The following is a 144,179-nucleotide window of genomic DNA, read 5'->3' as shown; positions in this document are numbered from 1 at the left end:
TTTGGTTTGAAATTTTTTGTTTGAATTTTTTTTTCGTTTCAAAATTTTGTTTCAAAGATTTTTTGTTTGAAATTTTTGTTTCAAAGTTTGAGTTGACATTTTTAAAAGTTTGTGCACTTATTAGTAAAGAACTGGAACTGTTTAGAACAAAAACCTTTGACAACATTGTGGTGCAATAGTACACGTCAGAACCTGGGGTTGTACTTGAAATGAAAAAACACAATTCATTGAAATGGATCATTTTATTACACTCCACATACATCCATACCAGATAGTGGTTCTGGATATTGTCGATACAATGTATTTTGAACTTCTTGCACTAGTTTGTCTTTAGCGTATAATTTTAATTCCAGTTGAAGGCTTTTAAGATCTAATGCAATATCAATTGGTGGAAACTCAATGTCCATTTGATCACAAATAAACTGTTTATCAATACAGGTATGCACTAGCCGGAACTGTTTAGAACAAAAACATCTGGCAACGTTGTGGTGCAATAGTACACGTCAGAACATGATAATGCAACGTCATCAGTTTTGCATCATATATAAGTATCGTTCGAGTTAGTATTCATAATAACGTCATCATGGCTACTTGTCTGCAGTTTCTAAACACACGTGATGTGATGAAATCATTTACCAAGATTACTGATTTACAACAGAATGTACCTTATAGAATCTTAGCTAGCCAAATGATCCCTAAAAAGTTTGGATTAAGAATCGTAGTGAAGCTTGAAAATGATAAGAATATAATTTTACCAGCAAGATATTTACCCATGGAGGCATCAAAACAAGAAGAACTGCTGCGTTTCTTAAATACTGGATCTGTATCTTTATGTTACAAAGGATTCTTGGGTCGAAGTCATCAACTTGAATTTAGTACACAGCCAGATTCATCAGCCATTGTGATGAAATCATGAATCAGCACATTTCTTTCCAATGACGTCAGCTGTAGTTGTATGAATTTGGTTGGTCGGCATGACGTCAGCAACTGTGATGAAATCATGAATTCAAACGTCAGCACATTCCTTACCAATGACGTCAGCAATAACTATAAACCAGCAAATACAGTGTCATCCCACGAAATCATTTGAGCAAGTGCTTTTCAGGAGGAAAGATGTGTACTTCTAACGATAAAGAGTTCATCTTCGCAAGCTATTATCCAATAAATATATTTCAAACAAAACATGTGATGATTGGTATCAGTGCTAGAACATTTGAACCTGTGATTCGATTGGGTAAAGCAGAACAATTTGGTGTACAACTGACCTGTGAAGAATGGCAAATATTATGTTCACGAATCGACCAAATGAATGATTATTTTCATGATGAGCTAAATGTGACCATAGTCAAATCATTAGGCTCAAATCATGAAGTGGTGCTGCGTACAGTCCTCGAAGAGAAGATGGTGTTGTTACGTAAAAAGAGTACATTCCATGTCCCTCGCAACATGGTGTATTTAACACAAACGGAATGGAACAAATTCATCAGCGTATTTCAATGTGTGAAACATGCAGTGGAAGTGTGCAACAAAACTAGTATATTCCTGAAAAAGTACTATTTTGAAAAATGTGTTATGCATATTGTACAACATGTATCTAGATATTGTGATGGTTGTCAACATCGTTCGTGGGTGCATAACTGTATTGATAAACAGTTTATTTGTGATCAAATGGACATTGAGTTTCCACCAATTGATATCGCAATAGACCTTAAAAGACTTCAATTGGAATTAAAATTATATGCTAAAGACAAACTAGTGCAAGAAGTTCAAAATACATTGTATCGACAATATCCAGAACCACTATCTGGTATGGATGTATGTGGAGTGTAATAAAATGATACATTTCAATGAATTGTGTTTTTTCATTTCAAGTACAACCCCATGTTCTGACGTGTACTATTGCACCACAATGTTGTCAAAGGTTTTTGTTCTAAACAGTTCCAGTTCTTTACTAATGGGTGCACAAACTTTTAAAAATGTCAACTCAAACTTTGAAACAAAAATTTCAAACAAAAAATCTTTGAAACAAAATTTTGAAACGAAAAAAAAATTCAAACAAAAAATTTCAAACCAAAAAAATTCAAACAAAATTTTGAAGCGAAAAAAATTTCAAACAAAATTTTGAAACAAAAAATTTCAAACAAAAAATTTGGAAACGAAAAATTTTAAACAAAAAATTTTAAACAAAATTTTCGAACAAAAATTTGCAAACAAAAAATTTCAAACGAAAAAAATTTCAAACAAAAATTTCAAACGAAAAAATCTCAAACAAAATTTTGAAACGAAAAAAATTTCAAACAAAAAAATTTTAAACAAAAAATTTTGAAACAAAAGTTGTCAAAAAATTTCAAACAAAAAATTCAAACAAAAAATTTGAAAGCAAGAATTTTCAAACAAAATGTTTCAAGCAAAAAAAAATTTCAAACTAAAAAATTTTAGTTTCACGGTTAACCGTCAAACTTTATCCGGTTTTTAACTATTCGATTAACAAATAAACGGTTTTGATCATATTTATCATTGAGTGCAAAATGTTGAACGAAAACAAGATTTTTAAATGTAAAACAAAACTTAAAAACTGAATACAGCAAAGATTTAAAACTCATCAACCAATCAGATTGCACGAAAGATAGTGATCAACCAATCAGATTGCACGAAAGATAGTGATCAGCCAATCAAATTGCATCAACAATAACTTTGCCAGTGTTGTAGCATGTATTCCCTTAAGACTATGAGTCATAAGTTTCAATAAGGTTAGCTATGTATCCCTGTACACTACCTCATCAAGGTCAATCACGTGGTACAACGTCTTGCTTACGTTTATATTTGGCGGGAATAATCAAAACCAATGACGCATTCTCAAATTATCCTACAAAGTTTCAATGTTCCAATGTCCTGGACTCCTAATTCCATCATAGGTCAATAACTGATTACGTGATCATACTCATATTTCACAATGATTTACCCAATGAATGAGATACTATCCAATTACCAATTATTGATATGACAATAAGAAATGTACCCCTCCCAAAATTTAAGTAGTAATCGCGTCACTTTGCCGAACTTTTTGGCCCCTGGGTCCCTGCCTCAGGACCCATGATCCATGGCCCGGGGTCAATGACCTAGGGGTACATAGGACCACCCCCTCTAAATTTTGGCATGGGTACCTTGGCCCACCCCCTAAATTTTGGCAGGGGTACATAGGACCACCCCCCTTAAATTTTGGAAATTGCCAAATCTAAAAATTTGGTATGGTAGCCTAGGACCATGGTATGTACCTCTATCAGTATTGGGGGTCTATGTCGTTCCCTTTCATGGGTAAAAAATTTACAAAAATTCAAATATCGGGGTTTTTTGACCTAATTTATCCCCTTGGATGAGGTGTTATTACCCTATATGGTTATATGGGCGTATACAGGGGTCCATTCCCTTTCATAAGACATGGGTATATTAATGCACCCCTTGAAAAATTTGGGAGGGGTACCTTGGCCCACCCCTTAAATTTTGGAAATTGCTAAATCTAAAAATTTGGTATGGTAGCCTAGGGCCACAGTATGTACCTCTATCAGTATTGGGGGTCAATGTCGTTCCCTTTCATGGGTAAAAAATTGCCAAAAACTCACATTTCGGAGGTTTTTGACCTAATTTATCCCCTTGGATGAGGTGTTATTACCCTATATAGTTATATGGGCGTATACAGGGGTCCATTACCTTTCATAAGACATGGGTATATTAATGCACCCATTGAAAAATTTGGGAGGGGTACCTTGGCTCACCCCTTAAATTTTGGAAATTGCCCAATTTAAACATTTGGTATTATAGTATAGGACCCTAATATGTATTATGATAAATTTGGATGGTCCACCTCGTTCCGTTGGACCACCCTTTAATTTTGGAAATTGCCCAATTTAAACATTCGGTATAATAGTATAGGACCCTAATATATATTAATGTAATTTCGTTCCCTTTTAGGGGTACAAAATTGCCAAAATATAAATGTAAGCAATACGTTGTACCACGTGTTTGGTTTTTTTACCTAATCTATTCCATTGGACGAGGTCCTATTACCTTATACGTTATATGGTCACGTATGGGGATACATTTCCTATCATAAGACATAGGTACATTTGTGCACCCGGGAGGGGTACTTTGACCAACCCCTTTAATTTTGGAAATTGTCCCTTTTATATGTTTGGTATTATAGTATAGGACCCTAATATACATTACTATAAATTTTGGTGGTCCACCTCGTTCCCTTTCATGGGTACACAATTGCCAAATTTTAGTACAACCACGTGTTTGGTTTTGGCTCAATTTATCCCCTTGGATGAGGTCCTATTACCTTATATGGTTATATGGTCATGTATATATTGGTCCATTTCCTATTATAAGACATGGGTACATTGATGCACCCTTTAAATTTTTGGAAGGGGTACCATGGCCAACCCCTTAAATTTTGGAAATTTTCCAATTTGAGCATTCGGTATCATAGTACATGCCTCAACATGTATCATGATAAATTTGGGTGGTCCACCTCGTTCCCTTTTAGGGGTACAAATTTGCCAAAAATATAAACGTAAGCAATACGTTGTACCACGTGTTTGGTTTTTGGCCCAATTTCTCCCCTTTGATGAGGTTCTATTACCTTATATGGTTATATGGTCATGTATATGGGTTCATTTCCTATCATAAGACATGGGTACATTGACGCACCCTTTAAAAATTTGGGAGGGGTATCTTGACTCATCCACTCGGTTTTAGAAATTTTTTAATATAAGCATTTGGTATCATAGTACAGGACTTCAATATGTACCACTATAAATTTGGATGGTCCACATCGTTCGCTTTCATGGGTAAAGAACTACCAAAAATCAAATTTCGGAGGTTATTGACACCTATTTAGCACGTTATATGGTTTATTACCTTTATATGTTTATGTTCCCTTTTAAATTTGGGAATTATCAAATAACAAAATTCGGTAAACGTTTTCTAGGACTCATTGGTGTTCCTCTTATGACCAAATATTCAAAATTTAAAGGTTATTGACCGGCTTTATTATTGAATAAGTACAGGATTTATTACTTTTTCATAAGACACAGGTGTATTTGTGTACCAATCTTAAATTTTGGAAGGGGTACATTTCTTATTGTCGTATCAATAATTGGTAATTGGATAGTATCTCATTCATTGGGTAAATCATTATGATCACGTGATCAGTTATTGACCTATGATGGGATTAGGAGTCCAGGACATTGGTACATTGAAACTTTGTAGGATAATTTGAGAATGCGTCATTGGTTTTGATTATTCCCGCCAAATATAAACGTAAGCAAGACGTTGTACCACGTGATTGTCCTTGATGAGGTAGTGTACAGGGATTCATTTCCTTTGTTGTGGTACTTCTTAAGTTCGAGTACACACACACTTCTAGAAAACAGTTGGTTCTACTCAGGTAAACAATTGACGGACATTATTGACCTTATTGAACATATAATGATATGATTAACTCTAAGACTTAGGTATATCAAGAGAAGTATTCTTTAAATTTGGGAATGGTGATAAACAGAATTTTAACATAAGGTGCGAAATTTGAAACAATACATTGAACTTTAGTCACAGCTCATAGTCTAAGATCATTGGTGGTGATTGATTTGAAATCTGATAGCTAACCTTATTGAATCTTATGACTCATAGACGAAAGGCAATACATGCTACAACAGTTTGAAATTTAATCATAAGGTGATGTAATCTGACACTAGCAAAGTTATTGTTAATGCAATTTGATTGGATGATCACTATCTTTCCTGCAATCTGATTGGTTGATCACTATCTTTCGTGCAATCTGATAGGTTGATGAGTTTTAAATTTTTTTCTGCATTCAGTTTTGTTTTAACATTTAAAAAGTTTTTGAATTTTTTTTTGTTTGAAACTTTGGTTTGGAATTTTTCGTTTTAAAAATTTTTTGTTTGAAAATTTTCAAAATATTGTTTTACGATTTTTTCGTTTGAAATTTTTGTTTGAAAATTTTTTTCGTTTGAAATTTTTTGTTTGAAAATTTTTGTTCGAAAATTTTGTTTATTTTTTTGTTTGAAATTTTTCGTTTCCAAATTTTTTGTTTGAAATTTTGTTTCAAAATTTTGTTTGAAAATTTTTTCGCTTCAAAATTTTGTTTGAATTTTTTTCGTTTGAAATTTTTTGTTTGAATTTTTTTTTCGTTTCAAAATTTTGTTTCAAAGATTTTTTGTTCTAAATTTTTGTTTCAAAGTTTGGTTTGACATTTTTAAAAGTTTGTGCACCCATTAGTAAAGAGCCGGAACTGTTTAGAGCAAAAACCTCTGGCAACATTGTGGTGCAATAGTACACATCAGAATATGGGGTTGTACTTGAAATGAAAAAACACAATTCATTGAAATGGATCATTTTATTACATTCCACATACATCCATACCAGATAGTGGTTCTGGATATTGTCGATACAATGTATTTTGAACTTCTTGCACTAGTTTGTCTTTAGCGTATAATTTTAATTCCAATTGAAGTCTTTTAAGGTCTATTGCAATATCAATTGGTGGAAACTCAATGTCCATTTGATCACAAATAAACTGTTTATCAATACAGTTATGCACCCACGAACGATGTTGACAACCATCACAATATCTAGATACATGTTGTACAATATGCATAACACATTTTTCAAAATAGTACTTTTTCAGGAATATACTAGTTTTGTTGCACACTTACACTGCATGTTTCACACACTGAAATACGCTGATGAATTTGTTCCATTCTGTTTCCGTTAGATACACCATGTTGCGAGGGACATGAAATGTACTCTTTTTACGTAACAGCACCATCTTCTCTTCGAGGACTGTACGCAGCACCACTTCATGATTTGAGCCTAATGATTTGACTATGGTCACATTTAGCTCATCATGAAAATAATCATTCATTTGGTCGATTCGTGAACATAATATTTGCCATTCTTCACAGGTCAGTTGTACACCAAATTGTTCTGCTTTGCCCAATCGAATCACAGGTTCAAATGTTCTAGCACTGATACCAATCATCACATGTTTTGTTTGAAATATATTTATTGGATAATAGCTTGCGAAGATGAACTCTTTATCGTTAGAAGTACACATCTTTCCTCCTGAAAAGCACTTGCTCAAATGATTTCGTGGGATGACACTGTATTTGCTGGTTTATAGTTATTGCTGACGTCATTGGTAAGGAATGTGCTGACGTTTGAATTCATGATTTCATCACAGTTGCTGACGTCATGCCGACCAACCAAATTCATACAACTACAGCTGACGTCATTGGAAAGAAATGTGCTGATTCATGATTTCATCACAATTGCTGACGAATCTGGCTGTGTACTAAATTCAAGTTGATGACTTCGACCCAAGAATCCTTTGTAACATAAAGATACAGATCCAGAATTTAAGAAACGCAGCAGTTCTTCTTGTTTTGATGCTTCCATGGGTAAATATCTTGCTGGTAAAATTATATTCTTATCATTTTCAAGCTTCACTACGATTCTTAATCCAAACTTTGTAGGGATCATTTGGCTAGCTAAGATTCTATAAGGTACATTCTGTTGTAAATCAGTAATCTTGGTAAATGATTTCATCACATCACGCGTGTTTAGAAACTGCAGACAAGTAGCCATGATGATGTTATCATGAATACTAACTCGAACGATACTTATATATGATGAAAAACTGATGACGTTGCATTATCATGTTCTGACGTGTACTATTGCACCACAATGTTGCCAGAGGTTTTTGCTCTAAACAGTTCCGGTTCTTTACTAATGAGTGCACAAACTTTTAAAAATGTCAAACCAAACTTTGAAACAAAAATTTAGAACAAAAAATCTTTGAAACAAAATTTTGAAACGAAAAAAAATTCAAACAAAAAATTTCAAACGAAAAAAATTCAAACAAAATTTTGAGGCGAAAAAATTTTCAAACAAAATTTTGAAACAAAAAATTTCAAACAAAAAATTTGGAAACGAAAAATTTCAAACAAAAAAATGTTAAACAAAATTTTCGAACAAAAATTTTCAAACAAAAAATTTCAAACGAAAAAAATTTTCAAACAAAAATTTCAAACGAAAAAATCGTAAAACAATATTTTGAAAATTTTCAAACAAAAAATTTTTAAAACGAAAAATTTCAAACCAAAGTTTCAAACAAAAAAAAATTCAAAAACTTTTTAAATGTTAAAACAAAACTGAATGCAGAAAAAGATTTAAAACTCATCAACCTATCAGATTGCACGAAAGATAGTGATCAACCAATCAGATTGCAGGAAAGATAGTGATCATCCAATCAAATTGCATTAACAATAACTTTGCTAGTGTCAGATTACATCACCTTATGATTAAATTTCAAACTGTTGTAGCATGTATTGCCTTTCGTCTATGAGTCATAAGATTCAATAAGGTTAGCTATCAGATTTCAAATCAATCACCACCAATGATCTTAGACTATGAGCTGTGACTAAAGTTCAATGTATTGTTTCAAATTTCGCACCTTATGTTAAAATTCTGTTTATCACCATTCCCAAATTTAAAGAATACTTCTCTTGATATACCTAAGTCTTAGAGTTAATCATATCATTATATGTTCAATAAGGTCAATAATGTCCGTCAATTGTTTACCTGAGTAGAACCAACTGTTTTCTAGAAGTGTGTGTGTACTCGAACTTAAGAAGTACCACAACAAAGGAAATGAATCCCTGTACACTACCTCATCAAGGACAATCACGTGGTACAACGTCTTGCTTACGTTTATATTTGGCGGGAATAATCAAAACCAATGACGCATTCTCAAATTATCCTACAAAGTTTCAATGTACCAATGTCCTGGACTCCTAATCCCATCATAGGTCAATAACTGATCACGTGATCATAATGATTTACCCAATGAATGAGATACTATCCAATTACCAATTATTGATACGACAATAAGAAATGTACCCCTTCCAAAATTTAAGATTGGTACACAAATACACCTGTGTCTTATGAAAAAGTAATAAATCCTGTACTTATTCAATAATAAAGCCGGCCAATAACCTTTAAATTTTGAATATTTGGTCATAAGAGGAACACCAATGAGTCCTAGAAAACGTTTACCGAATTTTGTTATTTGATAATTCCCAAATTTAAAAGGGAACATAAACATATAAAGGTAATAAACCATATAACGTGCTAAATAGGTGTCAATAACCTCCGAAATTTGATTTTTGGTAGTTCTTTACCCATGAAAGCGAACGATGTGGACCATCCAAATTTATAGTGGTACATATTGAAGTCCTGTACTATGATACCAAATGCTTATATTAAAAAATTTCTAAAACCGAGTGGATGAGTCAAGATACCCCTCCCAAATTTTTAAAGGGTGCGTCAATGTACCCATGTCTTATGATAGGAAATGAACCCATATACATGACCATATAACCATATAAGGTAATAGAACCTCATCAAAGGGGAGAAATTGGGCCAAAAACCAAACACGTGGTACAACGTATTGCTTACGTTTATATTTTTGGCAAATTTGTACCCCTAAAAGGGAACGAGGTGGACCACCCAAATTTATCATGATACATGTTGAGGCATGTACTATGATACCGAATGCTCAAATTGGAAAATTTCCAAAATTTAAGGGGTTGGCCATGGTACCCCTTCCAAAAATTTAAAGGGTGCATCAATGTACCCATGTCTTATAATAGGAAATGGACCAATATATACATGACCATATAACCATATAAGGTAATAGGACCTCATCCAAGGGGATAAATTGAGCCAAAACCAAACACGTGGTTGTACTAAAATTTGGCAATTGTGTACCCATGAAAGGGAACGAGGTGGACCACCAAAATTTATAGTAATGTATATTAGGGTCCTATACTATAATACCAAACATATAAAAGGGACAATTTCCAAAATTAAAGGGGTTGGTCAAAGTACCCCTCCCGGGTGCACAAATGTACCTATGTCTTATGATAGGAAATGTATCCCCATACGTGACCATATAACGTATAAGGTAATAGGACCTCGTCCAATGGAATAGATTAGGTAAAAAAACCAAACACGTGGTACAACGTATTGCTTACATTTATATTTTGGCAATTTTGTACCCCTAAAAGGGAACGAAATTACATTAATATATATTAGGGTCCTATACTATTATACCGAATGTTTAAATTGGGCAATTTCCAAAATTAAAGGGTGGTCCAACGGAACGAAGTGGACCATCCAAATTTATCATAATACATATTAGGGTCCTATACTATAATACCAAATGTTTAAATTGGGCAATTTCCAAAATTTAAGGGGTGAGCCAAGGTACCCCTCCCAAATTTTTCAATGGGTGCATTAATATACCCATGTCTTATGAAAGGTAATGGACCCCTGTATACGCCCATATAACTATATAGGGTAATAACACCTCATCCAAGGGGATAAATTAGGTCAAAAACCTCCGAAATGTGAGTTTTTGGCAATTTTTTACCCATGAAAGGGAACGACATTGACCCCCAATACTGATAGAGGTACATACTGTGGCCCTAGGCTACCATACCAAATTTTTAGATTTGGCAATTTCCAAAATTTAAGGGGTGGGCCAAGGTACCCCTCCCAAATTTTTCAAGGGGTGCATTAATATACCCATGTCTTATGAAAGGGAATGGACCCCTTGTATACGCCCATATAACCATATAGGGTAATAACACCTCATCCAAGGGGATAAATTAGGTCAAAAAACCCCGATATTTGAATTTTTGGCAATTTTTTACCCATGAAAGGGAACGACATAGACCCCCAATACTGATAGAGGTACATACTATGGTCCTAGGCTACCATACCAAATTTTTAGATTTGGCAATTTCCAAAATTTAAGGGGGGTGGTCCTATGTACCCCTGCCAAAATTTAGGGGGTGGGCCAAGGTACCCATGCCAAAATTTAGAGGGGGTGGTCCTATGTACCCCTAGGTCATTGACCCGGGCCAGGGCCATGGGTCCTGAGGCAGGGACCCAGGGGCCAAAAAGTTCGGCAAAGTGACGCGATTACTACTGCAGGTTTAGCTAGTTTTTATTTAAAATGGCTAAATACGTACTCAAGAGGTTTTTTTTTCTTCTTTCAAACTTGACCTAGAAGGAAAAAAAAATGAAAGTTTGTTCAATGAGATCACTCCAAGATATGTTCCAATTTCGTGTGAGATTTCAACTTGAGATGATTTCTATCTGAAAGACTTAGAAGGACCAATACAAAATATGCTAACACATAGCAACACGAGGGTCATGCTAGTCATTACTATATAAAGTAACAGGAACTAAGAAAATCACGGTTACTTCCGGTTTACGTACAAGGTTGAACTTGCCATGCTTTGGCCTTAGAAGGGAAACCCGCAAGAAAATTGTCAGCAGTACACTTTTACATTTTCAGAAGGTAAGAAGAATTTTAGGAATGATCAAAAGATCTTGGCCAAGAGTATTAGGAATGATTGCAAAAAAAATGCATCAAAAGATTGCGATCTTTCCCGATAATCGGTTTTTGGATCAGGGGCCACAAAAATTTTTAAGCTCCCCTAAATCGAGTTTCCGTACTTTTACGGAATAAGCATGTTATACTGGGCTAAGCGATAGTTCGAATTTCGCTACATTATATGCAGTTCTTCAGATATATGGCATACAAGAAATTTTTGATTGAAATATATGGAATCTTTTGATATATTGAAGATATTGAATCTATTTCTGTTTTCTCTTTATTTTTTTCTTTTGACGTTTTAGATAATTGAAATATAATATATACAAATGAAAGCGATTATGTGACTTCATATCTCTTGAACCAGAAGACCGATCTCAATCAAATTTCCAACATAAACTAGGTTTAAGCCTGGCATGGTTTCTACCATTTCACTTTGAAGGTACAGCGTAAGGGAGAAGGAGGGATATATATATATAACTACATGACTGACAAATTAAAGGGCTACTTTCGGAAAACCTGGAAAGCTGAAATTTGGCATGATTGTAGCTTTCCGGGACTAACCGACAGGAAAATTGCCAGAAGTGAAAATTTGTATTTTTAGGGAGTCTAAAGGGGGGGGGATAAGAATTTTCCGATGTTATTTAAATGGGTCTTTTTTGTACCTATAATGGGTCTTTTTTGTACCTATTTAGGTACTTGGAATTGGAATAAAAGCTTGAAATTCGGTATGCTTATACGTTTTCGTTAGCTTTACCTAAGTAAATCATTAAAAATAAAAATTTCCAAATTTTGAATGGTTTTATGGAGAACAGAAAAATCTTTCCCATGTCATCAATGTAGAACACCTTTTACACCCCAAAATTATTGGGCACTTCCTGTAGGGCTACAATGATTAAATTTGATATGATTTTAGCTTTTAGGGACTAACCGAAAAAAAACATTACCAAAAGTGAATATTTTTAATTATTAGGGGGGCCTAAATAGAGATGAATAAATTCCCATGTTATTCAAATGGGCCTTTTTTGGACCTATAATATTATACCTGTATTTTAGGAACTTGGAATTGGAATACAAACTTGAAATTCGGTATGCTTGTGCGCTTTCGTTAGCTTTACCTAAGTAAATCAGTAAAAATAAAAATTTCCAACTTTAGAGTGGTTTTGTGGAGAACTGAAAAATAGTTCTTATTTATATGAGATGTCTTCTACATCCCAAAATGTTTAGGCACTTCTTGCAGGATTAGAATGATGAAATTTTGCATGATTGTAACCTTTCAGGGCTAACCGACAGAAAAAAAAAATGCTAAAAGTGAATATTTTTAATTTTTAAGGGGCCTTAGGGGGGATGGTGAAATTCCCATGTTATTTAATTAAATGGTGTTTTCTTGGGATACAAAATATAATTTTCTAGTATATATATATATATATATATATATATATATATATATATAGGGCCGGTTTTAGGGGGGTGCAAAGGTGCACGTGCACTAGGGTGGAGTGAAAAGTGCTAAAAAATTTTCGAAATTTGATTTGGATAGGGGGCAAAAGTTGCATCATATTATAATACTTTACCATGGAAAATTTCAATTCTCTAAAATAATTTTTAGCCGGGGCGCAATGGGCCTTAAGCTTGATAGATTATGCAAATAAGTGAAAAGAGGCCAATCTAAAAAAATCTAAATTCGAATTTGGATATGGGGCAAAAGTTGCATCATATCGTAGTACTTTACCATGGAAAATTTTATTCCTCTAAAATATTCTTAGCCGGGGGTCAATGGGCCTTAAGTTTCGTAGATTTTGTAAACAAATACATGTTTGTTGTGTATTTGTGTAATTATTAGACAGCTTTTTGCTTGAAGTAGAGTTAATTTGAGGGTGTTAAGATTCGTTGTCGTGACGAGTTGAATTTCTAAAGCTCCCGAAGTTCATATTCTGTGTTACAGGCTACATCAAGCCAAAATTCACCACTAAGAGGTGGCTGCCGTCGAGTTCAATCCAACCCACCCACCAACATTATATTAAATGTTTCATAAGTTTCGTTCACGTCTTCCTGCAAATACAGCGACTTTGTCCAAAAGTAGGCATGTATTTTCTCGAGTCAATTTTGGAACGAATAAAGAAATCGCTCTCTCGTGCCCCACATACTGAAAGAAGTTTCACTAATTATTTCCACTAATCTTTCCACTACTTGCGTATGATATTTCAACTCAGGGATATCAATACATGTATTTTCTGAAGCGCGAATTTCTTGCAATTTTTCATCTGTCTCATGAGTCAGTATTAGCGTTCTGTTATGTTACACTCATTCCAGTTTATCATTTCTGTGTAATTATTAGTCTCAAAGTTTAATACTGGCACTTCGAAGGAACGAATTTCAGAAGGTTTACACTGCTTTCTGGATTGAAATATTTTATCAGCAGCAAGGATTCGTGTAGTTGATCTGCCGACATCAATCATGGCAATGAGAATGTTTTGAGGATTCGCATAGAATGCATTTCTGGAAATTACTTTATTGACTGGAGTCTTGTATAGTTCTTGCAAACATCGCGGAAGTTTTATGGTCAGGAACAAATGTTTAGCTCCGTATTTGACGAGAGGTTTCAGTTTGATGTTGAACCACACTGGTGCATACACTTTTACCACGAACTTTGATAGAGTTTTGAACTCCTCTGAAGGATTTGGCATTGATGTATACATCTATAGACGCAAAAGTCTGTAAGCCACTGTTAACCAGCGACCATGCCCAAGTTTCCCAGGTTTCTTAATCTGTTAGGCTTTTATCTCAGTCATCTTATTACAGATTGGAATATTTCACACAAGTACCTCTGATCATAACTGAGATCAGGCACGTTTAGAAGTGTAGGAGATTCTGAAGAAATCTTTTCGAAACCGTACACTGAATTTGTTTAACAATTCACAAATGATCTACCAATAGAGCCAAAGAAAGTGTAAGGGCCAGTACTTACGCCATCGATTTCTTTTAGTAAATGACGAAGTGGAAGTTCAATGAACTGCAATAAGCATGTGCACCACTGCAAAGACCTCCCTAAATGGTTTTCGAGCACTGTAATCACTCCTCCTTTTGACCCAACATTAATATTAGTGCCATCGCAGCCGATAGCTACCACATCTGATAGGTCCACATTATTTTCTTGTAATTCGCGGCAGATGAAACTAGCAATATTCTTTGCTGATGCTGATCCGGTCAAAGCATTTCCGGCATAGCCGACAATTTGTTTCCCGGTTCTACACGGATAGAACAATGTTCTTCTATCTTCATATTTCTGACTTCCGAACATCGTGAGCGTTTGGTCTTTCTTCCAATCAAAATAGATGGCACGAGGTTTCGCTTTGTTAACAGTCTCTTTAGTTCTTACGCTTATACCATTTTTCACAACCTCTCTTTGAATTTTACTTCTGTCAAGTATGTTTTGGGACTGCTCTAGACTCACATATTAAAAATCTTTCAAAACCGCAGTAGCAATTGCTGCAATTTTTCTTCTAGTCATGCCGGTTTTCTCCTTCCCTTTTGCTAATGTTGGGACGAATTTTCTCATTTGCGTGCATCCAATCTGTGCTTGCTCTCTTGCCTTCTTCAAAGGATATTTCCAGCTAAAATTGATCTTTATTGCCTTCCTATCTTGTTTCCGAAGATGACAAGTAGTCTGAAGATTCGATAATGTAACTATAGTAGAGTATAATACTCTTTGATTGAAAGCTTCACCATAAGATCGCTTTTTGGCTTTCCTTCCTTCTCTTTTCTTGTCTTTATTTATCCAAGTAATATCAATAATACCGAATATAATTTTTTATTCACCATTCAGCAACACAACTAGGCAAGTTATCGCCCGGGGCAAGAACTCGCCTTAGCACCTCCTGACCAACCAAACCAAAAGGCTCCCCAACTATACCTGATATTGGCATCAGACAGTAGTTCTCCTATTCCATTCTTTCTTCAAGTGGTAATGCTTGATTTCAAAATTGCAGTACATATTTTAATTTTTAGTACAAGATAGAATACTAAACTACTTTGTAACTGACTGACAAATAATCTGAGAGCAGCATGCTTGGCATATTCTTACAGTCAGTGTTTAAAGTGACATCAGATGAGGTGGCGGTATGGAACAAATATGACCACTTAGAGCAGTAATTTAGACAGAACCTAAATACCATCCCTACTCCTGACATTTTTTCACAATTTTTTATGTAAAGAATACATAGAAAAAAAGGGAGATACATTGAAATAGAGAAAGAGAGGACTAATATAGTAAATGTTTTACTCCCCACTATCATTAGCCTAACAGAAATAAAATTTATAAAATAATTTTGTTTTTCTAAGATTTTGTTTGAGCATATCGGTGATCTAAATTTGGAAGAACGAGGATGGTACGTTTACTAAAACATTGCATTTATAAAAGTAACCAAGTAAGCTCTGTCGCTTGTTGTGGAGGTCTATGTTCAATTCGCCGTCACACCGTGAGTTGAATGCGAATGGAGATAAGGCGAAGGTCAGCTGTTGGTGCGGGTATATCCAACATACTACCTGGTTGTGGCAGTTCAGTTACACCGTGAACTTGCGTAACGACACAGTGAACATAGGTCTTCCCAGCGCTGTAGCTTAGATAGCAATAACACGAGTATATGGGCTCCCCTAGAAAAAGTTGTTTTTCTAATTCTTGGGCCCCCTCTTTTGATCTTTCTCTTATCCTGTATGGGCCCCCGGACCTGCGGGCCCTCCAGCACAGCAAGGTCTTCGGGGTCGTTAGTTACGCCCCTGGGCCCGTTTCATACATGACAAATTAATGAATGGGACAATATTGATAAACCTCAAAGCCATAAGAATGAATATTATTTCTAGGGTCCCTCGTAGCAATTGAGGCGAACAGTGGCCAGACATGTGAGGAACTGGGATTATAATTCAGTGTGAGTGACGAAACCATTCGGCAGAACCTCCATCAACTTGGGAAGCACTACTGGTTGGGTCGATGGGTCCCACATGATTTTAATCCAGGCCAGAAGGCAACGCGAGCAAACACTTGTGTTTCTTTGATGTCTCGACTGAGGAAGGAGCCATTTCTGGACAAAGTATTGACATGTGATGAGAAGTGGTCCTGTACGAAGCTCCATGGCACCGTCATCGATGCTTAGCATCCCATGAACCGGTTCCAAAGCAGCCAAAACCATCACTACACCAGAAGTTCCTTCTGTGTGTTTGGTGGACTGCTTGCAGATTCGTGCATCGGGAACTGCTACCAGCCGGTCAGAACATCAATGCAACTTTGTACTGTCAGCAGTTGAGCCGTGTTCAAGAGAAACTCAACACTCTGGAGCCAGAACTTAAGAATTGCAAAGGGATTATCCTGTTACAGGACAACGCTAAGCCCCACGTGGCTAAGATGACCCGGGACACCATTCTACGCCTTAGATGGGAAACACTATTGCATCCGCTATAGTTTCATGATATTGCACCGGTGTCCCTACCGATTATCTCCTGCTCCGTTCTTTGGATAATCACCTTAGAGGACGCCAGTTTAAATCCCTAGTAGAAACTTGAATCCCTAGTAGTAAAATGAACTTGATATCTTCGTCGCTTCACGGACCACCAAGTTCTACCGCGATGGAATCCATGGCCTTCCAGAACGTTGTACAAGGTCGTCGGTGCTGACAGGGACTATTTTTGATCTTCTAGCTACGTCTTAGATGACATATCGATGTTCGAAGGTGGTGGGTGAAAAAGCGACAGTACTTTCTTGGTTACCTTCATACAATAACATAGTGATCCAACGTGGCTTTTAAGTCGATTCAAACAGACAAACAAAGAAAGAAACATATATGCCATAACTTTTTCGTCTCATTTTCAAGGCTTTGTAGGCACTTTCGTCTCGTCTCTAGTATCTAGCATTTAATGATTCTTTCCAGTCTCATTTATATTTTCAAAAGCTTCATCTGGTCTCGTCTCGTCTCGTGGTCAACACTAATTTTCTTATAGTTGTAAACACAGAAGTTCAGACAACGTGAAAAGAATAATTTTGAATTTAAAAAAAGTCAATGCCAGGGGTGGATCCATGCTAAACATTTTTGGCGGGCGATACGGTAGTTGGAATTTTTGAAGGGGGATGTTTGGAATTGCTCGCACAAATGTTGAAAAATTCAAGAGCACAAATTCTGCCATTGAATAGGGTGATATGGAACTGTTATTTCTTAGGAAGCAGCAGAAACTAAATCTTTGACAGTACAAACATATTTGTTGACTCAATGTCAACATCATACTTATTTCTATGTGTAAAATCTGTTCTTTCCTAAACGCAAATTGCAATTTAAATGTTATTTTTACCGGTATGCCATACCGGCCGATTTTCTAACTTTCGGATGCATAACCGGCTCATACCGGCTCACTTTAAGCACTGCTTACAGTCTTAACGAAATAACTGCAAATCGCAATGTTTTTGGAATTATATCAGGATGTGGATATGTGTAGAGTGAATCAACAGTCTGTTGCTTTAGAATAGAATATTTAATTATGAAAAACAGTCAAGCTGTTGTTCTGAGTGTACTCGAACATTTTACAAGTCTCTTAAATCAATGTAAGTTAAATGAAAACACAAAAAGCTGGAACTAAAATTTAACCTTACGGGCTCTTTTGGATGCAGAGGTTTTTATAACGTCCTCAAAACATAGCTTTGAAGCTAACTTATGATCTATGGATATGATCCTAAGGATTGTGAGTCGTTGTTGCCCTCTTAAGTTTCTGAGGTATTTTTTTTTTTTTTATGATCTTTAGTTTGCTAAAACTCCTTTCCTTGCTTTATAGTGAAAATAATTATTTGCCCAATATTGCCCTCCCCAATTCGGCGCCCGGAGCACAAGCCCCGTTTCCCCCTTAGTTACGTCACTGTCACCACCAACAAACTATTATACTATTAACAATACTGCCAAAAGTTCATTGTAGGATATCAGAAGACTTATTAAATAGCAAAAAGCTTTTTTATGACAAACTCGCAAAATGCTTATAGTTGATCAATTTTCGTCTTATTATTCCCAAGTTTCAGGACCATTGCACCCCGGCTAAAAATAATTTTAGAGAATTAAAAACTCATGTTGTTATCTATTGACAAAGGATGCATCTTTTGCTCTCTATCCACAATACAAATTAAAATCTACATTCAGCGAAGATTTGCTAAATAGTTACATAGAAACGGAAATTGATTTGCAAAATCTCAAACTTAAAGCCCCTTGCGCCCCGGCTAAAAATTATTTTAGAGAATTGAAATTTTATATGGTAAAGTACTACGATATGGTGCAACTTTTGCCCCCTATCCAAATTCGCACTTCGAAAAAAAAATTTTCGCTCCACCCTAACGTGCACCTCCATTCGTTGTAAATATCTACTACCTAAAGTGAGAAGCTAGCAGTGAGTTTTGCAAAATCAATAGTTTGAGTCAATTTTCTGAAGCTTGAACGCAAAGGATTCATCGAGAGCAGACATTTAGCACTTCCACGGCAATTTCTTATTCACACCACAGATGCCTTAAGGCATTTAAAAACCTCAAATTTAATTCAAATGTACTGGCAGTTATTTGGTGCACCCCCTCAGAAAATCCTGGATCCGGCCCTATGTATATATATATATATATATATATATATATATATATATATATATATATATATATATATATATAAGTGACTATTTTTGTGATTTAACAACTCTTGAACCACCCAACCGATCTCGATCAAATTTTCAATACAGATGGGGTTCGGGTATGGATTTTTTAAATTTCACTTTAACAGTGCAACTTTGGGGAGAGGAAGATGGGGGGGATAAATTTAAAAATGATAAAAGATGACCAATATTAGTGTCAAATCCATAGTTTTCGAGGTCGATGAGACGAATAGTGACGCTTCCGATGCCGTTTAAATTCAAATTCAGCCCCACAACGTGGGGAGGAGGAGACAGAAATGATCGAAACTGAGAGTCGAATCCATAGTTTTCTGGTCCCTGAGAGGAACAGTAACACTTCCGATGCCATTTAAATCCAAATTCTGCCCTGCCGTCATTGTCCTTCATGTTCAAAATGAAACATATTCTTCCCGTGCGAAGAAGGGCAATCTACAGTAGTATATGTAGAAAGGGACATGAACTGACAAAATCAGGGTACTTTCGGTTGACGTAGAAAGTTGAAATTAGGATAATTATGGCCTTAGAAGAGAAGCCAACAAGAAAATTTACAAAAGTATATTTTTTACACTTTCTGGAGGTAAAAAGGGAGGATGGAATTTTAGGGAATATGCTCATAGGTTTTTAATAGCGTTACATAAATATATGATCAAAAATAAAAATTTCGAACTACAGTATGGTTTCATAGGGAACTGAATAATCTTTCCTATGTTACTTAAATGGCGCAACTTCTTCACTCGATAATTATTAGGCACTTCCGGTAGAACTACAATAATGAAAAGTGGCAAGTTTGTAGCCTCTGGGGACTAATCCACAGAAAAAATATTAAAAGTGAATATTTTAGTTTCTAAGGTGTGTAAGAGGAAGGAAAATGTGCATGTTATTCAAATGGAGTTATTTTTCAAGTCTAAGTTATGAAAATCTTGAATGTTTAGCTACATCCGACTGGAACAGAAATTCAAGAAAATTGTCAAGAATAAAAATGTTATGTTTTTTTCTTTTTAATTTGCCCTTGTGTATTTTAAATGGAACTATATTCACATCCCAAAATTTTTTAGGTCTTTCCAACAGCTGCATGGTCTTGAAATTTTGTGAGCTTTTAGGGTTTGATGTAACCAAAAAATATTCCGAAACGTTAGGTTTTGGCATATAAGTGGGTGGATGCGTATATATACAGGGTGCGGCATGTAAAACCGGCCCGTAAAGTGAACACATAAAATGAAATGTAATGTATTGAATATGATTAACTACAACACATAAATGAAATGTAATGTATTGAATATGACTACTCACCTTCACAGCAGCCTTCACAGCAGGTGCTGAAAGTGTCCTCCGCCCACTTCAACACACATATGAGCACGATTGAGGAGATTCATATATACCCTTGTCAGTTCTTGTGTTGTAATGCTATTGGTGACATCCTGGATCCTGGTCTTGAGTTCTTCAATTGTGTGTGGATTTGTTTCGTATACTCTTCTCTTTAACAGTCCCCATAAGTAAAAGTCACACGTGGACAAGTCTGGTGACCGAGGAGGCCACAAGCCTTTGCTGATTGTCCTCTCTGGTGTAAACATCTCATGCACAAGGGACAATGATACAGCTGATATGTGGCATGTTGCACCGTCCTGCTGAAAGTAACATAACTGACGCTCCTCTTCGGTCAAGTGTGTATAAAACTCCTCCAGGATTCCCATATACACGTCACTGTTCACTGTCGTCTTAAAGAATATGGGCCCAATAATGCGTGTGGCGGAAATGGAACACCAAACACCAATATTCTCATCATGCAAGGGTACCTGGTGGATTGCGTGTGGATTTTCTGTCGACCAATACCGGTTGTTTTGGGAATTTACGTAGCCAGACAGGTGGAACCACGCCTCGTCACTCATGATGAGCATTAGTGTATCCAAGAAACCACTGGCAACATTGCTCAACAGTCATGAACAGAAATGCACCCTCTTCTGCAGGTCAGGCTCCTTCAGTTCTTGCACAACACTTATCCGGTACGGTTTTAACTTCAGTCCCCTTAAAACACGTCTGCAACTTCTCTCACTCGCATGAACCTGTTGACTCAATCTCCTGGTTGACTTTCGAGGACTTCTTGTCATTATGTCCTCCACCTGCATCTTTAATTCAGGTGTGCAGACAGATGGTCGTCTGTTCCTGGGAGCATTTTGAACCGATCCTGTACGCCGCCATTTTTCAATCAATTCCTGAATAGTGCTTTTTGCTGGCACAGAACGTCCTGGAAATTTCTCCCGAAACAAATTCTTTGTTTTCACAAAAGATCCAGTGAGAATGAACCCTTCAACAATGGCAACACGCTCGGGTATCGAATACGGCATTATCACACACTGACACTCACCCGGCTTAACACAACGAGGCCTTTTTCTCAACTGGTTTCGATAAGTTTCACTGGCTGCGGCTGCACGTGACTGCTGCAGGTCACGTAAGTCGACCCGACCTCGACACGCCATCTCTTGGTAGGAAGGTAGATTATTTAAGTGTTGCCAAAATCACAATATACCAGAATATTACGACGGGCCGCTTTTACGTGCCGCACCCTGTATATATACGTATATAGGGTGAACTCTGGTTAGTTCATGATAGCTTTACAATTTGTGTGGAAAGTGGAAACTTTCATCACTTATAAAGATGAATCAAGGAATGATTAAATATTGATCCAAAACAAATAATAAGTTATGATAATTGTACTAACGATATTTAAATTTAAAAATTTAAAAATTTATGTTGTATGAAATACTCTGGTTGCTCCGTGATAGCTCTAGTTACCTCGTGATAGCACTCTGCTTACACTATGACACTTTCTATTTATTGCCCATGATATCTTCAACATTTATTTATTTGATGTTTTATTCTCTCCCAGAATCAAATGCACAATCATGACACATGATCATGTCATTGTACATATTTTGTCCACAATGGAACTAAAACTCACAAAATCCGAAGTAACAATATTAGTGCTACCTGCACACTGCTTTTTCACTCATGTTCTTCGTATATTTGATTCTTTTTTGTGAGGCAATATTGACTCAAAATAGAACATCGAATCAAATGTTGTACAGGGTGTGAAATCATAACATCGAGGTTAGTTCGGGGGAAGCAGTGTGTAAAAAAAAAAAAAAAAATCGTCCTGGAATGCTTCCACATAGAGAATTCAAATATTTGAGCATTCATAATTCTTGTAAAATTAGGGATAGCGCTAAACACTGGTTCATCCTAACATACGGTATGAAATATATATTATTTTTGTTAATTAGATACGCATGAACTACTGCAATTAACTTGCTAACTTCTGAACATCGTATCATTTTGTTCACTCCCAGTAACTTATTAGTTGTAAAAATTAATTCTATAAGTATTAAATGGGAATTCCCCATACTTTCGCATCCTCATGCATACCCAAAATTGTTTACAAGTTAGTATCGTACACGTTCAGTCTTCAGTTTGATAATGAATTACACAAAATACGATCATATGCACTTAAATCTAAGTTGTCCACATTTTATTTCGCAGAAACTATCAATTCTACGCAAGAAATCAATTTATTTAGTATAGTTTATTGCTACATGATTCCACTTTGGTGGCTGACAAAGAGGTTTAACTGTATTTACTTTCAAGATTACTCACATTCGGCATCTCCTATTCTTGTCCTCAACTAAGCACGATGCAACAGAGAAAAATACTAAATTTCAATTCGATGACTGCATTCGGCTAATAGATTAGTTCTGTATTCTTGAAGTTCATTTTGTTACATATTTATAAAATTAACATATAATATTTTCGCATTAGAAAGGTACAACAAATGCTCTTCTTCAGAATTAGATTGTATTGTTCGCGACAAATAGACAACGCAAAACATCGTTCTCAAACTTCCCGGATGGTTATTGTACTTAACCCTAAACTTTGTGGAATCACGCGTTAATATTTCAATTTAAAGTGAAATATATTCTACAATTGCCTCGAGAAGCCAGACACGAAAATACTGTTCATATGTTAATGATGGTTTTATTATTTAACCTGCTTTCACACACTGCTCAAGGTACCGAACTAAAGCATGCTGTGTGTTGACTACTCAACTGCGTTGGAATACATTTTAAAAATACAAACAAAGGTGATATAAAATAGTAAACAATTTGTCATTTTCTGAAACAACAGAATGACAATATATTTGCATTCAACTTGGGATCAGAGTATCTCGAAGAAAAAGTACTGTCTTTTTAGAAGGAACTAAATTTAGCTGCCGCAGCCAGCTGCATTCCCTGCAACTGTTGATCTTAACACATCCATGGACTCATAGGATATAATGAAAGTGTGGCCTTAGCGCCTCTACCGGTAGAAAGGAGAAGCACGAAACTCAATTCATCTACATTTTCTTGACAGCATTTAGTCAGTGTTTAGGCGTCTGTTGGGAAGCGTGTTGCTTGAGTTTACCTTCCTTTACGTTTCTTAACCATTAACAATCGATTTAGTGATTTTCAATTGCCATTATATTTATTTTTATATTTGCTTTGATTACTTACGCGACCAGATATAATACCACTTAAAAACAATTTATAACAACGTTTCTATGTAAGACAATATTCCTTTAATTGCTTTTATAACAATTATTATTATTGCACTTTGAAAGTGCACTTCTAATCACCGAAATAGATCATTAAGAAACTTTTTCTTCCCTTGACCACGCCCACAAGGATATTAAATTGGTCTCGATTGTGACGCGGAAGAATATCAAGAGCTTGTCAGTGCAGAGGAATTGGAGGAAGTGACCGCGACTGTCGGGAGATGTGATGTGATGACGGGAGATGGATCAAAATGAGATGTATTTATCGGTGTTAGATTTTAGAGAACATTTGACGAACGTTTTGATTTTTGTAGTTTATAAATAATGAGTATTTGTACATGAAGAAAACATAACAGGACACAAAGATGACGTCTTCCTATATATGTAAATATTTATTTATCGTGGTTGTTTACCTTCGAGGTGCAGTTGTGAATGGTAAGTTAATAGAAACTAAATTTAACTTTATAATGTAATTATCTAGGGCTGTTTGCCCAACATATTGAAATAAGATAAAGGATACGTGTAGAATGTTTTTGTGGGTATAGAAAATGGGAGAAAGTATAAGAATTATTTAAAATTGTTAAGAGAACGCAAGCATCATTTGATCTTAATGTGATATCAAGTGCAATCTTTTTCGTTAGTTTAGTAACTTCAGAACACACTTAACTCGTGGGTTAATTTTATGTTGTATAAACTCGTCACGGTGCATGTAAATCGCAAGAATTGTGCTAGGGATCCATTTACGTACAGTAAAATTTCCGTCGTATTTAATATGCGACATGCATTTTAAAACCTGACAGCTGTCTGTGATCGAATGCCTTGCGCCACTTATGATCCGAGAATATTGTGTTAAAGCCAAGTCATAATTATCGAGCCGATTACAGTTCATGTGGTGAAAATGATCTAAACACGGTAGAGTTATCAAAAGTAGTTCAGCTCTTGATGTTATCTTTGCAATATCGGAATGCGGGTAAAGTGTTTTCATCTGTAGAATTCAGGATTGCTATAGACAAACACCGATCTTAACATTCTATTTCGATATACATGGAATAAAATTAGGTTTTACAGCAACATCTCGTTTACTGAACAAGTTGACCTATGCGGTGAATCGTCATTGTGATACGTATTGTGTAAGACAACTTCCCAAATTTCTTTTTAACGAAACTAGAAATGCTTTTACACTTCAGTCAATGTTACTAAGATAATACAACGGGTTTTGTCTGAGGCGGATTTGTAAGTCCAAGGAGTCACCGTAAAAAAAGGGATGTCTGATTATGTTAGTGTAAGAACTTCGTTTGATACCTTTTATCACTTTGCATAATGATATATTTGTTTATGAGCTTTAGGAGACAAAATCACCAGTTCGATAGAGACTAGTACTCAGATAATTTCCGGTTTTGTTTGCGTTTAAGAAAGAGGTGCGGGATAATAAGGCCTATGTTTAACAGAAGGGGTCCAGGTATTTTCTCTAAAAATTGTTACAATTTTGGTGATTTCTGTTCATATTCGGTTAGTTTAGGGTAGGTTAGGTTAGATTAGTTTGTTATATTAGTGCAGGGGTACCGCATAATTTTCCAAAAAATGATATAATTTCGCTTAATTCTACTAATATTAGGTTAGTCCAGGTTAGCTTAGGTTGGATTATGTTAGATTTGGTTACGTTATGTTACGTCTAAGTAATTGCATCATTCATTTCTCCTGTAAATTTTGTGTGTTTTACGTGCTTCTGGACCCCTTGTACTAAACATACTCCGATAATAATAATAATAGGAGAAATTTTATATAAGTGAGAAGTTCCTTTAATATTGAGTCCTTGAATGATGTTTTTAACCCGCCTCTGCATGTACGGACGGATATAGAGTGGCGTACGCAAAGAAGGATTCCGGGTTCGAATCACTGTCGAACAACATATTACGAAAAAGTAAATGTATACCGTATTAAGAAGTGTGTAAAGAAATCCTTGAACCCGCCCTCTAATTAAACTCTTCATAAGCTACTATAGACAAATATCATTTTGTTAGTTTATGACTATCTGATTGAACCACGTTAGTGTGTTGACATTTTGAGTTAGATCGTTTCGCACTGCAGGCTTTTCTTAGTTTCATCTCAGTACAATGATTACGGATATCTTGCTTCAATCCAAATAGTTGATATTGTCACTTTTGATATGGAAGATTTAGTACGATTTCCGACAGGATGTTAAAAGAGAACGTTGAACGGGCATAAAAGTCGGTTGGTTGGTAGTTGATTGAAGTTCGGCGTCCTTTTCAGTATCGAGGCTGTATAAGACGTCGCACTACAGTTTAACGTAAGATCCGAACCAGATGGTCACCCACCGTGAATCAAGCCCGAATCTCCCACGTCGATGGCGCACACCCTCACAAACGTGTCAGAAGTAAAAAAGAAAAAAAAGTGATAATTGCAAATTCTTGCGTCAGCAAAAGGACAACAGTTAATGTTTACTTTTTCCAAGGTTCCCTCATTTTGGCGCATTCGAATCATATTCTGTTAATCTAAAGCTTAGTAATAATACACACACTTTGCACTGATGCATTTTGTTCCAGCAAATCCGATGTTAAAAGAGAACGTTGAACGGGCATAAAAGTCGGTTGGTTGGTAGTTGATTGAAGTTCGGCGTCCTTTTCAGTATCGAGGCTGTATAAGACGTCGCACTACAGTTTAACGTAAGATCCGAACCAGATGGTCACCCACCGTGAATCAAGCCCGAATCTCCCACGTCGATGGCGCACACCCTCACAAACGTGTCAGAAGTAAAAAAGAAAAAAAAAGTGATAATTGCAAATTCTTGCGTCAGCAAGAGGACAACAGTTAATGTTTACTTTTTCCAAGGTTCCCTCATTTTGGCGCATTCGAATCATATTCTGTTAATCTAAAGCTTAGTAATAATACACACACTTCGCACTGATGCATTTTGTTCCAGCAAATCCTTTCTGATTACTAATTTTCCTTACGGAGGAATTGTTTGGTTTCATCTATTGCGTTTGTACAGTTAAAAGGCGGTGTTGTTGTTCCGCATGGGACATATTTTTAATATTTTTGTGTTGGTACGTCGCTTATTCTTGATGACGTATATTATTACTGTAATTACATTTAGCTAGATACGTCCCCATGTCCCACCGTGAGTGCCTTCCTGGTGCAGACAAATCACAAGCTTATTATTGTTTTGTTTCGCTTATTATTACATGTGTTTCGAACTGGAGTGCAAAGGAACTTTGGAGGGTCCGGGACCCTACGGCCTCTCCCTGGAACGGTGCCATGATGACAGTGTCGGGTTTCTGAAACACAAGATAATGTAAAGCATTGTTTAGTTTCTCCTCAGATCACCTGGTAGTGATTACGGTTCGTTGTTTGTAACTGTGATGTGTATAAATACAGGATGGACTTACGGCATAAAATCTACAGTGCATAAAGCACAAACCAACTTGTGCTAGGTGGCCACTAAAAACACGAATGCTTTCTAATCAGGTCAGGGTAGAACCGTTGCTGGGGTCACCGGGCAACGGCGATGGATTGCGTCCGTAAGGAGCTGACGCGTCAGTGGCGGTGCGTATACGCGTAAGCGAGATCGTTTACTACGGCTCGCTATAATTCACGATGCCGGCTGCGGAGCCGTCGATGTATTTGGGGGAGATACTAGATGCCATCCGTAATGTATGTTGTAATTGACAGGGCGTTACTAATAATACGTGTACTCACGACAGCAAATTCTAGTGGCTTGTATCGTAATTGTCAGTTCGTATTCTTCCTTTCATACTGATGCACGTGACCATGATAAGTGACTTAGTTGACCAGATCTGACCACTTGGATTATGTTAGGCCGTCGGCTTGGCGTATGTTAGGAAATCTGTTAGGCTGGTTGTCGAAAAGGGAGATAAATAAAGAGTCATTGGATCGAAAGTAATTTATTCTAACTAATTAAATAGCTCTCCGTTAACTTTGAAGCAGTCACTTACCTTGTATCCGTAAGTGACTGGTTGTTTATATCATTTTGGCTTTCTCTGGGTCCGTCGTAACATTTCCTCCAGATGCTCTTCTAGCAACTACCAAGGAGGGCAATTGGAGGAAATGTTACTCAAGAATGCTCCAATGAGAGAGCCGGAATGACAGAAACCAAAATCAATCACTTGCAGATATAAGGTGAGTAAAAGCTTTTTAGGTACAAATAATGATTGTTTCCCCGAGCCTTCGTCTTGTTGCACGCTAACGACATTTCTTTTCATCGGGTAGGAAGCAGCAAAGCTACTGACAACCATTAACCTGACTATAAAGTAGGATTTCTTTAAGAAGAAAATGTGTATGGTGTATTACAAAATACTTTAGATAGAACAGTTTATGCAATGTGTAGAGTGTGTAATATTTTTGTGGTCAGTACGTTTGACTTCCTGGGTTGAAGTGGGGAATTGTATTTCATTTTTTATAGCTGCAATAAAAATTATACTATATATATATATATATATATATATATATATATATATATATATATCTTGACCCTGTGCCGTACACATACGCGGTACTTTGCAGCTGCATACCAGGTAAGGATTGTATTGTTGAAAGTGCTATTCTTCCATTATGTAAGAAAGAAGGAAGATTTGAATATTTGACAGTGTGTATTACAATTTTCTGGCACACCTGTTCTCTTTGAAAGTCTGTGAATACTTGTTTGTTTGTACTGTCTGACTGACTTTCAAAAATACTTTACTGTACATTTGGTCAGAAAGATAGTCCTTAACAATTTCAAACATTTCTGTTTTTTTACTTTGCTTATTTATTTATTTTTAATTAGCAGAAGTTACTGTGTTGCCTACATTCCTATATTGCCTTCATTTTGACAGAACTTTCTGTTCTTCAACGCGTTTACTTGTTACTTTTGTAAGTTGTCTACATATGTCTTAGCATTTGGTAGCTTCAGTGTATCTCACTGAAAGTTCTTAGATTGTAGATGGCTAGTCAGAAATGACTATATTATCAAAATAATTAATTACCATAATAGCTGAACCTAAGCTTTCTACACAGTACATCATTCACATACAAGCATGAATCTCCTTGCCATTCCTCACATCTGTACATGTCCCTTTACAAGCAGAACGACATCTTCATAAATATCGGCAAAGGATTCCGTAAAGGGGAGATTTTCTTTATTATTTTTTCAATATCTTGCACCATTTGCAACATTGAGCCTACTTCTGGTTGGAGTTTCTAATTCATGTATGATCAGTGTTTTCTTTCTTCTTGCATGTAATAGGCATATACGTTCATACACAATTAATTATAATGTTAGTGATATGTGGTGTTCTTTGAGCAAAACACTCCAAACAATAAAGATTCATCTTAGACTGGAGAAGCGGTTATCTTTCGTTTCTCTTTATCATTTGGTCATGAAACTAACGTCTGAGAGATATACAACCACTGTATACAATAGCGTGATGTTGGAATGTATAACTTGTAGGATGTGATGCTTTTGAAATTTCAATACTTCCACTGTACCCCTTTTTTTTTTTTTTAAATATTGAATTAGAGCTGGTCAATCTACACAGAACTTCGAATCGACCAGTGAAAACGGCACGTTTCTAGCACCACTCATGGTTTTCGAGATCTCATTTTCGAAAGGTTTGGAGACAAACATATAAACCTGGCATTTTAACGCGGAGTCACACTCCGCGGGTAGAGAAATTTTAGTTTTCTTAGAATTGTTAAAGGAGTTTGTGCTATAAAATATACGTAGTGAATTGTCAGAAACATTGCAAAGAAAATATTAAACAATTTAATATCGCTTCGAAACAAAGTACACATTAAAATAAGATAAATAAATATTGCGGAGTGAGACTCCGTGCGTGTGCCTTGATATTACAGTTGACCATGTGTGCTGTGGAGGATTAATATATAGATGGCTTGTTTATTCCATTCTCCTCCTTTGTCCTAGTTTTCTGTTTTTTCTCTCAGTGTACTGTTACGTCATACGTTGGCCAGGTAAAAATGGTTGTTCTGTATTGTGTAACTGGATATTTAACCACATGTCTTCTTAACCTTTTCTCCTACTTCATTCCTCTCTCTCTTTTGCTCTAGTGTTTCTGCTGTTTCTCTGATTATATAAGCGTAATTCTACACCACACGTCGCCCAGTTGGAAATAACTGCTCTATACTATCTAACTAATTCAATTATCTTCATGGCTTGTTCATTCCATTCTCATCCTTTCACCTCCCTTGCTTTAGTGTACCTCTCGGCTATTCCTGTTTACAAAAGCATTCTCCTAAGTCACACATCGAGTTAGAAATGACCTCTCTATATTATTTAAATAATTAATTAGTCTTTCTGATTGTATTTTTACGTGATACAATTACCAGGTAAAAATGACTACCGTATACTGCCTAATTCATTAACTTCATCGCTTGTTTATTCTATTCTACTATATCATCTCTGATTATATAAACGTACTTCTCCGTCATAAAACAGCCAGTTAGAAATGACTGCTGTATGTCGTCTAATTCAATTAACTCCATAGCTTATTTATTTCATTCTCATAGATCATTTCACGTGCCATGCTAAGGTGTGTCTCTGAGGTATTTCTCTGGTTGCAAAAGCGTGGTTCTATGTCATACGTCGACCCGTTCAAAATAACTGCTCTATATCATATAACTAACTCAAAGTCTTCTTTATTCTGTTCTTGTACCTCATCTCTTCTCGTTTCTCTGGTGTTTCTATCTCTTGTTATTTCTCTCATTGCAAAACCGTACTTGTACATCACACCTCAGTCAATTGGAAATGACTGCTGTATCTTGTCTGTCTACTTAAATAACCCCATTACTTTTCATTCAACCCCATTACTTTTTCTCATTCTGCCTTTTTTGTTCTAGTGTTTCCCTTTACTATTTCTATGGTTGTAAAAGAGTGCTTTACACACGTCCAAATGCCGGGCCACATGCAGCTCGCCAAACCATTTCCTGCGGCCCACAAAGCTCGCACGAGTTACAATTGTTATTACCAGGGTTGGTAAAAACCATGTTTTTTTTTTTTTTTGTTTAAATAATTTGCTCTATGTATTTATATCACATATGTACAGAAATAAGCTTGTTTCGCCTTGGTGTTAGTATGCAACAACCGGGTTATGCTGTAAGGAGTCACATAAACTTAAAGCGGAATCCAAACCGCTTCTCGGCTTACATCTAAGTGAGATTCTCCATTTGGACTAGAAACCGGGACTAATTGGCCACAAATGCGATACGTCTGTCGACTCACTCACGAAGGACTCCTGATAAAAATATGTTGACTGATCTTTGTATATTTGTTAATTTAATCGTCAAGAGTCATTAGCACAGAAGGACAAAAAGATAAACAATTACACAAGTGGAAGCATTATACAGGATTACATATGAACAATTTCCAAGTACTACAGAGTACAGAAGAACTAATTTAGTCCAAGTCAGTTTACTACGACTTTTATTAGTCCAAGTTAAAGAAATATAACGACTTACTTTGAATATCAGTAAGAAAAGTGAATAAAGATACGAATTATTTCAGTCCACTTATACATAAATAGTTACCAAAGATTCTTGTTATTTCAGTAATTACCTCTCGTGAGGTTTGTATGACACCCCTCCCCCAAAAAGTACGACATTTTGATGTATTTTATCCATAGTAAACATTATTAAAACGAAACAATGTTTAGAATTTCCCTTTGGTTGCATAACAATGATAACAACAAAAAAAAATCACAAAAGAAACATCCATCAAATTACATTTATAAAAGTTGCTTTTGTAATATAATCTCTTTGAGTAAAGAATGAAGAATTTAGGTCTGAATATAGTGCGAATAATATGTGGGCGTGAAACGTGATAACCCACAAATGTGTGTTCATCAAGATTTTACGAATAGTTACACTTTTACGAGCATTTTTCGTTTTTTGGTTTAAACCAGCCAACCCTGGTTATTACTGATACTATTTTCATTTATATTCATTCATTCTTTTAATGTCGTCATACATCGGCCTGTTGGAAGTGACTATTCTATAGTATCTGTATAACTATTTAACTGCATGGCATGTTTATTCTATTCTCCAGCCAGATCTCTTTACCTCCTTTACTCTAGTATTTCTCTCATTGCAAAAGTGTACGTGTACGTCATACCTCAGTGAATTGAAAATGACTGCTCTTATAGTACATAACTAATTAAATAACCCCGTTTCTTTTTATTCAATTCTCCCTGCTTCTGGGTCATAGTTCGACCAGTTAAAAATGATCTCTCTGTAATACCGGACCAATCAGTTAACCCCATGGCTTATTTATTTCATTCTTCTGTTCAATTGTCCTACCTCATTCTTTCTTTTTCTTTGCTCTAGTGTTTTCTTCTAGTTCTAGGTTTTAGAAGCGTACTTCCGTGTCATACTTCGGTCAGCCATTTAGAAACAATCTTTCTGTATTATCGAAGTAAGTAATTCACTTCATGGTTAGTTTATTACATTATTTTTCCTAATTTCCTATTCACCTTTGCTGTAATGTTTCTCTCTGTTGTTTCCTCGATCACAAAAATGTACTTCTACGTCATTCATCAGCCACTTGGAAAGGACCTCTCTGTTTTACCTAACAAATTAATTGACCCGATGGCTTGTTGATTCAGTTCTACCATATCTTTTCAAACCTCTCTTGCTGTACTGTATATCGGTTATTTGTCTGTTTACAAAAGCATACACTTACGTCATAGGTAGGTCGTTTGGAAGTTACTGCTTTATATTGTCTAGTTAATTATTTAACCCCATGGTTTGTTTATCCCATCCTCTTGCCTTCCTTGATCTAGTGTTTCTGTTTGATATTTCTTTGATTATAAAAGCGTAGTCATACGTCATGTATTGGCCAGTTGGAACTGATCTATCTATATTATGTAACTAATTAATTAAGCCCATGGCTTAATTATTACATTTTCCTACCTCATCCTCTCATGCTCTGGTGTTTCTCTGATAGTAAAAGCGTAGGTACCCGTTATACAACAGTCAGTTGGAAATGACTGCTGTATATTATATAACTAATTAACCCCATGGCTTGTTTATTCTGTTCTCCAACCTCATTTATTCTCCTTCTTTTCTCTATAGTTTGTCTCTGTTATTTCTCTGATCCTCTTTTGCTGTAGTGTCTCCTTATCCTCTTTTGCTGTAGTGTTCCTTTCTGTTATTTCTTGTAGTGTAAAAGCGTACTGCTGCACCATCTATTGGCCCGTCTGAAATGACTACTCTTATATTATCTTTGACTAATTAATTAACTCCATGGCTTATTTCTTTCATTTTCCTACCTCTTGCTTTCACCTCTCTTCCACTAGTAATTCTCTGATTGTTAAACCGTACTTGTACGCCATACATCAGCCAGTTAAAAATGGCTCCTCTATATTATATAACCCCAATGTTTTTGTTTATTTATATATTCAATTCTTGTGCCTCATCCTCTCCTTTTCTTTGCTCAGGTGTTTTCCTCTACTGTTTCTGTGGCTGTGAAACCGTGCTTCTATGTCCTATTTCGGCCCGTTGGAAACGATTGCTCTATATTATCTAAATATTTATCATCTGGCTTCTTTTTTCCATTCTCCTGCCTACTTTTCTCTCGTTTTTCTGTCTGGTATCTTTCTGATTGTACTTTTACATGATACTAGCCTTTGGCTAGGTGGGGGCTCCGCCCCCCAGTCCCCCGCTGTTGCTCGACCTACGGCCTCTCATCTCTGATATATCAGCCTTTGCATCAACAGTGAACTACGTGTATTTGCTTTTCATATTTCCTGAATTTACCCAGTTGGATGCTTCGCACCCACATCCCCGTCTTTGCGCGGTCTACGGCCTCGCATCTCTTCAACCCAAAATTCTGCCGAATTTCAAGTTTCTTTTCCTATATCAACTATCTAAAAGATAAGGTTTTGTATATCGAGAAAACGCCCATTTAAATAACGTGGGAATATCTTCATCCTCCTTTAGACCCCTTAAAAATTAAAAATATTCACTTTTGGCAATTTTCCTGTCGGTTAGTCTCAGAAGGCTTACAATCATGCCAAATTTCAACTTTCCAGGTCAAACGGAAGTACCACTTTAGTTCGTGCCAGTCCATGTAGTTTTATATATAGTTAGAGTATCGGCCAGTTAAAATTGACTGCTGTATATTACCTTACTGACTAGGTAATTAACTCCATGGTTTATTTATTTCGTTTCTCCAGCCTCATTCCTTCTCCTTTGCTGTTGTGTTTCCCTCTGATTTAAGAGCTTGTTTTCTCATTTTATATCGTACTTCTACACAAACGAGTTAGAAATGGCTGCTGTATTTTATGCAATTAATCAATTAACCTCATGGCTTATTTATTGCATTTTCCTACCTCATCCTATCCTTTCCTTTGCTCTAGTGTTTCTACTTTCTCTGTGGCTGTAAAAGCGTGCTTGTATGTAATACGTCTCCCAGTTAGAAATTACCTCTCTGTATTATCGAATTAATTAATTAATCTAGTTACTTATACTTTCAATTTCTTATCTTCCTTTCTGTTCCTTTCTGTTAATTCTTCGAGTGTAAAGGCGTACTTCTACGTTATACATCAGCCAGTTGTAAATGACCTCTTTATGTTATCTGACTAATTAACTGAACCGATTGTTTGTTCATTCCATTCTCCTACCCCATTTTTTCACCTCCCTTGCTGTATTCTGTGTCTCTACTATTTCTCTGCTTACAAACGCATATTTCTACGTCACACCTCGGCCATTTGGATCGGCCTAAACTATTTCACGAACTTTGCTCTCCAGTGTCTTGTTAGCCATTCTAAGTAGTCTACAATGTTCACTCGTCAAGACCAAACGACTAAATGACAAATAGGCAACACAGCTGTCATCATTTACTTCTTTTGCTTAAGCAAAGGGAGGATTTCATCCGCCAGAGGGGGTGCAGCCGAAGTATGTTTCGTATATTTTCCGAGAGCACGCATGAGATAGATAGGCCCTAGTTAATTATTTATCCCCATGGTTTGTTTATTCCGTTCTCCTACTTCATCCTGTTGCCTTCTTTGCTCTAGTGTTTCTGCTATTTCTCTGTAAAAGCGTGGCCCTACGTCATACATTGGCCAGTTGGATCTGAACTATCTATATTACTTAACCCCTTGGCTTGTTGATTTCCATTCTCGTACCTCATCCCTTCCCCTGCCTTGCTCTAGTGTTTGTCTCTTGTATTTCTCTCATTGCAAAACGGCACTTCTGCGTCTACTTTGAGCAGCTGGGAAAGGCTTGTACAATATTGGTGTGTTTTCGGAGGAAAATTTTCGAAATATATTTCTAAAGCGTTCTTTGTTAATTTTGCGTTTGAAGTGGTCAGTAGATCTGAGGTTAGGGTGTCAATCATCTTAGGTTCCAAAGAATGACAGATTGTGAATTGAAAACAACGTGTCCAAACATGTTTATTTTTATGTCTTAATCAGAGTGTTTATAACCCATTGTATTAAGACACCCCTACAGATAATGAATTTACTCAGTTGGCTATGCGGACATACTTAGTTGTAGGTTTCCTTTATTTTCATGTATCAGAATGTTTTCCCCGTGGGAACACTTGCAGATCACAAATAAGATTTCAGGAATTAAAGAAAAAACACTTGAGGATGCTCCAAGAGCATTTCCAGAACGATCTTAAAGTGAATGGAGAGATGGAGCGGGAAGGATAACTGTGATTGTCCCTACATATAAAAGTAAATATTTTTATCCGTACCTTGTTCTGTTTCTCGCAAAGTTCGCAAAATATCATATCTCTTTGACTTACAGTTCCCGAGATGAGGCTCCTTAAATCTCCCGAAATTCGAACTTTTTTGGGCCAATATCTGGAGAACGGTGGCCAGATGGCCAGTAGCAAGTTGCTCAATGTCCACCGTTTACTATTTGGTACCAAAATATTTACCATCCTCTTAGGTATTGATCAATACTAATGTCATCTCTCTGTAACTTATAGTTCCCGAGTTATGGGTCCTTAAATATCTGGAAATCGGCCATTTTTGGCCAATTTCTCGGGAACGGTAAAAGCGACGCGAAAAACTTAATCACTTTCTCACACAGTTTTTGATGCTCTATCGAATGCGAGGTTCAAAATTGAAAAAAAAAAAAATCGCAAATGACAAGCAGACACACAAACATACAGAATTCATGATCAACTTTTTAAGTTCATTGATAAGTAAATTAAGATAACAAAAGAAAGAAAAAAACTATGGAGTCCGATTTTTCTTAAAGCCTGTTCTCCCTATGCGACTCGTGTCGAGCAGGAGAGTAATGTGGGTTAAAGAGTATACACAGAAGGTACTATTTACGTATGTTTTGCTCTTTCTTAATCTCAGCACAAATTGAGCTGAAATGCACTTTCTTCACATGATAAGAACAGGCTTATGGCATATATTTGAAAATAGTAATAGATAGCGAGAACGGTTTTGTGCAAGCGATTAAGCGCCTTAAGAATACAATTTATCTCCGTCCTTAACTCTCTACTAAAACCGGAAGTGGTAAAAGTCCACTGCAACTTTCGGTTTCAATCATCTCCAAAGGGCAAACACGATAACTACTAGCTTTATTTGCAACTGATTGAGCGTTTTATAAATATGTACTATCTCCTCTGTTAACACAGTATTCAAACCTGGAGAGGCAAAAATCAATTACTTCCGGTTTTAACATTTGGACGCCGTAGAGTAAAACAGTCACAGATATTGAGAAGCGGTTTGCTGTAATCATTTAAGCATTCAAGGAAATATTCCATCTCTACTTCAATCGAAAATGGTACAGATGTACTACCAATTCTGGTTTCAATATTAATTGGGAATATTTGCAGCCACCGAAACCACATACCTTTAGATAGTGTAAACGCGACATTACTACTTATATATTGTATACAGGGTGTTTCAAAACAACACCAACAATGTTTGGGAGGTGATTCCTGACACCAAGATAAGACAAAAAGTATAAACCAACCTGGGTGCACAAATGCTTCCTTTCGGAGTTATAGGCTGCCGAAAGCATGAAAAAATGAACTTTAAAGGTCCATAGCTCCAAAACTGTGGAACCGGTCGTAGTCGGGTCAAGACTTTACTGAGGAATTAGTACGTGTCCTATCCAAATATCCATGTTTCAGAATTCTGCATCACTTCCGCAACAATTTTTATAGAGGTGGTTGGCGAGTGCTTCAAATTATATGCCCGTAACCGAACTGCCTTTATAAAAATTGTTGTATAAGTACCTTAGAATTCTGAAACATATATTTTTGGATAGCGTTCATATTAGTTCCTAAGTGAAGTCTTGACCTGATTACGGTAGGTCCCATAATTTTGGAACAATGGGCCTTTAAAGTTTTTTTAATGTTTTCGGCAGCCTATAACTGCGAAAGGAAGCATTTGTGCATCCAGGTTGGTCTATACTCTTCGTCTTATCTTGGTATCAGGAATCACTCCTAAATATTGTCGGTATTGTTTTGAAATACCTTGTATAATAATTATTTTTTACTTCAATTTCATGTAGGTATATTATTTATTTTGTAGAATTATTTTCGGCTTCCAGAGGTACTAAAGTCCTTTGTTAGGGTATAAATATAGTGGATGATGATCTTGAAGTACTAATTGGACTCACATATTTCTGCTCTATTTAAACTAGCTTTTTACATGAATTTGTAGATTTCTTTTTAATTATTCTTCAGAATACGTTCTTTTTTTCTATTCTATTTTCTTGGATATAAAAGAACTCTATACTGAAAATCTATAACTCTTTAGACGTCCATACAACCACTCATAATGTCATATTAATACTCCATCCATATTGGAATATGGAAGGTTAATTGGAGGATTAGTGAAGTAAATAGTGTTGAATATTTAGGAGTAATGTAAAGTTGTGATTGGTTGTGTGTAACAGGATTCACACTGACTTTGAAAGTCAGGGAATTAAAATGGATCCGAGAAGTCTACTATATTTCATGTAACAGTCACAGAATATTTGTGGCTGCCCACAGAATATAAGAAGGACGGCTGCAATGAAATTGCGCACACTTTTCCAGTTTTATCTAATAAGCTATTGACAAGTTGTCATTATGTACAGGATTACGCACAGAAAAATTAAGCAATGTTGTCAGATGGAAAATATTTTCTCTTCTGTTATGTAAATCTGTAAGAAAAGAGCAGCGGAATACCCAAACCAAGGGTCGAATAAAATTACTAGAGCTGAGCTAATTTAGAAACTACAGAGGAATTAACACATAAGGATAGAGAAGCTATATACTGTATTCGAAAAAAACTTCACACCAGTTCGTCCGAGAAATATTGCAGAGGCTGTTCAGTTAATGATTGAAAGAGAAGTTGAGTTCAGTTATGATGGAGAAAAGTTTCATTTATAAATGAAACTAAGATTATCGTCCTGACTTGTGCGAGTAACATTAGGTACGTACAATGATAGCATTTACTGTACATAATCATAGTATATGTAATAAAACTATGTACTAAATGTCTATACAAAATTTCAAGCATCTATCTTGACTAGTGGAGGCGGGAAAAGTATCAATAATCCCCACAATGCCCCAGATTACCGTAAAAGACGCTGATCTCAGGTAGAAAATTTCCTGAGACATCCCTATTTATCCTAGGACCATAGTTCATCCATCATTTTCTTCAGAATAGAACAGCCTTTCAAACGGTACCATTCACATGTCTCCATCATGTATCTGAGGTGGGAAAAATCTCCCTTTTTGCCCCTCTGGATCATCCTTGTGATAACGCAGAGATCTGAGAAAAAATCTGATAAATACTACTCGGTGGACTGAGTGTTTGTGCAAAATTTCAATCTTCTAGGTGCAAAAGTAAGCCCGCCAAAAAATAATGAAAATAGGCCTAACAAAAAAATATGACGTCATCACCTCCTATGTCTCGACGCAGGAAGGCGTGAAAACCATACGTAACGTGTTCTACAATGCCTCTAGACTTGGAAAAAAATCTAAGTAGAATGCTTTATTGGTTCTTTTTTAATCGAATAATGAAGACGCTACTGTAGTACCTACAAATAGGTGCTAGAATTCCAAAGGGTTAAAAAGTAATACATGTTGTGGCAACGTTAGACAAAAATCTGTGTTCAGAAAGGCCAGCGGAGATTTGTGCGCAATTCGGGATCTATAGTGTGCACAGTCCAGTTACTCCCAAGAAGGACACCTCAAGCAATCAAAATAGATTCCGAAAAGTTGTTGAAAAGAAAGAAAGAAAGAAAGAAAAGAAAATTATGTTGAGGAATAAAGAAGCTTGAACAGCACTGAAAAGTGTTAAAGCTTCAAGTTTTTATAGAACAACGACAAATTAAATAAAAAATTTAAGTGCTACAGAAGAAAAATAAAAAGATAGGTTCGTTGGTTTTACGTAATGGAAGGGATAGGTCAGATTAGGATATATGTTTACTTTTTTATGGGAATATTCGGAATGCCAAATTATTAAAAATATCGTTAGTATGTAATTATGGGTTGGTACTACTATTTTATTGTATTCCAAATACAATAATATATATTTGGAATATTAATCGCCCCATCTCATTCCTAACACTCTGCTTTTATATTTTAAATAAATTAAAAGCTTACTTTCTTACTGTAAATACTTATTATAGTAAGAGAATAAGCTCCTAATATAATTTAAACATAAGAAGTAGAGCGTAGGGAAGGGGGAGGGGGAATTAATGTATATATTCTAAATCTGACCATAAATGATGGTGTTGTGAGTCACGAATAATTTACACTCTCTGTCATGGAAATTCAGGGAAATTTGTTCAAGAGTTACAGTGATAATTTTTCATTACAGTCTTCTTTCACTTACAACAGAATAGCTCATTTAAGAAGTAAACGTATTAATCAGACTACATAAAAAAAAAAAAAAAAAAAAAAAAAGTTTATGCAAACACATGGTTTCAGTTCAAAAATAAGTGAGCCCAATTATCAGTTCAATATGATCATCTAATATATTCATACCCTAACAAAAGACTTCAGTACCACTGGAAGCCGAAAGTAATCTTACGGAAGAAATAATGTATTCTCACAGTTAAAGTAAGATATTCGTGTATTATTATATGAAGTGATAACAATACAGGTCGATCCAAGTCGTGATTGTTCAAAAATTCATTTCAAACAGTTCAACCGTTTCCTCACTTTGACACTATGAACACAAGATGAGAAATTGAAGTATTTTAGAAATCACCCATTTTAGAAGTGGAAGCATGTCAGCATTCCTACTAAAAAGTTTATAAACTGAGCTCCTTCCCAACTTCAGGTTCTCGTGGGATACTATTTTTGGCATAAATTTTGTCCTCCCTACTTTAATCAAAGTGAAATGATAAAAACCCAGTTAAAGGTTATATATACATATACATATATATATATATATATATATATATATATATATATATATAGATAGATAGATAGATAGATAGATAGATATAGATATATATATACAGTGGTCGAAGTGAGACGGTATGCGGTGGTATGCCATACCGCCTTTGGTTTTTCAGTGATCAAGACAATATTTAGATAGCCGGTATGTTGAGTCAAAATCATAATGAAACATACCGCCTCTGCTTTTTTTCCACTTCGAACACTGTATATATATATATATATACAGTGGCAGATCCAGGATATGATAAAGGGAGGAACTAAATCATAGTTTGCAGCTTTATCCGGTGTAAAGCAGGATTGAAGCCCATTTTATCCAGTGTAAATCTGAGTGTCAAGGGGGCTGTAGTCCCCTTCGATTCGCGCCTGTATATATATATATATGAACAAAGATACTGTATGACCATCATAAGTAAATTCCTGATACTGACGGTTTGTCTCTGGGACCGATGCCTCTATTTTATAAACTTTCTTTACATCAATAGTTATGCAGTATGAACGACAATGGGTAACCGATTATAAAAAGACGAAGAAAGCTCCATCACAGCTGACGAATGGTAGATTCACGTGGAAGGATCCTTCACAAGAAATGACTGAAACCTTGGGTTCTTTAATTTTATTATCTTTTATTTATTTATTTATTTTTTTTATTTATTTTTTTTTTCAGTTTTACAGATGTTACAGGCATTCCAAATCATTTATGGATATAAGAATTTCAGTAATGATCGCGTATTTGAAATTCATTTTTTTCTTTCTTGAAACTTCGATTCCTGAAAATTCCTTTTACTTCCTAGTTTTCGGCTCTCATCTGGGTCCGTGTTCACGAAAGATGGAAATATAGGAGAAAGTAATAGAAGCATCAAGTAAATTGAAAGGAAAAGGTTCATCGGGGTAGAGCAATGCTACAACACCTTCGTGTTGGTAACGCATCAAATCAACGCGCATAGTGTTTGGGACTTCGAGAGGTGAAGTCCTGTGACTGGTAATTCTAACTAAGGATTTTTACCATGCCATTCCTTCAGTCTTATTAAGGAAATGCTGGGATGGTACTGAACAAAGATGGCATTTAGTATCCTAACTATGGCATTTCCCCCAAATCCATCGACGGCTCTGGATCCGGTACTGTGACTTATAGTAAGCATTTTTTAACAACCTCGTTTATGCGTATACTTACCATCGCTGACGCGCCAGGTCCCTACGAGCTCACCTCCTTGGTACCGTTCTGGCACTCCTGCCGTGACTCGGCTAGGTAGCATTCATGCTTTTTAGTGGTCACCTAGCACATGGTGGTTCGCGTTTTGTGCACTGTAGTTTTTATGCCATAAGTCAACATTGTATTTACACTCATCACAATTACAAACAACGAACCGTAATCACTACTAAGTGAGCCAGAGTCACTGCCAATTGATTTGGAGGAGAAACTAAATATTACCCCTGAACGATAACGCCGTAAGCGCTTCTTTCCCATCTCTGGCCGTTTTAAATACATACACCTCTTGAATTTATGTTTGAAACACACTCATCGCTTGTTCTTCAATTATAGATTTGTTAACAATACGGTCTGCGATATTGCTCATAGTAATCGCTTTGAAATGAGGAACCGAGTAGTACACAAGGGTTAAAAATGTAATAATGTGTTCAAAAGTTAATAAGAGGTGACAACTAATCAAAAAGTAGTACTTTTAATTCTAAAATTTTGTAAAAACTAAAAGTACTCCAAAGAAACATGTTGTAAGTGGAGTGTTCTCTTTGATAATCAGCGTAGCGCTCCATGAGAATTGACACGGAAAAAATCATGCTACAATAGTGGAAGGTTAGATGAGGAAAGTTTTTCTCTGAATATAAATTCCTGCGAAATATTTTTTGCCAGAGATAGACACCTGCCGAAATGTGCGATAATTGGGTGGTCTGAGGCGTCTGGCGAAACAGTAATAAATTGTCTGAAATACCTATTGAAAAATCGAACTAATTAGGAAGAAAAGGGTGACATTCACTCGACATTGCTCTGTCAGAACATCATCTTACAAATCATCTTTGAGGGTAAAATTCTGAGCAAGAAGCTGATGGAATATCCGAGAACATCCTATGTAATAGGCATGGTTAGTAATTTGGAATATAATGCGTATACTGACAGCGAAATAGGATGGCTCAAGATAGGAAATTACGACTGCAACAACTTTTTGCTTTTGGGAGTAAATAAAATTTGAAAATGAAAACAGAACATCTTATAAATCCTTATGCGTGTGTGATTTAAATGAAAGTAATATCTGACTAAAGCAACACTTACAATTATTAATTTGTCTTACAGTTTCAGGAATAAATAATTGTCTTTATCAGGCATATTATCTAGGTAGGAGATATAAGTAAAAAGCTTAGTACTTACCGCAGATCAAAATATTCTCTAAGAACCGCTTTCGGAAATTACAATTTCGATCATTAGCTTAGCAGTTTGAGAAAGTGGGTTTAAACATGTAAAAGAATCATGGATTGGTAAAAATAAGGTTAAAAAAGAATAAAAAATGTGAAATAAGAAATTCTTCTCTTCAAACAAAAGTTAACACATGTTATTCACCACTTACTGATCAATGATGGAGAAAACAAGAAAGAAAATTAAAAAAAAAAAAAAAAACTTCTCGTTAGACAACATGTGTTAATTTTATTTTATTTTATTATTTTTTTTACTTCATATTTTTTATTCCTTTTTAGCAATCCATGTTTAAGCCTAATTTCTCGAACTGGTAAGCTGATGATGGAAATTATAATTTCTAAAAGCGCTTCTTAGAGGAATATTTTAGTGTACGGTGAGTACTAAGGTTTTCACTTATATTTGCTTCTAAATATAATTACAGCTCACAATACACAGTGATATGTTATCTAAGTGTTTGCTTTTGTCAGATTTTATATTTAAGTCAGCCATGTGTAGCAGTGTCCCCGGGCCACTGAATGAACCCTTTCATCCGGCTCGCCTGCCTCAATATTGAAAATGTATTTCTTATGTAATGTCTTAAACTGAACTTAAAATGTTTACCTTGAAAATATCCAGCGAGTTGGAGCAAGCAGCATGCCCACCGAGCACTATAAGTCTAGTTCAGAGCATGAAGGGTCAAGTTTCTCAAGAGTTTTCATTTATTCATTAGTAACTAACTGATTTTGTGTTCTTATGATGTTAATGCACGATGAACAAGTTTCTGTATTGAATATGGCTATTCAGTTCTTGCGAAAATGCTATAAATTTTCTTCTACGCCCCTCGGCGCCAAGAAGTCCTCTGTGATTGACCTACCCCCTGGTCCAACTTGCACATACCTGATTTATATTATACGTATTTCCAAAGCTAGAATAAGCAGCACCCAGACACGAGCAATCCACTATTTTACTAAGATACTCGATAAAATACGTGCACACACACTAAAAATGAGAAAAAAGAAAGAAAAATACCTAGCAAGTTTGTAAAATAGCTAAAGTTCTGAGTTTGTAATTTGTCTAAGATCTGTGACACTTATGATTTTTCTGAACCCTGCACCCTGTAGAACTCACTTACACGTATTCGTTCCATTCTATTAACAGTTCTTGTTATAATTAGAATTGAAAGACGTATAGTAATGTTAACCAGTCGGATACAGAAGTCCGTGCTTTGTAATCCATTTATAGTTGTGACAATAAATATCACCGCTGTAACAATAAATGTTACACGGTCCCAGTCCATGCCAACAGAAGCATTCCCAAACCATACAGCTGCCCCCATCTGCCTGTATACAGTAGTATGCACCATGCACGAGGAGTCCAAAGCTTCGTGCTGTTGGTGCCACACATGCACACGCCCGTCGGAGAGGAGTATCACAAACCGTGCTTTATTGGAGGAACACTGTTTTCCGGTCACACATGGTCCAATTAGCGTGTACCTGTACCCAAGCGCGACCAATTGGGAGATGACTAGTTGTTAGGAGTAGGTGACGAGTGTATCATCTGCTGTGGAACTGCATGCGTGTCAGTGTACGCCGTATAGTTGCGTGATATGTGGGTTTTGTGCATCCATCATTGTATTGGTCACGTAATTTCCGGACACTGATGGTTCGTTTGGCTGTCACGAGCTGTTTGACGCGATGCTCACTCCGTGTTTTGAACTTCCGTACGCCCCTGCAGTTCCATCTCTTGGAGACCGCTGCACCATTTTCTTCCCACTCCTTATATACCTTCACTACACAGGAACGTGGGAATATGTGTTGTAACCTTTTCCAAAATTCCTGTTCAAAGAAGGGAAAGAGGAACATTTACAAACTACTGAATATTCCCATTTTTTAAATCATAAAGTGCTGAATGTGAGAATCCGCTGAAGGTGGAGATGTAAGATTCGGTACATAAAACCTTAAATAAAAGTAAAGGAGTACTTGTGTCAGCGTTCTCAAATTCCGCTTCTAAAGAGGAAATGTTTGGTCATCTCTATAATATCCAAATTTTCCTTTCTGTATTGAATAATAAAAAGCCCAATGTGAGGATTCATTTAAGCTGATGTGAAATTCGGTATATAAATTGTTAAATGAAAGTTAAAATTGAAAAATATATTGTATATATAGTTTTAAACACAATTAAAAGTTGATATCTGTACTTAATTAAAAATTGAAACAGTAAAAAAAGGAAGATTATTGGTAGTTAAGAGTGACGTATTCTTATATTTTAAAATGTAGAAGTTCTAGGGTTATATTGTACTTTCATACCGTGTTTTGGTGTATTACCAAAACTATTAAAAAAAATAATAATAACTGTTTGGTTTGGTCAGATTTTATTTTTATTTAAGTTGGATACCCCTATACCTAGGTAGATAGAGATACATATTTCCGTAGATTCTAATGTGTTAAAGTGCTCTAATACTTTGTGCATTTACATGTTTGCTCTCTGCAGAGGATGGAACGCATTGCTGGTGTTTTTAATATGTGTTTTCTTCTTGTCCTTCGTGAACCACTTCCACGCGTTCATTCGCTGAAAATCACTAGTATAGTACTAACAGATGATTGTTCATACATATCTTGTTCTATTTTTAACGAACTTAAAAAGTTCGTTACTGAATTCTCTATGTCTGTGTGTATCTGTTATTTGCGAATTTTTCAATTGTGAACCCTCCATTCGATAGAACATCAAAAACTATCTGGAAGAAGTTATGTAATTTTTCACGTCATTCGTACTGTTCTCGAGATGTTGGCCAAAAAAGTTCGGATTTCGGGAGATTTAAAGAGCTATATCTCGGGAACCGTAAGTCACAAAGATATGATATTTTTCGAATTTTTCAATTTTGAGCCTATATCTTCGTAAAACAACATATCTTAGAGCGTTTTAACAGAACTCTTAAACAAACATGTGAAGAAATGTAGTACTCAAGGAAATTATAAATGGATAGATATATTACAAGAATTATTTAATAAGCATAATAATAAAGTACATAGAACAATTGGTATAAAACCTGTAGAAGTTAATAAGAAAAAATTAATTCTTGTTAAATTCGTTCGGTCAGTGGATATGTAGGATTCTCAGCTGGTTATTATTACTTTCTCTTCTTGTAGGACTCCTATGCCACTGTGATGTATGCAAGGACAGTAACTACACATGTGAAACTGACGGATATTGTTTCACCTCAATCACCGTTAATAAGGAGAAAAAAGAAGCTTTTACATATAGGTAATGTGTCTTTCATGTTTATTTTCTATTTACGCTTAAACATAATTGTGAAATGTTGTAATGTGTTTATAAGTAGTGTACTTGTTAAGACTGATACAAATATATATGTTCCTCAGGATTTCACTGTTTGTGTTGGTTAATGTTTTTGTTTCTGTGATTCAGGTTTGACATGAAGATTTGGTAAGAATTGCCCAGGTTTTTTTTTTTTCTTTCTTTAAGCAGTACAAAGGAATGACAAATAAACCTTCAATACAAAATAATGCAGTGTTCGAAAAGTCACTGTGCATTTAGTTTTCTTCTGCTTATCTTTCGGCCTTCATTTCATTTTCTTTAAAAAATAAATATATATATATATATATATATATACATATATATATATATATATATATATATATATATATATATATATATATATATATATATATATAAACTCTCAAGGATAGTACATTCCAATATTCTTTAGGTAGAGTCAAAACAATGTACAAATGAATTTAACCCTCCACCCTTTATATAAAAAAAAAAAAAAATATCTTATATAATCTTCTGTACAAAGTTTTCAAGATTTATTTTTTCTGTAAGTCTGATTACTTTAAAGTGATGCTCTCAGTGTAGGTTATGAACATTCCCCTTCGGTATACGATGTTGCCTTCGGGTAGAAGGAATGTTTGTCTCTTTTCCCTCAGCTGTCTCAGACGGGATAAATTATGCTCTGTAGCCCATAACAACCTCGGGAGTAAGTATTAAAGGGTATCTCCGTAGCCCATGACAGCCTAGGGAGTAGGTACGCATTGTAGATGAGCGATTAGCGCTGGCACTGATAACTTCTTAGTCCCGTCATCCGCTTTTGTAGCCGTCCATTTTGGAGGGAGGACCTGTGGAGGGGTTGTCGGATTTCTTCGTGGCTTTCCGTGTCCTCTTCGTTTGTTCCTTAAAGTGTACTTTCCGCCACAGTTTGTTTATGGAAGTCGTAAAACACAGGTTTATAGTGAAAACATGTGGTTTATATAGTACGTATGGGTATATGGATCGTTGCAGTATATTATACGCGACCTATAGAATTTATCCGATCTTGTCCAAGCTTAGCATGGAGATAAACCTTTACTTCCTTACTATTTTTTCCTTGTTTTGACTTCTGCGTTATGAGCTATAAAAGTTGGGGCTTGATCTGGGTCAAGTTTTCTGCAAAAGAATTTCAGAAGAGTCCCGCAAAATCGATCTAATGCGTATTGAGGGGGGAGACGAGTTACGAAATAAGGGGTGGATATTCAAAACTCATAATACGTATTTTATTGCATATTACTATAATATAAAAGTTAAGCTTCCAGTAGGGTACAACTATAAACTTTCAGGGAACCTGCTAACTACTAGCAACAATAGAAAGGAATGTGAGTGGTGATTGACAGAGAATACCTGACTTTCTTAAGCCACTTTGTTACTGAAAGGGGGAATGGGGTTAATTGGAGTTTCCACGAGAACAAGACCTGCCATCAAATTCGTTAGACAGTTCCAAGAACTAGTTCACAAAAGGAGACAAAAATTCGACAAATTGAATATCGTAACAAATTTTTGAACAGAATAGGAAAATCATTCGGACCTTCATAGGCATAAATATGTACTGTAATTGCAATAATACACTAATTAAAATGTTTCTATACTGTCTGCACTGCATGCGGCATTTTAGAAATTATTACAGTCTAGTTATTAATAGACCACTACAATGTTTTAAAGATAATATTGTGCTTCACCAGCAGAAATCATTTAGCGATTTTTTATTTTTTTTTAAATAATCGCCTAGTTATACAAAATCTGGAGATATCGGGATTCGAGTTTTCAGGATTCTACTGTATTGCTATTTAGAACAAAAAATACATTGAATAAGCCTATTAAATTTGAATTTGAATTAAGTAACTCATGAGACGCTTCTTCAAATCATTCTTAATACTGCGTCGTCACAGCGACGTCAAGTGACAGACGCTTTCCCAGAAATTCATTAATTCTGACCTCAGTTACAGCGAGAACCAAGGAAAACGTCAAAAACTGCAATTTAAAGATTCTGTGTCTTTGCAGTATAGATTGTCTAAAATCTACGAAAGAAATGAAGGATCCGCAGGGCAAAAAACTCAATAGTTTAATTATCATGTTAACCCTTTAAAACTCAATTTTTCCAATCAGACTGATTCTTTTTTTTCTTTCTTTTTTTTAATTTGGACTGGTTTTGTTGTAGGAAACACGGGATTTAAAAAAAATAATGCAAATATTATGGGGTCTATGGGACATTTTATGGTGTTTGTATATAGGGTTTATGCAAAGTTGCTTTTTGACATCTGCAAAGTCCACTAAAAACAGATAAAAATATGACGAATTGTCAGCGTACTTGCACTTTTTCATTCATCACGCTTCTGTCTAACAGAAAAAATCAGCAGTTCAAATCCTGTCCGCCTAAACGAGCAAATTAAGCTCAAAGATGACAAGATGATAACTTCGTGTAGAAAGTAAGACAAAGAATCCAACGCTGACTTACTATGACATCTAGCGGAAAATTCGGAACTTCATTAGTGAAAGGGCATCTTAGCTGATACGCAAAGCTGCGAACTAAAGGGTTAAATTATGTATCACCGCCAAACCAATTCCATCCGATCTTAAGCGCTCATAAGTCGTAATGCGAAATGTGGAATCTTGCTATTGATGCTTTTCTCTTTTTATTATTGAAGTGAGGCCTGGTTTCATTTCTTGGGTTCTGACAACACGATTCTGGCCGTCGGAGAATCTTAATGCTTCGTATGAGTTGAATATCGGAATATTTGTTGCAAAATCTGAACGGTGGATTATTGACCATTTATTCATTGAAGAAACACGAAATATTCTACGTTACGTTTCGGTATTCCACGATGTCGACCTTATTTTTGCTTTGGATGAGTGAAGTAATTTTGTCATGTTAACACAAATTCACGATTCCAAACAACATAGCTTGTAAATTTCTTCTCTGCTTAGCTTGATCCGTATATTCTTTAAATTTCTTCTTTCGGAATTTAATATAGAAATACATTTTACTTTTCGGTATAACATTTAGAAGCCAACGGTATTATACCTTTAGTATTGTTGTATTTTTCTTTGGAACCCACTGGAAACAAATGATACTGGAAGTAGATCGTGCTTGTCTTGTCTATTCCTGGTTTGAGCAAGATTTAACAACTCCGTAAAATTTTTGAATGACTTCCGGAAGAAAAGAAAGAAAATCCTGGTTTGTGAAGCTTGATTTCTGTAGTAGACAGCATAATCTATAGCCTACGCACGACTAATGAATTGAACACTACAATAACCGTCTACTAGGGGTGATTACAATTAAAATTAAACGGTTTTAGCCCTCGTTGGATGCTCTTAGACATCACTTGTGATACCATTTATAAAAGCACAGTGACTTTCCGAACATGCTATATAAATGTAGTGGAGCTATTTTCAAATACTTGCATAGCACTGAGAAATTTGTCTTTCGGTCAGTTAAAACAGATACATCAAAGAAAGATAATAAATTTTATGAACCTCCGGTAATTGTATGGTCGGCAGCAAAGTGCATACGTACCACATACATTTTCCTTGTCAAAACTCGGAGCAAATTGACTAATGTAAGTACAAAGAATTCAATGTTACTTGTCAGTGTCCTGGACCTAGTGACCACATTTCGTCCACTTTTTCATTTGGGGACATTTTGGAGGCAACTTGTTTAGGAAAGTGGACCATGTTAGTTTATAGGTATTTAATTATATGAAGTGGGCTTTTATTGTAGCCAAAACATGCAAGTAAGTAAAGAGAAGTTTTCCGCCTTGCTGTCTTTTCTTGCCTGTGGGTATCTTGTGGTACGACGTATGACCATTAGTCTCAGTTTTTACCAGGAAATCTTTTTAACCAAATGCTTCTTTATTTTCACAAATGTCATAATTCTGTGTCAAGGAGAGTTAACTTACTTCCCTCATTCAGAAAGTTGATTGAAAATCTAATTGGTTAGAAAAATTGACCTAACAAAATTGAGAACACCGACAAGCAATGAACACATGTCATACCACAACAAGCCTAGAAACAAGATGATGTAGGTGGGAAACTTCGCTTTAGTAGTATGTAATTAGACATAGTAGAGAGCAGTTTTATTGAGTTAGTTATCGAAATTTAACCGAAACAGATCCAGGACACTGGTACGTAATTTTGTTTATTTTATCATTTTTTAAATTTTTTCAATGTATTGTGTCCTTTGTTTAGTATTTCAGAATGGAATTTCCTTTCACGTAGGGAGAATGTGATTGTACTTGAATTGAATTGGTCAGTTCACCCCGAAGTTAGTGACAAAAAACCATACGGTATTTACGAAAATCTAATGCGCACATTATTTTCGATTATGGTGCACATTAGATTAGAGTACAACTTGAATCCGTAGTTCACTGGTAGCTTCATTTAAACTTATTTTTTTTTACGTTACAATCCGTTATAATTCTCTATGTCATTGTGTTTATTGTCAGCCTATTATTGCTTAGAACGTTTGAATTAGATAGTCATGAAATGGAGGACAAACAGAAAAGAACACCTTATTGCATTAGTTTCAAGAATAGCTAATTTCAAATTTTTAATTTCATGCAGGTACTATAATTTCTTTAACAGTGTGTGTGTTGCTTTTCAATAGACCACCTGTAAACTTTCTGTCTTGATAGTTTGTGTGTAATTGCATTCGTACAATTAATGCGGATTATTATTTACCTACTTGTTTTTATGATTATAAGTTCTAAAATTGGAGTGCGCATTACATTCACGTAAATATGGTTCGTACTGTGGACATGCACATTTGCTGACGACTGTACATTCAAGATACTGAATAGACTCCTATATGTGTGTTTTATTTATGTATTTATTTTTATAAGGATAAGTTCACTATAAAGGCGATGATTCTATGAAAAGAAGAAGAAAGACTTCAGAGTAACTGGTAGTATCCCTGTCTATCAATGTAAATGTGTTTGCAACATAAAATTCTAAGACTTTTTCCAGACACTTTTTGAAACTCATTCTCTCCAGCGTATGTGGCTTTCAAATCCAATTTTGTTTGCATTAAGCTCATATTTGAGGCAAGTGTTCATGAAGATTTCCTCACTTTTCAGGTAGATCATTTTGACGTCATGTATTAAATATGTATATGGTTTTGTATGATTCAAAAAGTTAAGTGCATGTGTTTCAGACGAAGCTTAGTGTTTCTTATTGTTAAGGGGGCTAAGAATTTGAAGAGTTTGTATCTTTTTTCTCAATATGTAGAAACATTGCTGTGAAGGATAGAACTAAATGTTTCGTGAAGAACTGCGTGATTTAGGATAGTTTGTCACAGAGCTGTTTCATTTAAATCAAAGTAATTTAAATCGGATGATTTTTTTTTAATCTATAATTTAAATAAATTTTATTTTGCTTAAAAATGAAATAAAATTCTGACCATTCTGGGATACTAATCGAATGGAAGTTTAAACAGAGTATATAGTTTTTTAAAGTAAGATACAGTTAATTGGCCAACAATTCTGACAATGTACTGATTTAATCATTTTCTATTGGTTACGATACTTTAGGAGAAAACTTCAATCCATTTAATATTCAGTATTCACAATTTTAGTTCAAAATTTGTACATGATAACACCAAGTGATTATATATATATATATATATATATATATATATATATGAATATAATTAGTACCTAGGAGAAATTGAAGTTTTATGTTGTCACTTTGATTAAAATGCGTAACCTAATGGGGAGAAAATGATTAAAATTTATACCACTAATAGTTTTTCATGGGCCTCTTCGGGTAGTAAAATGAAACTTAATATATACATTTCTCTTTAAAAATAATTGGACAGGTGTTCCAGCGTTTCCAAAACCTCAGCTTCTAAGGAGGGAAGGAGGAAATTCCTATATTTGTTTCCTCCATATTCAAATCTACATTGTCTGTTTTATCATTATGGGGAAATGGCTGAACCGTTTAAGATGAATTTTTGAACGTAGTTAACACTCGGGTTGAGTCCATTTTTATCCTGCCACTCCCATTAAAATATGTATTCCAAAGGAGATGGAAGCGGGAGTTTAAAATGTATTCCAAAGCTAGAGTACCTCACGAGCTCCTCATGTTCGGAAGATTAAACTTTGTATATAATCTCCTTAACAGGGCCAGCCTTAGGTGGTGCGGGGCCCCATATATATATATATATATATATATATAATTGGCCCTCCCTCCTTGTCTAGTGGTTATACCCATTTCCCTTTATAACGTTTTTCCGTCTGCAAAATGTTGGCGAGCACGCTCACTCTGTTCATTGCTTATAGCAGCTAATTTTTCAGAGAAATAACTCAAATGGAAATGCAGACAGTGAATAAATTTTAAAATACATATTTCACCCTTGTGCCTCGTAATTTTTCAAGAAAGTTCTGTACCAGTATTTCATAGTTTTCTTCTCTTACAAGTAAACCTATCGATGTCGAAATCTAGTTTCTTAACCAAACATGCAAGAGAAGTGTGGAATATCAAAAAACGAGCGTAAGCAAAATTTAAAGTGCTTCCGTTCATAAAGAAGGCCGCAATGGCCAAAAATACTGATTAATCAGAATAAGCCACAACAATGTGTTTCAAGTTTAAAAATTTTATTTTATTTATAAAACGGGTAAAGGGATGAAAAACAAAAACACATTAACCGACACCGGGAGGTAGTAGACATCTATTTGAGCGTGTGCTAATAATGGTCGTCATCTTGAAGTCGGCCATCGTGTATTTCGTTCGACTTTTTTAAATAGGAAGGGAGTCATGTAATATATCAAATTGGGTTAAAATTTTACGAGAAATACAATGATAAAGTCTATGTTTCCATAAGTTTATATTTTTAAGACAATGAAATGCATATTGATTTGAATTCGTTGGTTCAAAGATTTCTTAACAGCTGTATCTTTTTGAAAAAAATTCAAATCAGGAAAACCTAATGTACGCTGGTGAGAACATCGTAGGTAGCTACTTATGAAAGGTATAATCACCTCGAAATCGTTATCGACTGCAGACAAAATGAAATGGTGATGAGACGATCACAAACCTTAAGGAACTGATGGAAGATGGATGACATATTTTCAATTGGATTATTCGAGTTAGAAGACAAACTTTCATAAGCAGCTACCTATTCAGTACGCACTAGTACTTCAATCGGTTTTCCTGACTTAATTTTAAAAAAATTCCACGGGATGTTTTTCAGGAGAGGGCAAAGTTTGTCCTCTGCTTTTGTATTTTTGATATAGTTATAATAAGAGAGAAGGATATGCAAAGAAGTCTCACTGAGGCTGATTTATTCGACACCATCTCTGTATTCACTGTAGTATCACATGACATAATCAGTAAGAACGCCAGGAACTTTTATTTAGTGGGGTGTTCAAAATATACGAGAGTGTGCACCCAGAATAATGATATATATTTTTACACGAACTCAAAGAAAACACTATTTTTACGCCAAGGGGGGGGGGGTGTAAGGAAATTTGAGGGAGTGTTAGGAGAGTGCAGAGTACTCCCTGGACATAATATCTATGTTTACAACAGAAATTGTAAACGTAAAAAAATAATGAAACTACTGTAGCATTAAATTCAGAAAATATTTGCGTATGCCCGGAAACTTAATGTAAACTATTAATTTACTTGTTAGGGAGAGGTAGTACCCTTCCTTGTGGAGTCCATGGATGTACCTGTATTCCAATATGTTGTTTTGTGTACTTGACAACTGAGAGTAGTACAGCCATCTTAGCGGTACCATAGGTATTTGGCCGGTGGCTCCGCAAGCAGAATGGAATGTATTAATTACATGTATTAGAAGCAAAATTTAGTTATAGGGACGACAACACACTTGTTTGCTCGGGGACCTAATATGCTGTTAAAACGACACTGGAGAGTAGATTAGACTGGACAGTAGAGTAGACGGCTACTAGCGCGGGGCCCGATTGAAAGCAATCGGTCCAATCGGCTTAAGGCCGGCCCTGCTCCTTAATATAAACAAGTGACCATGTGCTCCAGGATTTTCACTTTTAAGGGAAGGTCTGTTGTTATTCTCAGTGTATATACAAATAACACCGATGTTGTCTGTTTCATCATCACGGGAAAACGGATGAATCATTTGGAGTTATTTTTAAAAAAAATACCTGACTCCCGCGGGGTTTTGTCTTCTCACTTTCAACAAAATGCATATGCGAATGGGGAGGGGTTCAAAATATATAACAAAAAGGTGTATCTCAGGAGTCCCTCAAATTAGGCAGATTGAAATCAGTGTATAAAATCCTTATTGAAAATAAGTTGAGATGCGTTTTAAAGTTTGCAATACTTATGTCTCTAAAAGACAAACGTTTCTATAATATGAACTATTTAAAGTGAAACTTTAGCTGTGCACTTAGATTGAAATACATATTCTAAGAAGGGCAGATATTTCGCAAACAATAACGACCACATCGTTTGAAAGGATTTTTTGATAAGACTTGGGTTGAGTTGGGTTTCTATCTCTTTATTTCGATTCAAATACGCATCCAGAGTGGGTAGAAATATATTTTTCATAAATTTGTCATAAAACCTATTCGTCCAGTGCTAAGAGCGGGCTTTTCACTTAGTTGTTAATACTGTAAATAAGAGTGCAAGTGAAAAATACTTTTGAAAACAAAACACCGCTCTTGATTAGAAACACCTTACTTCTGAATAGTCCTACATATTATGGATTATTTTTACCATACGGAGTGCAGATAAGTTGAAATCTGGTATTTATATTCATACACAGTTCATGCTTATATGCAAGCTTACCTTGAATAGTTTTACAATTTTAAAGCAAAAGATACTGATATTCATTATGATAAAGTTATGAGAGGAGTATCAAAAAATGTATTCAATGTATTAAAAATAAATTGGAGAGGATATATGTAGATACTCGCTGTGTAACACAATGCCGGAGTTTTGGAGTTTGCAAAGTAGTAGTATATTCTACACGTGCGTATTTTACTTTGGTTCTTTACTGATTAAGATGCTTAAAAGAAATACGTACTATGATTGTAATAATTGTTTCTTTCGTCCAATTATTGTGAAGGGAATTCTTGGGGATCATTGTGACCATTATGTTTTGTTAACAATAATGCACTGCTACTGAGTAACTGTCACGGGTGAGAAACACCTTGGGAAAACGTAATACAAATACCAGAAAACTTCCAATTACCTTTTTGTTCTAACATCACATAATCAAAGAACCCGTTGTAGTTTACGTTAGAAAAAAAAATCATAAAATTTTACTCTGGTTTAAGAAAATCAGGTACAAGTGATATAAAGAAAGCAAAATAGATGTAAATTAAATAAATCAACTAAAATATTTTTTCAACCCTGGTTTGTCATTTTGTTCATTTTATATTTCGATACATTTTTATAGATTTCCTCCATTTCATTGTTTTCTTTAAAAGAACCAGTATTACAAGGACAGTACATCCTACGTCCTTAGGTGAACTCATCCTATTTTCTTCAAACTTAGCGTAATGGTGGTACACCTTGATTTGTTTAGTATACATGTAAAATATTTTCCCGTAGAGGCATTTGATTCGTGAGTTATGCACCGTGAAAGTTTGGGTTTGGACTTTTTGGGGTCAAGCTTTTGAAAAAAAAATCCACAATTACTTTGCAGAATAAAATAAAACTATATGAAACAAACCTGTTAAACTTTAAGTTGAGCTGTAAGGAAGTAAATGATAGGACGGTTGGTTAGCTATGTTGTAAAAGGAGTCTGTACTTGTGATAAACATTAGCTAAAATGAGTGAGCTTTTTTCTTTCTTTGTAATAGGTATACTTTACTACTTTACTAGTAGTATGGAACGATTTTGTGCAAGAACCTGAAACTTCCCAACAATTAAACAAGCCGAAGTGAATCGCATTTAGAAGCTGCCGGCGTTCAATGCTATGGAACACAGCCTCTGTTTTTCGAACCAAAATAAAATTGTAAAATGTAACATAGTTTCGCGGGAAGTTAACTTATCTTCACGACGCAATACTTTATGCCCGATTCTAAGAATTCCAACACTTTGCACATCTACTAGCCTTAGCAATCAGCTGTTAAATGATGTTAGACTGGACCCACTGTGACTGATATGCGTTTCGAGTTGGACACTAACGCCATCTCGTGTACAAAAGGCTAACTACATTTTAGAGTGCGTGTTATTTTGTGGGCTTTTCACTACGGTAATGACCTATTCTCGAAGAAGACTGTTACTTATAATAGAAAAGAGTATTTCAATAATTAATCTCTGGTTTGAGCTTAGGCTGTTTGAAACTTACTTTACGCTGTGGGTTCACGTATTGCAGTGTCGTACAGTTCCATCAAGGGTGGGTTCATGCACTTAAACGTTTAGTATAACAGGACACGTAATTTTGTATAGATATCTTAACATGAGAAATATAGGGGCCGCGGTGGCTCAGTGGTAGAGCGTTCACCTCTGGTGCTTGGGGTCCCGGGTTCGATCCCAGCCTCTGCCAAGTGAACTTTGTGGTGGACAAACACCGTGTGCGTGGGTTTTCTCGGGGTTCTCCCGTTTCCTCCCACTTTCTTCATTCCACCATTTCATTCATTACTCATTATCACCGTCTCCTTTAGCCTAACCGGCATAACCGTGGGACGTAAAACTCAGAGATTTCATTTCATTTCATTTCATGAAAAATATATATATATTCATTTCTTGTTGAATGCGGGGATAAAACCTGGAAACTCCATCCTTGCACACGCCACTGATGAATTGTACACTGAAAATAAACGGTAAATTTCAAAAAATTAACCAATCAAAATGAGCCTCAGTTGTGATAAACATGATTCTCATAAAATATCTCTGTTCTACAATATTTCATATGTTAATCCTGTAGTTAAAAAAAAAAGAAGAAAAAAATCCGATTTCTGTAATCACAAAATTATTCCACATATTATAACTTCCTGTTGCGTAGTTAACTGTTTTTCAGTATTTGTTATGAAATTTCAGATTGGTACGTCAGAATAATTTACAATAAAATAAATAATAGTCACTGAGTTATTAGTAAACTATACATAATATAATAAAAAAATACTGAAAGTTTATAGATATTTCTATATTAACGCAGATATGACACATATATATATATATATATATATATATATATATATATATATATATATATATATATATATATATATATATATATATATATACAATGGACAATATAATAAATACACAACAACGCATTGGATATGTATAAAAGTCGTAAATATCTTAATAGTTTCACTTATAATTTCCCTTTCGTTCATGTAATTTTCTTTGGTTTCCAGGGGAGTTTTATGTTGCTTTATTCCAATGTTAAAATTGAAGATACATGTCTCACATTGGGCTTGAAGCTCAAAACACTTAATCCAACATAGCAAATTTAGTTCCTGTTGACTATTACTATCTGTTTTTAACACTTACTCTGACTTAGCTATATACCTGTTTGTTATACTAATTGAAGTAGTTTTGATTCTGAGCCAAGAGTTGTATTTGACACAGATATACACTATTACACTGAGTGCTCACTGAATTTCGACCACCTCGACTGGTAGTATTGCAGAGGAAAAACACACACGAGGCTACATTTTGGCAGACAGCACACTGTTACAATCGGAGATAGGCAGGATTTATACTCATTCCAATAGTGCATGATTGTGGGTACCCGAGCAACAGATGCGTCAATAACCCAGACATCAATACTTCTCGGATGCACCCGTTCGTGTTTAGTGAAGGTGTATAAGGAGTAGGGAGAAAATGGGGTAACAGACTCCAAGAGACGGAACTACAGAGGCGTACAGAAGTTCAAAAGTGCGGCGAGCGTCGCTTCAAACAGCTCGTGACAGCCAAACGAAGCACCAGTGTCCGCGATTTACGTGACCAATACAATGGTGAATGCACAATACCCATATCCCACGCAACTATACGGCGTACACTGTCACGCGTGAAGCTCCACAGCAGACGACTCGTTCGTCCCCGACTCCTTACGACTCGTCACCACAGACTTCGTTGTGCTTGGGCACAGGAACACGCTAATTGGACCATGGATGATTGGAAAAGGATGTGTTGGTCCGATAAATCACGGTTTGTACTATTCCTCTTGCATAGTGCGTACTGTAAAGGCAGATGGGGGCGGCTGCATGGTGTGGGGATGCTTCTGTTGCTATGGAGTAGGACCATTGTTGTGTACGGAACACAGTGAGACATCCATTTTGTACTTGCAGGTGTTACAGGATTACGTACACCGTACAATGCAATACTTCCACGCGCAGCATTTTCCAGGATGACAATGCACGGTACGTCCGGGCCAAGACTGTACTTGCTTGGCTTAAGGAATATTCCACGGAGCTGCAGCATATGAATTTGCCCCTTACTCACCGGATTTTAATCCTATACAATATTTATAAGATGTTGTGGAACGAGCTCTTCGCACCATGACATCTGTGGGCTCAATGTAGGATGCCATGAGGAATATATGGTGTCAGATCACCGTGGAAAACATATCAGCGACTGCTAGAATAATGCCACACCGTGTCCTGGCCGTCCTCTGAGCAAAAGATGGACCAACAAAATATTAGTTAGGTGGTCGCAATTCAGTGAGCACTCAGTGTAGTTCTTACTGATAAAAATTACTCACGGCCATGAACTATGACTTAATCTGAAGTATCTATATACTTATTTGTTGTGTTGGTTGAAGTAATTTCGATTCTGAGCCTAAATTTGTATCTGACGTAGATGTACACGTATTAGTTTCTATTTACAAAAATACAATCTTGAGCTGTGGCCTGATCTCACGGTGCTATACACGTATTAGTTCCTGTCGATTGAAGTACTGAACAACCCTTAGCTAAAACTTAATTATTGATAATCCTTATTAAGAATTAATCTAACGTGCCTACAGTTCTTGTTGATTAACATACTGAAGATATTCTTTTGAGGATTATACCCTGGCCGGTGAACGATGATTTCTGACAGCTTTGCACAAGGCCACGCCGAGTGAGCAGAAGACAGCAGGTCAACCAACCTAAGGTTCAGAACCTGTCTCGTCTCTATGGTAACCACTGCACATTGCCAAACTTTCACTCACTCCCTGCTGCCCTCAACGAGGAAGCAGACGATTCTCCCCTCGCGCCAGAATCACATGGCAAGACCGCACTCCTCTGTCGTCCTCGCGAGCTGAGCTGTCAGAAATCATCGTTCGCCGACCAGGGTATAGGTGCTTTATAGTCACATAAAATTCGTTTTTTTTTTAATAGAAACAATCTGATACATTTTTATAATACAATCATTAACAATTGATAGGCACGTGAATCACAGGCACTTAAATCGAGAAAGGAGGAGAGAAGAATGCATTTGTTTTTGAGCTTTCGCTTTTAGTAGTTTTGTATCTTTAAAACAACATCAGGTGAAGCGCCACTCCATTTGTCAACTTAGGCAACCTTGAATTGATCTCAAGCATTTCTTCAGCTTTTATAAGATTAGATTTTAGAGTCGATTTACGAGATTAACTTACATTTTGAGTAAAATATATTAATTTTCATCGAATATTTAATAGGTACCCTTTATTTTAACAGCAACGGTTTCAAGACTTCGCTAGTCCCTTCTTCAGTGTGTAGTATTCCGTTACGCTGTCGAACTTACAAAATGATGAAGGGATTCTTCACTCCGTAAAAGCCCATACCTTGAATAACAACAAATCCTGTAAAATTTTTTCTACTCTCCCCAGTGATGAAGGACGAAAAAATTTGTGTTTTTCTTGAAAAAAATTTTACTAAGTAGAGCAGTATAATCCTGAAAGGCGTGCGTATATATACTATATATACTATATATATATATATATATATATATATATATATATATATATTATATATATATATATATATAGATATAGATATATATATAGATAGATAGATAGATAGATAGATAGATAGATATTTCTATATATATATATATATGTAAATACATCTGTGAGTTTCTGAAAGTTCCGTCTTTTGCATTATAAAATCTATTGAATATTTATCTGTTAGAAATCCTATACCATTCATCAGTAAAAGTATGTCATTGTTAAACTAGTTGCTGGTAACTTAATGCTATTTTGTGTCATTAAAAATACACACTCATGATCCACATACAATAAATTCAAGAAAACTGTTAGTCACAAGGAAGATGTGGCAACAGTGTTGAAAAATTAACAACTTGCAAGAAAGTGTATAGAAGGATACATGTGAATAATCATATCAGTGGAGGCAATTTTCTTCTGATTCGGGGAACATTCTTTTATTTCATTGTATATTTAACCTAAATAACACACGACTAGTAGTACAACACTTGAGCTGGGCTGTGTTATACTTTTAAAACAGCGGGCACTTTGCTCAGTATCATAAATTGCAACTATATCTTGTTTTCTTCCCTGCCGTTCACACATAGAGAAAAGCTTGAGATAATTCGAGGTCCTACTGTCCTTTTCGGACGTAGTGTTTTAAAGTTTTTTTTTTTCTTCTTTCGTTCTTTCCTCCATGTGGGTAGGAGAAAAAAGCAAATTTATTTGTAAATGAAGTGATAGAGTGTATATCTAATAATGAAATACTAGTTTTGAACTTCTCTTTTGCATCCATTTTATTAATTTGATCGTACACGCTTTGATACAATTAAGGAATTTTTACATTGGTTTGTGGCCTCCCATAATAGTAATTATGTCTTAAAAAAAAACACTAAAAACACTATTATACCTTGTTAACAGCTAAGAACACCTTGTGAATTTATACTTTAATAAAGCACTTTAAGGGTTAATGGATTCCAAAGTCACGCAATGCGTGGCTTCCTGTTTACGTCCTTGGTAAAATAATTCTTGGATAGAGACAAAAATTCTTATAGTATATATATATATATATATATATATATATATATATATATATATATATATATATATAATCATTTCATCAAATAACGAACATTGAAGATGGAAGAATTTAAAACAAGGAGTGATTTCTTATATTTTATTTTGGTAATTTGAGCCCAGGTAAGCATTTAGATTATGGGCAGCACACGATTAAAATAAGTAGGTTATTAATCACGAGTTACTTTACCTAGGATGTAAACAGGAAACCAAACAATGTGTGATGCTGAAATTAATCAGCCTCAAGTGGTTTATTGGGGTAGTAATTCACAGTTATGTTTTTCTTATTAAGAAAGTATAATAGTTTTTTTTTTTCCCTAAGAAATTAAAATTTACCATTGTGTGAGTCCACGAACCAAAGTTAAAATTTCTAAACTGTAACAAAGAGTATTGAAATCATATACAATTAAATTAATAAAACAGGTGTTAAAGTGGAGTTTAGGGTTAATATTTCATCATAAGGAAAGGTTTTCGTATTTAGCATTGTTCCTGAGCACAAAGATAACCTACATGGTTAGCAAATTGATTAGTTTTATTTCTTAATATCCCTTAGTTTATTTAATTGTCGAAAGACAAGTTCTGATCACTGCTGATCCATGTGACTACTTGTGTAACTTTTTTAAATACCCACGCGTCTGCTTAACGTCTGTGAAACGAATTTTCATACTTCTCGGACGAAAGCTTTTGATGTTCATGGGAGTTGACTTTCATGTGTGTGCTGTTTTCTGTATTATTGTGTTCTAATTTTAAACCACTTATATAATTTATTTCAGGATTTTCGTTAGATAGTTTGAAGCCGTTGAGTCCAGAAGATCATATCCCTCCCTTATTGAAATGAGTCGGGGATATATATATATATATATATATATATATATATATATATATATATATATGTAGACTTGATAGTAACTGAATAAAGCATGTCTTGTATTCGCTATAAATATGATTAAATGTTGGCTGTAATGAATGATGTAGTATTAAGCAGGTACTTTGATGTAAAATGCTGTAAGTAGTGCATTATTGAAAGTATTTGTAGTATATCTTTCTAATACTTCAAGAGTATCTTAGATTTTATTGGCAAGTGAAAAGAAAACAATTCTCTTGCAGGTTATGAGCGACCTCCGTTGATCATCGTATTAAATTAAATTGTTTTTGGTCTTCGCTGGGAATGGGGTTTAGCCAGTCACTTTTTAGACGCGAATCGTGGTGCAATCGGAGACCCGCTGTTTTGCCCTCTCGTGTTTGTTGTGTGGTGGTGGGTTTTTCAAGTGTAGTATTTTTCTCTTTTTTTCAGCAGTTCCGTGAGACGTTGTAGCGGAGATTAATATCGTAGGCTAGTCCAGATTCCTCCCCCCCTAACGATGAGTAGGATCTTGAAGTGTAGGGAAACCAGTCATTTCTTTCTTCACGTTAGTGTATGTCGTATTCGTAGAATTTGGAAAGAAAACTTTGACAATATGTGAATGTTTTCCTAGTAAGTGTTTGCAATTAAGGTGTTTTATGAATTGCAAAATTCAAGTTATTTCTTACAGGGAGAATGGCGCGTTGCGGTGGAAACATTGGAGATATTAAAGTTTTGTCGTGCTAATAATATTTATGTGGTAATCCCTTGTCACATTGGCTCTGAAAATTGTGTTCCCACTATCAGAAAGATATCACTTTAAACTGAAGTGTTGTCAAAGACTATTGGAAAATGTCTTACATTTAATGGGTATGCGGTCTAGTTTTAAAGAAAACTAGAGGGATCACGGTGGCTTAGTGCTAGAACATTCACTATTACGAGGGGCCCTTAATTCAATCACAGACAGTGTGAGTTTTTGGTCCGTTTCTTCCGTCATCATTTGCTTGAAGTAATTATCTATATCTTTTAGCCAAGAAACGTTAAATTTTCTTGTAAAAGAAAATTAACTGCTGTTTCTTTTTTCGTCTTGTTAATAGGATACTAATCACAAATTCGTTCATTTTTTCATAGTATTTTACTTCACACTTGTTTGCAAAAGTGTCCCATTCACTCGCGTGAGTAAGACAAAAATTGCATTGAGTTTTCAGGGTGGATTGATTTAAATCACCTGATTTTTTCAATAAAAATTGTTGATTTAAATTAAATTACGAAATAAATTAAGTGATTTGAAGTGAAGGTAAGTAAAATTCCGTTTTTGTTCTGTTATTTCGATTATGGAAGATAATAATCATAATACAATGAGACTCAAATGTATGTACAGCACACTATGAAATAGTGTGTCATGCAGAGTTTCGTATTGAAAGGGTAACGGGGGAATCCTGATTTCTTCTCTTCGTAACGTAGAGTTTTTAAATCGTTAACTATTCCACCGGGTAAATCGCCATCGACATTTAAGACAAAAATTCTTTTGTGCGCGCGTCTGTTTGTTCTCAGATAATAGGAGCGTATTTCGAGGGATCCGATCCCCTCTCCGAAACTTAAAAATTTGGTACATTTTATATAAGTTTAGGTAAAATTTATGTATTTTATATGTATTTCGTGCCGCAAGCTAGTTCTGGACCGCTCGATTTTTTGTTCAGTGGTAGAGCGTTCACCTCTGGTGCATGGGGTCCCGGGTTCAAACCCTGCTCCCGCCAAGTGAACTTTGTGGTGGACGAACACCGTGTGCGTGGGTTTTCTCGGGGTTCTCCCGTTTCCTCCCACTTTCTTCATTCCACCATTTCATTCATTTCTCATAATCACCGTCTCCTTTAGCCTAACCGGCATAACCGTGGGACGTAAAACTCAACGATTTCATTTCATTTTTTTTTTCGATTTTTTGTTTTAAATTTAATATGTCCCTGCCAAATATCAATAACTTTTGTGAAGAAAAGTGCCATGTCTATAAACGTTGCTGTACGTTATCCGTAATGCTTAACAAACATTGTTTGAGATTGAAACAGATTAAGATTGGCTATTAACTCAAAATTCAACATTAAAACTATCACTTAAAGGCATAATTAACATTTAATACTAATTCCTAATGTTTTTTCTTCAGTTCGCGACTTGTATTATACAAGGAGAAAGATTTGATTTAAAAATATATATTTTTCCACCCTGGTTTTTACTCTTATTAATACATTCAAGAAGCGAAGAATGCTCATGGTTTAAAAGAGAAAGGGAAAATATCAAAGCGGTTTACATGTAAACAACAATGTAACTCCATTCATTACGATTCCGGAACTTATTACATAAATAATTAATACTTTCTCACCATAGCTTAATACATTTATTTATTAAAGCTAAAACAAAATGATATAATTTCAACAATTTCCTTTGTCTTCATCAGAAACTCATCACTGATGAAGGCTATGTTAAGTTGTTGAAACTGTAACATTTTATTTTCGTCTTAATAAATAAGTGTAGAAAACCCTGGTCAGAACTCTGGTTAGTTATTTAAACAATAATATATTTCGGAAAATTGTATTCGTATCGTAAGACATGAGTGTCACCTTATTGATTAGTATTTCAAAGATGATTTTGGGTTGTGTATTACACCAGTATGGCATATATGCAGCGAACACTCATTATTGTGGATTCCCTTACTCTTTGAAAAGTATCGTAAATGACCCTTTTAAGTGGCTTAGCTCACCAGAGTTGGAACTGGTGCAGGAGATTAACCCATATACGCTTAGTGTTGCATTATCGCAGCATTTCACATGTTTTGGGTTCCGGATCTACATCTAGTTATTTTATAATCTGATACTGCATTTTGTGTTTCGAGTTGCTGGTAACAATGATCTTTGGTAGTTGATACGACAAACCCCCCATGCACAATTGTTTGACCTTTTGAAGCTGACAAAAAAACAATGTCTTTCTGGGTGGAAAGAAATCAGCACTTCATGGCAAATGAAAGGTTAGTTACACGTCCTAATTTATTAAAAAGCTTATTTTATTCGTTAACTCAAGAGTAAATACATAAATATAATACTGTACAGTAATCCTCTGTACTAAATTTCTTGTGTGTTAGGATCCTTGTGTGAGCAAAAACCATGTTGCGTTTTCCCATCACTAAGCACATACCAGTGAATACAGGGAAAATTTAAATGTTACGTTTACGCATAACCACGCTTATATGAGTACATTAAATGGTGGCATACTATGGAAGAAATAGTCTCAAGCAATTCATAAAGGGAAAACCCATACGTGTAGGATATAAAATATGGTGCCTGAAACTTCGATTGGGCTATCTAATTTATTCTGAAGTGTACCAGGGTTCAAAGGGACCCTGAAAGCGGACTTCGGTCTTGCTGGAAGGATACTTATGAAATTTGCAGACACGTTGCTACGAGACGGTTTGCAGACAACTTTTTCCTATCTACTAAAGTTGTAGATGCCTTCACAGCCTGTGGCATAGGGTTGACCGGGACAGTCAGAAGTGACGATACCCCCTGTAACCTGCCAATGTTGTAGGGAAAGATGTGAGAGGTTCTTTTGACTTCCGAACGTGTGAAAAGACTTTTGTGATTCGTCGTTGGATCGACAGTGGAGTGGTGTCTGTAATATCAAATTGCGAAAGCGTGGCGCAAGTGAAAAAAGTTTGGAGGGACTCTGCAACTAACTGGAAGCAGATCAAAATTCCTCAACCGCAAATATAATGACTATATGGGAGGTACTGACCTCATGGACCAAAACGTAGCTTGTTATAGAACAAATATAAGAAGTAAGAAGTGGTGGTGGTCTTTGTTTATTTGGAGAATTGATGTTGCTCTTAAAAATGTTTTATTCTCTATCAGAAATTGCAGCAAAGATAAAATGAAAAACTAATAGATTTCCTGGAATTTAGAAGATGTGTCACACTTTCTTTGTGGCAGAAGTATGATACTTAAAAGTATAAGGCTGGGAGATTTAAAACTCCTACATCAAAGATAGTGCCTACTGAAGTACAATATGATAAAAGGCAACATGTGGTAGGTACTGAAATCAAAGAACGGAAGTGTGCGTTATGCACGTTGCAAACAATGAAACGGTGCAAAAGATGCAAAGTGGCCCTACACTACAAATACTCCGACATATTCCACAAACAATAGACGCTTGAACACCAGGTGAAACAATTGATTAAAGTATTATATTTACCTTTAAGTGTTCTGGTATAATGTACAGTGTGTAATTAGTATTATTTCATTGTGTAGCAGGCCCTTTGTTACTGTTGTCACACACGTAAACCATATATGTGTTTTCTAGCAATGTGAAAATAAAGCAGACACTTTTTCACTAGTAGTTCTGTAGTAACTCATTTTGCAACGTTAGAAGCAGCTTCTGGCAGTATCTCATTGGTATGTGCTTAGTGATGCGTTATTGCAACATAAAAAAAAAGTTCGAAAATGTATTTTACGAAAATTCACATATAACTTTCCTTCTGGGACAGTATAGGCTCAATACGGTAAATTTTACAAAATTTATCGGGAAAAAGTAATTTGAGCGTATATGGGTTAATAGTGACCTTTAAACGTCTTCTCCTATATCCCAAGATAGGAAGTAATGGAACTCATCGTGCTTAACCCTTATGGTTTTTGTTACTTAGTCCTGCGAACTGTTCAATCACCGCGGTTACCCTCAAAGTGTTTGTCCTGCCCAGACTTCCGAGTTAATTACAGCAATGGGAAATAATGTTCGTAAAAACTATCTTTCTGTAATTTGCTGAGACTTAAATAATGGCGGATCCACATTCTTTACTGAGGTGGCAAGACCCCACTTTGTCTTCCTTCCAGAAGGAAATTTTTGTTACTTTTATATACATACAGTGCATGCAAAATTAATGTAATGGGAGTTAAGGCGGCGGATTTCTTGACTACATAAGCTTCATTACATACTAAAGGCAAGAAAATGTGGAGTCTTAAGTTCATATCGCTCATTGGCTCCCCCTTTCTGCTCGTCTCTTTTCTACTTCATGTATAATGCCGGCATATAAAAAGCATCTTTTTTAAGGTAAAAATTTTTAGTTTTTTTTTTTTTTCAAGCACAAAGTGTTATTTTAGCGAGAAACATCCGCGTAGATAACAATGCTTAACTAAATGTAAAAAGTATTATTTGATTTTTTTTTTACGTAACTATCAAGTAATACTTTGGACAAAGATACTTTCAAATATCTATGGTCAATATGAACAGAGCCAAACCATATCCACTAAGAAATTAAATGTCTACAGAAACTAGGAAATTCATATTAAAGCTTGAAATATATAAAGCGATCTTCATGCCTGTTGTGCCGTACTTTTGTGAAACATGATCGCTTACTCTGAGGGAAGAACGTAGACTGAAAGTATTTGAGAATTAAATCCTGAGACGAATATTCGGACACAAGAGGAAAGAGGATGGGAAATGGCGGAACCATCATAACGAGGAACTACATAATTGATACAGTTTACCAAACATAGTTAGGGCAATGAAATTTAGGGGGCTCAGATGAATAGGTCATGTAACCAAAGTGGAAGAAGGTAGGAACACTTTCAAAGTTCTAACTGGAAATTCAATTGGAAAACAACCATTAGGAATACCTAGGCGTAGATGGGAAGACAATATTAAGATGGAACTCGCAGAAATGGGAATACAAAGTAGAAACTGTCAGAATGGAAGTCATTGGAGATGCTTTGTACACGTGTTATTGAACCTCCGGGTTCCATAGGTTATAGATTTAGTTGGTTAGTTTCTTAAATAGATGGGAACAAGGACGCTTTCATACATCACGAAACATCAAAGCGTGGATTTTAAACGAATGTTAACGGATTTACGTCATCAACGGACTCGGCCGCAATAACAGCTTTAGCTATCTATTGCAAAAAAACAAAAAAGAGTGGAGTAACGGACGAACTTAAGTCACCGTTACCCGTTAAAATATTAACGGTTTGACTTCATTAACGAACTAGATCGACATAATTGTAGTAAAGGTGCATATCCTTTATTATAGGCAACCAATATTTCTTCTCTACTGTGCAGGTTGCACAAAACTGGGAAATATAAACTTTAAACGGGATATAGATAGTCACCGTTATCCGTTAAGATATTAACGGATTGACTCCATTAAAGAAGTAGGCCGAAATAACTACTGTAGTCGGTCGAAAGTCAGGGAAATGCTCTTGATTTTACAGAGTGATCAGGGATTTTTTTTCCTAGCTGCTCATAGAAGATGTGAAGAAAACCTCAAAGTATCAGGACAGATTAAATAAAGTAGCTTGATGAGTGCTGAAAAAGTGTTAAAATTTCAAGCGTTGAAAGAAAAGGGAACAAATTTTTAAAAGAATGCAAATGCTACAGAGAAAAAGTTAGGTTTGTTGATTGTAGATAATCAAAGACATAAACCAAATTGTGATTTATGTTTGTTTGGTTTATAAGTGCATTCAGAATGCGAAGATATTATTTATTATTGGTATATAATTATTGTTTGGTAACACTGTTCTATTTTATTCCAAATACAGAAAGTTCGATTTATAATAAGCAATTGCAGTAAGAAGTAAGCTTACACTGTGTTCAAAAATATGAAAAAGAATAGTGTTGGATGGCTATGGGAATGGTGGAGGTCGATGAAGGATTTTTTTTATTTATTTTTTTTATCTTAACCATAAATGATAGCGGTTGCAGTGTCACAGATCAGGGAAAATGTATACGCTAGGAGATGGAAATTAACGGAAAGTCAGAGAAATAAATGCCAGAATTTCCGTGTGAATCCTGTTTCGTTTATCCGTGGTCTCGTTGAAATACGAAGAACAGCATAAGAATGTCAATGATACTGAAATATATGGATGAGATGTAAGTCGTACGTTTATAGTGGTCATCAGCGGACGCTTTTCGTTCACTTTTAGATCATTTGATTAGCAGAAGCTCTTTGTATTACCGAATAGCCGTCATTCTGCTTAGCAAATTTGTAGTGCAGATTTCTCCACTTCGTAACAGCGTTTGGTTTTCACTATATATATAGGATGAAGCAAAAAAGATGTTAACATTAAATGGGAATTTACACACCTGAAATTACAAGGCAAGGGTTTGGCTACAAGGCTTCGAGGTTAAAGTTCCCGTCGCATTCAATGCACTTATGAAGTCTGTCCTTTGTTCATTGTATGGTCATCTGGCCATTTGTGCAGAGATGACCTGAGTGATGCTGCCTGCACTTCAGGTCGTCCAAATTGCTAGGTTTGCTGGCATACACATGACCGTTGATGTGGAATGTTGCTTCGTCAAATAAATAAATAAATAAATAAAAATATCCGGTTCCATGCGCACCATTTCCAAGCTAATTTGTGCAGCATTTACATGTGTTTGCTTGTCTGCGTTCGTGAGATGCTGCACGGTCTGCAAGTAGTATGGCTTAATTCCTAAATCACGGTGTAAAATTCTAACCACTAACCTTTGGGAAATGTTAGTCCCAAAGTCTGCACGGGACTTGGGCTGGCTACCATCGCTCCTTGGACGAGGATGATATTCTCTTCAGTTCCACTGTTTACCTTACAGTCGTCTTGAACGAGCCCCGTCCTTACAAACTTCTCGTAGATCCTACCAACTGTCAGGCTCGAAGTTGCATACCTTCCGGTCCAGGCCGTGAATTTCCTTGTATGATGCTTGGGGACTGAAAAACTTCCATTCAGGCAGCTACTTTCCTTCGTTCCTCAATGAAATATTGGCGCGCTATGGTTTAATCTGCAAAACAAAAACAAAAAGAACAACCATTTCATGTGAACATCTTTTTGCCTCATCCTGTATATACAGGGACACTGCAATTTTTGCGTAGTTTTAGACTCAGAATTTCATATTTTATGACGTGCTAGTTGATTTGCACTATTCGATCAGTACCTACATTATATATAAAAAAAAAAAAAAAAAAAAAAAAAAAAAACATTAAAAGATGAAAAATGTGGAGAAAGGATTAAACGAATGTTATTCGTTTCTGTAGGGAAACTTTGTCTACTGTCTATCTTAGAATATCGTTAGTGAATTCAGGCATAAGTATATTATTACCGTATTTGCGCGAATATAGGCCGCACTATTTTTCCTAAATTTTGACTTGAAAAATCATGGTGCGACCTATGATCGAGATTTTCTCCCTCAGAACATAAATCATCAATTTGAAAATGACATGTACACGTATATTCGGGGTTGAAATTAATACCGTTTTAAGTTACTGCAATACTTTTGTAAACCATCAAAGACTTAAGAAGAAAATAGCACGAAAACTTATGTTGTTTGCAGAAATGGACACCTTCATTAGGTACCGGTATTGTTAACAGGAATACGTATCTTTATTTTACAGTATATATAATATATACGGTATATTTATGTACAGTACCTGCTCTTCAAAAAAGAAAAGCAACTTTGTTTAGCAAAACTGCGTCAGCTTGTTTGTACCCACCTAAATCAAGGACAATCACTTCCCAACATCACAGCATCACTTGCGTCTGATTCTTCACTCTCGTTAGACGATCCAGAATGCTGCTCAGAGTCACTATCACAAGGAAGATCATCTTCACTTCCATCAAGATTATTGGAAATTCCAGTTTTTTCTTCTTCTTCTTCAAATTTTTCATAACAGTTTCTTCCGATATTGACCGCCAAGCAACCAAAATCCAGCGGCATACTTCTGACATAAATGTACGTAGCAAACGGACTCCTGGCGTCGAAGTTGCTTTGTTCATGATGTAATTTCTATAGAAGTGTCTTACACTAGCTTTGAGTGGATGACTGACACACGCATCCAAGAGTGCAACAGGAAACTTTCTTGTAAATTTAGTAGTGCGGCCAATATTCGCGCAAATATACGGTAATATTTTAAATGAAATCCATAACACACATGATCTACTTTAATTTGTACACATATCCGGAAACATTGCATGCCGTATAGATCTGATAATTATATTAAGTAGAAGTAAATGTAATTGTGTTTTTTTCCTCTCTTAATTTAACATATATTTGACCATCGAAACTGTAAATTATATTGTTGAGGTAAGTAGTTAACTAAAACCAAGGTTCCATATGAGACACACTGATGAAACATGTTACGGCATTACATTGCATTAGAGTTTAATACATGAGGCTGTCCTGATATCTTGCTCTAAGGTACTTGATTTGACAAGTTAGGGAGTTATGTTTGCTAGATTATGTGTTCAAAGTATTCTCCTCGTTTTTATTACACAAAACGTTGCGCTTTGGTCATAAAATTTTCTTCTGTAGTTACATATTTAAGTCTGCATGGGGTAGGAAGATCCTATAGTGGTCTTTATTATGAACCAATTTTTAGAACATTGTTCATTATATTTGTTTCTTTTGCCATTCATAGTAATCGCCATAATCCGTTACAGATCTAGTTTGTTTAGGCTCTTATATTTAAATTGTGGATTTCTTGTCGAGATGGAGGGAAACTTCGCATTTGTCATGGTGACATTCTTTACATATATCGGGCAGGAGCCTCGTCCTGACCCGAACAATCTTCATTTTTTGTTATTTTTAAATTTCTAGGAAGCGACGAAAACTTCATTCGAGAGATCCATCTAGTCATTCTAATGTTTTCGTTTTGAGGAAAATGCAAATAATAGGAAATATTAGGCAATTGAGCTACACTATGGACAATAAGAAGAAAAATAGACAAATTTTGCTCAAATTGAAGTGCAGACCCCAAAAATGAACTTCAGCCTGTTCATTTTTATCATAACATTTCAGCAACGAGGCTATATGAGACGTGGATTTACACTGTAATGTGGAATCCGAACCACATGATTTTCCGCTGGGACTTGAACCGGGTCTCCTGTGTCTATGTTGTCCTCATACCCATGAGGGAGATTTCGAAAATTTTCGTCTGAGATCATCAAAGGGCAAAGAGAACTGATACTAAATAAGATTCGAACCTTATAACAAGGAAAAATTGTAGCATTTTTCAGACGAATATCAAACATCTAATCGCGACGATTTTTGTGTGATGAATGGTGCGTGAACACATAGTGACCCGTGGAATGGACCTTTAAGTTTCTTTATGCAGTACGTTAACAAATCGTTGATGTAGTTTTCTCAGTAGTTTTTGCTTCGTCAACGTAGTGTAATCTAATATACATAATTATATAATAGAGTAGAATAACTAGCTGGCGGTGCTCTCAATAATCTTTTAAGAGATGCATCTTTTACGTCGACGTAGAACAAAAATTTTGCAGAAGAACACTTACATTAGTTTGAAATTAGTACGCATTCTATATTCTCCGTCTAGTGCAAAAACCAGTAATTTTTTTTTTTTTTTAAATTAGTATAAAATCGGACCATAACATACACTTACTACAACAATTTGTGTTAAATTTTCGGCAATATATGTGTCTGATGAAGGCAATGATACGTGGGTCATTCAATATGTAAGTTTCCCTAAGCTCTAAAAAAAATATTTTTAAGATATATGTCTAAACTATATACGTGTGTAGGTGAGTCCTTCCTCACCTCTCTACATAATCCCCACTGAGATTCAGGCATTTGTCTTCCCGTTGCACCAGGTTGTCCAAATCCCTTGCAGAAACTCATGGCTCTGGCTATTCCGCTCACATTCCGCTTTGCTTCTTCATCACCAGTTGACAGGAAACCAGGTCACTTATGTCGAACTTGGAACTCTTATTCAGGGAAACGCAAAGTGACCTAGTGTCCTCTTCTTGACGATAACGCCCACCCCGATTCAGCACGCAAACAAGACACAAAATTGAAGAATTAGGGTGGGAACGCTGCCTCACTTTCCTCAGTTTAGCACAGAGTTATTTACATATTTTTCTGGAGTTTAAGTCTGCATTGCAATCTGAACGTTTCGAAGCAGATGAAGAAGTGAAGCGGATGTAAGGACAATGCTAGATAGCCAGAGCCCTGATTTTTTTTTTACAAAGGGTTTGGATAAATTGGTACAACGGTGAGACAGAAGCCTGAATTTCAATGGGGATTATGTGGAGAGATGAGGAAGGACCCACCTACACACGTATGTATAGTTTTAATTTTTTTTTAACATTTTTTTTTCACCTTAGAGAAACTTACATATTGAACACGACCGACGTATATTAGTGAAATTGTAACACAGATCAGTTAAAAATACATGTTTCTTCGCTCAGATTTTATTTTTATTTTAGTTATATGTTGTTCCACAGTTAGAATGAGCAGTATTCTGTAATTAATGCTTGTCAGTAGCTTTTCACTTATTTCCACCGGTTTTCTGACCTTTGTGTCACCAAGCAGTATTTGATATCTGTGTAATGTCTTTTTTTGATTTTTTTCCCCATCGTAAATTCGTAGTATATTCCTTTCTGGAATCAACAGCAGATAAAGAGTAGGTTAATTTTTGTATGGTTGTCAAATAAGCTAGATATTATAGTACATACATGGTTCTGGTACTACATAAATGTTTTTCATTGTGTAGGGAGATTCAAAAATCTATCTGCAAAACTTCAGGACGTGATTTCTGTCAATAAAATATGCAAAAATGCAGGTTAGGGAAAGATTTTTAAAAAAACTAGGATCTGTCATTTTTATTTATTTCATTTTTTCATAAAAAGTAAATATTTGGAAATTGCTTGTGCAGTCCCCATGGATCAAATCATGGTTCATTTGGCAGTGACATTAATTCCTTTTGGTATTTAGAAATAAATATTTTTCGACCAACAGAACTTATAATTTGTTACCAAGAATCACGTTCCGAAGGTTTGCGCCAACGTTTGAATACACGTATTTCAGAATGCTCCTGTACACAAATAAAATTATTAGAAACATACTACGTATCATCTTTTTCCAGATTTTAATTCAGAGTACATTGTATTTTCTGTTTTTGACTGAACTAATAATGCTCAATATATACAGGTTTCAGTGTACTTAGCCTCGTATTAGTATTTTGTAATTCATGATGCTAGATCTAGTTCCTAAATGGAGAAACTAATAAATAGGCTGGGAAAAGTAAACTGTGGGTGACCTTTATTTAGCTTTTAAGTGCTTATTCAAAGGGGAAATAGCCTAGTGTTGTTGGTGCCTCCTCAAATTCTAGGATTTGTAATACTATTTGTTTCGTTCACAAACTCTCCATTCTTTAAATACTAATTAAGTTTTACTTAATCATATGCTCTTTCTCTTTTAACAGTAAGCTGCTGGAGGGTAGTGCACTAAATTATAATATATATATGTGTATATAAATTTTTTGACATTTTGCTTCAAGTAGCACATTTAAGGGGAATAACAAGGTGATGTTAGCTGGTATGATGAGTGACATTTCTTGCGTTTACTTTATACTCTAGCTGTTTTCACAAGGAAAATTTTTTTCCCCCGGAGTTTCCGCTGAGGTGCTTACCGAAACGTCTCGTTCCAAATGAGCGTTGCTGCAACGATAAAGATTTCTGCAATATCAACAAGACAGGTGAGAATGAGGTGGGGATCCCGAACCCCTTCGCCACCGTCGACTTCGACTCAAGGAATCACTCAAACCCATCCACCGCGATCAAGCCAGGTAAGATGGGTCATCCCGACCCATCCATCCTTCAAAAAAGAAAAAAAAAGAGAGTGGCTGCGCGGTTGATAAAACGTTTGGCTTGCTTTTTTTATACAAACATGTACTAATCATGAAACTTGTGCTTTATTATTTCTTTTTTATTTACCCTTTCTTGCAGTTTCCTATCTTAGGAGTGATGTGTACTCGGACGCACCAATGACATACTAACATCAAACCCTTTATTTTTTTTTAACTGCAGAGAATACAATTAATCAAGTAATGATAGTTTTTTTCTTTGACTTTCGTGTGGTGTTGTAGAAAAGAAATTTTCACTTTTTTTTACATATATATTTCTCTAATATTTAGATGTACTACTTAGACTAGAATGTGTAGAAGTTTTTTGATAATTTTTTCTTCTAACAAATGTACCCGAACCCTTTTTATATATATTTTTTTTAAATTTTCCCCTTTGAAATTTATATATACATACATATATATAGTTTATATATATATATATATAAAATGTATAGTGACGAAACACTATGACATTAAATATGCTGGGCTGGCTAGACCCCACCCTAGCTGAAAGTAAACTTTTTTTGTGCATGGAGCATTGTTCCTAATCCGCGATGTGTCTATATGTTTTTGTGTGACAGGTGCTTGGGAAAGGATATAGGCTACCCACCCGAGAATCCGATTATGTGTCATTATGCCAATAATCTAAATGGCACATTTGTAATTGAGTGTTGCAAGCATACCGACATGTGTAATAAGCATTTGCGGCCAACACTGCATATTTCGTCGACAGGTAGGTCAGCTGTATTTCCAGCTTTGCTTAAGTTAGTACCTCTACCGATCTAGCACGCATGTATACAATTTATTCTTTCTTTTTAGTTCTATTATGTACTTATATATATATAATATATTTGTTTTAATTTTTACATCCTTTTACTGTATGCTTTCTTCATCTAGCACTCCTTCGCTGTTGCAGTACAAATCCACAGGACTGTAACTGCACTGTTTATGTATCCGTGCACTTTTTTCCTTGCACTCGTAGTCTTTTCTAACTTTGTACAGCATCTGTAGTGGTATCTATATCTAAAAAACTAACATGTTTATATAACTTGCTTTACATTCATATTTTTTATAGGTGTTACAATATTGCAAATCTATTTCCGTCGAAAGATAATGCTCTATGGTGCAAGTCAACAAACGACGTGACAAAGGGAACTTTTCTGTCCAAATGTTGCGATGATTATGATAGGTGTAATGTTGACCTGACATGGCCGAGTTCAGGTGAGGTAATGTGCGTCAATAGAAAAAAAGTCTGCCAATGGTTGTAAAAATGTCGTAACGTTCTGGTGGTGCTATTTTTGAAGTTACAATGTCTGTGTGTTGTCCAGGTTGTGCAATGTCTTGGGGAGACCAACTTGAATGCACTCGTATTTGTTCGAAATATGTATACATGGTGTTTTGCTACATATTCGAGAGGCTTTCACATAGATCCTTCATATTCAGTAATTTATCTTTTTTGTATTAATGTAAAGTCTTTTATACTTGAAAGATTTAATAAGGGGAGAAATTCTGGAAGGTAATCTGTCTTGGACTACGTATAAAAATGCCGAGAAAGCATTCTCTTAGTAGAATTGGGGGAGAACACTAAAAAAATTGACACGCAGAAACTTTAGCTCTTCACCTATTCACTATCATTATTATTATTATTATTATTATTATTATTATTATTTTAGCGTCCCACGATTATGTACCAAGGGCAAGGGAGGCGGTGACGAGATGGATGGTAGTGGAGGAATAACGGGAAAACGGGAAAACGCACTCACACATGTTTGTTTACGACAAAGTGCAATTAGCGAGTTTTGGGATCGAACCAAAGCCACACGCACCGGAGGTGGGCTTTCTGTCCAGGGCCGGCGTTATATGTTTTGCCGCCCTGGGCGGTACTTTCACATGCCGGCCCTTTATTAATTACTTTCTCAAATTTTGCCGTCATGGGCAGTGGCACGGCTCGACCCCCCCTTGCGCCGGCCCTGTCTCTGTCCACTGTTGCCTCGTCAGCATATGATAATGCGATTTGTTTTTCTCAAAATCTTCAAAGACAACTCGCTAGCAACCTCAATTTGACAGTATTATCAGGGTACACGTTCAAATGATAACAGCTTAATTACTATTTTTGTACTTTCGAAGTGTACTTTTGAATTGTATGAATGTTCACATGAGCAACGTAGTTACTTTGACAAATGTGGACACTGGATTGTTGATTGGAGCCTCGAAAGTGTGTCTCACGCAGACACCTTTTTACATGCTTTCTGAGCACGTGTGATCGTGGGTTCGGTTCTCAGTAGATGTTTGTCTTGGATACAAGCAGTAGGCTCTATCTTATATAGCCTCCGGCACAGAAAATGGTCGTTGAACTTTCCACAATCAATTCGATCTTTCTGTTGTCCACCCAGGTTCCTCGACAGAAATATCCATAGAGCTTGGACTCATTCTGCAGACTGCCAGCAGATGACTGATCTGTAGGATTGAAAAAAAAAAAAAAAAGCGCCAAATACACAAAAAGAAAAGAAAAAAAAAAAAAAGAAAACTTGCCGTCTCGTTGGTAATTACTTCGAGCAATGCAGTGATAGGTGAGAGGTCAGAATATGAGTCTCTGTCAGTCTAGCATCCATTTAATTTTATACATGTTTTATTTTTACCATAAACACTTTCAAAGCATAAGAAAACTCACCGAGTGCTGCGGTTCGTGAAGAATGGTACAGTAGTCTTCTGGAAACTATTTAGGTCTTATATGTCTCCTTTCCACAACTAATCAGAGCTAACAGTGATCTCTCGCCGTATTAACCGTGAATTCTTATTAGGTGTTCTTAAGTACGTGTCCACTAGTATTCATATATGTGTATGACGTGGGGAGAGACACTAAAGAGATTCCAGTATAAACGAAAGTACACTTGAAGTACTAAATAAAGACATCTAACTTTCGAGATTGAATATCTCATCAACAGAGTTGAAGTAAAGAAATAAACAAATAAAAAAAAAAAAAAGGAGAAAAAAGTAGGTATAAAGATAAAACATTAGAGTGAGTGGAGGTATGGCTCATAAATCTTCTGTTGGATTTGCCTAAAGAGAACGTCTTTGTTAATTGAATTTCTCTGGATTTACTCTGTTAACTGTAATACAGTATAAGTACTGTTTTCTAAGTTACCTAGGCGTAAATAGATCTTGGTTTTATGGGTAAGCCTCTATAAAATAAATTCCAGAAATTTGTGATTTATGAGCACTGGGCGTTTTATCTGAAACACCCGATGTATATCCTATATATTCTGTTGAAAGCAAAATATAATTCTTTTTACTGTTTGATCGTGTGAAGAATCTATGTGCTAAATTGAATATGCAGCAAACACCTTGTGTATGGTAGGGAATCTTGGAAGCATTGATAATAAGCGGGCTGATACTTATGTAGGCTTGGTTTTTATTTAATCTATATATTTTGGCATTTATTTCAAGGATGTTTGAATTCGGGATCATGATTGTTCGAATATTTTGTCTTCAATTTTGATTTATTTGTTTTCTTTGGGTCTCGGATATGACAATTGGTTTGGTGTCTACGTTTCTTGAGTTGCTTAATGTAATTATCAAATTAAGTGTAAGGAATTTCGAACGAAAATTAAAACGTTTCTTCGTTGGCATTTTGTTTATTAAACAGAAGTATTTTTAGTTCGATCCTTCTAATTGTTGAGTCGTATCAAGTTTCTTTGTGAGATAGCAGTTAAATTATACTGGCTTACAGAAGATTGTTTCGAACATTTATCGTTATTTTAAAAAGACATGCAATATGCCTTCTTGTTACTCTTCACCATGTCTGCACATACACGTGTATAAAAGAGCAAAATGGGGAACGTCAGACAGAACATTTACACAGCGAGAAAGTGAAAGATAGTATTTCTCAAACTGCGGTCCTCGAGGTTTGGTCTTATGGTCTTCTAAGATTAAATATTACTCAAAAGTCAATAAAAAGATAAATAAAGTAAATTGCTTATAACATTATAATTGAGAGCCTCAATCATGTATAGGCTGCACAAATTATAATTGTACAATTTAATAAGATTATACAAATTCTGTTAACTTATGTGGAAATATTACTATAAAATATTCTTTAGCATTCAGTTACAGGAAGAAACTAACATGTTTTTATAACGTATAAAGTGTGAAAAAGTGCTGGCTGGACCGGGACTCGAACCCGGGATCTCCGGCATATCGTGCCGATGCGTTAACTACTACGCCACCCAGCTCGCTTTCCAGAACAGCCAAACCCCCCTGTCATTCCTGTAGTCGGTGCTCTACACTCAAACCACAGGGCTTGTACTACTGGTTAGCTGCTGTGCTTGGACAATCCACTGTCCGTATATTGAGAACACCTTTAGACAGTTGTGATTTCATATATTCATTCAAAATATACATATGTATTTTGTTCTCTTAGTATCAATATAAAAATAGGGGAATTTTAACTAACACTGTTTTTAAATAATATGTATATTTGTGTATGTCCAAAACATGAGAAAAATATAAATTTGCATTCGGAGTTGACAAGAGTAGAGTGGTTCGTAGAACATTCTGGCTAATAAAAGGTATGAAAAAAGTTCGAGAAACGACTCTGTAAGGCATTAGGCTAATATCACAATACCTGTCTGTATCGGGTTCGAATCCTGATCAGGACATGTGTGTTATATGTTGTTCTTTCACAGTTCAGTTCATCACAATTATTCATTTCTCATCGTCTTCTGTAGCCTAAAGGGTACGTAAATCTTAAAACTACTATAAAAAATTTAGAATTAAAAAAATAGCGAGATAAACGTGAATGCGACTTCCTTTTGCAGTCAGGTATCTCAAATACCTAAGAATTGATTGTTCTAATCGGGAACACTTTCACATTGCTATATAAATAATGTTATATTCCTATACCTGGAGTTAAAAAACCTTTGTCGGATTGTTTGCCACCAATATGTCTTTGTCGGATTGTTTGACGATAATATTACTATTAACTCACTAGATTTATGAGCCAAGAAGCCGTCACAGAGCCAAGTTGCGACGTTGCAGAAACTACAGCGTGCCACCGGATCGTACTCTGTGTCAAGTGATTGTTATTAGTTAGTATCTTCAATATCGCTTTCGATTCCCGGCAGGAGTTCATGTGGTTCGGGTTCCACGTTAATCAGTAGGTCCACGTCTCATATAGCCCACGTTGCTGAACAGGACATTAAACTCAAGATCAACTCAACTCTTCCTCCATGTGACCAATCCTTCGTTATGTTTATTTATTACCCCAAAAGTTACTTTGCCCAGAGACTTTCCTAATATCAGTATTGAACATACGAATTGTAGCTAGCCAATAGAATTCCGCAGTGAATATTTTGGAATTGATAAGCACAGATGAAAGTGTAATTGTTTTAATATGTGAACTAGAAACAAAAATTAAGACGGTGTTCAAAACCTGTCAAACCTCTGTGCAAATCGAAGAAGTTCTTGTAGTGTTTTAAAATTTTCATTAGCAGAACTAATTCGTATTGCTAGAATTTTAACGAAAAATTGTTTTTCTGTGCTAAAACTTATACCAATTACTTAAAGCATTTTCTTGAAAATAAAAATAAATATTTCAGCATAATTTAATCCTTGTGTTTCTATAAGGAATTCTGCGGAGTTTGAATTCTGATTAGTAAACGGACGCAGTTAGTTTTGCAATACATATATGGAGCTCGATAATCAAACAAGTATAGACTGATTGAAGAGTGATTATCTATTCGTTTTAAAGTTAAGCATTAGATGCAGAGCGTATAGTGTGATTTTCGTAATTTGTTACTCACTATATACAGATTGAAATAACTTTCTGTCTCAGGATTATACTGTTCCATATTAGAACCACTGTTGATGGTGCCAAATTTTATATAGTAAGTAACAAAATAACTATACGACGTAAGGAATTGATATTACTATCTGCTGTTTGATACAGTCTATAAGAAATTAAGAATGTTAAGCTTTAAATAACACCAGCATTACCCTATAATTACGTTTAAAATTATAATACTGTTTTAGCTAAAAGCTACAGAATAAGGGAGAAACAAAAGTACGTACGTCACAAAGTGTACATTAAAATAAAGATCGCCATTCGACGTTATGTAGTTCACCAAGATGTGACCCAAAGCGTGGCTTGATCAGAATAGTTTCAACTTATCTAAAAGCTATAAACAATATAAATAGGATCATGTTTTTCACATGGCAGATTTTGGTTGCACCGTATTGAATAACCTATGTAGGAGGCTAAGAATTGTTATATTTGTTATTTGATGCCGTGTAAACACTAGTGTGTATAGAACTATTAATGGAATTTGTGTTGTTAGAAATCCTCTGTGCAATATTATTAATCAGCAAACAGTGGATAGTAACTAAGTAATAAGCACTGCAGAGTAAGTGTTCACCACTGAATTAAACTTAATACAATCATGTGACAATTTAATCTAGTTAGGTTTATTATTACGCATTACTTTGGAGTGGAGTAAGTAGATATTGCTTTCTATTTTCCCAACCTCCCTCAGACCTCTTTCTTTTAAGACTTTTGAATCCGCACTCCATACCCTTGTACGTATTCCCGATTCATACCCCATTTGAGTGACATGTCCACTTACGTTAGACGTGTCGATTTAAGTATTGTCATTAAATTTGGTGTCCAACGTCAATTGTAGGTTTCTCAATTTATTCGCCAAACAGTAAGTAATAACTTCTATAATATTAAGCTAACTATGCTTATTATCTCACAGGAAGTACACGGGCAGTGCGCATACCTGCGGTCTGAATCAACCAACCTCTCACTATCTTCATTTGTGACTTAATATTTTCATATGTTTCTTTTTACTTAGTAGAATTCTCCAGTCCTTGAATTAAGCAAAACGAATTTACAAATACATGTGGTTTGGTGATATGCTTAACTTTCCCCAACGATCCAGTGAAACAGAAGGAATTTCTGGAAACATACCAGTGGTGAGAAAGAACGCATGGACACAATGTTGTCCACTATAACCTCTCACTGCTTGGGGTTGAACCATTGACCTCTTGCACCGGAAGTGAGCGCTCTACCACTGAAAGACTTGTCTCCTATATCCCCCTGAAGTTTTGAGTTAAGAGCCCATATCGCAATCGAAAGAGTTTCTGTACATAGCGTCAGGTATTTTTTTTTTAACTTGATAGCAGTTACCGTATATGCTAATAAAGATGTTGCAATAAAATGAGGTGAAAACTCATTCCCTCTTTTGAATAATACAGTTATAGAGCTTTTTGAAATGTTTTGTGTACAAAGGCACGTTCTAACTAGTTTGGTTAATAAACCAATAGGGCAGAGATAAGGTAAAAAGAAACGGTTGAGTTGATTTTAGTTTAGCGTCCCTTTCAGCAGCGAGGCTATATGAGACGTGGACCTACTGATAAACGTGGAATCCGAACCACATGAGCTCCCGCCGGGAAAAAAAGAAAAGGAAACTGGAAACAAAGGAAGTGGAGTGAAGAGACAGTGTCACTAGATACACTTCGAATGATTAGGTCGATACGTTTTAAGATGTGTGAACTCGTCGCTCGCATGTTAGATACTCACTGGATCTGTAGTGCCCTAACTAGAAAGCCTTTGCAAAAATGTCTCAGATAAAAGAAAGAAAAAAAAAAGAAAAAGATTATCTACTATTCATTCCACGGAACCTTAGGCAGTCAAAACCTACTCAAATGGTTAATTAAACTTAGTTATTCTAAAATGTAGTTACTTTAAACTTAAAATTATTCTAAAGTATACAGGGTGTTTCAAAACAACACCGACAACCTTTTGAGGGTGATTCCTGACACCAAGATAAGACAAAAAATATGAACTAACCTGGGTGCACAAATGCTTCCTTTCGGAGTTATAGGCTGCCGAAAACATGAAAAAATGAACTTTAAAAATCCATAGCTCCAAAACCTATGAGACCTACAGTAGTCGGGTCAAGACTTCACTTAGGAACTAATATGTGCGCTATCCAAAAACATATGTTTCAGAATGCTCAGGTACTCACGCAACAATTTTTATAGAGGGAGTTTGGCTTAGGCATATAATTTGAAGTGCTTTCCAACTACCTCTATAGAAATTGTTGCGAAAGTACTTGAGCATTCTGAAACATGTGTTTTTGGATAGCGCACATATTAGTTCCTAAGTCAAGTCTTGACCCGACTACTGTAGGTCTCATAGGTTTTTGGAGCTATGGACTTTTAAAGTTCATTTTTTTCATGTTTTCAGCAGCCTATAACTCCGAAAGGAAGCATTTGTGCACCCAGGTTGGTTCATATTTTTTGTCCTATCTTGGTGTCAGGAATCACCTCCCAAACGTTGTCGCTGTTGTTTTGAAACTCCTTGTATACTGCTGTTATGGAAGTTATAGCTAATTCTGTACATACATACATTCAGATACATTCTGTAACTTTGTGTGCTGAAGTTAATGGTAGTAAGATCACGTTTATCACAGCATGTGTGTGTGTCTGGTGAGGAGAATACTTGTTTTGGTTAATCAGATTATCTGGAATGAATGGCAGTGGTTCCTTGCTGCTGACAAAGTACGTAAATACAAATCAGTCAATTAACTTTCACCCGAAGGAGTTTTTACACGTATTTCTGTCGCTTCCATGTCACTTCTTAAAGCACATTTTTTTGCGTTTACAAGTATCACACTAATACAGAGAAACTGCAAACTTTAAACACTGGGTAATAATTTTATACAGCTTGATTGAAAAATAAATTTTCTATATATTGCTTACTTCCTTTACTACTGCTCTTAGCCTTCCTGTTGCGTCTGGGTGGTCGTCCAACAGGAGACAATTCACGCTCTGGCTCCACCACCGCTGTCAATGATGGCGAAGTTGGAGGGTGGAGAGATTCAAGTTAAATTGGTCTATAACATAAGGAAAATTAGTATTTCTCGTTGTTAAAACATTGAGAAATGGTTTTCACATTTGCTGTAGATAGCTGCGATAATAAGTTTACTACTGTGAGCCTGTTGGTAGGATGACGTTCAGATTAGGGGGACAACGCTCTTGAAAGTTCCAGAAGCAGTCAAAAAAAAAAAAAAAAAATGTGTAAATATTCTGTGTTTTGTTCACGTATAGAATGACCTGGAGCTTGATTCAATGGTATATATGCTGTAAATAAAATGCTACTTTTGGTGTCTTGTCCATGATGGGTTTTCTGCTGTAAATATGTGTGCTATATGTCCTTAAACGTTTGAATTTGGAACGTGGGGAGTGATTTTGGTTCAGAATAGTTGTGGATTTCGCTTTTATATGGTTATTTTCAGTCAAAAAGAAAAACTGAAGGCAGTTCATGAAATGTGTTTTGTTCGGTTATCACTAGTGTTGTCAGTTGCTAGGCTCGATTGCTCAGTGTCTTTTCTTGCTGTTGATTGTGTGCTCTCATTAGACAATATTTTTTCTTTAGGTTTTGAGGTCTTTCGAACCAAAGTCGCAATTGTGTTGAAGTGGTGTGTTCGTTTTTAGAATCATTTCTTTCTTATGCACTAGCTTCGGCGTTATTCTTGCATAATAAAAGCATACAAGTGACTCCCCCCCCCCCAAAAAAAAAAAAACTGTTAGTACAATTTATTTGCGATACTACTTAAAGGGAGAATTACAATTGTGAGTGTGAACTCCGTAGATATTTTTGTGATACTCTTAGTAGTTTTGTGGGTTCATGATGATAGTGGTTATTATTATCATCATTATTATTATTGCCGTATAGTTTTGGAGTTAACCCGCATTTTGGTGAAAAATAATCTATACTTAAGCACGTATAACGTATGAATAGATCTATGTAGAACAATAGTTCCGACAACAAATTATTAACAACTTAAGGGAGTTATGTTAATGAAGGGAGGAAACAACCGATTTTAACGTATTTTTACTTGTAGACGCCAATTCAATAATACTCAGAGTGAAGAAAGTTCGTTACTGGCCCGGAATTTGAACCCGGGATCTTCGCTGTACTGTACCGACGCGTTAACCACTACACTACGCACTCTTTTTCCAAACCAGCCATACCCTCTCCTGCTCTTCGGTTCTCTTCCACTCAGACCACCTAGCTTATACCACAACCTATCTGTTGTGCTTTCGCAAATTCAGTGTCTTTGTTCAGAACACCGCTAACGGTTATATTATCGTAAGTGTATGACTGACTGGAAGAGCACCGAAGAGTGGGAGAGTGTATGGCTGTTCTCGGAGCGGATTGGGTAGCGTAGTTGTTAACACATCGGCACGGTACGCCGAAGACCCTGAGTTCGAGTCCCGGTCCAGACATAAACATTTTCACTCCTTGTGTATTGTAACTTAATAGTGTGTCCAGAATGTCCATGTGAAGTTAAAATAATCCTTCTTCTGTGTCGCTTATCAAAATATGCGTTAGAAAATGACGTAAAAAGGTGGATTGAATAAGGAATATGAAGATTTTAATCTTTGAGAAACTACAATTCATTCCAGTCATTAGGAAGTTTGTACAGTCCATTGGCTCTTTGATAACTTTAATGCACTTTTGTATGATATTTACACAAACATTAAGGATTTCAGTAAAATAAAACAAGTAAGTTTGTTCTCACATTGTGAAATTACGGTATAGACTTCCAAATTATAGACGTCTAATATTAAAACGAAGTAGTTAGATCCACCACGTACAGTTGTAAGAGAGGCGTAAATTCTGGTTAAGACAGCAAAGAAAAATGAAATGAAATGGTGGAATGAGAATCTGGAGAAAACCCACGGACACGATGTCTTCATCGAGTGGCCACTGTGGCTCAGTGGTAGAGAGCTCGCCTCTGATGCGTGGGGTCCCTGGTTCGATCGCCATCCAAGTAAGTTTGTGGTGGACAACGTCGTGTCCGTGGCCTCCCATTTTCTCCCACATTCTCATTCCACCAATTCTTCAATTATTATTCATTTGCCTTAATCATCCATCTCCCTTGCTTGAAGGGGTGAATCGTTGGACGTTAAACTGAAAACTTTCATTGTTTTGTCTTCGTCGAACAATAGTATTGGCAGAAACCTATATTTTTTGCTTTATTATGCTTAACAGGAATTCAGTAAGGCTGTACATACGACCTTCTTATGGTGAGAAGGAAATTAGAGTGCCATTTTATTGACATCCTTAACGTTTGGACAAATATCATACACAAGTGCATTTTAGAAATGCTCTTATCCAAAGCGTAATGTGCGTGTATTAACTTCCTAATGATTGGAATGAAATATGGTTTCCTGGAACTGAGTTTCATATTCCTTGCGCAGTGCATATAATTGTTTTTGTGTAATGTTAAAATGTATATTTCTGTGAATGACGTGAGATACGATTGTACGATTGTTCGACTTCACATCGATGTCCTGAGTTGTTAATATAATCCATTGTTATGACAGTTACTATATATATATATATATATATATATATATATATATATGTGTGTGTGTGTGTGTGTGTGTGTGTGTGTTTGTTTGTTTGTTTGTTTGTTTGTTTGTTTGTTTGTTTAAATAGATAGATAGATATAAAAGCCATTAGTAAGTTGACGTACTTAAATATACGTAGGTGTTATCTCACCGCAGTGCGGGTAACTCCAAAACTATAAGCCAATTAAATAATAATTGTAATATTACTTGCACAAATTCTACAATTATGACTAAAATTTCTTTGGAGTTCACACTGATATATTGCAACCTCCCCTTGTAAGTAGTACAGTACTGCTGAACGAAAAAATTTCGCAGATAAATTATATTAATAGTTTTTATTATTTTTGAATGTACATAATTAAAATATTAAAGATCCGCTTCTCTAATGTAATTGTTCTCACATAAGCTTAAGTAGATTAAATTAAACTTGACAAAAACAATATTTGTTAATCAGTAAAAGTATTCATGCATCGCTGTTCAGTTAGGCATAGAACCCCGTGTAGTAGAGGGTAGCCGATTATGTCGTACGCCATTCGCGTTCGTATTGATTTAACTTCTTTTCTTTTAAAGTTTTTATCTTCAAGAGCCAGTGAATGATGAGCCTATATTATGGGCGATAGACTGTTTTCAAGCAGTATACATGAGTGTAGCACGTGACGGTAGACTTGCATTATCATGAAGAATGATCAGATTGTCAGTCAGCAGTGTTTGACGCTCGTTATGTTTCACGACGGACGCGCGTTTGACATAACCGTCAGCTGTTTTACGTTTCCCCTGGGTTCATAAAACTTGTCAGCAGTTATGATCCAAATGAGGACAACCGGCTAATTTCAGGATAAAAATAAAACCTAGAAATTTTGTGATTGTAAGGGGAAGTTGAAATTGCACAGGAGTTTCCTTTCGTACTTTCAACAATTAAAACGTGAAGACTATAAACAGTCTTTTGAGATCGGATGTACTAGGTTGTGTTGTAGTTTAAAATAATCTGTATTATAAAATTGAAAGTGACTATATTTGTGACTCTTAATCTCTTGAAACGCCCGACCGATCTCGATCAAATTTTCAACGTATATACGGTTCTGGCTTGGAAGTGTTTTTAGCTATTTACCGTGAAGGTACAACTTAGGGTAGGGGAAGGAGGGAAACAGAAAAAAAATAAAACTTAATAACTCTTGAACCACCAGACCGATCTTGATCAAATTTTCACTGTAGATGAGGTTTGGGACTGGGATGATTTTTATGATTTCACTTTGACGGAGCAATGTGGGGGAGGGGGAAATATATAAAAATCAATAAATATAAAAATAAAAGTACTATTTTTGCGAAGTAATAACTCTTGAACCACCCGATCGATCTCAATTAAATTTTCAACATATATGAAGTTCAAACCTGGGAAGTTTTTTTATCATTTCATTTTGAGAATAGATTTTAGGGGCAGGAGAGGAGAGATAGGGAAATATACGAAAATGAATAAAACTTAATAACTCTTGAACCACCCGACCGATCTCGATCGAATTTTCAACATAGTTAAAGTTTGGGCCTGGGATACTTTCTTCATTTCACTTTTAGAGTACACCGAAGGGGAGGGGGATATATATGTAAAAACAAAAAAAAAAGTAAAAATAAAAGTGACTGTCTTTGTGACTTCATCACGCGTAAACCATCCAACCGATCTTAACTAAATTTTCAACATAGATGAAGTTCAGGTTTGAGGTGGTTTTTATCATATCACTTTAACTGTAGCACTTAGGGGAGGGGACAGATATACAAAAATAAATAAAACTTAATAACTCTTGAACCACCCTATCGGTGTCGATCAAACTTTCAACATAAATAAAGTTCGGGCGTGGGATGTTTTCTTCATTTCACTTTCACAGTGCAACGAAGGGGAGGAGGAGGGGGGAGATACATGTAAAAATAAAAGTGACTGTCTTTGTGACTTCATCACGCTTAAACCACCCGACCGATCTTTAAAAAAAAAAAAAAAAAAATCAACATAGATGAGGTTCGGACCTGATGTGGTTTTTATCATATCATTTTAACGGTAGAACTGAGGGGAGGGGTGAAATCTATAAAAATAAATTAAACTTAATAACTCTTGAACTATCAGACCGATCTTGATCAAACTTTCAACATAGATAGGGTTTGGCCCTGAGATGTTTTGGTCATTTCACTTTTACGGTGCAACCGAAGGGAGGGGGAGGGAGGAGATATGTAAAAATCAATTTATATAAGACTGAAAGTGATTATTTTGTAACTTAATAACTCTTGAACCATCCGACCGATCTCAATCAAATTTTCAACATACATGAGTTTAGGGGCAGGGATTGCTTTAAGATATTCAGTTTGACGATGCAACGTAGGGGGGAGGGGAGAGAAATTTCAAAATAATCAAAAATGACCGATATTAGTGTTTAATCCATAGTTTTTGGGGTCGATGAGAGAAACAGTGACACTTCTGATGCTGTTTTAAATCAAAGTTCAACCCTGATAGTTGGGGAGGGGGGTACATCGTAGGGGAGAGGAATAAACATTTAAAAATGCTCGAAAATGACTAATATTAGTGTCGAATCCATAGTGTTAGGAGTAGCTGAGATTAACAGTGACAATTCTGATGCCATGTGTCGCAGCGTGGAGGAGGGGGAGCTATATATAATAATGATCGAAAATGACCAATATTAGTGTCTAATCCATAGTTTTTGGGATCATTCAGATGAACAGTGACATTTCCGATCTGGTTTAAATCTAAAATCAGCCCCGCCACTTGGGGGAGGGGAAGAAAGAGATATATAAAAATGACCGAAAATTGCCACTATCAGTGTCGAATTTATAGCTTTCTGGATCCCTTAGATGAACAGTGGTACTTTCGATCCCATTTAAATCCAAATTCAAACCCACAACTTTGGGGAGGAAGAGATATTTAAAAATCATCGAAAATAACCGATATTAGTGCTGAATCCACATTTTTTGAGGTCGCTGAGATGAACGTTGACACTTCCGATGCCATGACCCGCAACATGGGGGTGGGGGAAATATATATATAAATGGTCAAAAATGGCACATACTACTGTGGAATCTATAGTTCTTGCGGTCGCCGAAGTGAACAGTGACAGTTCTGATGCTGTTTAAGTCCATTTTCAGCCCTGACACTTGAGGGATGAGAAGGGATGACATACATTAAAAGGATCCAAAATGGGCAATATCCGTGTGCATTTAAATTATTTATTTCAACCCAGCGAAGCGGGTAATATATGCTAGTTTTTCATAATAAACACTTGAGTCTGTCGATGTACTGAATCTTCGTTTTTTTGCCTCCAACGATTTATCATTTAGTCAATACACTATTTGCGAATTTAGTTTCGATACGTGAATTGTAGCATGACAATCTGTTCGAGAGTAGTGTTTTTCAAAATTGTTGGAGCTGCGGCTGTGCAGTCATTCAGTGTTTTTGCTGATAAGAAGCATAACTGTGTGGACTCAAAGATACGTGTTAACATGAGGACCTCAAACATACTAGATTTGCAGATCACTTTTTTGTTATACGTTGTCTGTTACATTAAATGTAGAAAATTGAATTTAAAGTACATCACAGTGGAGGTTCTTGAGGAAAATCACGTTAACGCAACAAAGTAAGGGGACAAAACTTATCTAATCTATTAATGCTTGTACACAAGAATTAGTAGTTAACGTGCGCTTTTTTTTTCCTTAGTTGTAGTGATAAAAATTTAACGATGTGGGTTTCCTCAAGAATCACCACTGGTTATCCACGTTGATAAGTTTCAAGATCTTTATTTAATTTATATTTCGTTTTGCCATTTGTTGGTTATTGAACATTTTTCTTGGGAATCCGAGATTCTGTAACTCGGATATTTGGATTCAAGTAGTTTCGTTTTATTGAATGTATATCTAGATTTGTGTTTGTCGACGCCAGATTCGAAGTATCGGAGGCAATTTGTGGTCGTACAAAATGTTGTTTTGGTTCCTACGTAATGTAATCTTGAATTCTACGGGGTTATCTAACTTCACAGCATTTTTTTCTCGCGGCAAGTGCAATACTTTCTGCCAGTAAGGGGAGAGCAATGTTGGAAATTAAAACTGCCCTCAAATCGTTTTCGACAAGTTTGTAAACATAAATAACACAATGTTAGTTGTTTACATTGTTTAAAAATATACTAAGAAATAGGATACTCGTATTGAGTACTCCTGTATTACTTCATTTAAATTGGAAAGCATGTTTTTTCATTTTTCACTGTGCATGGAATACAGTAAAAAAAAATAAAAAAATAAAAAAAAAATAAATAAAAATAAAAAATAAAAGCGATATACTTTATATTACATAACTTATTAGTTTCAGTAATGTATTATAATTATAAAATTATGTAAAGGGTATGAAAAGTTTCAAATTTCGTCTTATTCAGACGTGATGCCGTTAGTATCAAATCAATCATACGATCAGATATTGTAGTACGTAGTCTGATCCTTTCGACAAATAACAAGAAGTAGGCGAATTTACCTCGAAAAAAAAAAATGCTGTGAAGTGTACAGACGTGTAGCAACCATTCTGTGTATCGAGTAATTATTGTCCCAATTCGTTTCTTTCTGATAATAATTTCATATTGTATGCTGGTGAATGTGGAATGAAGTAATTCCTGGTACTGGAGTGTGAGGATTTCTTAACTTGATTCTGAGCGTGTGCATTTGTGCCTGTAAAGAATATGTGCACTCTTTGACTCCGCTGGCAACTAAGAATATGTGTGGGATGTGGTACGTGCAGTTTCTTTTTCAGTCTCCTATTTAACGAAATGGAACTCTTAAGAATGTTTCTCTCCCTCGCCCCCCTGGAAAGCTTTATTAACTCTTATAATTCGTACTAATTCAAGAATGATGACTTAACATCCTTCTACTGAGAGTAAAACAGAATGACACATAGGGATTGGCTGGTACAATACAGGTCAGTAAAATCTCGTCTTTAAATATATGTTAGAAGCGATACTATATTTTGTGGAGATTCACCTGTATATACCCCTGCACTGCACGCATTTGCATGATTATTCTAGTTTAGTTTTGGTATTAGTGTTTCAGGGTGTTTGACAAATTGCATGTTTATATGATTGATAAATGTATTTACTAGGTATCACTTTTCTTAATATAAACTTTTGTAGTTGAGGTTTTTAATAAATACATATTTTTGAGTAAATTTTAATTTTTTTGTAACTATGTATAATAAGTATGTTTTGTCATATAAAACTGTTTTTTGAATTTACTTGCTGTCTTTTTTTTAATTAATAATAAGATATGCTCGTATAAAACTAAGTTGATATTTGATTGTAGCTGTCTTTTAACGTATGCAACTAGATACAGAAACAACATTACTGAGGAAAAATGGAAATAATAGTGTTGTTTCTCACTGTTGTGAGTAAAGCTTATTTAACGTTGATTCTTGTTTCATATTGAGAAATCTCAATTTTTTTGTTTGTTTGTACAATTTTCATGATCACATGTAAGAACTCATATATGCATTATGTATTTACGGGCATTTGAGACCTTGCATCAGAGATACATAGAGTCACAAGCCAGGAAACGTGAATTTACGGAAGAGCGTGATGACATCTTCCTATCCTATACGAAGTCAAATAGTCCCTTCAAAAATTTCTCAACTGATACTGTAGTTTCTTGCAAGGGCGACCCTTTGGTTCTGCACACACTTCTACTATCATTGTTGGAAGCATTTCGGAAAGCCTTGTAAGAAATACGCACACCTAAACCGTCACGTTGCAGCTAATATTGTTTCGTAATTTAAAGCGGGTCTCTCTTAGCGGAATGTTCAGTTTTTGGAACTGCTAAAAAAATCAGGAGGTGCTATGTCGGCAGATGTGTCTTCAACATTGGAGGGGGGGGGGGGGGTAAGACCGTTCCCATATTTTTTTCTTTTTCTTTAAACGATGTTTAATATATTTATGAAGTTGAAGTGAGCAGATTTGAGGCTTATTCTGAGGGAGCATCAATTTGATCTCACTTTCCTTTCTGGCAGTCGTACACAAATCATCACATTTCTCCCCAAAAAACACATTTCAAATCGGATTATTGGGGGGACAGTCCCCTCCCAGTTCCAAGATTGAAGGGGACTTGTCGCCCTCCCCCCCACCGAGATTTGCGCCAGTGTCGGCAGATAAGGGGACCTTAAAGAAGTAAAAGTGATAGAATACTGGTGATTTTGAAGGAGAAAGGTGAATCAGGTCTGAAGAATAGACAGGTGTGTTGTGATGCGATTGTGAAGTTGTCGCTGCGCATAGATCCATCCACTCGTTTGCTGCTTACAGGATTACAAAATAGAGTAACCAATTTTCATGCAGCTAGAAAGAGGATACCTTATTTCAATTGACATTTGAAGCAAAACGCCCCAAGAAAGGATTTAAGGAAACGATAAAGATATTGACACATTACTAAGATTACAAATTTATTAGCTCAATGAAGCAAAGCTACTACTTAAGTCTTTATGCTCTGATGGTTCAGTTGATCGAGATTCTCTTCAATAAATCCAAGTATGTATTCCGTTTATTTTAATAATGGAGACTAAAAATAGTAAGACAAATCCTACTACTTCTTGAAGGAGATTAAGGAAAGGTCAACGGTCATTGGGGTAATGGTTCTTTATATAATCCCTTTCCACGAGAAAAATTCCTACGCCGTGGGATTTATTCCTCAATATGGCAACACTGAACTCATTGCAAAATATACGGAACTGAAAGATAAAATAAAGTCGTATGACGTCAAAAGAATACCAACGTCAAAACACAAGGCCGCTAGTCTTTGAACATGCGTCTGATTCTATTTGGCACTTACGGAAGCTCATTTAGGAAACTACTTATAATAAATAACTTTGTTCTGATAACAGCCTTCGGTAATGTTTTCGGCTAATGATGCTCTGTCTTGGATGTATCACTCCGCAAGAGTCAGAAGGAAACAGTCAACATGACTTTGCTTTGTTGCGCACCTGTAAGTAGATCTTGTGACAAAATTTGATGGAGTGCCGCTCTTGCAGTACTTCCGTCATTTCGCGACATGTGAAAGTTTGACAGGCGTTTCTGCGCTGAGTGCCAACAAGTTGGGTCAAGAGAATAGAGGGCCATCTGACTTCTTTGACTCAGAAAGTATCCTTTATCTTTTGAGTTGAATTCAACTACATTCAACATATTGGAAGTGTTTTGCTCACTGCCGTACGACATTAACAGATTCAAAATTACTGCATAAAAATTACTATGTAAAAATGTCTTCTGCAGTGTTCAGTTTTTCTTTCTCTGTTCAAAGTCTTTATCAGAGGTATCACCAGAAAAGTTTTTCAAGGGAATCAAGGAAATATTACAAAAAAATCTCTCCTATGCATTTTTTCTTTTAATTTTATCCAAAGCGACCCAAACATAATTAGAATTTTTTAATGCCCACCCATACTTCGAATGGAAATTTACCCTGTCCATTATGCTTTTCATTACACACACTTTCGACTCGTTCTAGACATGTGGTTCTCAATTGGTGTGCTTCGATATTTGGCTTTTCTGCCACGAAATTTCGGAATGAAATCTTGCCGTTTGACGTCCGTGCAAGTTAAAGGTGACGGTGATGATGCGAAGGAATGAAATAGTGGAGGGAAATGAGAGAACCCCGAGGAAGGTCAAGCATATCGTGTTCGACGCAGCTTTCAATACAATGTGACAGTGCAGGTGTAAAGGTGGGAAACATATAAATAAAATAGGTATAACAAGAAAAAATATTCCAAAGGCCAAAAAATTTTCAGAAAAATACTTATGTTCAAGAATGGATACTAGTAATTGATGAGAATTTCGAGCTTTCGTTTTTTAAAACAATACTTCAATTCGTACTAGAACAGAGGAGAAATTGCACCCGAGGCAATCTGTTGCAGTTTGCTAACTCGTACGTTAGTATACTGTGGGTATAGTTAACAAAGAAGGCTGTATCATGACGAAAATAAACGTCGACAACCACTGTTCTAGATAAAAACAAAAAATTGGTTCCCTTCCACTTTCCAATTTAGTTGATGCTGAAGAAAACTCGTGCAGTAATTTATCTTGTGTCTGCAAGTTGAATGAAGATAAAAGCTAGGGCTTCCTCGGTATAAAATGATTGTAGTCCTCACCTTTGATTTGGTGGATCCAAGTTCGATTCGCGGTAAGGATTCATGTGGTTAGGTCGACGTCTTATATAACTTCGATATTGAAAGGAATTGTGTAACCCCAAAGCTTGTGATTATCTCTGATGGAACGCCTCTGTTGTAAACAGTTATTAAATTAAAGTGTTAGGATAATAAAAAACACCTCAATAAAAATTACCTTTATATTTGGTGATTTTATCAGTGTTTGAATCATGTATTTTTCGTATTAGATTTCGCAAAATTTTAAATAATTGAAAAAAAGTGGAATTGCACTCACAGAGTCGGTAATTAACGTTGAACAGATATTCGAATCTGTGTGATCATTAAAGGGCTATAAAATGTGTGACTCCTAAGAACAATATTACAACCAGTTACTTAGTATTCCTTTCTTTGGTTTGATGTCCATTGCCCGTTGAGGGTATATATATTTTTATATCTAACCCAGTACCCAGTATCGAGAGGCAATTGGGGAGGTGCTTGAGGTATTATCCAGCGAACTCCGGTATAGGAAGCGCAAAATTGCTGAGCGAGAATCAAATATTCTGATTACTTATAAACGAAGACAATGTTGTTACTAGGAGTTTATTGGCCATTGTACGAGTAAATACAAAATACTATTACGTCATATCTCAGCGTAATCTTTGCATTCTATTTTTCCAAATCAAGAACCAGCATAGTCGTGCATTATACAATTATTGCTATAAACTTGATGAAAAAAAGGATGGTGTAGTGGAGACTTATGGAACGACATACCAGTCTTCCTGCCTCCGGTTAGTTTCTCATGTGCGGCAGTGAATTATTAAAGACTGTCCGTTGAATAAAAATATTTTTTTGGTGTAACTTTCGATTTTTTAAATATAATTAAATGATGCATGTTACTTGGTAATGAACTCATCCAGGAGTCCATTACCAATATGAGAGTAAATATAATTTCAAAACATGTTTTCCGAATTGATCTAATTTTAACGATATAAGTACAACTTTAAATTACAGAAGGCTGTTCGTTACAACCGTAGTGACATCGTAGTTTACGAAGTTATATTTTCTCCTCTTTCATTCTTGGTGTATAAAAGGCGAAAGAGAGCTGTCATGAATTGTTGCTGAACGTCTAGTTCTTTCGCACTTTCTTTGCAGAAACAAATGCTTCCCAATTACAATTACCACTCCGCAATTAACACGTCGAGAGTAACATTTAAACTTGTATTTATTGGCGTGGATGGGCGGTTATGCGTATGTGTAACACTACTTGCTAGCAACTCGAATGAATCTGGACACAAGTTTTGCGTATTACTTTCTGCCTGCCAGAAAAGAGGCGATTCAAAATGGTTTATTGGCGAAAATGTTGAGAAACAAATGTTCATGGGATTGGAGACTACATCTTGTGGCTGCAGAACATTGTCGTCGAAAAGTTCCATTCCAATATAAATGTTTCTGCTATCCTGTTTATGTAACAAAATATAATGGACTTAACCTGGTTTACTTGAAGAATAAAACCTAAAGATACTCCGATTACTACATTCTACGAAGGACTATTACACGGTTGATATATATTTCAGCTAGATGCTGTATTGTCAGTTTATAGACTCCAAGCGCCAGTACATTTTGTTTTTCTGAACTGGAATTTCGTACTATTTCAAGTACCTCCCCAATATCTTTACGATGGTAGATCAAAAATGAAAATTCTTTGGTTTCACTCGGAATCAAATCCGCCACTGCGCGTACCAGACATTTGCGTTAATCATATGTCTGACTTCATGGGAACTTTTCCTTGAAGATTTGGCATAAAATTTTAACCAAATAGATTTTCGTTTTCCTATAGGTGTGGAGAAAAATTGCGAGAATTAGCTGGGTCGAGCGGAGAGGATGTTAGTGTTCTTTTCTCCTCCACCATTTCTCTTAGGTATTATTGAGAAAAGAAAGAGAAACTGGTTGGAACATTGGCTAAAAAGAACTGTATTATAAGGGACGTGCTAGAGGGTATGGTAGCAGAAAAGAGAAGGAGGGGCGAATGAGAATACAATTAATAGAAGATATCAGAACAGAGAAATCGTATGTGAAGGCGAAGAGGTTAGCGGAAGATTGTGAAGCATGGAAGCTTCTCAGTTGCAGCAAGTGACCTGCCAATAATGGCAGAATACTTATGATGAAGATAGGTTATCCTCAGAAATTTGAAGAAAGTAGCAAAATAGATTATTTTTTAAACAAAAGATTACTATTTTTAGTATAGGTGTGATTTTAAAATTAATAGGTGTTTTAACTAGCGAAAAACATAGTTTAGGATAAACGTGGTTTTTTATTCAATACTTGTTCGTGTTTGTATATTTGTGTGTGAGTGTGTGTGTTTAAATGGTAAAATATAATGTGATTTTTTATATATACACAATATTTTAAAACTCGTTAATGTTGCGTAATATATGGTTTCTTTCTTGGTGTACGAAACTTTAATAAACGTTACAATCTGCCTCAGAGACCACCCCTACCACGGATTCTGCAACGCTAGAACAATGGGAACTAGTAGTAATTATTGCAGGGCCAATTTGCCTTTTCACCCTCGCAGTGGTTATTGTGTATAGTTTTTGGCAGCAGAAGAAAAGAATAGATCGGTACCGGCGGACTGCAGAGAACTCCATAGAAGCACCGGACCATCCAATCTTAGGGAAGATTTCCATCAAGGATATGATTGAAATGACAACTAGTGGATCTGGGTCAGGTAAGGTGGCACTTTAACTTGTTACCTTTTTGTTTTTTCTGTTCTATTTATTTTATTAGATTTGTCAAAGAAAATCGAGCTACTGTCTTTACTTTTAAGTTATTTTTTGTGTATTATTATTATTATTATTATTATTATTCGTTTCGGCAGGTCCTGGACTAATGAGTTTGTTTTCAATTTTAGATTTGGGCCTGGAAATGTTTCTTCCACGTTTCTCGATCTTCAGCTTCCTCTTCTAACTCCCAATATTTTCTTCTATTTCTCAAATCATTGATCAACTGTGTTCTTTTTCTTCATATTCCTCGCTTCCCTTCCATCTTTCCTTCTATGGCGGTGTGAAAAAGACAATTTCTTCGCAAGATGTGTCCAATCCAATTGGCTTTCTTACGAAGGATGCTGCCTACAAGTGTTCTCTTTTCTCCTATTTATTTTAAAACATCTTCGTTTGTTGCTCTTTCTGTCCATTTTATCTTCTCCATTTTCCTCCAACACCACATTTCGAAGCTCTCCAAATATTTCTTCTGTAACTTCCGTAATGTCTAAGTCTCTGAACCACTCTGAACCATACAGTCCTATGCTCCATATATAACACTTGACCAACTTCTTCTCAAGTCCAATGTTGAGCCTGTGATCTTTTCTTCTTGAGTTCTTCTTTAGCTACGGCAATTCTTGACCTGATCTCTTTGGTACAGTAAGCGTTTCTCGTCAAAATACTTCCCAAATACTTGAAATCGTCAGCCTCTTCAAGTTCTCTTTTGTTTATTGGTTGTTTATCTATTTTACTAGATTTATCAAAGAAATTTGAGATACTGCCTTCACTTTAACTTGCTATCTTTTTGTTTTCGGTTTGTTTGTCTAATATATTAGATATATCAAAGAAAACCGAGTTTTTAGATATATCGAAGAAAGCCGAGTTAGAGCCTTCACTTTAACTCATCATCCTTTTCTATACTTATTACTTTATTACATTTATGAAAGAAATCCAAGAAATTAAAGTTACAGTCTTCAATTTAATCCATTATCCTTTTATTTTGTGTTTGATGATTTTATTAGATGTATGTAAGAAATACAGAAAAAAATAAGAAAAGAAAAAAGAAAAAGAAATCTTTGAGTTTTACGTCCCACGAGGGTGGGTTACAGGAGACGGTGATGATGAGAAATGAATGAAATGGTGGAATGAAGAAAGTGGGAGGAAACGGGAGAACCCCGAGAAAACCCGCACACACAGTATTTGTCCACCTCAAAGTTCACTTGGCGCGAGCTGGGATCGAACCAGGGACCATACGACCAGAGGTGAACGCACTACCACCGAGACACCGCGGCCTTTAAGAAATCTGTGTTACAATCTGCGCTTTAACTCGTTATTCTTTATTTTCTTTTTGCTTATTTTATTGTACTTACCAAGGAAATCCTAGTTAAGCCTACGTCCATTTTACATCTGAAAATATAATAATAATAATTATAACTATACAATACAGAAATATTTTTCATGACGCTATTAATTGGTTCCTTACTATGCAGTACCGCCTTGTTCGATATCTATTTACAATTGATTTAAATTGGATTTGTTCACTACAAAAATATAAGAAAATAGATAACGATAATAATAATAATAATACACAAAAGAGTGAAAAAGTGCATGACATGACCGGAACTCTGAGTAACCCGGGATCTTCGGCGTACCGTACCGTTGCGTTAACTACGCTACGCAGTCAACTCCCACAACAGCCATACACTGTCACTCACTCTTCGGTGTTTTTTCACTCAGACTATGACAAGCACAACAGCTAGATCTAAGCCACGTAGTCTAAGTGAAAACCCGTCGAAGTGTGAGAAAGTGTATGGCTGTTCTGAAAATCCCGGGTTCGAGTCTCGGTACAATTAAATCACTTTTTCACTCTTTGTAAGTTTTTGAATTCGCACCTACAGAGGATATGATGTGTAAAAATAAGTTTAAATCGATTGTTTCTTCCTTTCATTAGAATTTAAATTGGCAAACCTATACCAATTCATAAAATTGCGTAATAATAAAAAAAACATTACAGCAAAGCCAGCGTTGTTCTAAAGCGCATGCAAGATATTCATGTATTATTAGATATAATGAAAAAAAAAAGAAAAGTGTCTGAAAATGAGACATATGAAACAATATATGCCATTGAACTGAATAAAATGACTTGCTTGATGTAGATCCTAATGCGCAGTTTTCGAAAAAAAAAATGCGAAATAAATCGACCTCGTGTTAATAATTCATTTAGTTCTCTCGAAGATAGTAGCAGTGAACACTATTACCGTTCGTTCAGTCCTAATAATAATAATTTACTGTTTTTTCAAGAAATATTTTGTTTCTCGGAAATTTCCCCGAATATTTTGATTTCAGTCCTCATTTTTTAAAATTAAATCAATAATATTTCTAAGTTTCTCTATACTTCTGAGCAACAGTTCAATTGAATTGCTTATTGTAATTTTGATTTGTCATTATTGTGTATGTTCTTTTTTTGTTTACAGGTTTGCCACTGTTGGTTCAACGTAGCATAGCCCGGCAGATTCAGCTGGTGGAAATAATAGGTAAGGGACGATTTGGAGAAGTATGGCGAGGAAGATGGAGAGGCGAAAATGTTGCTGTAAAAATATTTTCTTCAAGAGAAGAACGATCGTGGTTTCGTGAAGCCGAAATTTATCAGACTGTCATGCTTCGGCATGAGAACATTCTAGGATTTATTGCAGCTGATAATAAAGGTAAGTGATATTCTTGTTTCTGTAGGAATTGCAGGTTAGTTTAGGCATTACATTCCTCAGAGGGGGGAATAAACTAATGGCTTTAATATAAAAAGTTTGAGAATAATGTGAAACATCAGTTTAACAAAACTTTCAGACTTTCGAAATTAATTTGGTATAAATTTTTTAACAGTGAAAATAGGATGAATTTCAATTATATATTGAAAAAAAAAAAAAGTTTAAAGAGACGAAATTTTCATTCGTTATGCAGAAACTTTAAAATTCCTTTAAATGAAATGTTTCAACACACGTTAAATTTTGACAGGGGAAGGGATCTAGAAATAATTTTACAATTTAATCATTTCGTTGTACTGGTGTTCGTTATAGAAACATTTAAGTGTACGCTAAAGATGCATATCGTACGACTGAATTATTATTGGTAGATCTTAAATTTAATCCCAGTCAAAAAATAGAAAAAGCAATTATGTGGAATAAAAATGTTTTACTACAAAAAAGGTGTCCTCAAAATAAAAATAAAAAAATGATAATTGAGATAGAGTACAAAAGTTATTTTAAACTACCGATTTGTGACTGATATAAACATAGGTAACTTGTACAACACAAAGTACAAACATGAGTGTATATATATATATATATATATATATATATATAAGCAGCTTGCTATTATGCAAACATACCTTCGCGTTATACACACAAGCTATCTTCTAAATACAGAGTCCGTTAGAGAAGTATGCATAATTCAATAGATGGTATCTGAGTATTGTTTCCGAACTTGATTTGAATTATCATTATGTAGCTTGGTGTTTCCTCAAATGTCGGCACGCTCGTCACTGTAACATGTTACGTGCAACATAAAATAGTGACAAAATGGCTGATTCACACTTGACATTTGAGGAACAAAACTCTGTACTCAAGTGAAATTTTCAAGTTTCAAACTGTCTGAAGTTCAACGCTATCCGAAGCGTGAATGTGGAACAAAACACGCTTGGCATTACATAGTTTTTTATGACTTTAAAAGAGACTAGCCTTTGGCCCAGGAAGATCGATCGTGTTAATTCCTTTTTATGGGCGAAAAATTTGAGCTATTTTGGATAGGGAGGATAACAAAATACATCGAATCCATACCCTGCGATCCAGGGGCGTCATTTCAGACTTCGCTTGGGAGGGGCAAGAGCACCACTGACTAGGTCCGCAAACAGACACAGAAGTTTGGGGAGCCATGAATAAAATAAGGGGGGGGGGGCGAGTCATGAAAATTCTCTTACAAATATCTAAATTGTGATTTTTGTATTAATAATAGCATTTTGTATTGAGGTCTGGAGGGGCCATTGAAAGTTTAGGGGGGCAGGCCCCCATGGTCCTCCTCTAGTTGTTGGCCTGCCACTGACATAAGAATCTCACGTGTTGTGCTAGTATATTAATAGACAATCTATTAAAGCATATGTATTCCTCAATTGCCCCCTCCTGCCCTCCCTAAATGACGCCCCTGCTGCGATCCGCTGCACAGAGCTTTTGGTTTTTGTATTGCTATGCTACATGTAACTTTCCTATCCAAAATCGCTCAAGTTTTTCACCCATAACAAAAAAATTGACACGGTCAATCGTCCTGGGATTTCGAAATTTGGATTTTGTGTAACAGAATACCTCGAATCCATACCTCGGGATCAGTTACACAGAACTTTTATTTTATTTATTTGTTTATTTATTTTTTGTGTGTTTGGATGTATTATCAGGAGACGGAAACCAAAATTATGTCTCTGCTTATCTTTATAACAAACCTAGTTAAACAGATTTCATTGTTAATAGCAGATAAAATACGATCTCCGGATGTTAATTTGGAGTCAACAGTCACATCATTTTATTATCGCGTATTTCTCTCTTTCTTATAGATAATGGAACTTGGACGCAGCTGTGGTTGATAACGGACTACCATGAAAACGGTTCTTTGTTCGACTATTTGAATAGAACGACAGTTGATACAGCAGGAATGATCCGGATGGCCTTGTCTATTGCTACTGGTTTAGCTCATCTGCATATGGAGATAGTTGGGACGCAAGGTAAGGGTAAGGATTAAACATTTTTTAATCTAGATTTCTCTCATCTTCTACTTCTTCCTCTGTTAATCTGATGAAGCATCATTGAAAGTATTCGTAGAGTTTCTACTTACAGAAGCTACTATCGTAGATTTCCCTCTTCACTGCGATAAAATAAAAACGTTAATGCACAACTCCTTTTTATATGTATATCTTCCCCTCCCCAAGTTTCGGGGTTGAATTTGGATTTAAATGGCATCGGAAGTGTCACTGTTTATCTCAGGAACCACGAAAACTATGGATTCGACACTAATAACCTTCTACCTCCCCCCCCCCCAAGTTGCGAGGCTTAATTTGGCTTTAAACGGCGTTGGAAGTGTCACTGTTTATCTCAGCGACCCCAAAACCTTCGGTTTCGACACTAATATCGGTTATTTTCAATCATTTTTAAACGTATCTCCTTTCCTCCCCCGCCCCTAAATTGAACCGTCAAAGTGAAATGATAAAAACCGTCCCAGGCCTGAACCTCATCTATGTTGAAAATTAGATTGAGATCGGTCGGATGATCCACACAAAGTGACAAACATAGTGACTTTCATTTTTATATATATAGATAGGGCACATACTCGTAAGAAAACTTACTTACCTTGTGCTGTGTTTGTTACCGGAATTGAATATTTTTTTCCTTTCTGGAAACATCATCAGCACATGCTCTAGAGAGGAAGGAGATCTTCAATTAAAGCAACAGACACGGATGTACACTCATGTCCAAAATGATTGTCGCATATCTATAACTGTATTCTTGTAAGAATTTTATTTGATACTGATTTTGCAGGGTACTTTTAATACTGATACTATGTGTATAATCGGAAAATGTATATTTATGGTAAATATCATTGGTAAAGAATTATAAATACGAAAATTAGAATGAGTAAAACAAAATGTTGCTAAATGGACAAGAAAGTTTTATTATCGTTTTGTTGTTCTTATTTAATGCTCTTTTGACATGAAATTTCCCACATACATGTCTTTGTCGATTATACACATACTAACATTATAAGAAATACCGGGCAAAGTTATTATCAAATTATATTCCTACAATAACATATTTATACATATGCGACAATAATTTTGGACATGAGTGTACAAAGTAAGCCTCTTTTCTTATTCAATTTCTTCATTTTACGTACCAGAGTTTTCAACTACAACATAGCCAACTTGTAATTTTGTGTTAAAGAACATATGAATAAAAATCAATAACTATCTGTTTCCATCGTCCTAATCAGTGTTGCCAGGTCTGAATATTAAAAAGTAGCGAGATTGTGCTCCAAAAGTAGCAGATTTGTACTATGGTAGCCAAAACATAAAAATGAATTACTCATATTTTGCACCTATACACTTTAATTGAAACACCTGGAATTGGAAATACGTCAGATGTTTGAATTGACAAAGATCAGGCGGCGATCGTAGTTTCGGACTGTTGGTGGCGGTATGTTAGGGAAAACTTCATACTACGTCAGGAGCAGTAGAGCTACAATGTGCAATGAACTGGGCAAATGATAGTATAAGATGGGCTATCTTTCTGATTTCCAAGGAGACATGTTTACTTAAGTCAGCTTTGTGGGTTCTGAAGTACATTACAACGTTTACAATATCCTTTTTCACTGTTATTCCTCACTTCGTTAATTAAGTTGCTAAATTCTTTATCTGGAAGCCATGAATTTTGGAAGTTTTTATTGTATTTACTCCACTTCCTCATGATGTTAATCCCGGCGGAAGCTCATGTGGTTTGGATTCCACGTTAAACAGTAGGTCCCGTGTCATATAGCCTCGCTGCTGAAAGGGACGTTAAACTCAAAATCAACTCAATCAATTCATGACGTTAATAATACAGTTAGTATTAATAATTTATCAAATTATTATTGTATACTGTAATGTTTCTGACAATTTTAATTACTTCTTGAGTGATATCACATGTTTTATTCTTGTAGGTAAACCAGCAATAGCGCATCGAGATCTCAAGTCCAAAAACATCCTAGTGAAACAAAACGGAATCTGCGCTATTGGAGATTTGGGGTTGGCGGTTCGACATGATGCCAGCACTGACACCGTAGATATTCCTCTTAACAACAGAGTGGGAACCAAGCGATATATGGCCCCTGAGGTGAGTAAGAAATCATCTTTATATTGTGCATGAGATTTCAGCCTGCGTTATCAAAAGAATATCATTGTTGTTTCTCTCTTGTAACAGAATTATTCTGCTGGAAACTTTGTACTGTGGAAGAGTATGTAGTATGGTGAAACTCCAGTTATCCGGATCGATATCAGAGCGGTCCCAGGTTCGATTCCCGGTTGGGACACACTGTCAAACAAGTGTAAAAGCTTTCTCAGCCCAGCCATCCTGAGTGAAGTTTTCCAGGGTTTTCTCTCATTCACACCAGGAAATGCCGGGATGATAACTAACATGCAGGTCCTAGGCCGCTTCCTTTCTTCCCTATCCTCGGTTAGTGTGACCACCAAGGAACGTCATCCGTCATACGTAACGGTCTAACATAGCCATAGATGGCGAAAGCCCAGAAAACTACCGTATTTGCGCGAATATAGGCCGTATCTAAACTTTTGACACGAGATTATAGAAAAAGTAAATATCGAATATAGGCCTCATCACAAAATTTACGAGAAAGTTGTGTGTTGCAGTTTTGGAAGTGTGTATCCGTCATTCACACAAAGCTAGTGTAAGATAATTCTATAGAAATTACATTATGAACAAAGGAACTTCGACAGCAGGAGCCAGTTTGCAAAGTGCATCTATCTCAGAAGTGTGCTGTTGGCTTTTTGGCTGCTTGGCGATCAATATTGGAAGGACGAGGGCGAAAAATCAGATGCTGGTGATGCTGCGATGGTGGGAAGTAATTGTGCTTAAGTGGGTACAAACAAGCTGACGCAGTTTTGCTAAATGAAAGTTGCGTTTCTTTTCCAAGAACAGGTACTGTATACAGTGTATAACAAAATACGTATTCGTGTTAATAAAAGTATTAAGTGTACAAGGGTTTTTTTTTGTGCCAATGTAAGGTGTTGCCGGTACCCAATGAAGGTGGCAATTTTTGCTTTTCTGTATTTTCTTCTCAAGTCCTTGAAGGTTTATAAAAATAACTGCAGTAACTTGTAATGGTATTAATTTTAACCCAGAAGAAAAGTGTACATGTCATTTTTGAAATTGACAGTTTATTATCTGAGGGGGAAAAATCTCGATTATAGGCCGCACCATGATTTTTCAAGCCAAAATTCAGGAAAAAAGTTTGGCCTATATTCGCGCAAATACGGTATTTTCTAATCCTGATCCGGATCGATATCAGCAAATAAAAGAAGATACGTTTTGAAAGTAAATAAATATTGAAATACGAACTGTATATGTATATTCATTCGTGAAAATACATATAGTATATATACATGGATAAATCTATGTTGATATTTAACTAATTTCAAATGTGGCCTTTGTGGTGGACAAACACCGTGCTCGTGGGTTTTCTCGAGTTTCTCCCGTTTCCATCCACTTTCTTCATTCCACCTTTTCACTCATCATCACCGACCGTCTCCTTTAGCCTAACCGGCATAATCGTGGGACGTAAAACTTAAAGATTTCATTTTTTCACTAATTTCAAAGATACAGTTAGTTGTATTTCTGTACTCTTGTGTTCTAAGACTATCCGAATCTACCGTTTTCTTAAACGGTGTCTTCCCGTTGTGCCTACTTTCCGTTATGCCTACAGGCCCTCCAGCACTTTGTAGAAAATATTTTTAATGATCTTATCTGTAGGCAGAACGGTAATTCCCGTTGTGCCTACTTCCCGTTCTGCCTACTCTTTCGAGACGGGGAATTCTGTGCAGGGAGGGATCTTTTCTAGGGATTTTTTCTTTAGTAATTCTAATAGATTCTGTAAGAAGAATAACTATTCCTTTAAATTTCATCATATATTTTAAATGTTATCTTACTTGCTCTTCTCAGAAAAAATGACTAGGTACAGTTTTGTTATTAGCAGCGTTATTCACGTCTACTTTAGTAGAGATGTGTTTTTTTAATACTTACAGAGAAATGGAAAATTAATTGATTCAGTTACAAGAAAATAAACTTATTTCGGTCTAATATCAAGTCATTTCACAACAAAATTTTATTCAGTTTTCCAGTAGTTCATCTCCAACATTCTAAGGCTCGCAGTACGTAATAGGTGCTACAGTTCACATCCTCAAAATATATTTGGCCATATATTAAACAAACAATGCAAGAAGATGCATAATTCGGTCTCTTTTCTTTTTCTAAAAAAAGCCTTTGTCTTCTACATCACAGATCTTTTTCCGGCATCACCTCTATATATGATCAGGTGCTTTGTCCTCTATACATGATTCTGTATTACACGCAATATGTCGTACTTATATTGTAAAAAAAGAAAAAAATGGGACCGCAATGGCTCAGGGGTAGAGCGTTCACCTCTGGTGCATGGGGTCCATGGTTCGATCCCAACCAATATGATAATGTTGAGGGAAGAACAAATAATGTTGTAGAGGGCTGGCACTCTAAATTAAACAGAAAACTTACAAGAGAACATCCAAATATTTTTACATTTGTACAGCTGTTGCAGCAAGAACAGAGTGAGAATGAAGCTTGTATGCTGATGTTGGAGGTAGGAAAAAAGCCGAAGGAACCAAAGCTGAAATATAAGCGAATTGAACAAAAAATAAAATCATTGAAGGCACGTCTGGAATCACATGTAATAGACTTGGTGGCTTACACAGATGCAGTTGCATACTGTTTGCATTTAGAACAGTGATGGTGAGATGTTTTAAATATATTGGCTATATTAACGATATATGGTATTAACATTGACGATATGTAGTATTTACATTGACAATATAAGTATATGTAACATTGCATGTAGTATAGAATCGTGTTAGAAGACAAATTACCTGTTAAGGTAATGCCAAAGAAGGAGCAGTGATGTAAAAGACAAAGGCTCTTTTTTTTCAAAAGGGCCGCCTTATGCATCCTCTTGCATTGTTTGTTTAATGTATGGCCGAACATGTCTTGAGGATGTGAATTGTGGCACTTTTTAGTACTGCAAGCCTTAGTATGCTGGAGATAAACTACTGGAAAACCGATTAAAATTCGGTTGTGAAATGAATTGATATTAGCCCGAAGTAAGTCTGTTTCGTGTTCGTTTCAGATACAATGTCAAACGGGTTACTGGCAACTGAATCAATCAATTCGAGGAAAGAGATATGATGGAGACAAACACTCTTTTTAAAGGCCGCCTTATGCATCCTCTTGCGTTGTTTGTTTAATAGTTGGCCAGACATGTCTTGGGGATGTGAACTGTGGCATTTTTTAGTACTGCAAGTCTTAGCATGCTGGAGGTAAACTACTGGAAACCCAAATAAAATTTTGTTCTGAAATTGCTTGATATTAGATCTTTTTTTTTTTTTAATGTTTGTTTCACATACAATGTCTAACATTCTTGCAACTGAGTCAACCAATTTTCCATGTATGATGAAACTTGTAGAGGTGGTGGTTGTTTTTACAGAAGCTTTTAGAAATACTAAAGAAATATTCCCTACAAATATTCCTCCCTGCACATAATTCCCCGTCTCGAAAGAGTAGGCACAACGGGAAGTAGGCACAACGGGAATTACCGTTCTGCCTAGAGATAAGATAATTAAAAATATTTTCTTTAAAGTGCTGGAGGGTCTGTAGGCAGAACGGGAAGTAGGCACAACGGGAATGAACCTCTTAAACAAAAACAACTTTAGAGTTTTTGTTTTAGAACATAATCTGTTTTACTTTCAAGCGACGATACGAGGGAAGAAAAAGTATGGAAATCTTCAAACAAATCGATTTCCAGATTTCAACGGATTTACACGTTTCATGCCCCCTACATACCAGAAATGTGATTTTTCGATATAAGTCCGTTCATTGGTCCGAATGTAAGCATATTCACTCACTAGACGCCATAGAATTCAACGTGTCCGCACCAATTTTAAACTGAAGGTTTTCATATAATTTTCTAGGGGAAGTTTCCAAACGTTCTTCCTACTGCTAAAGATAAGGGTAGTTTACTGAAGGCTGCGGGAGAAAAAAAAAAGTGATTTTCTCGAAGATCGCTCTATTGATTTTGTTTATATTTAATTTATCAATACTTTATTAGCAGCCCTATACTGTAGTGTAAGTCATTTTTCGGGAAAAAATACAAGGGGTAGTTTACTCTTCGAGGGGTGGGTTGTCTTCGGGCAATTTTTTTTTTTTTTTTTTTTTTTTTTTTTTTAATGACTCAGGCGAATGTATTCATATTTCATTAGGAATTCTATAATGTTGCGTAAATCAGTTTGTGAAAATATCGCCAAGCAGTAGATTTTTTCTGTCATAGACAACTCACTCGATTTTATTGATATTTTACAAACAGATATTTCATTAATAACCCTAAATACGTTATAAGTCATTTGTTATGAAAAATCCACGTTTACGTTTGAGAGTATGTTTTTCTTTGGACAAAGTTTTCCGAAAACGCCTTATAATTTAGATAATGTTTCACAAGAAAATGTTTCATTAATAACTGCAGCATGACATGATTTGCTTAAGAAATTCGATCGAGATAGTTTAATGCAGCGGCTCGTACCTGTTATTGACGATTGCTCCATTATTTGGATTTTTCCCTATCCAGATTGCTACAGAGCCCGCTTGTCCAGATAATTGGAGTTTCATTGTAATTGTTCGGGTAGCAGTCTTAGTGGTTTGGTAGTGTGATTTAAATATGAACTTAACTTGGAAGATGGAGAGAAAATAAGATTGATATAAAAAGTAAACCGTCTATAGTTAGAATGTAATATGTCAAGCCTTGTATAGTTCTTGAATTCCGTAGAAAGTAAGTAAGCTATTGTAAAAGTGATTTCAAATGCACGTGTTAGGAGTATGTGGCTCAAGTCGTAGGGGAAGGCAGTTATGTATTGATATATATGCAGAAAACTGAACAAATATAATTAGTGGCAGGGAGTATCTAGTATTTATTTGTTTTTAGATTTTGTTTAAGTGACACCAATTACGAAATAGTCTACTGAATCCATAGGGGACAAAACTCGATATTGCACTGTAGTGTGATATTGATAACTTTCCTTATTTCACCTGTGTTGTTTAATTTATTATCTGGAGTATTTCACACAGTATTCTCCATAATTTCTCAATTACCACTACCTGCGGCACTGCAGCTGTATAGTGTTGTTGGGTAAATACCAAGCTTTCCAATGCTCCTGTTTTTCCTATATTTGCATCTCTTCCTATAAACTCCTATATTTCCTACATTTTAACGAAACCTCCTATATTTTTGTGGCATTGCTTCTTTTACTTGTGAAAATAACATAAGGAAATAAAGTATGGGTGGTTGGAAGGCCTTTTGTCTCCTCAGTAGGGTAGTTGAATGAAGACTCTTCTGTGTTTCGTCCTTTCCTGATTATTGTCTAAAGATAATTACATCAAACAATATACAGTTAGCGCAAAAATATTCATACACTTACAAAATGGAACAAAAAATAAACTAGTTTCGCCATATTCATTAAAAAGTTCTATGGAGTAGTGATTTTAAAGACTTTTGAATAATTTATTTAGGTGTATCAATACATTTTGCACTAACTGTAGGCAAATAATTGTAGAATATGTTACACATAGTCATATTTTACTTTAAAAGCGCCAGCTGCAGAATGTTTTCTAATGCAGACGCTTTTTACTCTTTCTTAATGGTCGTTGTTTAGTACTGGTGAGCTACGTACGAAAACACCAAGAAACTCGTATAAAATTTTGCAACGAGATAATTACCCATTTAGTTATATTCAGAGCAGAATGTATGTTCATATAGCAATTGGTGTAATTTCCATGTTTTTTATTTCTCTCTATTGGATAATTGAAATGTTCCTTTTTCACAGCTCCTATATTTTTTCGTCGTGATTTCCTATATTTTCGTTTCATTAGCATTGGAAAGCCTGAAATACATTAAAATGGTCTATATTTTGTGCCGTATCCCATGTAGTTCACGTCTTCAACAGAAGTGCAGTTCGTATATATAGAATGCCGCCTTCTACATGGTGGCTTGTGCCATAAATAAGTTATTGTCCACTCATACGGAAGGGAAACTTCTGGAAAACACCCCTGATAACTAAATGGCCAATCACAACCTTCGTTTCAAACAATTGACAGTTCTCAACTCTACGTGGAGTCTTGGCTGCCACAATTCCAAACGCTGTGTGCGATATAATCGATTCCCTTTTCCCAAGACCAGCTAATGCCTGACATCTGTTTTATATTAGCCATAGTATTGCAGTGTTCCCATATTCTGGAAAATCGGGCAAACTCAGGGAAATCATGCGTTTTGCGTAAAATGTCGTGGAAAGTCAGGAAACGTAAATTTGCAAGTGTAACATCCTTTTTTTTTTTTTTTTTTTTTTTCAGTCTAACATTGTTTCCTCTCTATCAGTTGTACAGATTGACATGTGAAAGAAACTACAGTGATACAGCATTTCCATGATAACATTGATTCAGTGTTGCTATTTCGTGTTGAGGGAGTACCGTGTGTGTGTGAGACAGAGAGGGGAATAATGGATCATGTAAAAACAGTAATCGAAGTGTAACTTGTCATCTTCGTGGACATCGGTTTTAAGGCAGAAGAACAACTGAAAGCATCAGATAAACTAGGTTTCAAGCTTGACTGTCGAAACTTTCTACTCGGCTCAATCTAGAAGATTGTGGAAAGGAGTCCTCTGAAGCACAAATTGATACGTACTCTGTCACCTTTAGACCCAAGGCTACAAAAGAAGAATCCAGAACTTGCTCAGACTAGGATGAAACACATCCTACAAACTCTGCATGAACATAACAGAATATCTGATTCTGTAGCTGAGAAAGCAAAGTGTGAATTTATGTCTTTTTGTACTGGAATCCAGGGGTCTCATGACTTCTTTGCAAAGGTAATGTCCAAGAATAATCTGATTTGTGGAATATTGTGTAAATGTTAATTTCATCCCACGATAATGTCTCAGTAGAGGGCGAGTTCTTAGTCAATAAGACACTTATTGTAGAAAACCAAATCGAAGATTCTCTGATAGCAGAAAGGCGGGTGCATGATGCAGTTACGTACAATGGAGGTGTAGAATCTGTTCCTGTTGATCGAAGAATGCTTCTCCCAGTTCGTTCAGCTCGGAGACGCTATGATGAATACCTTAATCAGAAACTAATCAAAAGTGCAGAGAAAAGTAAAATCAGAGGTGAAAAATGAAAACTAAGTGCTGAAGTTAAGAAATTGGAAGCAAGGAAGAAACAAATAGAATAGACGCTCTCGTAGGACAAATTCAAGAATTGAAAGCAAAACAAAATTCTGTTTAAAAATGTAAATGAGAGGATTAACATTTCTCAGAGTTGGCAAAATTAGAACTGATAGAGGGCCACGGTGGCTTAGTGGTAGATCGTTCATCTCTAGTTCATAGTGTCCTTGGTTCGATTCCAGCTCGCGGCACTCAACTTTGTGATGGACAAACACTGTGTGCGTTTGTTTTCTTGGGGTGCTCCCGTTTCCTCCCACAGTTTCATTCCACCATTTCATTCATTTCTCATCATCACCATCTCCTTTAGCCTAGACGGCATAATCGTGGAATGTAAAACTTTAAAAGATTTCATTTCATTTAATTTTAGGATTGATAGTAATATGTCTCAGGGAGAGTTGGCAATACATTCTTGACTGCATGTTATATTGCTTTTTATTGTTTTCTCAAGCAGAAAAAATGCCTAGTTTGCAATGTCAAGGTATGTGGTATTGTATCATGCATATATTATTGTATACTTACTTGATAAATTTTGTGCAAATAACATAAATATTGAACATAACAAATATATACATTGTAATTAACCCTTATCCGGGCAACCGGGGCCTCCCAGGCCCAATATCTCCATTTTCTTCGAATTTCTCAATAATAACACATATTTCGATTACATAAAATTCTGAGTTCTTCTATCCTTAGTCGAAGTTAAAATCGTGAACATATCGAGTTGGTAAAACTACTGGATTATTTTTTAAAAAGTTGAAAACATTTTCCTGACGTAACCGGGGCCTAGGAGGCCCCGTATATCTTTAATGCAATTCCTGTGAAATACTAGATCAAATGGTCACATAATTGTATATTGAACACGTGGCTATTGTAACCTTTAGTCGGAAAAGTATGTGACAATCAGGGTTGGCAAAAACCATGGTTTTTATTGAAAAAAAAAACAAACAAAAAACCCGTTTTTTTGTTTAAACCTTTTTTTGTTTTGTTTTGTTTTGTTTTGTTTTGTCAACGATAATCTAGACTGCCTTCTGTCTGCTAAAACCTGATCAATTTGATTGTATTTTTCCATCTGAAGAAGACCAAGTATCAGGGTTGGCAAAAACCATGGTTTTTATTGAAAAACAAAAACAAAAAAGCAGTTTTTTTTTGTTTAAACCAGGTTCCCTTGGTTTAAATAATTTGCTCTATGTATTTATATCACATATGGACAGAAATAAGCTTGTTTCGCCTTGGTGTTAGTATGCAGCAACCGGGTTATGCTGGAAGGGGTCACATAAGCTTAAAGCAGAATCCAAACCGCTTCTCGGCTTACATCCAAGAGAAATTGGCCTCCATTTGAACTCGAAACCGGGACTAATTGGCCACAAATGCGATACGTCTGCCGACTCATTCACGAAGGACTCCTTATAAAAATACGTTGACTGATCTTTACATATTTGTTAATATAATCGTCAAGAGTCATTAGGACAGAAGGACAAAAAGATTAACAATTGCACAAGTGGAACCATTATACAGAATTACATATGGACAATTTCCAAGTACTACAGAGTACAGAAGAACTAATTTAGTCCAAGTCAGTTCACTACGACTTATATTAGTCCAAGTTAAAGGAATACAACGACTTAATTTGCATATCAGTAAGAATAGTGAATACAGATGTGAATTATGAGTCCACTTTGGCTCTGACCCATTTATACATAAATAGATACCAAAGATACTTCTGATTTCAATAAATTCCTCTCGTGGGGCTTGTATGCTCCCCCCCTGGAAATAAAGTACAGCATTTTGTTGCATTTTTATCAATAATAAACATTATTAAAACGAAACAATATTTAGAATTTTTCTTTGATTGCAATTGCATAACAATAATAACACTTAAAAAATCACAAAAGAAACATTCATAAAATGATATTTAAAAAAGTTACTTTTGTAGTATAACCTCTTCGAGTAATGAATGGGGAATTTAGGTTTGAATATAATACGAATAATATACGGGAGGAAACGTGATAACCCACAAATGTGTGTTCATCAAGATTTTACGAATAATTACACTTTTACTTACGTTTTTTGGTTTAAACCAGTTGATTTTTTTTTTTTTTTTTTTAAAAAAACATGATTTAAACCAGGCAACCCTGGTGACAATAAACATTGAATTTTACGTGTTCTGCACTTAAAATATATACTGGGCCTGACAGGCCCCGGTTGCCCGTCTACGTTACAAAAATGTCTGGATCGGATTTACTATTCTGTTTGCCTTACAAAAGGGTTACACAAAGATTTGCTGCTTGACAAAAGTATATATATTCTAGATTAGCCGGAACAGTATGTGACGATAGACATTGCATTTTGAATTTTCTGCACTTAAAATATGTACTGGGTCTGACAGGCCCCGGTTGCCCGTCTACGTTACAAAATGTCCCCCATTTATATTCAGGAATTTATGTAAGGGAAATCGATTTTCACTTTTTTGTGGGAACCCTGTATTGAAAGAAGTGGGAAGAAATCATACTGGCACAATGAGTGTGAACACGTTGCAATCCTGCAAATGAGGAGAAAAAGGGATTTAGAGAGGAAGGGATGCTGCTGTAAAATTCAGCATGGGAACTTGAAAGAAATTTGCCGAACTGTACTTCTGTTACGTGAACGCACTATACTTATATATGATGTGCTAAGTTGGAATGTTGCTTTTTCCACTCACATAAAATCCTTAGTGGGGCAGAAATTCATAAAAACATACTTAAAAACATACATGTTATAAAACATTTTGTGAGGACTTTTCAGTATCGCCTGTTTCAAAAAATACACTTGGAATGGTTGCAATGTATTTTAGAAAGAATGTTCTTAATTAGAGTGAAATTATATATGTATTTAAAACGAAAAGTGTAACTCTATTGTGCGATACCAAGCATACATAAATATATGGTGTACGGGCTAAATTTGACAGTTGCTTACAGGGAATATCAGTCAAAACGAGATATGGAAACATGGAAAAATGACAAAGATGACAATAATAAAAAGACTACCCTGCGAAGAAATAACGCGCTAACCGATCGTTCAGAATATTCAATACATCTGGGCGCGTAAACAGCGTGGGGTTGGATGTGTGTAAGTATACGAATTAAAGGAAATTTAGAAATATTCAGTGGCGTAGCCAACAGTATATGGTTATGGGGAGCCTTACAATTTAGTAGAAGGAGGAGGATAAATTAATATCGTCAAAAATTCATTCCACACGATTAGCATCACAATTGTTGCATACACAAATATTTTCCAAAATTTGAAACCAATAAGTAGCATGCTTCTTGTACAAAGTTTACTGTGTAGACTACAAAAGTAATTGTTGTAATTGAGAAAATTTAAAATTTAAAAGGGTCCTGTTTTAAGCTATTGAAAAGAGGCTTTGATATATCGTGTATACACTGCGTTTTTAGCTTCCATATAGTCCGGGTCTTACTTCAAAATGTGGAATCATCCAGCAGCCACCCTTTCCACCAAAGGCTTCATCATGGTGTTCAGCAACTCCACATAGGTATTCAAATTGAGCTTGAGTCCTTATTCAAAGACGTGAGCTAACACTACATCATTCTCACTGGAGACATATTCAAACACCATCACATTTTGCGGAAATTTACTGTGCATGACAGCATGAACGTCCGATGGAATGTAGACAAGCCATCTGTTGTAATGGAGGTTGTATATCTAGTCCTATCAAATGTTTTTCTTATCAGTGGAGACCCATGATTTTTCTGTTCGTACGAGATGTTTAATCTTTTTAAAGAATTTCTTTGCCTTCATGAGGCAGTTTGTTCGAACTTTTTCTCTCAGGAGTTGGCCTTTACGCCTTTTCTAAGAGTGATAGCCGGGATCTTCATTCATGTCTAGCTTTACGGTGGACGCTGCAATACTAATTTTCCACGCTAGCGCTGGAATTTCCTTGCCTACGTATTTTGTCACTTTTTCATGCACTTATTGAACAATTCATGTGTTCAGCAGCGCACAGTGAAACGAAATGCCTAAAACGTGGCCAAAAATGAAAATGTGAAAGTTCCTATCTGATTATTTTTAAGTGTCAGATTGGCTAGAGAAAGAGTTGGTCTCCTAAACTTTGTCCATGGAAACGGTCGGCCCTTTATACCAGAGCTATTATTGGAAGTCAAAGCGAACCTACTTTTGTACGTCTCGTAACAGCTGATAAGCATGTGAAATATAGCTGGAATTTCATATGAAATATTTCATTATGTACTCTTCCGATCTTTTAAAGTCAAAATGGACGTTGTTTCGTTAGGTATGTAAAGTATTTTAACCTCATGTATTATTCATAATACATTATTTACTATACAATTATTTTCATTAATGTTTATATAAAAAATGTTGAAATTATTACAAAGTTTGTTAAAAACTGAACTCAAAAGTTATATATGACGCTCCATTCCGCTAAATTTTGTATTGACACATACTCTATGATCGATTTACTACAAGACTGTGATTAAAAAAAAAAAAAAAAGAAAAGAAAAAGAAAAGAAAAAAAAGCTGCGCCTTTTTTTGTACACTACAAATGAATATTTAAGAATTTTGTTAATGGTGAAAAAAAGCTTTAAAAAATAAAGCTAAAATTATTATAAAATAAGTGAAAATGATGTTTATAAGGTACATACAAATAAGATTGTGAAAGGCAACAAATAAATAAAGAGAAGGAATGCTTCAGTACAACATGGAAAGGACAGTCGACGCATACATATTTTAGCTTCCATTATTTTATTATTTGTATGAAATATATACAATAAATTGAATTAAATAAAATTAAATAGTTTAGTAATATAAGAAGTGATTATTTGATAATATTGATTATATTAATTATACTAATTTTAAGTCAAAAGACGAATTTATCTAATTGATGAAAGACCAATTGAAAAGCGATCTACAAATCATAATCGAAAATTTGGAAAATCGCCTATCTTTGAGGAGTGGTCGTTGTATTAAACTATGTTAACAATATGAAGGTGCACATCGCATCTTTATATTATAAGATGAGAAACAAATATCAAGAGGCCAATAGAAAAGCATGACCGATTTATTTTACAATAATAATAAATGGCTAAGTGTTATGTTATCGTTTTATTTACCTGGTAATACTGCGAAGACTCCAAAGAAACAAAAAGGTCGAGCACTTTCTTCGGAAATTTTAACTTGAAGAGAAAGTTCAAAGGAAAGAAGAACTGAAGAAATCCGCAATAATAGTGACCTTAGTACATTGAAATACGCTACGCAAACGAGTCTTCCCTCTTCCGGAAAATTGAGTGCTTCAAAAGTTGTCAAAGAGGCTTTATTTTCAAGTCCATTGAGAGCAGAGAAGTGTATGAAGGTGTGACATTAATGTCTTCACATACAGACTGTATACCAATGATGAAGTGCTAGCTCTTTTTCTTGATATGGGAATATCAAGAAAAAAAATATCAAACGTTGAGAAACAGGGCACTAGCCAAAAGTTCTAAATTGTACCCATCGTATTTAAATATTTTAATTTGATCCGCTATATTGGATCCACCATTTTCAGTTTTTCCAATTTTGGTATCAAATTCGTAATCAGTGAGTTAAAAATCGCAGCGTACCCATTTTACTGCACTGTGCGGCAGCTCGAATGTCGTCTGTGTGTTTTGGACTCCGTTGAACTTTGGACTCCGCTTCGTGGACTCCGTTGAACTTCTTCATTTCATATTCTAACGCTTTTACGGTGTTCACGCAGCATTAAGCAGCTGTCTTGATTGCAGAATTTGGATGTCCGGGTACGAATCATTATAAGAAAGGTAACTCTTTTCCAATATTCTGGTGCCTCCCACTTGTCCATTGCAGTTCCGGGTGCATCACGAGTGCATCTGAAACCACAGTGCGAAAACATATTTAGACTCGGATAAATGTATCCTGAGACCAGATATTTATGCACAAACTACAGTATCAAATGCAGCGTGAACATCCGGTATACGTAAGATTTATAATCCAAATCAAAGAAGAAACAGAAGTTCACGTGTACGAACATCTACTTTCGTATTGGGATGAAAGTTGGTATGCAGATAAATGGAACCGTCGTTCCTTACATAATAATAATATAAATAGATGATATGAGAATCACTCTCTTACATAAGCGTTTGCATATGTAAGCTTTTATTTGTGTCTTTTAATATGTAACCTATTATCCATTAATGTAATTACTGAAAAATTCATATCAAATCTTAATCATGAATCTGTAAGTTAAAAACCAGTAGTACAGGTAATTAAAATAGAAATGTAATTTTAATGTGTTTCTGTTAGAATAAAATTGTGTACTAGTTTATTTAATAATAATATGTTATTTGTGATTTTCTGTAGGTACTTGAAGAGAGTATAAATATGAATCATTTTGATTCGTTCAAAAGGGCAGACGTGTATGCCTTAGGACTGATATTCTGGGAAATAGCCAGGAGATGTAATATTGGAGGTGAGTGACTGAAATTTAATGGAATTAAGAAATAAAGTAGGTGCAATTCAGTAAATATTTTGGCGGATACGTTGGTGACAGAAACCATCTTTCTAAGGAGTTAGGTTTACCAAAACTGCTTTATATTTTTCTCTGTTCAACTTACATACGGTCTGTTTACGTAAGTCCAAAACTGCCTGTTTTGCAGTATTGTTCAAAACAATGTGGCCACCCACGTCTATTTAGAACGCCCAGCACGCTTATAAACAGTTGGAATTAAATCTAACAAATATCGATTTTCTTTGGTCAAGTATTAGGATTTCGTACCAACGGTTGAGAGAATGTGGCTTTCTAAAATAAAATGGGTGACTTAAAAATCTTTGAACAAGTGTACCTATTTTTATGTCCTTTGACTTTTTATTTTGGAATTATTTATTCAAATAACACTGTGCAACAAATTTTCAACTTTTTTCTCTTTCCTGAAAAAGAATGACTGATCCCTATAGAACTTTTTACGCTGATTAAAGTGATGTAACTAGAATTTCTGTATCAGCCTCAATTCTGAGAAATAGCCGATTAAAATTTTAATATATAATATGATTAATATGCTAGGTTAAACATTATAGAGCTTGTAAAGACCGTCTAAATTTTGAAGGAACCGTATGAAATTTAGAAGACACCTTGCAATTTAGAGGATACAAATTCCTACCAATGCCTGACTGTAAGTGTTTCAAGGGGCATTTGGCTCCTGGATTGTAAGTTAGAAAATCTTTTATGCAGTTGTATCTACAGTTTGAACGATTTTGTGACAAAACTGCGTACTTTTCAGGAGTTTGTTCCCTTGGGAAAGATCCTATGGGCGTCCATGTACCTGAAAATGTTTTTGTTTGTTTGATGTACAGTTGGGGAGAGGTAGATTCATCCATGCACCTCATAGTTACATTACAATGAGTTAAAGACTTAAATTTAAATATAAACATTAACATAAAATGTACATAAAATATGTATTGAAACAAAATTAGTGAAACACAACATACGGAAGTGAAATAAAATAAGAACACTGTACTGTATCACAAAATGTTCTTATCGGCGTTACCTTGTGTATGCACTTTCATGTTCTATGGTACTAAAACAAAATAAGAACTTTAAAATCACCACAAATGTGCCATGGATGTTCCGCGTACTTAAGTTTTTCAAGTAAAAGCTTCATATTTCCATATGTTTCTTTCATATTTACAGCATAAGCAACCGCGATAGCAGGGTGGCTATTTCTATTGTGTAATAACACGGCTTTTAGATTGAATTTGGAAGATTCAATAAAGAACTGCCAATCATTCATATCGTAATCAACGTTCAATGCAGACATGAGTCCTTAAACATATGTACAGAACATCAAACCTTCATGAGAGTCGAGAAATTTCGCTAGATCACATCCGCGAAAGCAATACATAGTTACGTTTGTGTTCTCTAAAAGGTTCCAGTCTTGTAGTCTTGAAGCTAATAGTTCAGCCTGAGACTTGGACAAGTGCAAATCCCTAACAAGATCATTTAACTTACTTTGAGATAGTAATAGCGGCTCCGACGATTTTCCAGTATAGAAAAGATCTTCCTCTACTTCAATTTCGACTGGAAGCAGGTCCTACTCATAGAAAAAGGATAATTAGAAACATTACTTATTCAGTGTAAATAAACTTGTATAGAAACGTTTATGATAAAAAAAAAAAAGTGAGGGAAAACCCCATGTACTGTTTCTCTAGCGTGCCTTACAATATGAAGGATATTGTAGGTATCACTGCTAGAATTGCTAGTTTGGCCACACCAAACTTGTGGCCCGTGACGCCAGAACATGGTATACTGACCTAGATGTTTCTTGATTTTCATTGAAGACTACTTGTTTCGTGATTGTTTGTTACAGCACCTTTTCTGAACGATCAAACTCAATTAAAGGCACAATAGTTTGTTTAACAATGCGAGTGATCACACTAGATTATTATACACGTTTTACAGTCAACAGCGTCATACTGAGATTATAATATTATCTAGCTAATACAGGAAAGAAAATTACTGTAAACTTGCCGTTCCCGCTGATCTAGTCGCTAGCGCATGTCTGTTTAGTGCACATGAACCTGGGTTCGATTCTCGGTGGAAGAGTATTAAAAAATTTGACGCATTACGGTATTTTGGATTCCACCTTAACGTACACGTCTCGTGTAGTCTCGGTGCTGAAATGGGACGCTTAACTTCAACAAATGAAAGAACACTTTACTTTGAACTCAGTCCTGCGGATCACAGTAGTTGGTAGAGCGATATCCTTTTGCGAGATTGATCCCTGGTTCACTTCTACACCATTGTGTGTTTCTGTTGCATAGCATCGTGTGTATTTTTTTCTCGTAGTTTTCCAGTTTCCTCCCTCTGTCGTTTGTTCCACAATCCTCCCATCATTCACTTTTATTTAACATTTGATTCATTTAGCTTATAGAGCAAAAGTGCAGAAAATTAAACTAAAGATTTGTTTAATTTCATTTTAAATATCGCACATGTATATGTCCACTACCGCCTAGAATTTTTTAGTACCCGGGTTTGAATGAGCATATACAATGGGCCTATTATTTTTTCTGAAAACTATGCCGCCATGCGTCAGAAGTACTTCTGTCTAAAGCATACAATTTGGCTGTAGTTTTATCAGGATCTTAGAAATGTTGCAGATTATATATCTGAATTATGGTTCTTAAGAGGCCCTATCACGGCGAAATTAAAATACCGCTAATTTTACAGTAATTATGTGGTATCTTCAAATAAATAGAAGATAATCAAAAAGTGGAACAAGAGCTTGCTAGGCAATATTGTTTTACATGAGATACCGTTGTCACGACACTTATCTGCTGTCGATTTCCAACTATTTAGAAAAACGGCATTTATTTTCCCGTTTTTAAATGGCTGCAAACTGAAAGCTTCTAGGTGACTCGTGATAATGGTACCTCATGCAAAATAATATTGTCTAGGGCGCTCTTGTTCCACATTTTAGTTATCTTTTATCCATTTGAAGATATCGTATAGTTACTGTAAAATTAGCGGTATTTTAATTTCGCAGTAGTCTCATAAAATGGACAAACAAAAAGACGATTGGTAATAGTATGACGTAACATGTTAGTTTTGTTTGAAAGATATAGTCACATGGGGTCAATGCAGTGACAAATTCATATGGAAAACAAGTTTACACATTTTGTAGTTCTTTATATCTTGTTGATATGTTAACGTTTAAAAAGCCAAAAATATCAATTGTATTTTGAAGTGTTTACGAGGGGCCGCAGTGGCTCAGTTGTAGAGCGTTCACTTCTGGTGCATGGGGTCCTTGGTTCGATACCAGCTCGCGCCAAGTGAGCTTTATGGTGAACAAATACCATGTGCGTGAGTTTCCTCGGGATTCTCCTGTTTCCTCCTACTTCATTCCACCATTTCACTCATTTCTCATCATCACCGTCTCCTTTAGCCTAACCGGCATAACCGTAGGACGTAAAACTCAAAGATTTAATTCCATTTCAATTTTTTGCAGAGATTATGACGAGTTCTATCTGGCCTTCTGTGCTGCTCAATTTTCGCTCAGTGAGAACGTGTGTTTGTTCTGACGAGTTAAACTTGATCATGCGAAATCAGCGTAAACACATTTAAAAGCATCGTACTTTTAGCGTTAATGTACCACTAGGTTATAAAGAACTTCAAAACTTGTTTTTCATGTGAATTTCTGTTACCGCGTTGGCACCATATGATTACATCTGTCAAACAAAACCAATATGTTATCACACACTTATTTATACTATGCAATATCTATTAGAAATTCTTTTTTCATGTCCATTTTGGGAATCATAATTAGATATATCATCCATAGTATCCCTTAGATCTCGAACTAAATTTTATGCTGTAGAAAGGAGTACCTGTAGTATACGTCGACAAATGTCTTGTACCAAAATGATAGGTCTACAGTAGATCCTCACTCAAATGCAAGATATTCGAGAAATTTTGAGTGGTACTATAGTTCTTCATAAGAGCTCTCTCACTTTGTTCATCAATTTGTTGAATGATGTTTATAAGGACAGTGGATTGCATACTTTCAATTGTCTACATCGGAATAAATTGTTACGTTTGTTTCCCAGGTATATATGACGACTACCAACTACCATTTTATGATATGGTGCCATCCGATCCAACCATTGAGGAGATGAGGAAGGTGGTGTGCACTGACAGACAGCGTCCATCTATCCCCAACAGGTGGCAGTCTTGTGAGGTAAGAAAATAAGTATAGTTATCACTTAATATAAGTGTCTGGATACATCTATTGAAGATACTCATCCGATAAGACCACTATAATTAATGATTTCCTTTTGTTTTAGCGAGAAACTGAAACTTTATGGTAGATATTGTAGCATTTTTCCCGCCATGTAAACAAGTTTGTCTAGTTTTAAAGATCGGAAGATAAAGGAAATTAGTAGGTTTGTATCTATTTTCTTAATGCTGTGGATCACTTGAGCAGTCGTTGTTGTAGGCCTCCCTTGTATTTCGTTGACTGCCAGTTGCAGATGTGAGAAGTGAAGTAATACCAGAACGTACTTCTTTTAAACTTTATGATTTAGTTTAGTAGTGAGGCGTAAATAAAGTATTTAAAGTTCCAGAAAAGAATTTGAAATAATAACACATTGTGATTCAGAAATCCGCTGGTGCTAAATCCATTGAGTAGGGAGGCAGATTTTTGGCTCTTCCCCAAGATCAAAAAGGGCCTCAAAGGTAAGCGTTTTCCTACTGTAGAAGACATTCAAACCAACGCGACGGTTGAACTTCGGAACATACAAAAACAGGACTTTCAACGTTGTTTCCAGCAATGGTAGGATCAGTAGAACACGTGTATGTGTTCTCAAGAAGTCTATTTTGAAGGCAATTAACTGAATGTGTACCTATATCGTGGTAATAAAAAGTTACAGCGAAATTCCAGCAAGTTTTTGACTGACCCCTCATATATAGTTTCTTATTAGCGACTTGTCGAAGATGCCTTAAAACACCTGTCCAAGATGTGTAATTTGGGTATTAAGTAATGAGTATATGTGTTGTGAATTTTAATTGCAATATTTTCTCTTCTCGTCCATTTGTTTATCTATCTGTGTCTCAGATATTAATCTTTAAATTTCATTGGCAAAAGGCGTTATCTTGTGTTTCCTCCTGCGAGGTTTCGCCTTCACCAGTGCAACACACGAAATTTTGCTTTATCTTTTCGCATGTGATTTCTTTGATAATAATCGCAGTGATAAAAAAAATCGTGGGGAATTCGGCAATAATCTACTTTGTTTTTTATTTATAGGGTTTGACATAGTATTATGTATTACGTCTTAACTACATTGACCGGTTTCTTTATAGGCAAACGAAAGGGAGACAGAATATTCTCGCAGTAGTTTTGTGTCGCACGTGCATATGGTAATCATGCATTTTCAATATATATTAGGAACTGGTTAAACTCATTCATTTTTAATTTTACATTGGTTCGTTAGTTGTGCTAATTGTCTATTTTAAGATACATTCCTAATCAAGTGAACTTAAGAATCTATGCCAGGGTTGGTAGTATGGTCTTGTAATGTGGCTCTCTTGAAGGCAACTAATGTTGTGGGGAACGGTCTTATATACTCCGACGCAAAGATGCCCGAACTCATGAGGTCGGCGCTCATCAGTTCGAACTCGCGCTAACTCGACCTCATCCTTATCTCTGGTGCGTGGGGTCCCTAGTTCGATTCCCGCTCAAGCCATGTGAACTTTGTGGTGGACAAACACCGTGTGCGTGGGTTTTCTCGGAGTTCTCCCGTTTCCTCTCACTTTCTTCATTCTACTATTTCACTCATCATCATCGTCTCCTATAGCCTAGCCGGCATAACAGTGGGACGTCAGACTCAAAGATTTCATTTTTCGACCTTATCTCCATGTAGTTAGCGGGAGTTCGAAACCATATTATAAGCGTGATGTCGAAATGATGTGAGTGTGAGGTCGAGTGAGCGTTGTGAGTGCGAGGTCGAGTGAGCGTGACATCGATATAATGATGTGAGCGTGATGTCGAAATGATGTTACGAGCGAGAGGTTGAGTGAGCGCGATGTTGTGTTGACTGTATGAGGTGAGGTTGAGTATGATGTCGAAATGACGATGATGAGCTTGAGGTTGAGTGATTGTGATGTCGAAATTATGTGAGCGTGAGGTGGAGTGAATAAGATGTCGAAAGGGTGTTGTGAGTACGAAGTCGAGTGAGCATGATGTCGAGATTATGATGTCAGGTCCCATAGCGAGTCACTTTTGTGACTAAAAGTTACTTTTGTTTCAAGTTAGTCACAAAAAGTTACTTTTTTTTTCAAGTTTGTCACTAAAAGTAACGTTTTGGGGGAGTAAAGTAATTTTTTTTTTTTTTCGTGTGATTTATGTTTTACATTGGCAGTTTTCTAAGAAAAATATTATAAAAGTAAAGGGAAAAAGCTGAAACTTGTTACTTATTACTCTTCTGAAAACTTCAGTACTTGCTGCCATGTACAGCTGTGCTGCCACATGTGAACCAAGTTAGCTTTATTCTCACTTCAGCCTTTTATTCTTTCTAAAGTACAGTGGGTGGTTGGTGGGTGCTTAAACTCTCAAGATGGGTTTGAGAGCCCTTCTGTGTCTATTCTTTCTTCTAAAACCGTACAAAGTATGTAATCAATAATGAATCTCTAAACACAAGTAATCCATTTTTTTTTAATAGCTGATAAACTTAAGTAAAATAATTTTTGATCTTGACATGTTAAAACATTACGTATTTCAGCTATGATCCAGCCGGCCCTATGTCGGTTGAAAAAAAAAAAAAAAATGTAAAATTCAATTTATGCCCAAGTTTGGCATCAAGGTTTAAAATTACTTTTTGATGAGATTTTCCATCACTTTTCCGTGTGCTTTTGGTAACTTTTTCAACTATTTAGAAGAGATCAGACCACTATGAGCCCTGTGATGTGATTGTGAGGTTGAGTGAGCGTATTTCGATGTCATGAGCGTGAGTGGACATGTTTGCTCCGACGGTTGATCTTGCATGATAATCTTTGAACTCGCCAACTGTACCCGATTCAAGCCTGTCATGTTATGTCCCGTCCTTGATAACGTTAGTTTTGCATGAAGACGAAAAATTCAAACTGCTATGAGAAAGGTTAAGCACGAAAAGGGAAAATACGCCAGCGGAATTTGATTATTAATTCAGGGATCATTCTATGTATCGGAAAGAAATTATGGCGTTATTGTATCATCTTTCATTTGATTTTTCCTGACACTATATACCATACGAGTTCAGCTGAACTCTTGCGGTTGGAATCAAAGTTCGTATAGTGGTAGACCTTAACCTGCTACATAAGTGTATGCAATAGTAAGAGGGAGGATTAGAAACTAAAGTTACAACGCCAGTATTTCTGGAGTTGGCAATTGTGCAGATTTTCAGCCATCCGCCACCCTCGGGGCTAGTTGTAGGTAAACACAAATAGCGACTCGTTCTGAAAACTGGTCTCGCGAAGAAATCCGCTCAGTTATTCGGTTTCTGTGGGCGAAACATGTAACAGCAGGTGATATTCACCGGCAGCTGATAGAGGTTTACGGAGAGACCGAAAAGTCTCGTCAGCATGTCACAGAATGGTGTCGAAAGTTTGTGGTTGGTAGAGAAAACGTCACCGACGACGAGCGCAGTGGCCGACTCAGCACGGCATTATCAGCACGATCACCCTTCCTACAGCCTGGACCTCACCCCAAGCGAGCTTCATCTGTTGCCGCACTTGAAGGAGCGACTAGGAGGCCGTAACTTCGCTTCGTGACAACGTGGCTGAACACGCAAGGACAGGATTTTTGGGAGGAGGGAATCTTCAGTCTCATCCCACGATGCAATAAGTACCTCTACCGATATGAGAAGTATGTCGAAAAATAACCTAATGTATGTAGTATCTGTTGACTGTATTAGTTGTATGAAATAAAATATACATGTTTCACTGCAGGCTTTGTAAATTACTTTCTGATTATTCCTCGTGTGTTGTGCAAGCTTACGTTTTCCAACTTGTAGACGGTCGAATTTTGCGTCATATTTTCCCAGGGTTGGCTGGTTTAAACCAAAAAACAAAACAAAAAAAAAAAAATGTTCGTAAAAGTGTAAATGTTTGTAAAATCTTGATGAACACACATTTGTGGGTTATCACGTTTCACTCCCGTATATTATTCGTATTCAGACCTAAATTCCCCATTCATTACTCAAAAAGATTATACTACAAAAGCAACTTTTTTTTTTACAAGTTTATAAATGTTTATTTTGTGATATTTTTGTAGTTATTATTGTTATGTAATTGCAATCGAAGAAAAATTCTAAATATTGTTTCGTTTCAATGTTTACTATTGATAAAATACATCGAAAATACCGTACTTTTTGTGTGGGTATGGGGGGGTCATACAGACCCCACGAGAGGCATTTAGTGAAATAAGTATCTTTGGTATATAAATGAGTCTGAGCCAAATTGGACTCAAATAATTCGTATCTTTATTCACTTTTCTTATTGATATGCAGATTAAGTCGGTGTATTTCTTTAATTTGGACCAATAAAAGTCGTTGTTAACTAACTTGAACTAAATTAGTTCTTCTGTACTCCGTAGTACTTTGAAATTGTTCATATGTAATTCTGTGTAATGGTTTCACTTGTGCAACTGTTTATCTTTTTGTCCTTCTGAAATGACTCTTGACAGTTATATTAAGAAGCATGTAAAGATCAGTACAACGTATTTTTTTTATCAGGATTCCTTCGTGAGTGAGTCGGCAGACGTATCGCATTTGTGGCCAATTAGTCCTGGTTCTGAGTTCAAATGGAGGACAATTTCTCTCGGATGTAACTCGAGAAGCGGTTTTTATTCCGCTTTAAGCTTACGTGACCCCTTCCAGCATAACCCTGTTGTTGCATAATAACATCAAGACGAAACAAACATATTTCTGTCCATATATGATATGAATATATAGAGCAAATCATTTAAACCAAAAAAACCGTTTTTTTTTTTTTTTTTGGTTTTTTTAATAAAAACCATGGTTTTTGCCAACCCTGTATTTTCCAGAACAAAGGCCCATACACCAGACTTACCCAATCGGTATCAAACCTGGCATAATGGTAGGATTTCACCCACCACATAAACACATGAAGTGTTATGTTGTGCAGTCTTATGGATGCCGAGTTAATGAGCGGTCGAATTTAGCGTTATATTTTCGAAGCAGAAACCCATACAATGAACTCATCCGATTGAGATCAAATTTGGCATAGTTTTAGACCTTGGCCTACTATACAGGCGTGTAAAATATTATTTTCGCGGGCCTTTGGCTCCCGAGTTTTGGGCAACACAATTTTGCGTTATTTATTTCAAAGAAGAAACCATAGATCAAACTAATCTGATCGGGATCGATTTTGGCATGGTGGTATACCTTGATATGTTTATTAGCGTGAGAAATATTACGTTATGCAGGCTTTGAGTTCTCAGGTTTCGAATTTCTAAACCATTGGACGTAACAAACTGCTTAACCTTTATACACGGGCAGGGATTTGAACGAAATTGTAGACTCTAACGCTTGGGGCCCTGGTGACTCCCCTAATTATTACACAGTAGTCACTAATACCTAGTTGGAAAACTATGGAACAATGATTCTAGCGAAATAATACTGGTGCAATTCCGGCCCTATTCGTAGAAGCGAAAAAATCTTTAAAAAATATGGGAAAAAATATAATTTAGTTGACCTTGGCAACCCTTACAGTCACTCTAGCCTGACAAAATGAAGCTAATGTGTAGGCAATATACTTGTGACTGTAATATAAAAAAGTTATAGCCATTCCTGCAATACAAAGGGGGGGGGGGGGTTAGAACAAAGTTTCTATAAAAATGCTCGAAAAATTGAGTAGAAAAACAATTCATTGAATCTGGGTGCATTCGGCCTCCCACCATCATAGTATCACGTTGTATGCACACCATTTTTTATCATCGTCCGTAGAAAATACAGAAACAAGAATTATGCTTCTAGACCAATTCAGTGAAAAGATGTTTTGTCGTATATGGAACCGTCCTGAAAAGAAATGCAATTTACATAAAAAAAAAGTGAGGCTCAAAATATTGGCCAACTTCGCCTCTCCCCTATGCCCCCATATATACACCAAGTACTTTCGCATACTGTTAGGTGTACTGGACTACTTCATTGCTTCACATACCAATTTTTATGACTTTATCCCCAAGGGGGGAATGGACCCTCTAAAAAAACCTGATGCAAGAAAAAAGAACACGAACTTTACTCTCCGCCATGGTACTCCCACATACATAAAATGCATATCGACGGCAAGGTACGTTTTTCAGGGATACATTGATTCCAAAATTATCTTTCTAACTTGATTAGGGGCTAGGGCATTAAGGTTTAAAGTCTTGATGCAGCAGTTGCGTCCTTTAACGTTTAAAGGTTAAAATGTAACTAAAGGTCAGCCTTGCATAGGAAAAGTAAAAATCCATTGAAAAACGATGTTTTACTACTATGTGTATTTCATTTGTAACAATAATGAATTCAATATATGTATATAAGGATAATAATATATATTGTGTTTTGTATTATTTTCACAGGCGTTACATGTGATGTCCAAACTAATGAAAGAATGTTGGTATCAGAACGCAGCTGCTCGTTTGACAGCGTTACGAATCAAGAAAACCTTAGCAAATCTGGGTGCATCTGAAGACTTGAAGATGTGATTCATATTTTGCTACGACTTCTTTACAATTCACATTTTGCTTCTGGTTGTGGCAATTGATATATAATATTGCAGCATTGCTGTAAAGTTGTCAGTGTACTTGAAATTATATGATATTAAGGACAATGTGAGAGTAAGAGAGAGCGCCATGGGTGTGTATGTGTGTTGTCCCGGTATGCTTTAGGTACAATGAACTTCGTGTTTGTAGATAGTTGTTTTCAATTTTTTTTTTCCTTGTGTTATTAGTTATGTGAACAAACCGAATCCGTTGATGCTCTGGGTGTGAATCAGAGCGCTTGTATTCTCAGGAACGTGAGCATTTAATTGAAGTACTCTAAGTAACAAGTTGATTACAGTTTACTTTTTTTTTTTCTCCTCGAAGTAACATTGCATTTCGGTTTACAAGTCCGAACATGCACTTCGTATAAAGGCAGGGATGCAGAATAAAAGAGATTTCTTGCGATACTAATCATTTTTCTCTGGTTTAACATGTTAATTAAATCTAAAAATGAAACAAAAACACAAATGAAATAGTTTTAAAATCAGTAGTTACGATTTCGGTTTTGATTTTTTTTAAAAGTCTATTAATTTCAAAGGAAACAGTTAATTTGTGTAAATTTTGATTAATGTACGGCGTATGTTGTGTATGTGTGTTAATGACGATTGACAATGAATTTGATAAATTGATAAAATACTAATTGGGACAGCTGTGATCTAATTTATTAAAGCGTGATTTTATTGCCTTATAGGTCGAAGCTGTGTAACTTATAGTAGTTGTAAATGCATTTTTTTAATTATTATCTTTAATGAAAGATTAATTTGTTTACATTTGAAAACAATATTAATAATGAAATATTACGTTAATTCTTCATATTGTTTAGTGAGTAATGTGGCAACGAAATTGTAATTATCTAGTTTTAGTGGTTGTGTGTTTAACTAATTTACCAAGTGCATGAAAACAAAATAAGCATTTTCGAACTGATTGCTAATCTGTTCTATTCGAAGACTCTGGACTCGTCTTCGACCTGTTTTTTTCTAATAGCTGGTAGTGTTTTTGTTGGAAAAAATAGTCAATTAATGGTCTTTCTACTCCACCTAATGTAATGTATTATGGTACACTGCTTGCACATTGTTTCTACCTCGGACTAAAATTTCAGTTATTATAAGCAGCTTTTAACCTTTGACAACAGAACCATCTAAAAGTCACTATTTCATCCAGTGCACTAAACCTTTAAAAGACTAGGAAGAAGTTATTTGTCAATAAACAAAGTCCTTTGTGGTCGGAAATGAAAGAAGGGATGCATTTGTCGAGTCAAGTTAGTCGAACATGACATACTAAATTTTAAGACGCAATTTTGCACAGTATCCTAGACCTTACACTTTACATTCAAAAGACAATTCTTTCAGTACATTGCACAGGATTGCGTCTTTAGCCACGTAATATGTGATGTTAATTGCATTGCTTTCGCGTTTCCCACCAACTACTAACCTCTTGCTTCGCCCTTGACAAAACCCAGTGCATTGGACGAAATATTGTTTTACAAATCTTGATGAGTCTAATGTGAGAAATCCTTGTTGGAATGCAGTTTAGTTTTGGATTGGAATATTATTTAATTTAATTCCGCTAAAATTAGGTGACCTATGGAATTATTTTATGAAGACGAACGTAATGCTTGTAATTAAGCTTCTTGAAAAAAAAAAATTTAATGTGCCTTAGCTGTGTCACGAAAGATACAGCTGTAATTTGCATTTGTACTTTCTGTGACTGAAACAAAATATTGTTGTAGATTGGCTTTCATAGGGAGAAATACAATGTCTTGTGATATTACCTACATGATTTGAGTGAGAAAACGGTATCTACTCGACCCTGGATAAAATTACAGGGAAAAGCAAATTACATGTTTTTTCAAGACAAAATTGGATTGTTTTGAACCAATTGCTTGTATTATTAAATAAAGACAAAGTATTAGGGGCCATAATTGGCATAAATGTTGCATGGTTTGAAATAAATAGCGGTTGTGTACACTAGATCGAGAAATGAAAAGAAAAAAAAATGATTTAAGAGTTAAATTAAGGTTTAATGTACTTGATATTATTTTGGTTTACTATTATTATTATTAGAAAGACCACTTGTTATTTATTTAGCATTGATATCAAAACTTTTGTTATTTTAATTTCTGACGTATTTTTTAGGAGAATTTAAGTAGCTCATTAAATGAAGTTCCCATGAAATTATTTATTTTTGAATCGACTGTGCAATATGATTATTGTACTTTTGTTAACTATAACGTCACAAAAAATCTAAACATTTATATATTAAAATAAACAAGATTTCTTTATTTCTTGCGTGAAATGTAACACTGTAAAATACTTACTTAGTATATTTAAGTAATGAAATCAGTTTTGACTTGGAGTTCGTCAAATTATTTCTATTGGCAAATTGTATGAGTTTAGATTACATGTTGAATTGCTTTTAGCAAAATGATGCAGCGGATATTATTATTTCCTTTCTGTTAAAAAAAAAAAAAATGTTTGAAGAATTACATGGAGAGTTAAAAACTTAGAATCTGGGAGTAATCTTGCTTGAAATTACCAATATCTTATGATTTAGATAGCCAACTTACTATAGTTACGTGATTCTTCATTACTTATGAATATTATCACTGTTCGTGAAATATGGTACAGAAAATTCCATTATCAATTCTGAAAATAAAATGAATGAATGGTAGAATGTGAAGAGAGAGACTCCATAATTCGGTGAAAGCGTCCTTTTGAAATCAATACTTTTTTCAGAAGTTGACTAGGGTAGGTGTCTTTGATTTCGATAAAAATAAAAATCTCGTCCCGGAACGTTGTTGAAAATTAGTATTGATGGGCCTTCTGCACAGATAGTTCTTCTCCATTGCGTGATCTGAGAAAATAACCAGGAATTGGTTTGTATGTCTTGTTCCAAAAATTGATGGACATTCCAGAAACCTCAGTGGGTTTTGCTACTCATAGTTTTATTAGACATCCGAAATTCAAATATTCAGCCACTTACTTTCTCAGCTTGAATGTTATCGTCTTCCAAACGTGAGTCCCAGGTTCGATTCTCGGTTGCAGCATATGATCAGGATCCCATATGAAACGATATTATTCTGTTGCGACCAAACCGTATAGATGGTGAAAAGAAAAACAGATAGTAAATGGTAGTGAATGTGAATGAAATGATTACAGGAAGAGAGAATCCCAAAAAGACACATGGACGCTATATTGTCCTTCATAAGCCGGCCTAGGATCGAATCTGTGATCCTTAGCACCAGAGTTGAGCTCTCTAGCATTGAGCCGCCGTGCTCCGAAATATTAGTTATTGTTTTTTAAAGAAATAGTTATATATCGTTGTTACGTAATAATTCTGTATAGTAATCAATCGCTATTTCTGAAGCTTTCATTTTAGAACGTGTGAGACGTATCCAGAGTCTTGAGATAAATAGTTCCATCATTGAGGATAGCTCTGAATTGATGGAATCATTTTAATAGTTAGGAGTTTTTTTGCTGCTCCTTAACAGCTAGTGAGATGTATTTCGCCAAAGCAAAGACTGACGTGACTTTTTTTAATTATATATATAGTGACAGTAGTTAATCTGATGTATTAATGTTCATAATGTTTCATGTACTCGTCTTCAGAGCGAATCATGATTTAGGTTAATGTAGGCGCGAAGAAATATGTTCATAAATAAAAACAACTTCTAAGGGACTCCACGAAAATTAAATTCTCTTGAAGATGGTTCATCGCCGCAGAAGTGAACACTTTTCTGTGCCAAGTTAATCCAGCCAGGATTGTTCTTACCCATTTGAGATCTATCTCCGTGTACTAATGTACTTTTTGCCTTTTTTCAAAGTTCTCTTTTCTAGACGCTTCTGAAGAACCTTACACCCCGAACCACGTGAGCACGTGTTCCGCTCATTTTATACGCCTCGGTGTTATTATTGTACGATATTGAGTTCTCTAGCTGCTCGATTTTAATCCTGAACACACACTTAGTGTGTATGTTAAACACTACCATGTTACATAGTGAAAGTATATATATATATTTTTTTTCGATTTTATGTTTTCATTATGGGGCAGTGTAGGTAGTTTTGTATCCTTTCAAATAACAACAATTTGACCTCAGTGAATTGCTGCTTTGTTAGTTGTGATAGAATAATGTAGAGACAATTTTTATTTCAGTGAGAATCTGGTGAGATACTGAACACCCTTGATCTAAGTGGTTTGAAAGGAGTACTATTTAACTCATTGGATTAGCTACTTTACAACACAGTAAAAATCCAAAATTATTTGCTGTTGTTTTTGACATTGACTTGTGATTTTGTGATTGCATCACGATGCTTTTGAATTGCAATGGAAAGAAAATTTTCTGTTAATTGGTAGTCAAGGAAAAAATATGAAATATTTGACGTGCAAGTTGATGTTATTTAATTGCATTAGTTATATTTTGGAAAATGCTCATGTATTTTAATACTCATGTATTATAAGAAGAAGTAGACAAAACTCGCATCGGAAAACAAGAGAAATAAAACAAAATAAGAATAAAATGGCCAAACTAGCAAGCAATGAAATCGCATATAAAGTGATCTTGTATATTTCACGCGACTCTTTCTATTTTTCTGAAATAAGAGTTTTTATATCCTTCCATTTACGTCTTAATTTTTTTGTATCCTAGCAAGTGGTACTGATAAATGTCACATTTAGTATTCATATATTTCATAAATTATTTGCACTGTGTATGTCTACTAAATACGAAGCAACACGTACACAATAATTAGATCTAGCTATTGCAGTAGATATATATATATAATGGCTTCATTTATAATAATTTGTGTTTCAGAGTACACTTACTGTCTGTAAATTAGCCATTTTTGAATGAAATCAAACGATGGTTAACATAAATATGTTTCATAAAAGTGATAACATCCATATCCGTGAACATGTCATCTCTAATTGACAGACTTTTCTACCCGTTCTACATGCTTTTAATGCGTTAACCGTTTGAAATACGAGAAAAATAACAAGCGTTTTGTCAAGTGAAAACATCATGCTAAGAATCATATACACAATCTAATGTTCAGTTTTCGTAGTGAATTTAACATTAAATGTGTAGGAATAAAGATAGCAAGGTTCTTTAAGATACACAGGAGACCAGGTTGTGGACTTGAGTAATGAATGTCATTGGGGAAACAACATTTTCAGAAAGTTTCCAAGCTGGGCAGCAGGTTTGCTGCACAATATAATAGCCTGTAATTGTAAGGTTGTGCTCACCGAGCCTTGCAGAAATGCTTTAGAGAACCATGTTTGGCGCTGTCTCAAACTTACATTCATGAAGTGTTTAGAGAGTGTGTATACTCCTCTCTATTTGTTACTGTTATTAATATTATGTTTACACAGAAGTAGTTAAATTTCATTTTTAGAATCATTTATAATAAGCTCTTTTGTATGCTGCATAAACCTGTTTTTCGTATATTAGAAATAACGCCTATATATTTTTTAGGACTGGCAAATATTTTGACCCATAAAACGAAAGATGAATTTTGTCTGCTTCTAATTATATTACTATTTACATATTTGATTGTGCGATTGATCATTTATGTACTAATCAGATCGATTATAATACCTATTAGGTAATGTTAATTTAATAATTGTTGATATATATGTAAACTAAGTTGACATTTAATTACAAAATGTATTTACTGGACTTTTGATTAATGTTTCTACGACGAACGTAATGTATTTAAAGTGTACTATAATGGAACTTTGGTTATCCGTCTAATTGGAACTGGAATATATACTGAAATCAAAAGAAATGTACTCTACTTTATTGTTAGTATCACATGAACCATTCATTTTTACTGTAAATTGTTGGAAATATTTTTAGTGATATTTTGAACAACCATGCGGGAACGTTTGATAATATTATCAAACACCTCGGTCGCTATTAGTTGTAATTCATATACATGTATGATCAAGTGTTTGGCTCTACGCTAAGCTTTATCACGGAAAATAAACATAGAAAACTTTCGTAAAGTCATACAAAGGAACACACTCACCGGAAAAATACAAAGAATGGTCAGAAAGTAAGGCTACAAATCCTGCAAGGAAACGTGCATACATCATTTCATATAACCAATACAGCCAACAGATACCACATACATTAGGTTATTTTTCGTCCACCCCAGTTGAGACACTTATCGCATTGTGGAATGAGTTTCAGAATTTCCTCCTGCTAAAAATGTTGTCCTTGGCGTGTTCAGGTATGTTGTCACGAAGTGTTTCACCTCCTAGTTTGAAGTGAAGCGACGGACTCCTAGATGCTCCTTCAAGTGCGGGAACAGGTGAAAATCGCTTGCAGCGAGATCCGGACTGTAGGGAGGGTGGTCCATGATGTTCCGGCGAAACTGCTCCAACAGCGTGGTGGTCGGCCACTGCGCTCTTCGTCGGTGACGTTTTCTCTACCAGCCGCAAACTTTCGACACCTTCTGCGACATGCTGACGAGACATTACAGTCTCTTCGTAAACCTCTACCAGCTGTCGGTGAATTTCAGCCGCGGTTACCTGTTTCGCCCACAGAAATCGAATAACTGAGCGGACTTCGTGAAACCAGTTTTCCAAATGAGTTGTCATTTGTGTTGACCTACAACTAGCGCCGTAAGTGGCTGAAACTGCATAGTTGCCAACTCCATGTATTACAATTACCGCGCATTCCTCATTCCTCTATACAGACAAAACTCCAGAAATATCGGCCTTAGTTTCCGATCCTCCCTCGTACAGTACAGCAGGACCTACTATAATTTTTTCGTAATAATATAATCGTTATTGATATTCCTAAGACTTAAGTTCAAGTGAAAATTAACAGTATTGCAAGAATTCAGTTCATATTAATCGGAAATATTTATTAACTAGGGCCGGATAAACAATGTTCCATTGTAATATGTGTTTCATTTTCAATTGTGAAAAATATTTTGATTAAACTTTCTATTTACCGTGTTTTAACAAATTTGTAGGTTATCTAATTCACATATAATATATATATATATCTGTGCGTGTGTATTTCGGAAAGTCATCTGTCCACAAAAATGAAAGGTTTCCCAATTTTGATTTGTCAGTGTGTGCTTGTGTAAGTATGCATGTAGGTGGTGTTACGAATAATGTGATTAAAATATAAATCTCTCTTACTCGCACAAGAACGACATATTCTTGCCACATAATCGGACAGATTATCATGATCACAGGACAGGTACTTTTTATTGTATATTATATAGTCGCTGATTGGTTGGTTATTTGTATTTGCAAGTGGGTTATCAGTTCGCTACCTCAATATTATGTACTAAGAACTGTTAATTGGCGTTATATTTCATTTTGAGTTTTTTTTTTTTTTTTCGTAAACTATGAGGCATTTTTAAAAAATATTCTTATGTAAAGGAAAAAAATGTAAATGCAGTTCCTACAGCATTGATTTGTGTCGTGTTTTGCTACTTCAGCGTTTATTACAAGTACAAAAACAAAACCTATTGAAGATTCCGTAATGAACCTGACATCAATACAGGGTGTTCCCGAGGAAGAAAATAGACTTCAATTTCCGTAATAGCACCCATTTTAATTTCAGTTATGTCTTTTTATTCACTTTGTGACTGGTAGTGCACGTCTTCACAAGCAGAATTAAAAAATAAATAAATAAAAAATAAGAATTGAAAAGTTTGCATGGATTTGTGAGTGGACATTTGATACTTTTTTCGTGTCGGAACCAAGTTCATACTTGAGCTTTTCCGATTTTTTTTTCTTCATTAAAATAAAAGTACAATGACCTACATGAGTGCTTGTGTTGTGAGTGGTTATATCTCGTATTGAAAATGTAGTTCGCGAGTCGTTGATATTTACAAGAAAGAAAAGTTTGGTGCTATGACGCATTCAAGTTGTGTATTATCATAGCGAATGTCACAAAATGGTGATAAGATTTCTATCGTTGACAAAAACTTTTAGAAATATGGATTACATTTTGTAAGTCGTTGTTTTTGCTCAGTAACAAGAGATCCTGTGTGTACATATATATATATATATACAAGTATAAATACATATAGAATAATACTAGTGTAGCGTACAAAATGGTACCCCTCTATATCTGTATTCTAATGACTGTATGTTATTATTCAAAACAGAATGGAGTGTAATGTTAGAGTTTTCCATTTTTTTAGGGCCTGATTTTTCAGTACGTGCTATCCTAATTAAAATATACTAATATAATCTAATATAGTCACTTAAATATAGGACATTTTCAGAGTGGTATAATAGAAAAGATTTTTATACGAGACAGATAAAACAAAGCCATGTCTGTATTTTTTTTCCTTCGGTTTGAAGTATTGTGGCTAGAAAAGCTACCTCAGTGTTAGTTATTCGTTTCATTTTCAAAAATTATTTTCGTTCTTCTTTTTTTTTCAAATTTTATAGTGTGAGTTGGAGTAGAATTCGCGCTGTATTCCGTACTATATGAAAATGTATGTCCTGAATTTGCTACATTCATATTTTCTTACTAAGTATTGGAAGAAAAATTGTGCTTATTTTTTCTGCATTTAAACATCCTGTAGCTCTTACTGTTTTAAAATATTTTCTGTTCGTACAATGTTCATGGGTTACTGGTTATTCGTGAAGCATTTATAATATTCCAGTAACCTAATGGTGTTAATGCAGCTTTTTGGAAAAGACCTGCTAAACTTAATTTGCTAACTAGGAGATAGTTAGCAAAATTAGCTTTCCGTAAAATATGAAGATTATTAATCCGGTGATCAGTCCATTCACTGAAGTTATACATTTTTTCCCCTTGGGAAATTTTTGAAGAACTTGTGATTTCACTTCATACTAACGAGGAATTTCACTAATAAATCACCACAAGTATGACCGACGCTTACAAGCAAGCGATTGGATGAAAAATAATAATTCTATTGAACATGTTAAAATAAGTGCTCACATAAATTTTGGCAACTCGACCGTCATTGATTTAGCAGAAAAATGTATTTTAAAATTCCGCCCTTTATAAGATACCTCTTCTGCAAAAATCATACTTTTACTTTGACACGTATGACTCAATCCCTAATTAAATTAGAAATATGAATTATACTCTATTGAAAATGTAATTACGTTATCATTTCTTTCGGTATAAGTTTAGTTTGAATATTCCTGGAACAGGGAAATAACAGAAGAAACGTTACTTCCCTGTTTTTTGCAACATTCAGGCTAAGATTATACTGAAAGAAAGGATACTTACTTGCAATTCTAATGGGATATAATTAATATTTCTACTTTAATTAGGGCTTGAGCTACGTGCACTTAAGTAAAAATACGAGTTCTTCAGAAAATAATATATATATATATAGGGCGGAATTTTAAAATACATTTTTCTGCTAAGCCAATAGCGGTCGAGTTGTGAAAAATTGCATGATCACTTATTTGATACGTTGAATACAATGAAAGAAGAAAGAGCTATTTGTTCTCATATCAAGCATTTGTTATTGAATTCGAACAAAAAAGATAGAAATTTAATGTATATCTGCGAGTAATAAACTAAAAAAAAAAAAAAAAAAAAAAAAAAAAAAAAAAGTCAAGATCATAAGTGGTAAACTTTTACTTGTTTCGCATCATTGTGAGAAAGATAAAAGATTTATGTTAATATATTCGTTGTTAAAGGTTCAGAACTTTGTGTCAGATAGTTGCTGAGCAGTACATTCATCTGAGTTAAAGGCTCCTTAGTCACAAGATACTTCTCAGTACCACGTACCAAGTATCTGTATCATCTAATGATACTAAAGCAGGTATTAAATTTGCTTTTAATTGAAAACTAACACTGCGCTTAAGAAAGCAGTGTTTCTGGGTAACATAGACTGTGATTTAATAGTTCATAACATCAGTAGGATAAAGTGGTATCCACATTAAAATGTAGCCTATACCTGCGACACTGGTATGATTTTCCATATATTAGGGATGACAAATAGGTATATGACCATCGAAGGGTTAATATTTATTTGGTAGAACAGAATCAGTTTTACTGTTTTAAGTTTCTGGAACGCAAATTAACTTATTCAGAACTTCCATTGTAAATGTTTGTCGTTGATGCACATGCGTTCAAATCGTGTTCTATTGGGTATTTGTTTCTGATACCCGTCAGGCTTGGGTTCTTAATTTTAACTTTTCTCCTAATACGCGATAGTAGAGCTAGAATTGATGTACAGTGAATTCAAAAAGGTACTTGGCAGTACCAAGCTTCGGCGCGTTTCACTGTAGCTCAAGATGAGTGTGGGACTTTATAACCCATCCTTGGTTCTCCCGACTTAAATAAAGACTTCTGTATCCTAAAGAAAATGTTGATGTCTTCAAGACGAGAATACTACCGTATCCTCGCGTGTATAAGCGCGTTCTTACCTTTGCTGAGGATTTAAGAAACAACACGGGTATAAGCTGGATAATATTTTTTCAACTGTCTTAATAAATATGCATAAAAGCAGCAGAAAATTATATATTATAATGTCTATCTCCAACATACAAAAAGCGTAAAAACTAGGAAATACGCGCAGAAAGTGTGGCAAAGCAAGTTGAACCCAGATATGTAACGGTTGACATTGATGCGCAGGCTCGCAAGTATTTTATGAAATTTCCGTACAGATGGCACCATTATAAAGGTAACCTCCCAGTAATGAGTATACAGAATGCCTAGGGATTTTTTCTTAATAGTAGAAAACCCTATGAAAATTTCATAGTTATGCTCTTGTTCAGAATTATATAATAGGTCAGTAGATTAGATAATATGTTCTGTCACAGACTAGATCAGTTCAATATCAATGATTAATAAATACAGCATTTTTTTAAATATCGCACGAATGGTATTAAGTTACGATTTGCAGGGAACAGGACATTCGGAGTCCCGAAAAATTTCTTCGGGACAGAGATTTATATACAGTCGGGTCATTTGGGCACTCTAGACATGCTAGACATTTGAGGGGTAGTGAGCTTGAAAATATTTCGTAATTATTTCATCGGAATTTTCTTTTTTTCTCTCTTGTCTCTCAAACGCAGATTTTTGAGTGGAGGAAATTGCAGTACATAATAAATTACGATTCAGGAGCAATTACTATCAATGAGTTCATTTACTTATTCTTTTCATTATTCTTTACACTCAAATTAAGCTTTTTCTTCGTTTCTACCATCAAATACCTATTTCTTGCTTTTGTTTCAATTTTTTTTTTTTATTTGTAAATTCCCTTAACATTTCTATTTAAGCCCTTAAATGTCCTGAACTACAGATTTTGCATAATTAGTTATCAAATAGTGCTTTCTTTTATGAAAGCTGTTACAATTTCAAATTTCAAATATGGCTACAAATTTAGTTTTCCAGAATAATAAACCAGTAATATCCTCGAAATAGTGGGTCGTCACTAATTGTAACTCTGCAATTTTGTAAAATATTTGAAGCCTGCACCTTACTCTCCAAATAATGGTTCCGTATCTGGGTTATTCGTACTCAAATCCACAAAAGGTTTTTAACATCCTAATAATTGCTGCACGTATATTTCGTTCAGGTGCGTGTATAGGACACACTTCTAATATTAAATTCTTTAAAAAATGCAGCGTAAACACGCAAGACAACGACTATTTGATATAATTTTATTTAAAAGAGTTTATCTTTCAAGTCGCTTGTAAAATTGCGTAGCAGGAAATTAAAAATAGATGGACCATATTCAGAATGAAGTTTACGTGTAATTAGCGTCACATTAAGGATTTGACTAACGCATGCTCATAGTTTCCGTATTCAAAAGTATGTTTGTGAATTACCCAAGATTTACATACAACTGAAATATTTTAATATTATTTGTTTCCTTTTTCTGCTAACGTGTTTGGACAACCCCGTGGAAATGATTTGGCTTGCTTCTATCAATATAGACATCAGCTGTGGATAACAACACAGTGTTCCTCAATACGAAAATTTAATCATGCGTTACTGAAATCCTTAGTGCGACACTAATCACCGTTAAATCGTTCTTAATTTGGGTTATCTTCTTTTGGCGGAAAGTTAACAAAAGAAATTACTTGTTCGTGGAGGTTCAAATATTTGGACGAATATAACAAGTAAGTAATATCCTGTTTGCGAAACATTAATTAATAGTACTAAACATTGAGATTTATGTTTAAGAATAGATTTTTATTTTAATTTTTAATTACATTTTTGCAAGTTTTATTTAATGAATTATACTTAGAGGTGATTTTAATAATTAACGCTGTAAGTATAATCAAGTAGTACTTAGTTTGATTTCCGTCACTAAGTAATTAAGGATGCGTTTGCTTGAAAAATCAGGCTAAGATTTTATATAAGATTGCTCTAGATTCTACCTCCCCGAATGTAAAATTTTCTTATTTTTTTAGTCACATATCTTATATGTTCCAACATTTTGTTCAATTATGTATAAATATTATATATTTATGAATTCTCCAATGTCACAGGTTTCTGTGTAAACTTGGCGTAAGAAACACTATCAAGAATGTAGGACGGAAACTATAAGAAAGAAACAAATTTCCGGTCTTTGTGGAAATATCATAATTACTATAACTGTCCGTTCTTAACAAGGTTTGGTAAATATAAAACCAAAATTTACAATATTGATTAAAAAAATTCTACCTTTAGAAGCAGAATTTTATAAAGCACTGAAAAACGTGTTCGCTCATTTTTAAGTAAAAGTTTATATACTGAATTTCCCACATCCAACTGAAACAAAATCTGACAGACATTGGACATTTTATGGACAAATAATCAAAATTTTGCGTATTAAATAAATTGCACTCCTTTCCCCTTTAGAGAGGTCTTCTTTAAAAACGCTAATTTAGTTTTAATGAGTTTATATGCAGTGTTTCGTTCCCCTAAATTCAGGGATTTATGAGGTACTAATTCCTTTACCTCGGGTTAGGATACGTTTCTTGAAATATCCTTTTTTATCCTTTGGTTTCATGACAAATGGAGCCTTCTGTCCAATTTTCACATTTCAATTTATAGTGGTAGAGCCTGGTCGTGCATAAATGAGCCTCTTTTATATAATACCATGTTTACTCTCGTAATAGTCGCACCTTAAGTTTGAAGGAAAAATATTCGCCAAACAAATTCCCTGCATATAAGTCACAGTCTATGGGATTTTTGTCTTTGTGAACGAGACTTCTTCGCAATTGTTTATCTAGCGCGAATCCGAGCAAAAGAACTTTCCTTATTGAGACGTAATATCGTGACCCATCTATCAACAGAGATCAAGTAAGCTACTTCCACCCTCGATTTTATGTTGACACAATGCTGTATATATCAAAATTCGAAATTGTTTTATCATAGCGATATATTGAATGGCAGCTTTCCTCGCGTAATAGTCGCAGTTAGATTTTCACATTAAAAAATTCGTACAAAAAGTGCGACCATTACGCGAGTAAACACCGTAATATAGATTATTGATGTAGCTATTTAAAAGTGAGATCATGTTGGACCATTTCCTGTTAGTGTTTCTTCTTATGCCAGACCCAACTGCCATAAATCTTCACATTTTTTACCTCTACCAATACACAACGTTCCTACACACACATATATATACACAACAAACGCATCATTCAGAAAGAAAAAAAAAATGTGCCACAGACCCATAAACGTGATTCTCACAGCATCTACGCTGGTTTTCTCAGGAACTGTAATTGTTGATGCTACATATATATATATAAATAATCCTGTGATGTTAGGAGATTCGTAGAATATAAGTATCCACTTTTCCCCACAACATTAAAATCTGTCAGTGAATTGTAATAACCGCGAAATGAACTGTAGTTCAATTTTGAGCTTTCATTGTAAGTGTAGTATTGTATTAAAATTCTGTTACTCATTTTTGTGCAGTTTTTATTTATAACAAACCTAGCAGAACTATAAGACTGGCGGTACTGTTACCGTAAATAAAGGCTCGAGACAACTCCAGGTTATTTATCAAACGTAATTAATATGCAGTAAATACAGATCCCAGACATAAGAGTTTTCTTGCAAGATTACGTTTCTATCCCTAAATATTGTATTGCAGTTGGCGATAATTCATTTGAAAAGTAAGTATACGTCACGTCACGAGTGGTTGACTAATGTATTTGATGGATTAAAGCATTATTTCTCAAAATGTGGTCCGCAGGCCATGCTTTTCTGGTCTCTTAGATTGAACATTAGTCTAAAAACGGCAAAAAAAATCAAGATTCCTTGGAATTGTTTATACTGTACTTGAGAATATTTAATAGGTATAAGTCATACAGTCTAATAAGCAAGATTTTAATGGAGGGTATACGGCGTATATCCACCTCTAAGTTTTGGAAACTATCGTATACCCATCTAAAATTTAGGAAGTACGTGGGTATACGCTACATTCGATTCATAGTATACTGACTTAATTGAAAAAAACTACTACTACTTTTCATGTACCATATTTAAAAAAAAAATCACTAAACAACTTGTCAGGCTGTGGTCGCGAATGATATCTAATTTTTTAAAAAAATGTTTGCGTTTTCGAGGTGTGGGAATCGAGTTTTCTGAGAATCCCTTCTATAATGGAAAACATCACTGAACCTGTAATGGCTTTTCCTCAAGATGTTATATGCGCTGTCCTTACCTTCTGAAAGCTGATCTCTGGTACTATAATAAAATAAAGTCAAGCTGTTTCTAAATGTTGTGGAAACTCTTAGAAACTCTTCTGCTTCTAAAGATCAGTGGGAGTGGTGAGGAGGGTAAAGAGTAGGGCGTATATCTAGGTGGTGACATTGAAGTTGTTCTGTTTTGACATAGCAATGGCCACAGGTTTCAGGCCCTCTTTGATCCAAATTGAAAGTCTACATATTGGATACAATTTGAGCAAGACAATACGGGATTGAACCAGTTCCTTTCCAATCGTGTAAGGAAGTTCCGAAAAATTACAGTCTTCACTTTAGTTCAAGGATTAAGAGGAAATTAAATGAATATATTTGCGCCAAGAAATAGTTGGCCCTCACAAAAATAACAAAACAACGTGACCTATCCTCGGTCTAGTTGAAGCTTTCACCGTCGTACCCAATACCATCAAATACAACAGCGAACTTCGAAGTAGTACTGTTCATTTATAGCCGCAATTGACATCAAACAAAGTGGCAATTGATTTTCATAAATACTCAGCAGCTAGTACTAGTAGTAGTTTTTCCGCAAGTTACTGGGCAAACAAACAACAACAAAAAGGATGGAGTAAAAACAGAAACATTTTTCTTTGTTGTTTCGTTTTCATTCAGATAAAAAAAAAAAGAAAGAAAAAAATTGAAGAAAATTTGTTAACAGAAGGAGGTAGAAAATGAAAGTCAGGAAAGACCTAGCGTATGAGAACGTACAGTACGTCACAGCAATCTTTGAACATTTCAGTAGAGCTGTCACTTGGAGTAACTGAACTTCATTTGCTTAGTAGTGTTTACACTTTCTTTTTGGGTTGACGAAATAAAAGTTCTTCGCAATTTGCCAGATATACAAGAAGGTGTTAGAAATGTGGTTAAAATGGAAAAGAGGCAATAGCTGTGTAAATTCCGTTGACGAAAATGTAAAAGCAAAGATATCGAATTAATAGGGAAGAAAAATCCAAAGGACAAGTTAATTTGCCAGCTATTACTTCAGAAAAAGAACGTAAGTATATTTATTTATTAGTTTCTTGGTTTCACATTATAAAGGTTGTTATGGCATCTTCGGCATGATGACGATGATGTCAGGGGGATAAGGTCATTCGTTAAAGACATTGCAAAGAAGATTAAATGAGGCCTTTTAATATTCCGATATTTGCGTAGTGCGAATGAAGAGAAACCTGTCAAGATGGCTGATCTGCAAAGAGGTTTCCACACCTTCTTCACCGATTTTTTATATTAATATTGTTATAGGAATTTACACCTATAATAATGGCCCAGGTTTAAATTTAGCTGGAAACAGCTGTGCGAGTAATTCTATTTTTAAAAATTGATAGCCGGTCATCCTCACTGTTCTTTTCAAGCTTTTCTTTCACAGGTTAAGTAAATGCTGGAATATTACATCAGGTTATAAGTTCGAGCAGCGTCCTTTTCAAATCCTTTTGTCTGATAATGTGCACAAGGTTTAATAATTTAATAAGCAGTGATGGAACACCTTTCAATATCTGAGAAAATGTCTGATCACGGAAATTGCAATCTACCTAGAAGA

General features: G+C 35.4%; 1 protein-coding gene across 3 annotated transcripts; it reads left to right on the top strand.

The window, feature by feature from the left end:
* The first annotated feature begins 23,575 nt into the window (after window positions 1–23,575).
* Window positions 23,576–141,848, top strand: babo (TGF-beta receptor type-1 babo). 3 transcript variants are annotated; one of them, XM_081744178.1, is made up of 10 exons: window positions 23,576–24,185; window positions 45,703–45,817; window positions 75,342–75,487; window positions 96,325–96,567; window positions 99,073–99,303; window positions 101,193–101,366; window positions 103,328–103,500; window positions 117,054–117,162; window positions 121,293–121,423; window positions 127,799–141,848. In XM_081744178.1, the coding sequence occupies exons 1-10, from the start codon at window positions 24,116–24,118 to the stop codon at window positions 127,922–127,924; spliced, it is 1,518 nt and encodes a 505-aa protein (XP_081600304.1). In that variant the 5' UTR covers window positions 23,576–24,115; the 3' UTR covers window positions 127,925–141,848. The 3 variants fall into 3 exon arrangements, with proteins under 3 accessions (XP_081600304.1, XP_081600302.1, XP_081600303.1); XM_081744176.1 differs by lacking the exon at window positions 75,342–75,487 and adding an exon at window positions 74,848–74,999 and having other exon boundaries at window positions 23,577–24,185; XM_081744177.1 differs by lacking the exon at window positions 75,342–75,487 and adding an exon at window positions 74,848–74,999 and having other exon boundaries at window positions 23,578–24,185; window positions 101,193–101,360.
* Window positions 141,849–144,179: the final 2,331 nt, after the last annotated feature.

Source organism: Thermobia domestica, chromosome 17 (genome assembly GCF_964235325.1).
Source record: "Thermobia domestica chromosome 17, izTheDome1.hap1.1, whole genome shotgun sequence".
NCBI lineage: Eukaryota > Metazoa > Arthropoda > Insecta > Zygentoma > Lepismatidae > Thermobia > Thermobia domestica.
The sequence above is the reverse complement of the archived record's forward strand: the minus strand, read 5'-3'. Positions and strand labels throughout refer to the sequence as shown.

Excerpts from the sequence above, each read along its gene's own strand:
- babo (XM_081744176.1), top strand. The coding sequence starts at position 24,116 with ATGACGTCTTCCTATATATGTAAATATTTATTTATCGTGGTTGTTTAC. Across the intron at positions 96,568-99,072 it reads AACTAGTGGATCTGGGTCAG|GTTTGCCACTGTTGGTTCAA; the intron begins GTAAGGTGGCAC and ends TTTTGTTTACAG. Across the intron at positions 101,367-103,327 it reads AGTTGGGACGCAAGGTAAGG|GTAAACCAGCAATAGCGCAT; the intron begins GTAAGGATTAAA and ends TTATTCTTGTAG.